At 35.0% G+C, this 124,926-nt stretch overlaps 5 protein-coding genes across 10 annotated transcripts in view; 2 read left to right on the top strand and 3 right to left on the bottom strand.

Annotated features, from left to right (window-relative positions):
* LOC129756375 (uncharacterized) overlaps window positions 1-16,390 on the bottom strand; it is a 32,490-nt gene extending 16,100 nt beyond the window's left edge. Inside the window, exon 1 of the mRNA XM_055753231.1 lies at window positions 15,752-16,390. Coding sequence (XP_055609206.1) covers window positions 15,752-15,763 — 12 coding nt within the window. The 5' untranslated portion in view covers window positions 15,764-16,390. The remainder of the gene's footprint in view (window positions 1-15,751) is intronic.
* Window positions 16,391-25,937: 9,547 nt separating this feature from the next.
* On the top strand, window positions 25,938-36,080 carry LOC129757321 (ras-related protein Rab-3). 2 transcript variants are annotated; one of them, XM_055754506.1, is made up of 6 exons: window positions 25,938-26,139; window positions 26,307-26,557; window positions 31,162-31,383; window positions 31,445-31,563; window positions 31,781-31,952; window positions 34,721-36,080. In XM_055754506.1, exons 3-6 carry the CDS (start codon window positions 31,162-31,164, stop codon window positions 34,865-34,867), a joined length of 660 nt encoding a protein of 219 aa, XP_055610481.1. In that variant the 5' UTR covers window positions 25,938-26,139; window positions 26,307-26,557; the 3' UTR covers window positions 34,868-36,080. The 2 variants fall into 2 exon arrangements, with proteins under 2 accessions (XP_055610481.1, XP_055610482.1); XM_055754507.1 differs by having other exon boundaries at window positions 25,938-26,155.
* A 1,158-nt stretch (window positions 36,081-37,238) lies between these two features.
* On the bottom strand, window positions 37,239-39,228 carry LOC129750953 (uncharacterized). The gene has a single exon (XM_055746173.1). The coding sequence runs from the start codon at window positions 39,226-39,228 to the stop codon at window positions 37,399-37,401; it is 1,830 nt and encodes a 609-aa protein (XP_055602148.1). The 3' UTR covers window positions 37,239-37,398.
* On the bottom strand, window positions 39,223-83,239 carry LOC129750951 (uncharacterized). 4 transcript variants are annotated; one of them, XM_055746169.1, is made up of 13 exons: window positions 83,080-83,239; window positions 78,602-79,407; window positions 78,401-78,502; window positions 75,483-75,591; window positions 74,481-74,586; window positions 73,228-73,347; window positions 55,667-55,806; window positions 50,096-50,199; window positions 46,988-47,140; window positions 46,407-46,517; window positions 39,693-39,851; window positions 39,479-39,627; window positions 39,223-39,357 (listed from the first exon to the last, which is right to left on the bottom strand). In XM_055746169.1, exons 2-13 carry the CDS (start codon window positions 79,338-79,340, stop codon window positions 39,316-39,318), a joined length of 2,034 nt encoding a protein of 677 aa, XP_055602144.1. In that variant the 5' UTR covers window positions 79,341-79,407; window positions 83,080-83,239; the 3' UTR covers window positions 39,223-39,315. The 4 variants fall into 4 exon arrangements, with proteins under 4 accessions (XP_055602144.1, XP_055602145.1, XP_055602146.1 ...); XM_055746170.1 differs by lacking the exon at window positions 83,080-83,239 and adding an exon at window positions 82,744-82,890; XM_055746171.1 differs by lacking the exon at window positions 46,407-46,517.
* A 19,566-nt stretch (window positions 83,240-102,805) lies between these two features.
* On the top strand, window positions 102,806-116,878 carry LOC129756088 (calcium/calmodulin-dependent protein kinase type 1). Of its 2 annotated transcripts, none has more exons than XR_008739390.1 (3): window positions 102,806-103,040; window positions 111,545-112,846; window positions 116,754-116,878. XR_008739390.1 is itself a non-coding variant. In XM_055752840.1 (3 exons), the coding sequence occupies exons 2-3, from the start codon at window positions 111,639-111,641 to the stop codon at window positions 116,774-116,776; spliced, it is 1,140 nt and encodes a 379-aa protein (XP_055608815.1). In that variant the 5' UTR covers window positions 102,806-103,040; window positions 111,545-111,638; the 3' UTR covers window positions 116,777-116,878. The 2 variants fall into 2 exon arrangements, 1 of the variants encoding a protein (XP_055608815.1); XM_055752840.1 differs by having other exon boundaries at window positions 111,545-112,755.
* The last annotated feature ends 8,048 nt before the right edge of the window (window positions 116,879-124,926 follow it).

Raw genomic sequence — 124,926 nt, 5'->3', positions numbered from 1 at the left:
TGTCATTTTTGTCATTTTTGTCATTTTTGTCATTTTTGTCATTTTTGTCATTTTTGTCATTTTTGTCATTTTTGTCATTTTTGTCATTTTTCTTGTCATTTTTGTCATTTTTGTCATTTTGTCATTTTTGTCATTTTTGTCATTTTTGTCATTTTTGTCATTTTTGTCATTTTTGTCATTTTTGTCATTTTTGTCATTTTTGTCATTTTTGTCATTTTTGTCATTTTTGTCATTTTTGTCATTTTTGTCATTTTTGTCATTTTTGTCATTTTTGTCATTTTTGTCATTTTTGTCATTTTTGTCATTTTTGTCATTTTGTCATTTTTGTCATTTTTGTCATTTTTGTCATTTTTGTCATTTTTGTCATTTTTGTCATTTTTGTCATTTTTGTCATTTTTGTCATTTTTGTCATTTTTGTCATTTTTGTCATTTTTGTCATTTTTGTCATTTTTGTCATTTTTGTCATTTTTGTCATTTTTGTCATTTTTGTCATTTTTGTCATTTTTGTCATTTTTGTCATTTTTGTCATTTTTGTCATTTTTGTCATTTTTGTCATTTTTGTCATTTTTGTCATTTTTGTCATTTTTGTCATTTTTGTCATTTTTGTCATTTTTGTCATTTTTGTCATTTTTGTCATTTTTGTCATTTTTGTCATTTTTGTCATTTTTGTCATTTTTGTCATTTTTGTCATTTTTGTCATTTTTGTCATTTTTGTCATTTTTGTCATTTTTGTCATTTTTGTCATTTTTGTCATTTTTGTCATTTTTGTCATTTTTGTCATTTTTGTCATTTTTGTCATTTTTGTCATTTTTGTCATTTTTGTCATTTTTGTCATTTTTGTCATTTTTGTCATTTTTGTCATTTTTGTCATTTTTGTCATTTTTGTCATTTTTGTCATTTTTGTCATTTTTGTCATTTTTGTCATTTTTGTCATTTTTGTCATTTTTGTCATTTTTGTCATTTTTGTCATTTTTGTCATTTTTGTCATTTTTGTCATTTTTGTCATTTTTGTCATTTTTGTCATTTTTGTCATTTTTGTCATTTTTGTCATTTTTGTCATTTTTGTCATTTTTGTCATTTTTGTCATTTTTGTCATTTTTGTCATTTTTGTCATTTTTGTCATTTTTGTCATTTTTGTCATTTTTGTCATTTTTGTCATTTTTGTCATTTTTGTCATTTTTGTCATTTTTGTCATTTTTGTCATTTTTGTCATTTTTGTCATTTTTGTCATTTTTGTCATTTTTGTCATTTTTGTCATTTTTGTCATTTTTGTCATTTTTGTCATTTTTGTCATTTTTGTCATTTTTGTCATTTTTGTCATTTTTGTCATTTTTGTCATTTTTGTCATTTTTGTCATTTTTGTCATTTTTGTCATTTTTGTCATTTTTGTCATTTTTGTCATTTTTGTCATTTTTGTCATTTTTGTCATTTTTGTCATTTTTGTCATTTTTGTCATTTTTGTCATTTTTGTCATTTTTGTCATTTTTGTCATTTTTGTCATTTTTGTCATTTTTGTCATTTTTGTCATTTTTGTCATTTTTGTCATTTTTGTCATTTTTGTCATTTTTGTCATTTTTGTCATTTTTGTCATTTTTGTCATTTTTGTCATTTTTGTCATTTTTGTCATTTTTGTCATTTTTGTCATTTTTGTCATTTTTGTCATTTTTGTCATTTTTGTCATTTTTGTCATTTTTGTCATTTTTGTCATTTTTGTCATTTTTGTCATTTTTGTCATTTTTGTCATTTTTGTCATTTTTGTCATTTTTGTCATTTTTGTCATTTTTGTCATTTTTGTCATTTTTGTCATTTTTGTCATTTTTGTCATTTTTGTCATTTTTGTCATTTTTGTCATTTTTGTCATTTTTGTCATTTTTGTCATTTTTGTCATTTTTGTCATTTTTGTCATTTTTGTCATTTTTGTCATTTTTGTCATTTTTGTCATTTTTGTCATTTTTGTCATTTTTGTCATTTTTGTCATTTTTGTCATTTTTGTCATTTTTGTCATTTTTGTCATTTTTGTCATTTTTGTCATTTTTGTCATTTTTGTCATTTTTGTCATTTTTGTCATTTTTGTCATTTTTGTCATTTTTGTCATTTTTGTCATTTTTGTCATTTTTGTCATTTTTGTCATTTTTGTCATTTTTGTCATTTTTGTCATTTTTGTCATTTTTGTCATTTTTGTCATTTTTGTCATTTTTGTCATTTTTGTCATTTTTGTCATTTTTGTCATTTTTGTCATTTTTGTCATTTTTGTCATTTTTGTCATTTTTGTCATTTTTGTCATTTTTGTCATTTTTGTCATTTTTGTCATTTTTGTCATTTTTGTCATTTTTGTCATTTTTGTCATTTTTGTCATTTTTGTCATTTTTGTCATTTTTGTCATTTTTGTCATTTTTGTCATTTTTGTCATTTTTGTCATTTTTGTCATTTTTGTCATTTTTGTCATTTTTGTCATTTTTGTCATTTTTGTCATTTTTGTCATTTTTGTCATTTTTGTCATTTTTGTCATTTTTGTCATTTTTGTCATTTTTGTCATTTTTGTCATTTTTGTCATTTTTGTCATTTTTGTCATTTTTGTCATTTTTGTCATTTTTGTCATTTTTGTCATTTTTGTCATTTTTGTCATTTTTGTCATTTTTGTCATTTTTGTCATTTTTGTCATTTTTGTCATTTTTGTCATTTTTGTCATTTTTGTCATTTTTGTCATTTTTGTCATTTTTGTCATTTTTGTCATTTTTGTCATTTTTGTCATTTTTGTCATTTTTGTCATTTTTGTCATTTTTGTCATTTTTGTCATTTTTGTCATTTTTGTCATTTTTGTCATTTTTGTCATTTTTGTCATTTTTGTCATTTTTGTCATTTTTGTCATTTTTGTCATTTTTGTCATTTTTGTCATTTTTGTCATTTTTGTCATTTTTGTCATTTTTGTCATTTTTGTCATTTTTGTCATTTTTGTCATTTTTGTCATTTTTGTCATTTTTGTCATTTTTGTCATTTTTGTCATTTTTGTCATTTTTGTCATTTTTGTCATTTTTGTCATTTTTGTCATTTTTGTCATTTTTGTCATTTTTGTCATTTTTGTCATTTTTGTCATTTTTGTCATTTTTGTCATTTTTGTCATTTTTGTCATTTTTGTCATTTTTGTCATTTTTGTCATTTTTGTCATTTTTGTCATTTTTGTCATTTTTGTCATTTTTGTCATTTTTGTCATTTTTGTCATTTTTGTCATTTTTGTCATTTTTGTCATTTTTGTCATTTTTGTCATTTTTGTCATTTTTGTCATTTTTGTCATTTTTGTCATTTTTGTCATTTTTGTCATTTTTGTCATTTTTGTCATTTTTGTCATTTTTGTCATTTTTGTCATTTTTGTCATTTTTGTCATTTTTGTCATTTTTGTCATTTTTGTCATTTTTGTCATTTTTGTCATTTTTGTCATTTTTGTCATTTTTGTCATTTTTGTCATTTTTGTCATTTTTGTCATTTTTGTCATTTTTGTCATTTTTGTCATTTTTGTCATTTTTGTCATTTTTGTCATTTTTGTCATTTTTGTCATTTTTGTCATTTTTGTCATTTTTGTCATTTTTGTCATTTTTGTCATTTTTGTCATTTTTGTCATTTTTGTCATTTTTGTCATTTTTGTCATTTTTGTCATTTTTGTCATTTTTGTCATTTTTGTCATTTTTGTCATTTTTGTCATTTTTGTCATTTTTGTCATTTTTGTCATTTTTGTCATTTTTGTCATTTTTGTCATTTTTGTCATTTTTGTCATTTTTGTCATTTTTGTCATTTTTGTCATTTTTGTCATTTTTGTCATTTTTGTCATTTTTGTCATTTTTGTCATTTTTGTCATTTTTGTCATTTTTGTCATTTTTGTCATTTTTGTCATTTTTGTCATTTTTGTCATTTTTGTCATTTTTGTCATTTTTGTCATTTTTGTCATTTTTGTCATTTTTGTCATTTTTGTCATTTTTGTCATTTTTGTCATTTTTGTCATTTTTGTCATTTTTGTCATTTTTGTCATTTTTGTCATTTTTGTCATTTTTGTCATTTTTGTCATTTTTGTCATTTTTGTCATTTTTGTCATTTTTGTCATTTTTGTCATTTTTGTCATTTTTGTCATTTTTGTCATTTTTGTCATTTTTGTCATTTTTGTCATTTTTGTCATTTTTGTCATTTTTGTCATTTTTGTCATTTTTGTCATTTTTGTCATTTTTGTCATTTTTGTCATTTTTGTCATTTTTGTCATTTTTGTCATTTTTGTCATTTTTGTCATTTTTGTCATTTTTGTCATTTTTGTCATTTTTGTCATTTTTGTCATTTTTGTCATTTTTGTCATTTTTGTCATTTTTGTCATTTTTGTCATTTTTGTCATTTTTGTCATTTTTGTCATTTTTGTCATTTTTGTCATTTTTGTCATTTTTGTCATTTTTGTCATTTTTGTCATTTTTGTCATTTTTGTCATTTTTGTCATTTTTGTCATTTTTGTCATTTTTGTCATTTTTGTCATTTTTGTCATTTTTGTCATTTTTGTCATTTTTGTCATTTTTGTCATTTTTGTCATTTTTGTCATTTTTGTCATTTTTGTCATTTTTGTCATTTTTGTCATTTTTGTCATTTTTGTCATTTTTGTCATTTTTGTCATTTTTGTCATTTTTGTCATTTTTGTCATTTTTGTCATTTTTGTCATTTTTGTCATTTTTGTCATTTTTGTCATTTTTGTCATTTTTGTCATTTTTGTCATTTTTGTCATTTTTGTCATTTTTGTCATTTTTGTCATTTTTGTCATTTTTGTCATTTTTGTCATTTTTGTCATTTTTGTCATTTTTGTCATTTTTGTCATTTTTGTCATTTTTGTCATTTTTGTCATTTTTGTCATTTTTGTCATTTTTGTCATTTTTGTCATTTTTGTCATTTTTGTCATTTTTGTCATTTTTGTCATTTTTGTCATTTTTGTCATTTTTGTCATTTTTGTCATTTTTGTCATTTTTGTCATTTTTGTCATTTTTGTCATTTTTGTCATTTTTGTCATTTTTGTCATTTTTGTCATTTTTGTCATTTTTGTCATTTTTGTCATTTTTGTCATTTTTGTCATTTTTGTCATTTTTGTCATTTTTGTCATTTTTGTCATTTTTGTCATTTTTGTCATTTTTGTCATTTTTGTCATTTTTGTCATTTTTGTCATTTTTGTCATTTTTGTCATTTTTGTCATTTTTGTCATTTTTGTCATTTTTGTCATTTTTGTCATTTTTGTCATTTTTGTCATTTTTGTCATTTTTGTCATTTTTGTCATTTTTGTCATTTTTGTCATTTTTGTCATTTTTGTCATTTTTGTCATTTTTGTCATTTTTGTCATTTTTGTCATTTTTGTCATTTTTGTCATTTTTGTCATTTTTGTCATTTTTGTCATTTTTGTCATTTTTGTCATTTTTGTCATTTTTGTCATTTTTGTCATTTTTGTCATTTTTGTCATTTTTGTCATTTTTGTCATTTTTGTCATTTTTGTCATTTTTGTCATTTTTGTCATTTTTGTCATTTTTGTCATTTTTGTCATTTTTGTCATTTTTGTCATTTTTGTCATTTTTGTCATTTTTGTCATTTTTGTCATTTTTGTCATTTTTGTCATTTTTGTCATTTTTGTCATTTTTGTCATTTTTGTCATTTTTGTCATTTTTGTCATTTTTGTCATTTTTGTCATTTTTGTCATTTTTGTCATTTTTGTCATTTTTGTCATTTTTGTCATTTTTGTCATTTTTGTCATTTTTGTCATTTTTGTCATTTTTGTCATTTTTGTCATTTTTGTCATTTTTGTCATTTTTGTCATTTTTGTCATTTTTGTCATTTTTGTCATTTTTGTCATTTTTGTCATTTTTGTCATTTTTGTCATTTTTGTCATTTTTGTCATTTTTGTCATTTTTGTCATTTTTGTCATTTTTGTCATTTTTGTCATTTTTGTCATTTTTGTCATTTTTGTCATTTTTGTCATTTTTGTCATTTTTGTCATTTTTGTCATTTTTGTCATTTTTGTCATTTTTGTCATTTTTGTCATTTTTGTCATTTTTGTCATTTTTGTCATTTTTGTCATTTTTGTCATTTTTGTCATTTTTGTCATTTTTGTCATTTTTGTCATTTTTGTCATTTTTGTCATTTTTGTCATTTTTGTCATTTTTGTCATTTTTGTCATTTTTGTCATTTTTGTCATTTTTGTCATTTTTGTCATTTTTTTCATTTTTGTCATTTTTGTCATTTTTGTCATTTTTGTCATTTTTGTCATTTTTGTCATTTTTGTCATTTTTGTCATTTTTGTCATTTTTGTCATTTTTGTCATTTTTGTCATTTTTGTCATTTTTGTCATTTTTGTCATTTTTGTCATTTTTTTCGCAAAATTCCCCTCATGTCCGCCGTTAATTTTTCAACTTCATTGATTTCAATATCGGCTTTGTCCAGAGACAATCAAACTGCTTAGCAAGAGTGCCAAAATTGATACAAGAATTGAGCACAATATTGCTGTATACATTCAGGGGTAAGAATAGTATAAATATTTCTACTCATTTTCGTAGCTGAAACTTGAAAAAAAAAACATAAATATCGCCTTACGGAATTATCCTATCAAAAACGTGTGTTACGAAGCGTGTAGAAATTGGCAAGAGAAGAAATTCACAAGGCGTCATATTTAGTTGCATCTTATGCAGATAGATGACTGAATTATAAAAGTTTTCAAATCGCAATTTCTTTCCATTTAGAATATTTGTAGCCTGGACAGCATGTTCTATATGTGAAATACAAATTTTAAAGTTGTTTTGATAACTTTTGCAGCAGTTTTCTGTGAATTCTTAAGATGTTTCATACGATGTAATGAAAGCTCACGCGAGATACATATACATATGTGTAATATTCCAACTTGGGAAACGAGCTGTATGAGGCGGTACTTAGATTAACATGGTGTTACACCTTCCGCCAGGTAGTCAATGAATTATAAATAAAATTAAACGAATTTGATCCTTGTCCGAAGAATATTATTTACATTTTCAAAGGTGATGAGAAAATGAGATTGAAAGAAAGAACATAAGCCGTAAATATCATAAAATTCTCGAAAAAGATTCAAAGGCTCACAGGCAGGATCTTTTTGGAGGAAATAATGATATTTACGGCTTATGTTCTTTCTTTCTTTGATAACTCATGTTTCTCTAATACTCCTCATCACCTTTGAATTTGTGACCATTTTCAGGTACGAAGAAAATCCGTCATACAGAGTAAAGTTTTTTAACCCAAGTAACACTGATTATTTTATAAGACTCCTCAAGCCCGTTATAAAACTAAAACTTTATCTAGTAGCCTGCTATAAAACTTTTAATGTTACTTGGGTAAGGCATCAACAAATTTTTAAATTTAGCACGGTGTCTTTTTTAAGAACAATTTAAAAAAACGGCATGTCTGAAAATTTGCCACATTATAGAGAAAACTCTCCCCTGTCCAAAGCACTATTCAAGAAAAAATCGATCGGAGGGCCTAGAACAACTTTTTTTTTCAATAAAGATTCATTTTTTTGGCTAATGATTTTTCCTAAGAACTTCAAATTTTTCATTTTTGAACTGTTAAGATTCCTTCAAAAATAAATAATAACTTCAAAAATTTTGATATCTATGATTTTTAATCAAAAGTTTTTGCAAAAATGTTAAATTTTGAAGAAATTGGAAAATAACAAAATATTTTCTTCCCCTCACGATAAATTAGTACTTCGGACACATATTGGTGCGGTTTTTTATTAAAACTAAATCTTTTCATAGAAATTGAATAATGGACGCATTCGCACGTTTGCTGATAGAAACCCCTTTTTTATGAAAAAAGTATGTTATAATGATGTGTTCCATGAAAATGGAACATCGAATTTCCAGTTTCAAGAGTGCTTTAAGAATATTATTTGTTTGTATAAATAACCGTAGCTTGTCACAACGTGTATGATAAACTAAAAAGCATTGCAAGGTTTCCTAATATCCTTATTTCAATTTGATTTTCGACTTTAAAACGCACATTACCTTTGTAGCACTAGAACTTTTTCTCACACAGACCGCCGACAAGAAAGTGAGAATTATCAAACACTCAGTATTGTATTTATTAATTCTAAATTAATCCTAAAAATAAATCATTTTTAGAACTAGTCCTAGATGTTTGTTATTGTTCATTTTATTTTTTTTTCCAAATTTAACAGTTTTGACAAAACTTTTGATTAAAAATCATTTTCATCAAAATTTTTGAAGTTATCGTTTAGGGGCCGTCCATAAATGATGTCACGTGTTAGGGGGGGAGGGGGGGTTTCGATTTTTGTGACAATTTGTGACATGGGGGAGGGGGGGGGGGTCTACTTGAGCGTGACATCACTTATCATTACAAAAAATCAGCAAGACAATAACGAATAATTTTATCCTAAATTCAATGAAACTATACTTGCACCATTCATTTAATGAATAATGATACTCACGTAATCACTTTTGGTAAATTTTACGAGAATAAGAAAGTTCACAAGAACACTTTCACTGCAACACTCAGGAAAGTCTGTTACATTAAAATTGTGGCAAAACGTGAACAGGATTACTTGGCTATTCTAACCTGTGAAGAAGATTTGGATTGCGAATGGATTGAAGAAGAGGAACTAGATTTGGATGGTTTCAACATCGTCGCTGATACTGCAGCTACTGCCTCGACTTTCCCGACCATTGATACGGAAAATCATCAACATAATCCTTGGACTCATGATTGAAATGTGTTTTAAGCAATGATTAAAGGCTTGTTAAAAGTGGCTAACTTTTTTTCAATTCTTTGAATAAAACCGATAAATTTAAAAAAAGCAACATTTTTCATCAAATGTCTAAAGGGTTGAAATTTGACTCCCGGTGGGGGGGGGGGGGGGTTAGGAAAACGTAATAAAAAAGAAGGGTTACGGAATTTGTGACCATATGTGACAGAGGGGGGAGGGGGGGGTAATTTTTTTCCAAATTTTGCGTGACATCATTAATGGACAGCTCCTTATTGTTGAAGGAATCCCAACACATTTAAGCTCAAAAATGTAAAATTTAAGCTTTTAAGGAAAAAATATTAACAAAAACTGGAAAATGTTGCTCATGTATTTTAGTAGCAAATCTTCAAAAAAAAAAAAAAAATGATCTAGACCTCCTTACAGATTTTTTTTTTCCTGAATATTACGTTGGATAGGGGAGAGTCCCCACTTTAATGTGGTAAATTTTCAGAGATACCGATTTTTTCTTTTTAAAAATACAAGAAAAAGACACCGCAATGGATATCTATTGTTTTATTTTTCAAAAATTTTATGAAGATACAAAACTTAAAAAAAGTAGCTTAAGATGTGAGAAATTATGTCATAATTATTTTGTAATCATAAGATAATAAACTGATAACGTTCTATCCTTTTATTTATCGCAACCAAAGTAAGCTTAAAAGTTGTCAGCTTCAACATGTAACGTATTCGCCAGTCTTCCAAAGATTCTGGAAAGACTTTCCTATGATCTGTGTTCTACATTTCCGTGAAGTGATCGTAGAAATTCGAATTTTACGAACATCTAAAGTTTTACTTCTTAAACATAATAAAAAGAGACATCAGTTAACAAGCATAGGCAAACAAGGCGAAGAATTAGTGGGATTTTTGAATTATCATTTGATTACAAAAAAGCTTTGTGGACAGATGTGGACTCCGATAGGGAAGATCCGGCAACTTTTCAATGTTTTATTACAGTAATTTGGGGTTTCCCAAAGTTGGCCTTGCTCGAGTGCGGTCGCATATTTATCCGTGGTCGTGTTTTGATCCGTAAGTTTGCCAAATTTATTTTTCCTTCATTTTTGATGATCGAGTTTCAATAATTTTGACAGTGCGGTAAATTCTTTTATATCGGTCGATTCTTCGAGTGGAGTGCAATACACGCAAGTCGTAATCGTGTGTGAAGTTGCAGGAGGTGGACGAATCAAAGGGGCAAGTACTTCGCGTTTCGGAATGGTCCAGAACCGTTTTGCTCCTAGAGTGCTGTTGAGTGGCAGATGAATTCTGGACTAATTCGATAAGTACCTTTTTTTTAATTTCTTTGGTTCTAAGAGCAAGTTCACTTTTGTTGGGAAAAAGTGGTAGAAATTTTTACATTTTGAAAATTTTACCATGCAAAAATGTTTTCAAGATCTTTGGGCGTTATATTTTTTTACAGCACTGTTTCTATTTCAGCCGTATGTGATAGCAATATTTCTATTTTTGCATCACAGCATGCGAAACTACAACACGTGTTGTTAAAAAAGGCCACAGATCTTGAAAATGTTTTTGCATGGCAAAATTTTCAAAATTTGCTAAAAGTAACCAAGTTTCTACCACTTTTTCCCAACACCAGTGAACTTGCTCTAAGTATTTTAATTTCGTTTAATAAAACGAGTTCGTTTTTTGCTAAACATGCTTGATTTTGCAATTTGAAATAAGTTACACCGGGGTAAATATGGACGCGGGGTAAGTGTGGACGATGGCTGTTAAAACAATACTGTGCACTATTTTTTCAAACTTTTAATGCAGAATGTTCAATTTACTTCTAATCTATCCAATAACTGTGAGGCTGGGTCATTCGGCCGAAAGTCATGAGGCCGAAGGCCATTGGGCCGAAGGTCATTCAGCCGATGGACGTTAGGCCGAATTGGCTATCTGGCCGAACGTGCCACTAGGCCGAATGGATTATTCGGCCGACGGTTATCCAGCCGAATGCTGTTAGGCCGAAAGGACGCGAGGCCGAAAGGATGTTCGGCCGAATGGTTACTAGGCCGAAAGGTCATTTGGCCGAATAGTCATGAGGCCGAATGGTCGAAAGGCCGAATGGTCAATAGGCCGAATGGACGATAGGCCGAATGGTCATTAGGCCGAATGGTCGTTAGGCCGAATCGTCGTTAGGCCGAATGATCATTTGGCCGAATGGTCATTCGGCTTAATGGTCATTCAGCCAAATGGTTACTAGGCCGAATGTTCACTAGGTCGAATGGTTACTAGGCCGAATGGTCATTAGGCCGAATGGTCGTAAGGCCGAAAGGTCGTAAGGCCGAAAGGTCGTAAGGCCGAAAGGTCGTAAGGCCGAATGGATGCTGGGCCGAAAGATCGTTGGGCCTAATGGACACTAGGCTGAATGGTCGTAAGGGCGAACGGATGCTAGGCCGAATGGTCGTAAGGAAGAAGGGACGATAGGCCGAATGGTCGTAAAGTCGAATGAATGCTAGAAGATTGTAAGGCCGAATGGTTGTTAGGCTAAATGGTCGTTGGGCCGAATTTATGCTAGGCCTATAAGACATATTATCGCTTTCTTGCATGTTAGGCCGATCAGTAGATAGGCCGAATAGTCATCAGGCCGAATGGTCATCTGGCCGAATGGATGCAAGGCCGGATTCGACCACTCGGCTATGCGACCACGGCCTATCGTCCATTCGGCTTTCCGACCATTCAGTCTAATAACCATTCGGCCTTGTGACCATTCGGCCTTATGAACATTCGGCCTAGCGTCCATTCGGCCTAACAGCCATTTGGCCTAATGGCCATTTGGCCTAGGGACCATTCGGCCTTGCATGCAGAACAAAAGGTTGTTGATAGAAGCTAAAAAGTATCTTACTAACTTTCCTTTATATTTCCTCCATTGACTACTAGGAAGTGGCCGGCGCCGTTATCGATCATTTTCAAAGGGAGAGAACAGACGTACAAGCTAGCCTACGAAACTTGTGTAAAAATTCCAACACCCTTCTTGAACCATTTTACGCTTTTTTGGCTGGGACACCAGATGTCTCCAAACACACCAAAGAGAACTATCAAAACAAAACTGAGAAAAAAAATTACAGAATTTAAATCAGTTTTAATCAGGTCGTATGAGCTACATGGCTTGTTTAAAGAAAATCGCTGTTGGAGTTTCGTAACACATTCGTCACGTTGCATAAAAAAAATTATGATAGAATTTATCCGCTATTTTCTTCAAACTTGCAAAATGTACTAAATTTTGAACAATGGGATGCAAATGAAAAACGTGTATGAAACCCACTTTGAGATGCCTAGAATCAGTACTGCTGGGTGAGAGTGATCGTCAAGAATGTTTTTATCTGACTGGACATAGACGATGCCTACTCTGACTTTGATAGCCGTTCAAGAAGTGCGAAAGCTTGATCCAAAAGTTGATAGTTATTCTCTGCCGCAGTAGTACTAAAATAATAAAGTTAAAAGTTGGCCACGATAAAAGTAACACCAATTGCATTTTTCGAGCAATAAGTTGAAGCCGTTCGTTTCTCTGAGATATTGGTCAACTTATTCATCAGTTCATATACGATTACGCCGTTTCGCAAACTGAGTGCTTTGAAAATTGATTTGTAATTTTTAACGGCGCAACAGATGGCACTGTTTCCAGTAAATTTTTAACGTATTTTTTTGATGATAGCTTTTAAATTTTTACACACTTTTCTGAAGATTTTTTGTTCGAGACGTCTGTTCTCTGTGCTGCTAATCCTAAGCACCATTCTTTTGGCTCTTGCACAACATTGATGACCTCGATCAATCACGGAGTAGCAACCTTTGGCGAAGTAGAACTCGCTCTACTTAGCAACGCCAGCGATCATGGTATTGGAAATGCGAAAGTTGATCACATCTCACATCCTAACAAAATATGTAATGTGAGGTCTTTTTTGATTATTGGTTTATAATTATTTTTACACAGCATTTCGAGTTGAATGATTGAGGGTGGATATGAGTAGTTAATAAAGCTAAGCTACAGTAATTTGTTTGGTATGTTGACGTAATCTATATTAACTTAACTATGAAAAATATGTGGAAATTAAATGTTAACACTTTTTTCGAACTATCGAAAATTAAAGTTTAAAATTCATACATAAATTCAAACATAATTTTGTTCTCAATCAACAACAACAAAAATTAATGGAAAGATTGAGATTTTTTATATTTAACTCAGAATATTTATCGTTGATATTTTCATTCATCAGAATAATCGATTAAATTTAGTTTAATTCCGACTCTATTCTGTAATCCCAACTTGTGTTTTATTCTGAACCGAAAACTCGACTTTGCTTAAATTTTTTTTTTCAATTTTGACTGTGATTTTTCTCTCAATACAAAATTCTGGACTTGAAACAAAATCGTGAAAAAATGAGGTGAACTCTTAAAAAGGTCTTTTTTTAATTGAACTCTGATTATCATCAATTTGTAGATTTGACCCAGTTTCAGTTTATAAATGTAACAAGTATTTCATTTCAGACTTTGTTTGACTGCATTAGAAAAGCGATTTTGAAAAGCTGTAAATTTTGAATTGAAAATCTGAATAGCAAACTAAAGTATGATTCGCAATACGAGTTATTGAAACGTTTTCTGAAACTTGAATTCTTGATATTGATGTAAAATTAATTTTTCCATATTTAACCAGCACTATGAGTTTAAATAGCTTTTTTTGAAATTTGATTTCTAATTTGTTTTTGAAATCTTTTATTCAAATCTAATATTTCAGTCGCAACTGTTCAACAAAAATGAAAATCAGTGTAGTATGGCATTTTTCTAGTTAAATGCAAGAAGAAATTCAGTTCTGATTTTGCAAATTAAATCGGGAAACAAATAAGACGCAACATTGCTTATAATTATTATCAGTTTTTATATTTGGTCTTGAATTGTTTTTTTTTTCTTCTGGAATTGGACTGATTTCCATTCAGTATTTTAAATTTTAAGTACGGTTGAGTACCGCCAAATGGGGCATCACGCAACAGCCGGGTAAGATGCAACATGCAACATTTATATACCAGAACACTTATTTAATTTTTATTTTAATTTAATGTAATGAAGTTATTATTTAATGATAACAAAATCGTGATGACATAGTTTCTCACATTGTGAGATAGTTTTTCTAATACTTTGATTATCATAGATAATTAAAAAAATACGATAGATTTACAAAATTTAACATTTTTCGATGCCAAAAAAAAGCTCACCCAACACGACGGATTGGCCTCATGATATCGCCTACAAATTTTGTATTGCTTTAATTATCCTATACCTACATTGTTGGTGTAGGAATATTTTTCGGATAATCACCAAATCTCTTTATATAAATATTTTTATAATTCAGTTACCAGTCTGGGATTAAATGCATCAAAATGCAAATCAAAGATTCACCTTTTAAATCTCGAATCTCGTTTCCATATTCTGGGATATGATTGTTTTGCATCACGTGTTTGTAAATTTCAAAATCAAAAACATTATTTTTTATGATTTCAGGTAGTAAATTTTTTTGTTGTATTTTTTACCCCTAAATGTATGCAGCACCCTTATGATTTTTCTTTAAAAATAATTTTGACAGAAAAAATGTGAAGTTTAATTCGAACAAAACCAAAAATTACTGCAATTGGTGCTTTAGCCGTTATGACATCACAAATAAATAAACCGAAAACTAAAAGTTTTCAAACCTTTTCATTTGATTTTTCATTGAAAACAAAGTTTATTGCAATTTACCCCTTTTCCTTATTTGGGTGTACCCGTGACCGGGATTCGATCTCCTGCACGCTGGCTTAGGAGACTTGGAGGCTATCCTCTACGCCACGGTCTACGGCTCCTCCAAAACTACCTGACATCTCTGCAATAACATTATTGATCAGATAGTCGATGAATGCAATAACTAAACAGAGCCTATGATATTTAACCGCGAGATTTGTTCTTGAGGACAGGCGATTTCTTAAACTTTTTTCCATATCTATTATCTATATTTTATTTCAATGCCACTAACTGTACCCAGTGCACAGTTGCAAATTACAATGTGAAGCTCTAAGCCCAACTGGCAACACGGCATGATCTTAAATCTAATATAACTAGTTACTTGTTACTATATTTTAGATTGTATTTAATTGGCAGGTATTATGTGGAGTCAATTTATATAGTAAAAAAAACGTTTGAAATAGTTTAGAAATGGTTTAAAAGCTTTTAAATTGGGAGTTCTTGTTTTTAATAAATGTACATTGCCTAAACCAACTGACATTTTTTTGGTTACTACTTAACCTAGCGCCTGCCGTCAATTTCTACCCAATTGTTATTGAGTTTTCAAGAAACCCGAAACCGTTTGATGTTGGAAACTCAAAATTCGAACCGGTGTAGTATATGTATAAAAAATTCCATAATTTTGCATCACAAACGTTAAGAAATAAGAAAGGAAAGAGGTTTCACGTTGATTCTGATTGTTTTCATGAGCTTGTAACCTCAACAATTTTTGATTCAAACATAATCTTTCTTGAATTCAAATGGTTAAATGATAAACTGTGCACCTGAGCGCACATGCGCAGGCTTGCTCAAGTCCTCAAATATATGTGATGACAGCTCTCTTACTTTTGCATACATTCCTACACATGCCTCCACGATTCATGCAGGCATAAACCCACATTAGATAATCACTCGTTCAATGACTTTTATTCTAAAATTTCAATAAACCTTAATTTTTTCCGATCGAAAGTTGTTTTAATCTCTAAGCTTATGCTTCAATTTAGACATGTGCTTTTTTTTTTCTTTTCACTTTATAGCCTTATTTCTTTTTTGAAAACTGAAACTGGAATTTTTAATACATTTATTTGTTTGTTGAAAAGCATGGTTCGATAATAAATTGCACCAAGAGTTATATAATAGTTAGTTATTTACAATGACAGATTTTTGACAAGAAATGGTAAGGGTTTTTGTTCGAGTACGTTCAAGAAGTGTACCTACCTCCCTTGCCATTACGGCATGCCTCAAATAGTCAATTTTGGGGGCACTTGCCTGAGCCCCCTTCTACATTGATTGAGTCCAAATTATACGACATTCACTACACCGTGCAATTATTATTTATGCAGTTTAAAACCTGCCTCCAATCACAAATTTGCACTGCTGAAAACAACCGCCATGCCCTCGTTCAATAAGGTTGATTTTTATGTGCTTCACGAACTCCTACGTATCGTTCCTTTTTTGCAATGCTGCCATCTCCAAAAAAGTTCTCTCCCGTGCTCTTTACGAATGATCGATTGAATCCGTATCAAATTATCCTTTTGCATTAGCTACACACAACTCTCCCCAAGATAATTTTCTCTTCGCTACTGGAAACTTTTCATTTTTTTCTGCGCAGACGCACTACAGTTATTCTGAAACTTATTTTCAACCACTTTTTACTGGAAATCGAAAATATTATTTTAATTGCAATAATGCTTCTTCACAAGCAAAGTAGAACAATCACTTGACTTCAAATGGTAGCTCATTGATTTATATCCTGAATTGAATGCACGTTGAACAATTTCAACGAGATCTACATTGAATACACCACCATCTAACTCAGCAAGACTTTCCGCAGCGATTTATAGTAAACAGGAGCAAAGGCAGGGCCCAAGTGTGACAATTGGACGTTCGAAGGTTCGAAGTTCGAATTCGTCCTCGAATGAAGTTTGTATAACAGATATGAATGATTAGTTGACGTGCATTTTGAATGTAGTTCGAAATTGCATTTCTGCTCTGCAATTATTCAGAAAACAAAATTCTATAAAACTGACCGTTAGAGAATTAACCATAACGATAATAAGTTAGGACGCCGTTATTGATAAATGAACTAACACGTATTGAATTCTTGAAAAAACTTTACAGAGGCGCTTAAAATCAGGTCTTTTTTGACTGTTTACATTTAGGCGTTTCCTACGGTAAAAAGTGGAGTTCAAAGTCTATCATCACTTGATAATCACGACACATTACAGGACACGTTAGTTAACCCCTTAACGTTTTCACAAACGGAAAGGATTTCAAAAGTTCCTTTTTGTCGACCGGTTTTGGGCTCGATTGTTTCGGGAGAATCAAGCAGATCAAGTGTTTTGAATCGTTTGGGCAGTCGAGACGATTTCGAAAAGCAGCGATATCGCGAGTCAAAAACTGGGTATAGGAATCGAAGCTGTAGTCGCTCGTTTTTGCCTCGCAGACCACGTTTTTCACCAAGGCAACAAACTTTGTTTTGCTCGTATTGCAATCGCTCTGGTCATGTTTGCAGTTTTTGTTACGATCTTAAAAACAAACCCAACAAAGGTAAAATTTGCTGAACCTATTCAAAAGCTAACAGAGCATCAGAAAAGCCTACGTCGACGCCTCAATCGGTCTGAAGATGAACAGAAGTCTGATAAAGAGATGGACTGTTTAATGATATCTTCAATCAACAGAGCCATGTTTCCGAAATATTTTGGTTTCAGGAAGGTTTTTAGGAACAGAAATCGATTGTGGTGCGGCAGTTTCGGTCATTAGTTTTTATGACTACAAGGCTAAGTTCGAGTGTATTCCTTTGCTAAGAAATAATACTCGTTTGGCTGTTATTAATGGCAGTCGTTTGAAGGTAGAAGGTCGTATTATGGTTAGCTTAAAATCAAATGACATCAAAGAAAAGGTCAGTTTAATAGTTTTGCGAAGCGACAGTTTGTTTGACCCACTCCTAGATCGAGACTTGCAGGATACCTTTTTCAACGGTTGGCGTAATGCGTTTGGATCAAGGATCAATCAATTAGCAGTTTCTACAGACCAGATCTTGAAGGAAATCCGCGGTAAGGTTGCTAACATATTTGACCATCCTCTTTCTACACCAATCGAGGATTTTGTGGCCGATTTAATGCTTAAACCAAATTGTTCCCCGATTTTCAAGAAACCTTACGACGTTTCTTTCTATTTGAAGGATAAAGTAATTGAACATTTGGAGAGTTTAGAAAGGGATGGAGTAATAACTCCTATAGATGAAAGTGAATGGGCTTCTCCGATCATAGCAGTCGTTAAAAAGGATGAAGGTATCAGAATGGTTTTCGATTGCAAGGTATCCATACCCAAGGAATATTTAAATATTCCTTATTAATATTCTTTAAATATCCCTTGATCCATACCAATGTTCCGAAATCAATCATTTTCACTAGGCCATGCTTGAATACATTCAGAGCCAAAAAATCAAAGCAGTCAAATTTTCCTTCTTCAACCAAATCATACAAACAATCATGCATAACAACGACGCTTCTGTATTTGAAACACTTTTGCGGTACATGATGAGGTAAAGAAGGACGCAGACTATCAGCTATCGAAAGTCTCGATGCTGATTTCCTTCCTTGACAACTTTCAACCTTCAGGATCATAACTGACATGTATCAGTTTTGAGCGATCTTTGTAAGCTATCAGATGATTTTTCAATTTTCGCTTTGCGTAGAAGGACAAAATCTTGACTAGATAACCAATGAACTGTCCAGCATGTTCTACGGCTTTTTTGAACATGTGGTCCTGTTATTTCTTCAGATTTTTTCTTCTGCAACATTCATGATCGTCTATCAATAACGATCATTATCAACAATGATGCAAGGATAGACGTTCGGGAATGATTGAGGGAGCGACCAAGGTGGGTATATACAGGAGGTGTAACGATATGAGAAACTCCCGATTCAGCCATTTTGATTTGGCTACTATGGAGTTATTGGAGTTTGTTTACTAACAAAGCCCTCAGCTCGAACAAAATTTCCAATGTTTACAAACAAACTCACGGAACCTCACCGCGCTCTCCTCGCCTACTTACTGACAAAGTCAGAGAACCTTGGGAGCGACGTTCAAAATGTATCACCAAGTATGTCGATTACCATCGATTAGCCACGTGACGAATAGCAACGGTAGCCTCCGATGGGGCATGGTATATTGTCTTGTATCAAGTTAGTGTTGATTTTCGACATACACTGTATCAAAAAATTGTTCGTACAGCACGTACCTTGAAATCAAAACAATCAAATAGTGCACTTTTTCAGTCAATAAAAATACTACAATTACATCATTCGCTGCAGAAACCAGTCCGTTTTGTAGATCAGTATTAAAAATGTTTATGAAGTAAACCTTAAAAATAATCCAATTCATTTAGTATAGAAAGTCCCAAAAACGACGTCAAAAAATTGTCCGTACACTGAGGCTTTTGTCAAATATTAGTCAAGTAAACAGTTATGTGTCAGCCTGTCAAACGCAGAAACGTGAGTTGGATCTCAGCAAAGACAATTTCCAGTGGTCTGAGCGATAAATATGGTAAAATGAACTTTATTTAGCTTAAATTAGTAAATTTCAACAATTTGTTGATTAGATTAACGGGAAAATGTCTGTTCCTCAGTAAAAAATACTCGTTGACATCCGGAAACTGATTGTTGACCTGAAGAATGGCGGTAAAAGCTTGTCCGAAATTGCAAGTAAATATAGTAAAACGGCCATGATCGTCGGTTCAGTATGTCATTCAGAATTTTAAGGAGACTAACTCCCTGGAGACTACTCGTATAAGCTTATGGTTGATTTGATCGTATTTTCACTAATCACTAATCATACTTCCACAGCCAGAACTTATGTCTGATCCCGGAGAATAATTAAAGCTTGTTATTATTCTTCTTGTCTTTGCTCATGTTTTCCATTATGTTAACATAAACATATTAAAACAATAGAAACCATAAACCGGCCGGGCCCACTGTGGAGCAGAAAACGCAGAGACGTCAGGAACAAAGAGAGAGAAGAAGCGTGGACCACCAGTACCATACGCTCCCAAGGGAATTTTCGTTGGAAGCAAGAGCTAAGATATTTTACTTCTTGATGATACACCTATCGCCATCCTCGAACGGTAGAAAATGACATATATTGTATACAAAGATCTCAAAATCAAAACAGTTAGTAACATTTGAAAAATTAATTAGAACTTTCAACTTAACGGATTCCATTGAATGGTTTAATGGTTGAATATTTATTCTGAGATTCTTGTATACTGCCATTTCAGGTCAACGACCAAGGTTATAGTGCCTTTACTCGCTTTTGAAAAGAAATACAGAAGAAGAAAACAACATTAGTAGCTCACAACCCTTTGAATCCTAAACAGGATTCGGAAGGATTTAAAAAATATGGATATACGGTATAAATCTCAATATCATACTTTTCAATGTTTAATTTAATAAATGAAATATCTATGATGAAAGCTTGGGGTATACTTAGCTTGCCATTATTTGTTGTTCGGATACTCTTCATGGATTTTTCAATTGAAATTTGAACGTGGCGATATTTCTCCATTAACATGTTTTGGAAAATAATAACCTTCCCATTTGCGTAGGTTTTTTTTTTTCTGATGATCGCAGTAGACCACGCATCATCACACTTTTCGCCGAAACAACCCGTAAGTCGCAATCGGAAAAATATGCTCTGGAGGAGGGATCTTGACGAACATCTTACTATCCACTTTTAACGAAGCTTTCATTAACTATCAGTTCACTAAACAATTAACACTAATTTATTTTTTTCTTCCTTCACGTGATATGATTCAATTAACATCACATTTGCTCCTGCATTACTAGCAATTCAGAAACAAAAATTCGTTGTTGGGATATACACAACCGAACTCTTGAAAAGACACTTAAGCACTCGCAGTCGCCCCTGATTGGCAAATTTTTTTTCCCTTAAAGCACAGAATGGTCCCGATTGTCCCCGGTCCTACGGTGGTCACTACATCTATATAGCAGTGATTGAAATCCTAACCAATTTTCTCATCAGAGGCATTCAAAATACACACTTTGAGGCCTCGTATAGTAATACAGGAGACGATACATATACATTCATTCAAACCTCCCCCCATGAGGAGGATCTGCTCCGAGAAACACTATCCGTTCGCTGCTCAGAACGAACTCTCTCAACGTTCGGTCGCTACATGATGCATGAAGAAGACGAGGCACACATACTCATTTACGTTATTGAATTTGATGGACTCAAGCCGATAGCTGACGTTGAGGAGAACATCTTCAACCCCTCCGCAAAGGTTGAGGCAACAACGACACAACCGAACTTATTGCATTGCATAGGCCCGCAACGTATGGAGCAAGGAGAGGGGAAGAAAAGAAACGAAAAAACTAGCTGCCTGCGTGCGGTTGCTGTGCAATAATAGCAATAGCAGAAAAACCTCGGGTATTCGATCCAGGCACAAACGAGGAGACTCGGGTTTGCTCTGCCTTTTGAATTCGGTTCCCTCAAGAATGTAACAGGAGATGAGTGAGAGCCATTCGTTTGGTTTTTTGGATTCGCTGCCTCGAATGTATATTGCTTCTTGAAGGCGGGCCATGTGAGAGCGTATGCAACATCGGTTTTGTCGTTTTCGCTGCCTTCCGAGCAGCCTTGCCAGATCTACGGATTTCTCCGTAGTTCTACGGATTTTCAGCATTTCTACGGAGCTACGGATCGATGCTCGAAATCTACGGATTTTTAGCATTTCTTACGGATTTTCTACGGATTATCGAGAAAATTCAAGGGATTCTGCGGATAACTGAAAATTCTACCTGACGACCAAAAAAAAAAAAAAAAGGTCATCAAGCTTTATTTTGCCGAAATCAGTACATTTTTCGATTTTCCTAAAATCTACGGACTTGAGCGGTTTTCAATCTGGCAACGCTGCTTCCGAGTAAAGCGTTGAGCGAGAGATGGTTGATCAATTCATGCTCAGCAAAATTCAACCACTGCTATATAGTTTGTCTTCCCAATCCGGCGGTTAGACTGTTTAATTATTTCATTCTAACTTAAAATGAAAACTAATTGATTATCGAAAATTTTCGCCGACGAAGAAAAAACGCGTGCGGTGCGTAGAAGGCATCGCCTACTTCTATGGTTGATTTGAATGTATTTTCGGGTCAGAACCAAACAATCATATTTATATGCCTGTAGACGCGTTATAAGACTGATAAATCTATTTATTTTTCTCCGTGACTGAATGAATGCCAAGTTTCCGGTGCCATTTGCTCTAAAAGCACCCCACACCACTACATGGCCACCACCGTGCTTAACTGTCGGTCGCAAATTTTTCGGATCCAATTCAGTATTTGGATTACGCCATACTCTTACATGTCCGTCAGACTCAAAAATATTAAATTTGCTTTCGTCAGTGAATATGACGTTCTGCCAGAACTCTTCCGGTTCCAGGACATACTTTTGAGCGTATTCCAGCCGCTTTTTCTTATTCTTAGCAGATATAAACGGCTTCTTACGAGCAGCACGACCTCTGTATTTTTTTTCTCATGAAGTATGTTCCGTACTGTTTGAGGATTAACCTGTATGTTTTCAAAATTCTTCAGGCTGTCAGCTAGTTTCGGGGCACTGATTTTAGGATTCTGACTGATTTCCCTGAGAATGATGCGATGGTGACGATCTGTAAGCTAAAGTTTGCGGTCTCTTCCTGGAGTAGTCTCCAGGGAGTTAGTCTTCTTAAAGTTCTGAAGGACATACTGAACCGACGATCGTGGCCGTTTTACTATACCTGCAATATCGGACAAGCTTTTACCGTCATTTTTCAGGTTAACAATCAGTTTCCAGGGCTTGTGATATAGCTCAGTTGGCAAGTCTGTTGTCTCCTGAGCCGATGTCCGCGAGTTCGAGCCCAAGAGTAAACATCGAACACAGTTGTACTGGATAAGTTTTTCAATAACGATCCGCCAACTGCAACGTTGATAAAGTCGCGAATGCCATAAAGATGGTAAAACGACTATAATCGAAACAAAAAAAAATCAGTTTCCGGATGTCAACGGTTATTTTTTGTGATGAGTGGACATTTTCCTGTCAATTTTTGTGGATTTAATTAACAGGAAAATGTCTGCTTCTCCCAAAAAAAAAAAAAAAATACCCGTTGACATCTGGAAACACGAAAATCTACTGATTTATGCTAAATAAAGTTCATTTCACCGAAATTATCGCTCAAACCACTGGAAATTGTCTGTGCTGAGATTCAACTCACGTTTCTGCGTTTGACAGACCGACACATAACTGTTTACTTGACTTATATTTGACAAAGGCCTCAGTGTACGGACAATTTTTTGACGTCGTTTTTGGGACTTTCTATACAAAATGAATTGGATTATTTTTTAGGTTTACTTCATAACCATTTTTAATACTGATCAACAAAAAGGACTAGTTTCTGCAGCGAATGATGTAATTGTTGTATTTTTAGGGACTGAAAAAGTGCACTTTTTGATTGTTTGGATTCCAAGGTACGTGCTGTACGGACAATTTTTTGATACAGTGTATATTCAATGGGTACTTTTACCACGTGCGTATCACAGCACTCGGAGATATCAGTATTCTAGCTAGAAACCAATCCTGATTGCTTTTGATCCATACATAAAGTTGTAATTTAAAATTGTTATCCGTTGCCTTTGCCACAAGAAATATTTGTTTCATTAGCTGTCACTAAAATTTTTTATTCTCTTGGCCTAGCAGGAGCTTAACGCAATTGCTTTTGTCAGAAAAATCAATGAAAATAATGTTTATTAACACAATTCGAGGGTTGTTTACCTATAACCTACTTCCTCAAGGTGTTCCATCAGAAAACGTTTATGGAAAGGATTCTAAATGGAATTGACGGATGACGTTTTAATATTCAACAGGCAGTGATAAAGTAGACTGTGAGTGGAGATTTCCAAGGTTTTGGGATGTCTTTCGAAGTCAAACATAAAAGTAAACTTTCAGAAAAGTGATTTTTTTGTTTCTAGTTCACCGTTTTTAGGACATGTTTTAACGAAAGACGGAATATTACCATAACTCGAGAAAGTTGAAACCATACGTAAAGCCAAGTTCCAAGGAAATATTTCCAAGCTTAAGGCGTTTACTAGAATTTTTCAGTCCTGAAAAGCCGGTTGTAGTGGTTTAAGATGCGTGTAGCTATGGATTTTGCTCATAGTATAGATGGAGAAGAGAGGCCTATAAGTTGGTAAAACTCTTTCAGTCTAACAAATGCACAGAAATCATATCCAATTTTACAGCTGAAGCTTTAGCTGTAGTTTGTACATTTCAAAAGTTCCACAAATTTCTGTTTGGACAAAAATTTACGGTGTATACCGATCATAAACCATTGATTGGAACTTTTGGAAAGGAAGGCAAGAACAGTTTATTGCTAACACGATTGCAAAGATACCTTAACCTGAACTATAGTTAGGCTAACTATAGGCTCACGTACTCCTAACAATAAACATTAAACATTAAAGATATGTCCAGGAGTTATCTATTTACGAGTTTGACCTCATCTATAGACCGTGGGAAATGCAGACTTTTCTTCAAGGTTTCATCTGCCAGACGAAGTACATTCTACATTGCAAAAAGAGGTTATAAAAAGTCTAAATATTCCAGGCGAGGTTCCTCTTGATTACGTCTTAATAGATGAAGAAACAAAAAGGGACCGTAAACGTAACGGATCTTGAATTTGTTACATAAAAGTCATTCTAGGATAACATCAATTAAGCACTGGCTCGCAGAACGGTTTATTGGTTTGGTTGAGGACTCTGAGGATGGAGATTTTTATGGTTTCGCATCGGATTGGGGAATCTTTCGTGGAGGGAAATTCATTCCAGAAGAGGCCTCCTCGAATTATCCGTTAGTGATCGTAATGAAGGAAGTAGTTTATCTCAGGAATCTTCAAATCATCGTGTAAAAAAGCAAGGGTTGTTTTATTAAACGTGCAGATTCAGATTTTTTTCTATTTCAAATGATTAGTTTTCTCGAATTTTGAAGAACAGGTTTTTTTCATGAAAGTATGAATTTTCTAGGGAAAAAGGGAGAGGTTTATTTTATAATAGTATAACACTCTTGAATTTATGACAATTAAAAAATAAGTTTACTCGAGGTGACTCTCAACATAAAAATGGAGATTTTATGGCCACCCATTTCTTAGGAGCGCCGCTGCTGGTCGGCGCAGGCCTAATAAAGTTACTTTGTGTTTAACCATCAGCAAGCTATTTACCATCTATTTATTTTCGTATCCGACCGTCTCACCTTGTTAAACTTCTCGGTTATAAAAAGCAGGTTCTAATGAATTTCTAGGTATATAAAAAGGGCCAATTTGAGTAAAATTTTTACAGAAACCACGATGACAAAGTCCCGTAAATCCATCAACACGAGGGTGAATTCGAAAAATGATAAAAAAGTTGTGGTTTCTTTACAACATATGGAAGAACTGAGATTTTTGATACACCGAGTATGTTCTTAAAAATAATAGGTAATGAAATCATCGAAAGAAATTTGGAATTAGAAAATCGGTTTATTGGTAAACTAGATACAGCGATAAAAAGCCAAAATGGGGTGTCTTTTTTTTTAAGAAAGATTTTTTTTTTTCTTCCAGAAGTTTCGGGATAGCGGCTAAAACTTCATTCGGTCCCTCAAATGTTTATTCTTCCATGAATAGATTTATTCCCGATAATTTCGAAAGTATTATAAAATCAGCGCAATATAAGAAACCTATCAGAAGTTATAAGCATTTCAATAAGACCCATTTTCTCGGGGCTATTTTCATTCGGATTCAGGAAAACTCACGCAAACTACAGGTCAAATATCTCGGAAACGGATATTTTGCTTATAGCTTCGAAAGGTTAAACAAACGATAAAATGTCTTAATAGGGGCTTGTGATATAGCTCAGTTGGCAAGTCTGTTGCCTCCTGAGCAGATGTCCGCGAGTTCGAGCCCAAGAGTAAACATCGAACACAGTTGTACCGGATAAGTTTTTCAATAATGATCCGCTAACTGTAACGTTGATAAAGTCGCGAATGCCATAAATATGGTAAAACGACTATAATCGAAACAAAAAAAAAAAAAGATAAAATTTCTTAAACCGTCCTTCAGAAACCAAGATGAAAATAATGAATTCAGTAAAACACATAAAAACTTGAGCATTTTGAAAAATACGTTGTAGTAATGATTAGGCTTCGGAGTTCTATGGTTTATTTATGCTCTTCACATAATCTAGTACTACTACTTAACGATAAGATTCTGTTACGTCAGAATGTATCCTTTATCGTAGCGTTCGAAAAAAAAATCCCGAAAAGAAATGCTCAATTCGCATATAACTGCGCATGTCCGTAATTTTCATTTTTTTGTGAGTAAGAGATCAATAAAAAGATTTCTATTAGGAATTATCATATATTGGATACAGGGAAGTGGTTTTTCGAACACTACGTGCAGATTTACAAATTGAACATTGGAAAGCAGCTTTCAGAGCAGCTCTACTTGAAATCAGTTGAAGTAAAATATTGAAAACATCATTGCTTTACTGCCAACAGCCAGAAGTGTGGTTTGTCCAGTGAAAAAAGTAAATAAACGTCACGGTACTCGTAACCATTTCGAAAAAAAAAAAAAGAAATTTGCTTCATCTCAAAGTACAAATAAAATCTCAAAGCTGATCATACTATTATAAAAGAGTGTAGGAGGATTTCGTTTTTCAAATTGCTCTACTAAAATAAATTTTCCAATTTTTAGAAAACCCAAAATGGTCTTCAAGGTTTAGTCAAATTAATGAACATCTTGCAAACAGCTTGGCAAAGAGATCGACACAAATACAATCTTATCCTGTGCATGATTTTCTAGACTCAAACGTAGCCAATTTATTATCGAACGATTCACTTTACAAAAAGGTGCTGCATAAATAATCAAAAGGTGATTATCAGCTACAGATATTTAAAAAGAATTTAAGTGAACATCCAGCGCACATTTCTAGGAATATAAACAAAGTAAGTACGCAAGAGTTTAAACATAACTATTAAATAGTTTAAGAAAAAAGCATTACACAATAAATAATTCAAAATTCGATTCAACTATGCAAATTATGCAATGAAATAAATTATAAAAGAAAAAATTATCAAAGATTCTTTACTTTTGTAGACAATGATCCTTTCTTAATTTTTTTTGACAGTGTTCTCATCCATTCTTTTCAATATGTGCGTAGAAATCCATTGATATTGTTATTCTTCAATCAACCAAACTAATTTAAATTCAGATTCGGAATTCAGATTCAGAATTGAGGATTCAGAATTCAGATGCAGAGTTCAGATTCAGAATTCGGATTCAGAGTTCAGATTCAGAATTCAGATTCAGAATTCAGAATTCAGAATTCAGATTCAGATTTCAGATTCAGAATTCAGATTCAGAATTGGGATTCAGAATTCAGATTCAGATTCAGATTCAGAATTCAGATCCAGAATTCAGATTCAGAATTCTGATTCAGAATTCAGATTCAGAATTCGGATTCAGAATTCAGATTAAGAATTCAGATTCAGAATTCAGATTCAGAATTCAGATTCAGAATTCAGATTCAGAATTCAGATTCAGAATTCAGATTCAGAATTCAGATTCAGAATTCAGATTCAGAATTCAGATTCAGAATTCAGATTCAGAATTCAGATTCAGAATTCAGATTCAGAATTCAGATTCAGAATTCAGATTCAGAATTCAGATTCAGAATTCAGATTCAGAATTCAGATTCAGAATTCAGATTCAGAATTCAGATTCAGAATTCAGATTCAGAATTCAGATTCAGAATTCAGATTCAGAATTCAGATTCAGAATTCAGATTCAGAATTCAGATTCTGAATTCAGATTCAGAATTCAGATTCTGAATTCAGATTCAGAATTCAGATTCAGAATTCAGATTCAGAATTCAGATTCAGAATTCAGATTCAGAATTCAGATTCAGAATTCAGATTCAGAATTCAGATTCAGAATTCAGATTCAGAATTCAGATTCAGAATTCAGATTCAGAATTCAGATTCAGAATTCAGATTCAGAATTCAGATTCAGAATTCAGATTCAGAATTCAGATTCAGAATTCAGATTCAGAATTCAGATTCAGAATTCAGATTCAGAATTCAGATTCAGAATTCAGATTCAGAATTCAGATTCAGAATTCAGATTCAGAATTCAGATTCAGAATTCAGATTCAGAATTCAGATTCAGAATTCAGATTCAGAATTTAGATTCAGAATTCAGATTCAGAATTCAGATTCAGAATTCAGATTCAGAATTCAGATTCAGAATTCAGATTCAGAATTCAGATTCAGAATTCAGATTCAGAATTTAGATTCAGAATTCAGAATTCAGAATTCAGATTCAGAATTCAGATTCAGAATTCAGATTCAGAATTCAAATTCAGAATTCAGATTCAGAATTCAGATTCAGAATTCAGATTCAGAATTCAGATTCAGAATTCAGATTCAGAATTCAGATTCAGAATTCAGATTCAGATTCAGAATTCAGATTCAGAATTCAGATTCAGAATTCAGATTCAGAATTCAGATTCAGAATTCAGATTCAGAATTCAGATTCAGAATTCAGATTCAGAATTCAGATTCAGAATTCAGATTCAGAATTCAGATTCAGAATTCAGATTCAGAATTCAGATTCAGAATTCAGATTCAGAATTCAGATTCAGAATTCAGATTCAGAATTCAGATTCAGAATTCAGATTCAGAATTCAGATTCAGAATTCAGATTCAGAATTAGGATTCAGAATTCAGATTCAGAATTCAGATTCAGAATTCAGATTCAGAATTCAGATTCAGAATTCAGATTCAGAATTCAGATTCAGAATTCAGATTCAGAATTCAGATTCAGAATTCAGATTCAGAATTCAGATTCAGAATTCAGATTCAGAATTCAGATTCAGAATTCAGATTCAGAATTCAGATTCAGAATTCAGATTCAGAATTCAGATTCAGAATTCAGATTCAGAATTCAGATTCAGAATTCAGATTCAGAATTCAGATTCAGAATTCAGATTCAGAATTCAGATTCAAAATTCAGATTCAGAATTCAGATTCAGAATTCAGATTCAGAATTCAGATTCAGAATTCAGATTCAGAATTCAGATTCAGAATTCAGATTCAGAATTCAGATTCAGAATTCAGATTCAAAATTCAGATTCAGAATTCAGATTCAGAATTCAGATTCAGAATTCAGATTCAAAATTCATTGCCTCAAATTTATCTACATGATCACATAGAGTCTTTATACCTTCCTTATGCCATCAGAAATGACAAAGTGTATATTTTTTTATAAGTTTCCCCATTCTGTCCTTTTGAATGGAGAGTCACATGGCTGAAAATGTTCAAATAAATTATAGGGAGTATCTTTGGGTTGAGAAATTCATAAATAAATTGAAAAAAAAGTCTTAACCAAGGTTCTACTCACGTTCAAAGTGAGAAAAAATCTTTCAGGATCGAATAGTAAGCTAGCATTGTGTTTAATATCGTCAAACGGGCATCATGCAACAGCAGGGTTAGATGCAACATTTGTCTGCCATAACACTTCTTCAATTTTATGTAATGATATAATGTAATAAAGCTATCATATAATGATAACAAAATGATCATGACATACCGCCAACTGGGGCAACATGCAACACTTGTCAACTTCAATGGCTTCTAAAATCTTAATGCTTACAGATAATCATACCTCTTGTACATCAAAAGTTTTAAGGTTGATGGGACACCAAACTGACGTAGTTAGAAAAATTATTGGTTTTACCAGTTATTTTTAAATTTACAAAAACATGCGATTTTCACCCTACTAAGAAAAAGGGGTAAGTTGCAACAAACTCTGTAATTAATGAAAAATCAAGTGAAAACGTTTGAAAATTTAAAGATTTTGATACATTTTTGATGTCATAACGCATAAAGCACCAATTGCAGCAATTTTTGGTTTTGTTCGAATAAAATTTTACATTTTTTCTGTCAAAAATGTTTTTAATAAAAAAGTCTTAATCTGCTGCATACATTAAGGGGTAAAATACTACAAAATATTCTATTACCTTAAATCATGTAATAAATCTTAGGATGGATGAAATTTTAATGTTAACAAATGCATAATGCAAAACAATCATATCCAGGCATATGGAAACGCGATTTAAAAGATTTAGTTCTGATTTGCATTTTATTGCATTTTGCCCCAGTCAGCTAACTGAATTATAAAAATATTTATTTAAAAAAATTTGGTGACTGTCCGAAAAATATTTATACACTAACAGTGTTGGTTTTGGATAATGAAAGCAATATAAAGTTTGTAGGTGATATCATTCAGCCAATCCGTCATACGAGGTAAAAATTTTTACGGCATCGAAAAATGTAAAAATGTGTACATCTATTGCTCGATTTTTTAAATTTTTTTATGACAATCAAAGACTTTAAAAAACTCTTTCACGATGTTAAAGACTATGTCATCATCAATTCGTTATCATTCAATGATAACTTTATTACAGTATATTGAAATAAAAATTGAATGAGTGTTGTGGTATACAAATGTTGCATCCCTGCTTTTGCATGTTGCCCCGTTTAACGGTAGTTTCCAACATCGTGAAATAGTTTTTCAAAGTTTTTGATTCTCATGCAAAAGATGTACATATTTTTACATTTTTGGATGCCGTTAAAAACTTCACCCAATATGATGGATTGGCTCAATGATATCACCTACAAATTAATATTGCTTTTATTTCTTCTTATATTATTCTTATTATTGGTGTAAGAATGTGTTTTGAACAATCACCATTTTTTTTGAATAAATGTTTTTATAATTCAGTTTACCAGCCATCAAAGTGCTTATCTTGACCTTTCAAATCTCGTTTCCATATGCTGGAATATGATTGTCTTGCATCACGCGTTTGTGCATTTCAATATTTCATCCATCCGAACACTAATTTCTATGGTTTAAGCAAGTAGAATTTTTTGTAATATGTTTTACCCCTGAATGTATGCAGCACCCTAATGCTTTTTATGCATTTTCGACAGATGTAAAATTTAATTCAAATTAAATCAAACAAAACCAAAAATTACTGCAATTGGTGCTTTATGCGTCATGACATCACAAATATATCCCAAACTATAAATCTTAAAAAGTTTCCATTTGATTTTTCATTGAAAACAAAGTTTGTTGCAACTTACTTATTTTCTTAGTAAGATGAAAATTGCATGTTTTTGTAAATTTGAAAATAACCGGTGACACCAATAATTGTTTTAACTGCGTCAATTTGATGTCCCATCAACCTTAAAACTTTTGATGTACAAGAGGTATGATTATCTGTGGACATTAAGTTTTTAGAAGCCACTGAAGTTGAATAGTGTTGCATGATGCCCCAGTTGACGGAACCTAGAAATAATCGATATTTAGGCACAACATTTCGTTTCAACTGCTGCAGGCAAAGAATTAAATTTCTTAATTCAACGATTCAACGGATATTCAGCCGGCCGAACATGTATTAAGAGAAAAATTTGAAAAAATTGTCACGTTTTAGTTAGCATGGCATCTCATACTGATTGTTTTAATATTTGTTGTTTGGTGATTCCAGATGGCGGCCGGTGATCCAAAATGGCAAAAGGATGCTTCTGATCAAAATTTCGACTACATGTTCAAGCTCCTGATTATAGGAAACTCAAGTGTTGGGAAGACTAGTTTTCTTTTCCGATACGCGGACGATTCATTTACTTCGGCCTTCGTCTCAACCGTTGGTATCGACTTCAAAGTAAAGACCGTTTTTCGCCATGAAAAGCGAGTCAAACTACAAATATGGGTATGTCGGATTAAAACAGGATCTTTGACAATTTTCAATTATAATTTCAATTCTATTGCAGGACACTGCCGGGCAAGAAAGATATCGTACAATTACAACAGCGTACTACAGGGGAGCAATGGGATTCATTCTGATGTATGATATAACTAACGAAGAAAGTTTCAATTCCGTTCAAGATTGGTAAGTTTAAGTATACAAAACAATTCTTAAGTAATGTTTTAATAATTTCAACGAGAATAGAAATTCCTCACCTATTTATTATTTTTTCGTTGACATTCTTAACGCGTAACTGGGATTTCGTAACCCAAATAAGATAAAAAGTTTGAATTTGATTACCGAACTTTTTTCTTACGTTTTTACATGTATTTTGATTATTTGATTCCTTTTCTCCTTCCAGGGTTACGCAAATAAAAACATATTCATGGGACAACGCACAAGTTATTCTGGTCGGAAACAAGTGTGACATGGAAGATGAGCGCGTTATTTCCTTCGAACGTGGCAAACAATTAGCCGATCAATTGGGAGTTGAATTTTTCGAAACATCTGCGAAGGAGAACGTCAACGTAAAGGTAATTCTGTCCGCTTTTATAGCTTGCCCTTGAGTTCTTTCCTAAAACTACAACTAAAAATAACAGCGTCAAATATGTCACACAACTTTCAAGAACAACGAACTTTGATAATTTCAACAATGTGGTTATTCCCTTGCATCAGCAATATGGATTAAAATGCTGGAAAAATCATCAACATTTTTTTTCTTGATCGCCCGATGATCCAATAAAACGTAAATTGAAATGCTGCCTTTCTGATTTCCATTTTTTTTTAAATTGTAGTAGCTTCTCTGCTGAAACTATCTAAGGCCAGCTCAGATATTTTCAAAAGATGATGAAATTCTTTTTCGGAATCATCGTCACCTGAGATAAATATGTATACAGGTTGACCTTACTCAACATATAAACTTTATTACACGTGGTTCGCTGGTTGTTTGGCTGTTACCCTGGTGATGGAATACCGAGCGTTTCGACGCCGTTTCATCGAAACTGTCACTTGCAGTCGAGCAAGTGACTCAATAGGCGATGGAAGCGCTGCCTAATTTGGGTGAAAATTTTGCATGAGTGCAAGAAGGATGCAGCTAAAATTTCACCCAACTATTGACAGGGTTTTTCTTAAGGAGAGAAAGAATAACTTTCTGAACGTTATTTTTAGTTATACCACTGGTTATACGTTTGCTAGTTATTTCCATAACTATTTTTAGGGTTCTTAAATATCACGGTTAATAAAATTATGAAAATTGGCTCCTTTTAAACTCCCCGCCAAATAAAGACATGATTAATTTGGTTTATAAAAGCCGTATAATCTATGATGATTTCCCAGGTAAGGTACACCGGAGCAAGCCCAGGATGGCCACTTTTTTTTTAGCTTTCCGGATTATACCCGGGTTTATTCATTATTTTTGCTAAATCAAATAACTCTTTGAAATTTTTTAAATTTTCTGTAACAGAACGATTTTTTAGAGTAAATTTATTCGTTAGATACGATTTAAACACTGCTGTTGTAATTCGATGAAAACTTTAAATTTTAAGTAATTTTATTTCTTTTTCCTCTTATATGTTTGAGAAAAATGCCTAGTTTCTGTTCAGATTTTCTCTTTTTTTTACAAGTTTTTCAAAAAAATGTTCAGACCCGGCCGTGTGGATACATGTCGTAGAAAATATTGTATGCGTAAGGTTAAAGTTCATCGTTCTATTTGGCAACTATTTTGATGACATCTAGCGAAATCTAGACATTCATCTAATTCGATATTAAAAAAATGCAATTTAAAATAGCTTAAAACCTGTTTTGACATGTTTTGTCCCGGATTTCACCAGAATCCAATCTCTTTTGTGATAAACGTCCTAGAAGCGACAAATCATCTTATGTCCTTTCAGCTAATGGCGATGTTTTGAAAATCAAAGAGACCTCTACTTAAAAAAGATCTGATTCATCTGGTTGGAAAAATCGACGATAAAACTTAAGGGACAAATGGCAGAAATAGAAGATTTTTTTTTGAAATAGCAGCACAAATAGATGTATTTCTATTGAAAACTCAATAGAATATTCGACCGAACATTCGGCCGAATGTTCGTTTGGCCGAATAGTTGAAAAGGTCAATATTCGGTATTCGGCCGTTCGCCGAATATCACTACATCTCTAGTAAAAAGCAACGGTACTTTTGTGAAAAAAAATTCTAAGTTTGCACTTTCCCCCGATTATGGGGGCAAGTGCAAACGCAATGCTTTTTCCAAACTTATTCACAGATTGGTCACTGTATCGGTCCTAAAACGAATTTAACACACGTTCCGGTATGTTTTATCAACTTTTATTGATATATTTGCTGTTTTTTGCAATATTAATTAATTTTTGGAATTCCATTTTTGCTGACTTTTGTTTTAGCAAAAGACCTCCATTTACCAAGGCATTGCGGAATTTTGAATATCCGCTTCAGATACAATTTTGGATACCCCTTCTGACCATTCTAATAAAATGCTGAACCATTTTGGAGTTGAAGTTTTTGAAATGGCTGATGTCACACGGTGAAGGTGCATTTGCACTTGCCCCGCAGTGTGGGTTGACAAGAGTGAATATTATTTACCAACTTGAAATCGTGTGTAATCAAACATTGCAGTGTTTTTAGCGAATAATTTAAAGAAAGTTTAGATTATCTATGTCAGATTGTTTGTTTGGGCCTAAAAAACAATTTCTGGAAGGAGAAATATTTTTTAATATTTCTGTAACAGAGAAAAATTGATCGTTTGCACATACTCCGGTGTACTTTATAAAGCAAAGCAACAGAATGTTAATAACATTATTACTATTTCCAATCTGCATAGACCAGCGGTCGGGGAACCGGGGTAAATTACCCCAAATGGGGTAAAAGTGAAATTCTTGGGGGTAACAGTGAATATTTTGTAAATGAAAAGTGTATATTTTCATTTTGCAATTTTTTAAATTTATTGGTTTTATTTCGAAAGTAAAGAATTTAGCGGCATTTGCAGAAGTGAATATTTCCTCCTGAGGCATTCAAATAATACGCTTTGAGAGCTCGCTCAGGGTTTACGGATACGTTTTTTTTGCTCTTCGCCATGGGGTAATATCAACTTAAATAAAAATGTTTTGGGGTAATGATTCAAAAAGTTCCCCGACCCCTGGCATAGACAAACAAAGTAGATTCGTGAATACAGGCGATATTTATGCATGTTCAAGTTGACTTGCGTACAAGATGATTGCACCCTTAAATTTACTTATGTTTACAACATGTGAAGCAACAATATTATGATATTTTTTTCTATTTTTATTTCAGAATGTATTCGAAAGACTAGTGGATATAATTTGCGACAAAATGTCAGAGAGCTTAGATGCTGATCCCGCGCTAGTAACTGGAGGACAAAAGGGGCAGCGACTAACTGATCAGCCACAAGGTCCGCCAAATGCAAACTGCAATTGCTAAGCATTTGCCCGGCCAGAGAATTATCAACAATTCGCAACAATATATGCGGTGTACTATTATAAAACAATCTAAAGTTATCGCTAGAACTACAGAAAAAACATTAAAATAGCTCGTACATGATGCACCCAAAATCGAAAGGATAATCATGTTCCAATGCATTTCTCATATTAAGTTTTCGGCAAAAATTACACAAAGCATAACCTTAAACCAAGACAGATTGCTTGATTTGATATAAGTTTGCAGACAGTTAGAAAAATTGACATATTTAGCTGGAAATATGTAGTTGTGAACATGAAAAAATGTAAATTATGTTTGAAACTTATAAATATCTAAACGATTTGTACATTTTTAGTTTAGTTCAGTATACATACGTTTTACCTATGTTTGAATTGTTAAATTTTGTTGACAATAAACACAGATTAAACTAGAAAGACATTTATTTAATAGATGGTATCTATAACATTCGAACGTAGTATTATTTAATAGAAATAATCAATCCCGTATTGTTGTACATCTCAAGTTCGAACAAACTAAGTATCCCTGAAAAGATGTGTGAAAAAGCGAATTGATGATTTATATATTTTTCTTATAATTTATATAATTTACAAATGATTATTTCTATTGTTTGTGTTTCTAGAAAACTAGTCCATCAAGTTATAATAAACCAACATGATTTAAAATTTTGATTTGTTAAAAAAAGACAATTATTTTCATTCGAACAACCATCTTTCATCGAAACCAATCTGATTTTTTAAGTCTACAGTTGTATTGTGAAGGTTTTTAAACCTTTCAAAATGTAAAAAGCTAGTTCAAAGACGTACTTCCAAAATAAAAAAAAATTAAATAGCGATAAATCGATCGAATTTGAACTTTAGGACCTTGTTTCAGTTTAAAAGTATGTCATAGTTTAAAAGAAGCGTTACATTTAGAATTGTTTGGACAGTAAACAAAAGGAATAATCATAATTTAAAATTTGTCAGATTTTCAATCTTTTCCATATAATTCAATTGAACATGGTCAACTCAAAATATCAAAACCTCGTGTTAGTCCAATTGAAGCATATGAGAAAAGGCACATCGAATCGTTAAACTAAAATAAAAAATATTCGTGAAAGGTAAAGAAGAACAATAAATACGAAATAAATGTTTTAACTGTATAATCCATCTGTTGGCATTGTTCATTTAATATTGATTAAAGTCAGAATGTATCAACAGCTTTGACTTTCATTTACCCTTCACCAATACACAGTTCGACAAAATTACGTTTTAATTCATTTTGCTCATATGTTGAAGTCTGCTGCTTGAATGGAACTTTTTTGCTTGGCCAATCCAGACGGATCATTTTAGATGGGGAAAAAGGCTTTTAGGATTTCAAACGTGTTCGCTATTTGGGTTTGAGCCTTAAACCGGTAATCACTATTGATAGTAGACGATGTAAAATAAAGTTTTGATTTAATAATTCAAACAAATATTATTACTCTACATTACACCTTCATAAAACTCGAAACAGATATACGACGATAAAAGTTATAAATTGGCACAAAAACCATAATCAGACTCGGCTCCACAGAAGAAACAAAAATGATGTTGATTTTCTAGTACAAAATATTAAATTTTCCCATACAAAGATAAAAGTTCAAATTTACTCATGAAAACGTTACTTGAAAATTCTGCAAAAAATCATGGATGAATTTTGATTTTTTTTTTGTTTCGATTATAGCCGTTTTACCATCTTTATGGCATTCGCGACTTTATCAACGTTACAGTTGGTGGATCGTTATTGAAAAACTATTCGGTACAACTGTGTTCGATGTTTACTCTTGGGCTCGAACTCGCGGACATCGGCTCAGGAGACAACAGACTTGCCAACTGAGCTATATCACAAGCCCAATGAATTTTGAACCAAAATGAAGCTTTCAAGATCCCAGAGTTTGAGAAATTCGAAAATGACCCCAAATCGACTCAGTCTAATGATATAATTCTTTTTTTTTGCCGTGGATATAACTCTAATTAGGAAATTTATAACTTTATGTCATCTCTGTATTTTTTTAATTTCATCCGATTTTTTTGTAATTTTTTATACCCCTTAATGTATGCAGCAGTTTTATAATTTTTGGTTGTTAGGTTTAGTGATCGGAAAGGATTTAGATACCAAATCACAATTAAGATTGCAAATTTTAAATTCAATTCAAATTCAGAACACAGTGTTTCAAAATGAGTAACTTTCTTATCTATACGACGCAAAAATCGATAAATTTGTTAGAATATTACATGAAAATTCTTTCAAAACGAACCCTGCGTTAGTCAGACTCAGTCGTATTTCTGGATACAGAAGGTGTTTCTTTCCAAATAATAGAAAAAAATTAGTCGGGATCAAACCATGTTGTGCATGGGTTAAAGGTTTATTTTCTTTTTTTTGTTATCTAGCCAAATGTACACTTAGTTCTTAAGATATTTGGTTCTGCGAGTTTTTTTCACTACGGGTAATCCATCTAGCCGACCGTCCGAGTAATACGAACAGTCAAGCAACTATCACCAGAAAGAAAGGGGCCGAGAAGTGCTTTTCAATTTATACTTGGTTTTACGGTAATCGGCACTTGATACGTATAATGGTGATATTTTAAGTCCAGTTTTATTTGGAATGATCTGGAATCGTGCTTGAGGATCTTTTTGATTGCGCGGTTCTTGTGCAGTGTGATGATGATTACTATTTTTTACGGAATTCAACGTCAACGGTAGGATTTCTGAATTTCCGCATTCACTTCGTGGAATTGCTCTGTTGATATTTATGTCATTGATGTTCTTCGTGGTAAATTTCTTCTGGTAGTTCGGTTCCATATGACAATTCAATGATGAATACTTGCTCGGTTTGTAAATGGAAAATATATTGCTTAAAAAATTTATAGTATGGCTACCATTATCTTCGTTTTTATTGCCGTTGAGGTTGCTACTCCTTCCTTCAAAGCTAGGAGTAAGTTTCTTCTGGAATGTATTGGAGGGTCCAGGTAAAGAGACATTTGGGATGTTATAATTTTTATCAAATTCTTGATACTGACGATTATTTTCAAAACAGAATTCGTCGTCATGGTATATATCTATCACAGTTCCATTGTTATATCTATTGATGTTAACATTTTTCATATTTTTCGAAGGTTCAGATTGGAAATATTCAGTTAGTTCACTTGGTGATGTGGGAGATGGTTTATCTAACTCATCCCAATATTTTTTAAAATCAAAGTTGAAATCATCCAACTCCACATCGGTCGAATCGGATGAAGTCTCATCAAATTTGTTCGGTGGTTTTACTTCTAGCATGCTTTTATTTTTTGTGTCGTATAAAACGGGGCTCGAATCGTCATCAATGTTATATTGTTGTTCAATAGAGCAATTATGGTTAAAAATATCCTCAAATGATTGGTGGTTATTTTGGGTAAAACCTTTGTTAACGAGACTATCGATTCGTGCTGTTAAGGTTTTTTGGAAAAGTCCACGCTCGTAAAAATCATCGAAATCAGTTATAGAACGTTTAAGCTCATACGGCTTATGGGCATCAAAGTCCCTGTCTAAACTATACATTTTACGATGGTCAAACAACTCGTTATTTCCTGCTAAGTCAAAATCTTCTTCCATCACAAGCTGTGAGTTATTCGATGTGTAACGCGTTCTACTATATCTTTTTCTACAATTATTTTTACTGCTTTTATTGAAATCGCTAGTATCTTGACACAAGCAAGATTCACACTCGCATAAGTTATTTTCGGGGTTCTGCATATACTCTACTGAACTGCTGTTAAAGATTTTATTTCTCGGTAAATTTCGCGAAGAGCTAAAGGAATGTGATTTAGGAATGCTACTTGCCCTAATATTATTTCTTTCATAACAACTGTTGCCTGTTTTATTGAATGATTTGGCTCGTTCTACCTGTTGAGCTCCTGTGCCATAAAAACTATGATAGACAATCGAATTTCCATTTATATCCTTCCTAAAATGAGGTTCATTGGGCTGGTAACAATGCTCTACGGCTAATGACTGCTCGCTATCCATATCTACTGACTGATTAGAATAAATGTTTTTAGTGTACCAATCTGGTTCTAATGAAATTTTCCGACGTGGTCTTTTTGTAGCGTAGTTGTTAAAGATATGTCTGTAGTAAATTTTCTCCTTGAACTCATTTTGTAAGCGCCTTTCAACATTTAGTTTATGGGCTTTCATCATCTCCATCTTCTGTTCACGGAATTTCTCCCACTTTTCCCAGGTTCTATCATTTGTCGAATGCAGAGTGTTTTTCCCTTCTTTGTGATAATGGTTGATTTGCTGGTTGCATGAAATAGATTTTTTTAAACCTCTGGTTGGTTTTCGCATACACTTTGAACTTTTGGCATCATTCTCTATTGTTAAGTGTTTGCACTTTGTGTCTCTTGTTATTCGAAAATCTTCTTCATCTGGTAGTCAAACTTCTTGAATCACATCTTGTCGATTTTTTTCAGAAATCTGAAACAAACAAAAATTTTCACTAACTTATTCCAAGCAGTTGAAAGTTCCGAAAAGTTTATTCCAATACAGACGAGCTAGGTAAATTTTCGAGAAATTCAGATGAAAACTTTACTGTTACCTGTGACATTTTGACCGGCGATGGACATGTTGAAGTCGTTTCAGATGACAAATTTCGTTCATTGTCATCGGTAACCTCCACTAAAATAGATTTTCTTCCTTTTCCGGATCCAAATTGTTTTCTTTGTAGCCCCGATGCCGACGATGAAACTGTAACAATATCACAAATATATCATGCTAAGTTGAACATTGATACCACGTCAAAGTTGACTCACCTGGCAAACGATTATACGAGGCCCAGTTTTCGGTACAGCTGACAGATGAATCCTGTATCTTAGTAGTGTTACGTTTGCGCATTTCGGAAGGGTGTGGCGATTCTAGACTGAGTGACTTCATTTGTAAATTAAGCTTTTGACGACGGGGAGACCGAGGTGCTAAAAATAAGTAACGTGAAAACACAGAATAGGTTTTATTCATAGAGAAAAAAAATTATATTCCCACTTAAAAGAAACCGCAAAAACTTTAACATTGAATTGTAACCGTATTTTGGAAATTTTAAGAATTTTGTCAGATTTTCTTATAGGTACTAGGTTTGATTGAGACTTCAGATTTCACTTAACTTTACATAAAATTGGTTATTACGAGAACCATCGTCCAGACACTTAGATGGACACACATGCTCCAAAATTTGAATGAACGACAGTATTTAGATGACCTTTTTTAACATTATTCAACAGATGCCTGCTCAACTCCGCGATGGTGAATGGATAATGACGCGGATTGTAGAGGAACATTTTTATAGATTTTCATTAAAAGTACAAGCCGGCTCATGTCACATTATCTGTCAATTTTCTAGCCAAATTTTTAGATCCCAATTTCGAAACACCTGCCTTATCTGCCGGACCTGACATTATCATAAAGTCTGTTTCACATAGAATCGGGTCGCATCTTTCATTAACTGCAGCGCCCCTAGTTGTCACATCGCGAATCTATTGACAGTGTTTGATCCGGATGGTTTGTTTACTTAGTGGTGAAAATTTCACAAGATTGAAGCAGTCAGTCAAAATTTATCGACGATGGAACGCGAAAGGCGATAGAAAATGAAAATTCTGCACACTCACGTAGAAAAACCGACGTGGTCAGGGGTAAAGATCGCGAAATTCCTGAAATATCCAAAATCGACCGTAAATTCGGTGCTGCAACGTTACCGGGAGACCCTTACGGTGGATCGAGCAAAACAAACCAGGCGTAAAAGTGGAACATATGACCGGAAGCTGCGAGCAAAGGTAATTCGATCAGTTCACAATAATCCTGGAATCTCCTTGCGTGTTTGGCGAAAAAGTTCAAGACGAACCACAGTACAGCTCGACGAATTTGTTTGCGAGAAGGCTTGCGGTCGTTTCATGCAAGCAAACACCCCAACAGGACGCTGAAACAAAGCCTGGTTGCCAAAACCAGGGCAAGGAAGTTGTACGAGAAAGTGTTGACCAAGTACAACGGATCAATTTTGATGGACGACGAAACTTACGTCAAAATGGATTTTGGACAAATATCCGGAAACAAATTTTACCTTGCGAAGCGTAAAGGGAATGTTGCGGGTAGATTCAAGTTTGTTTTTTCAGATAAATTTGCTCGTAAGTTGATGATTTGGCAAGGGATCTGTAGTTGTGGGAAGAGGACTAAGATTTTCATCACTGGGGACACAATGAATGGAAATGTTTACAAAGAAGAATGTCTCCAGAAGAGGGTTTCGCTATTCATTCGGTCCCACAAAGGTCCGGTGAAGTTCTGGCCGGACCTGGCAAGCTGCCACTACACTGCCGTGTTACGCCGAAGTGACGTATAAACCATTTTCGTTTTAAGCGAATAAAAGCGATTTTCTCTTTTTCCTCTTTATTCGTTAATTTGAGACTTTTCATAAAATGTGATCTGTAGAATTTATGCATAGATAGATAACAAATGCAGCCTTTTGAAACACAACTCTTTATTTTGCGTAAAATTCGTATAATTACTTCAAATGGATATGCGTCAGTTCGGCGTATAAACGTTTGTTTTGATTAGACGATTCTCCGTCGGAGTGACGTTTATCCTAAGTCTTTTCGTGCAGTTGGAACAAATTTCGTTCTTAGTTAAAATGGCCAGTGCGTTGGATCTTCTTAAATTGTATTCAAGTGAGGAAGAAAATTTTAGTGATGCTGTCGGAGAAACTTCTCAAGGTACCTATGTATTTCTTTGTACATAAAAAACAATTTCCGTTTGTTCGTTTGTTAGTTTTTTTTATTTGGCCTCAATTGCCCTCTCAGCCCTAGTTTTAGCGTTAAGATAAGACCTAGAGAACTGAAATGCGGTATAAGTGGGTGCTAATTATTACCAGGAATGAAGGAAAATGTCAGATTTGTAGATGACTCATAATGTTTTACATTGGATTTAGATGAAAATTGACACACAGTTGCGTTCAAAAAAGAATGAATTTGCGCGAAGCAGCGTACCCACTTCCAACTTTGACAAGCTGCCATTTCTCTCTCGGTTGATATTTTTTCATGAAATTTTAACACAATTTAGTTCAACTATCTAATCAACGCTCTACGAAATTTGAAGTCTTTACAATGACTGGAAACAAAGATACAGCTATTCCTGTAAAAAAGGGAAATTTGGAATTGCTTCATCTAATATGCTGTATCCTTGACAATTTTCATTGGAAAATCTTGAAATTTGGTCCAATGAATCTCATTTTCTACCCGGCACCAACTGGGAAATGAAAATAGAGGAATAGAGGTTGAAAAAAAAAAAACGATTTTAAAGAAACTTTGTCCACTAATGCCAGATAATAAGAAAGATGTTTGGGGAAAGCTCGAAGAAAAAAAGTTTCTGGAAGAATTCTAATTTATAACTATTGTTTTTGATGATTTTCGTACTAAATAAATATTTGAATTTTTTAAACATTATCTCATTTTTGAAACCAGATTTTTTCTCGTTAATAAAATTCGAGTGCACAGCTTTACAAAAAACAATATTGTTGCTTGACAAACAAACTTACCACAAACAAATCACCACACAAACAAATTTCTTTGTAACAAAAACAACGCAAAATCAATGAAGAATTAGTTTTGTTCTACAAATGTTAAATAATTTCTCGAATTTTTTTATATAATGTAGATGTCGACGTTTGCATTCAAATTTTATTTATCAAAAAGGCTAGACAACTTCTTTGTTTGAGAACCCTTTATTCTGAGGAAAGGGGGAGGGGGGGGGGGGGGTGGCTTTTTTATTTTATTCTAAACCGATTGTCACGTTAAAATATGATTTTTTTTTTCAAATCTGAGGAATGTCGCCTGTAAATTATACGGGTTATTGAAATTGTTCTGTATTACTTTCAAAAACGCATGGATATACGTCACTTCGGCGTATAAATCGCACTTTTGGCGATTCGTTTTTATCGATTTTCTCAAAAACTGTTTGATATTTTCTAGATTTGTTGAAAGCACTTGATAGCTCATAGGAAAACGCACACAATAGCGTCAAAAAGTCAAAATCGAAAAAAATGGATATACGTCACTTCGTCATATCACGGCAGTACAGCCGGGATGTCGTTAAGTGGTATGATGAGAACAAGATCGATTTTGTTGAAAAACGTATCAATCCACCAAACTGTCCGGATTTTCGTCCCATCGAGAAATATTGGGCAATAGTTAAGGACAAACTGAAGAAATGTGGCAGAACCATTGAAAAAACCCGCTCAAATGGAAAAGTGGTGGAACAAGATGGCGAATGAGGTTAGCAGCAGTACTGTCCAGAAAACGATGAGTGGTATCACAAAAAAAGTTCGAAAATTCACCCGAAAAGCTGACGAATGATTTTTATGTATTTTTTCCTTATAGTGCAATAAAAACCCTACAAAATGTCATTTTTACTTTTGTTGTACGTTATTTCTTTGCGTAGAAATGACCTATTTTATCCGACTAGATTCTATGTGAAACAGACTTTAATTCAAGATGAGACTTTTTGGTATGCTTCTGAAGATAAGCACGCCCTGAATGTCATTTTAATTTTCAATATTGAACTGTGAAATATTATTCAAATGTTAAATCACTGAAAACAGGGTACTCAATGAGTTCGAATCAAATTAAAAAGGCAGATAAAAAATGATCACTTAATGAAAATGGACTCTTCATCATTAGGAATAATTTGTTTGATAAAAGTAAAAATCACTTTTCAAAATATTTGATGTATGTGCTACGGTTTTACCACAGCAGCGTACTAAAAAATGTATTCGAACTAACATTAAACTTGGTATTTTTGTTTTTTGCATAATTACTAATATCTCAACCAACTAAGAACGGATAGCCTTTTTCTTCAAAATTTATGGTTAATTGATTACTACAAGTCAAGCTGAGATAAGCATTTAGAAGTGAATGGATTCCACAAGTTTTACCCAAAAATTTCGTCAAAAATCGAAGCAATCAATATTAATTCCTACCTAAAACTTTTAATATTTATTAACATTCTTATTGAAATAATTCGCTAAGATTGAATTGGAAATTGATCTATATTTTAGTTATTTACAATTAAAAACTCTTAGATATATCACACATTTTATTTCGAGCAACTGGCCTTCACTGAACTTTATCAAAATTCGTGTTTTTTCCGAAACATTATAATAACCCAAATTTTAGTATTTTGAAATGTTGAAAATTAAAGTATCATGCATTTTAATTGAGTTATCTGGAAGATTATTTTTCACTTTTTGATAAGCTTTTCTTAAGCACGGGATCGTCTTCGGGTGCCTGATTTTCAGCACCGAAACAAAGTGGCTGTCCGAATGGTCGTGTCGAATGAATAATTCCATCTTCTGTTGCTGAAAACAAAAAAGGTGGAAATACACAATGGTGAATAATACACATTGACGATAGTTGCGCAAACTTGAGTTTAGTAAGCTTCGACTATTTTAAGCGAAACCAGTATCCACACATATTTACCAAACCATTTTAGTTCATGTATGATCCAGTGATTAAGTAGGTTCACTAAAAATGATGTTTTGACAGTCTCAAAAAGCCCACACATTATTTCCAGTATCACTGATTGAAATAAAAAGCATGGTAAGTATCATTCGCATTACTATGTTGGCTTCTCGAATATTCTAACCAAATTATTTTTTCAAAGCAAGATCAATTTATTTTTTTTTCGGATTTTTAAGCATTCAATGTATTCTTCTGAAATGAAAATCCCTTTCAGGTGAAAGTTGGTGTGAACGTTCAGATGAAACGCAAGCTAGAGCACTCAAAATTACAAGGAATTTGGTTACAAATGAATTTATGTATTTGTGTAATTTTTATCGATGAACAATAAATAGCGGTGCAATAATTGATGGGTCGTTTAATCTAATTGTGAATAAATCATCAGAATCACACAATTGATGTATTTTTTCATAAAAAAAATCTTAAAACAGGCGTGTTGTTGCTTTCAGTAAAAAGAAATACACATATCTCGCATTGTCGATCGGGTTAGACCAATTGAACTTTACTATTTAAATCCAGTTATGAAGCTGCCTCTCAAAAAGACAAATTTGGTTATATATTTATACGGGAGAGTGGGGGATCTTGAAACCTGGACAACATTAAAAATTTTCAAAATCAATAGTAATCTTCATAAACTTTTGACATTTTCCCTAATGATCTAAATCTATCAAAACAAACGCATTTAGAACTTCATGATTGCGGGCGTGGATCAGTAGAAATATGTCAACATCGTCAATGGTTGCTACTCCGTGATTGAACGAGGCCATAATCTTTTTTTCAAGAGTCAAAAGAATGGTGTCTAGGATTGACAACACATTCACAATGAACAAAATTGATACTCTCTCTTTACACATCAAGAACGGCGCCGGCCGCGTCTTAGTATTCAATAGATAAATTGGAAACGGTGGAAAGGATGAAAGATCAATACTAAGCTTCAAGACCGAGCTGTATTCCAGCCAAATAATTTTGGTTGGAGGTTTGGGATAAAGAATATGATCGGGAGACACTTTTGACTGTGATGAGATCGACAAAAATGTATTCACTTCTCCTGCACTACTATAGTTCCCTATAGAAAACGCTTAATTGTTAAGGAGCAAATTTGCACACGTTGCATTTGTTCATAAAAAATAATGTAATCTATTCTGAAATAGTTATTGTTATCCTATTATTGTGTTGTATCAGCATTTAGCTGAAGATCCGTAAAATTAAAGTTACTCGAAATGTCAGAGTAGTACAAACCAGTTTTCGATGCTCTTGATCATTTCTTATTCATAAGGACCAAAATCATTCAATGATATACACAATGCAAATCGTGTTATCAAAAAATCGATTTCTAGATTTGAAATACCCGATATCCAAGGCTTTTTTTCAAAACCGATTCCTGAAAAGCGATTTAAAGTTTAAAAGAATTTTAAGTGGAACGAGTTCACCAAGAAATAATCGAATTCATACGTTGTTTGCGTGTCACAAATGCCAGGGATCTTATTTGGTTTCTTGAAATCTTCAAGGCCATACCGTGATTTACAGCATTCTCGATACTTCTTAACAAAGAACAAAGTAGAAAGTTTCTTCATAATGTTTCTTGAAATACGGTTTAATTTTCGCAGCTACTGACAAGCAATTATTTTTCTACCGATTACTGTGATCCCTCCTAAACTGACAAAAAAGTTGAAAAGAAAGGCCCAGAGTAATACACTTTTTTAAATAATGGAATATGTGAACTTTAAAAAAACATGAATTTTTAAATTAAGAATAAACATATTCTAAACGTTATTTTCGTTAAGTACATTTTGGTCGTTCCAACCTTCACACTTAGGTATAGATTGTAATGTCCTTTCTTCGAGTTCATTCGTTTAGATGCAAGTTATTAAAAATACAACGGAAACGTTTCCCCACGAATAAGAATTTGAATATTTCTTATAAACCTTATCTAAATATAAACTACTAATGATTTTTTTTTGCAGCTAAAATTACCTTCGCTACTTGCAACCGTTGCTACTTGTGCTTTGGAAGGTAGGTTTTTCTTACTGGATATTTCACCAGCTCTTTTTAAAACTTGATAAATCTGATCGATGTCGGTTGGTTCTGCATGAAAAGAGATTATAAACAAGAGCGCCAGGTTAATATTACAACCATTGTTATTCAAATGGAAAAATTAAATAAAAAGTATACCTCATCAATAGACTAAAAATGGCAGCAATCGAAAGGAAATTTAAATAGTTTTCCTAAACAAAATAAATATCGTAACATTTCAAAAGAGCTGTCGGTTTTTTAACTAAAGTATTCTGAAGAGTAAAAGACAACACTACTCATTTTAAGTGCTATTGTATTCTAGAAAACGGATATTAAAGCTTATTCAGCCTTATTTGACCCAAATTTACAGATGATGAAAACTATGGAACTAACGCGATAAATGTAGATTTCGCAAAACCGGTGTAAGAATGATCTGTTTTAAGCTAAGCTGCTGATATGTACATGCTGCTTGGAAAAAACTGACTCAAAATAATTCAAACAAAGGAACGTTGTTATGAAAACTTTTTAAAACGAAAACTTACTTTCCTCGGGAACCGCGAAACTTCTTATTTCAGATGTACTTTTTTGTCTTCTTAAAAGCTTCTGTTTGGATTGACATTTTGGAAGTTGCGATGCACAATCGGGGTGTGTGTTAATTTTACATATTCTACACCGTAGACCCTGTTTCGTATGTCCTGAAAAGATTAAAAAATGTATATACGGTTTTAAACGGGAGCTTTCAGCTCATCTGTTAACATTTTAGCTCAATGCGACACTGCTGACTACAGCAGTCAATCATGTGGGGATTAAATCCTTAATGAAAACACTCATTAAAGATAGAAGTAGCCTTCATATTATTATTTATTATTATTAAATCAACAGATCATACATTGATCCAAATGATATTTAAAAATTAAGAGACTAACTACAAATACAAATCTACACTGAACTTAGAACACTAAGAATTCTTCTTCGGAATACAACCTTCGAAACGTCAAAATGAAAATGCTCTGAGAAGCGGTTAAAAGTCTTGATGACGCCAATTATTGCAGAGTTGGCTACGTAATTGTTTAGTCTAACAGGAACGAAAAGCTGAAGATCCCGATTCCTCAAACCACGAGGTCGGACGCTAAGTGGAAGAACTTCCAAAAGTGCGGGAGAGTCGATTCTTGATGAAAGCAGATCAGCGACGAAAGAAACAAGACTGGCGGTCCTGCGGGCTTGCAGCGTGTCAATGTCGATCAGGCGGCAGCGGCTATCGTAGCTGGGAAGTCGAAAAGGGTCTTGCCAGTTTAAGTGTCGAAGGGCATACCACAAAAAACGCCGTTGGTTGGCTTCGATTCGATCAGAACCGTTTTGATAATACGGGCACCAAACCGCAGAAGCATATTCGAGGATCGATCGAACCAGACTGCAGTAAAGACTCTTCAGGCAGTAGATGTCCTTAAAGTCCTTCGTCATGCGGAAAAGAAGACCCAGGCTTCTGGAGGCTTTGTCAACGATATAGTTGGTGTGATTCTTAAAATCCAGCCGCGCGTCGAGGATCACACCAAGATCTTTCACGTGTTGAGCTCGAGAGATAGCATCGTTTCCAAGGAAATAAACGGCTTAGAACGGGCGTCGTTTGCGGGCAAATGATTTTACTACACATTTATTACGGTTTAAAGGTAGGCGATTGGCATCACACCAGGAGGCAAAAAGGTTAAACTGGTTCTGCAGGAAGTTCACATCTTCGGAGCCATTGATAGAGTAGTACAGTTTCAAGTCGTCGGCATACGCCAATTTTGGTCCATCGAGGAGTTGCAGCACGTCATTGAAGTAGGTTAGGAATACTAACGGCCCTAAATGACTTCCCTGAGGCACGCCTGATGAAGCTGAGAACTGCCTGGAAAAACAGTTACCCGTACGAACTGTCAATTAACGTCCAGTAAGGAAGCTGCGGAACCAGCCAATAAGAGATCCACAAAATCCTAAACGCGCGAACTTTCCGATGACGATATCATGGTTCACCTTGTCGAATGCGGCAGACAGATCGGTATAGATGGCATCAGTTTGGGATTTCTTTGCAAAACTTTCATGCACATACGAGGTAAAGGTTAGTAAGTTAGTTGTAGTTGAGCGTTGAGGCATAAATCCATGCTGGTCGATGGAGAGGTTGTGCTTGCAGAACATGAAAATGAGATCTTAAACCACCAATTCGAAAAGTTTGGCTATAGCACACAGAGCTGAAATTCCTCGGTAATTATTAACATCTTTCCTATCTCCCTTTTTATGAACCGGGAACATGTAAGCTTCTTTCCACAGTGAGGGGAAGGTGGCTTGGTCAAGCGAAGCTTGGAAGATAAGCCTGATAGGAGTCAGCAAAGAAGGCATAAAACGCTTCAGGAAGGTAGCTGGTATCCCATCCGGGCCTGTAGATAAGGAGTTTTTGAGCTTAGTGGCTGCTTTAGAGATGGTTGTGTCCGCGACTGTAATACCGTTTAAAAAAAAGCCCAGTGGTGAAACACTCCTGATGGCACAATTCGTCGGTTATTGATGATGTATCAGAATGTGCTCGAGAATTTATTGGCAAAGAGATTGCAGATTCCGGAGTCAGAGTTCGCCATGATGCCATCCAGGAACATGCTGGACGGTGTTCCAGGTTCATTCCGCTGATTCTTAACGTGATTCCAGAAGGATTTTGGGCTAGTCTTGAGATTTTGCTGAATTCGACTAAGATGGTTTCGATAGCTACGTTGACAGGCTTTTTTATAGGCGGTGTTGAGTTTGCGATATTCTCCTTGGTATACGGAGATTTGTGCTTATTGAAATTTCGAAGGGCACGCCTTTTTGTCACTTTCAGTTGTCGTAAAGCTGCTGCAGCCCATGGAGTCCGAGGATTAGCATTGGCGGTGCGTTTCGGCACATGACGGTCGATTACGTAGTTGAGGATGTGCGAGAAAGTTTCGGCTGCAGCATTAGGGTTAGCTAGTTCGAGTTCGGATTCCCAGTCTATAGTGGCCAGTACGCGAGAAATGATATCGAAATCGGCGTTCTTATAGTCCAAGTAGAAGGGTGTGAGTTTATCAGCGGGGTTACACAATCTAGAGATATTAAATGTAACCAGTAAAGCCGGGTGATGTGGGTCTACTTTAACTAGCGGTGCAGGTGCTGATTCGATAGTTGGTAAACGGAACCCGTCATTGGCGAAGCAAAGATCAAGCATCCGGCCGTTCTCGTTTACAACACTGTTGATCTGACGTGAGGTTGCTGTACTTAAAGAGTCTAGAATAATGTTCGAGGAAGCCGAAAAAGTAGAGCGTTCAGGATCAGGATACAGGATACAGCTTGGCTGGAACACCACTTTAAACTTGGCATGTTAAAATCGCCTAAGACGATTATGTTTGAAAAAAATAGCAGTCGGTTAATTTGTTAAATTTGCCAGACTGTTACTTATTACTCGTATCGTACAGAATGTATTGATTTTTAACACATTACAAATACGGAAACAAAACATTAATCATAATTCTATTTTTACCGAACCTGTTACTTGAACCATATATTTTAAATTCTTCGTTTTGAAGTTAAAATGAGGTTCAAAGGATCAACGTTGATTTGATTTTTAATATGTAGTTTCTAAATAGTACCACTTGAGTTTGTAAATTACTTACCTCGAAGTACCTGTGAGCACACGTCACAAGGGGTTATCTTTTTATATGTGTATTCTACTAGGTTGTGATTCTCGAGACGAGCCTGACCTCCATGGCTTTTATCTCTGAAATAAATTAGATATAAATTAATATTTACATTTAAACAAATGTATAGGTACAATACATAATAAGTTTGAAATAATCTTTTTTAACTAATCTTTCAGTTTGCTTGAACAATATATCTGAATTTCTTTTTTAAAGAAATCTTAGTCCAGTTGTGCGGTAACAGAGAACAGACATCTGTCATAAATATTTTCCCTGGATGAAAATGTGTAGTTTTGGTTAACGCTTACCAGATAAACTAAAAATCCTGTCAACTGTTTTCTAACGAATCTTTCAATTTCTAAATAAGATCGTCAGTGATAATTCGTGAAACTCTCTAAATTCTTGGTTCTTGTTTCAAACGTTTTTGCATTATACTCATCTGTATACGATTTCTCAAAGGTTCTTCGAAGCTCATAATTTGTTTTTGTGATTAACTGAAGGTTACCAAATTTCACAACCCTAAAAGGGTATATACACTGAGAATGACTAAGATTAACATTTATTTGAAAGAGCAAAACAGACGGTGTAAGGTAGAGGTAGAGTTCCAAAATCAACAAAAAACATTTTGTTAATTGGCCCAAAAAACTAACCTGTGCAAAATTTCAGCACATTCAGACTAGATTTACAGGTGCCTCAAACCGCTCAAAATTTCGATTTTTTAATTGAAAAAAAAATTGGTATGTACGTAAGTTTTTTCGGAAAACCGATGTCGGTCCCGATAGATGATTTTTGGCCCAAATTTTTTTAAATAACACCACATTTTGATGTTTTATGCATTTTTAAGTCATCTGGCACCAAAATTGAAGTTTCGATTTCCAGATTTCCATTTATGATTTTTGAAGGTAAAGACATCGAACCTTTGAGCGTTTTGAGTCACCTGTAAATCAAGTCCGAAAGTGCTGAAATTTTAGCCGATCTGCAAAATGTATAGGGTCGATCTCGGAAATTCGATCATTAAATTTTTCCCATGCACCACCCTAAAGTACAGTCAATCGCAAATTTATCGTACTACATGCTATTTTTTAAGTTTAAGGCCGTTAACATTGATTTATGAAATTAGTCAATATTATAGTAATTTTTTTCATATTTTCAATAATGCAAAAAAAAATTAAAATATAAATCTCAGTTTAAATGGAAGTGTACTTGATCTACAGCCTTAGTCAATTGGCGTCGCGACGTTCCGATGAACTCGAGAATACCAAAGGTGGTTATATTTGGTTATATGTTTCAATAATTTCACTAGTTTTCATTTTTCTTTTTGTTTGTAAATACTGTTTGATCAACTTTGCGTTCATCTTTCTGGTTTTTTGACTATTTATTTAAATTCTAAGTAAATATAATTTCTTAATTTTTTTTAACTTTGTGTCATTAAAAAAATAAGGATTTTTTCTATAGAATTAATAAAATTTGATTTAGTATCATCAATTTGTAAGGCCTTAAATTTCAAAAATTTAAAAACAAATTGTATACGACCAATTTTTTGGTTTACTGTTCGTAGTCGAGTACAACTGTAATCTAATATAAAAATGTAAATAAAAAATGTAAGGGAGAGTGGGGTAACGTGGGCCACCTTTATTATCTCAGATGTGTGTTGAGATAAAAATCTCAATCTAACTGTCATCGCCGTCAGCATATTTTCATATGCTCTTTTTATTGATCAAGCTAAAAAAAATACTTAGATACATATAGATACCCGATCAGGAGAGCATATCAAAATAAAAACTCAAACATATCTCACCAAGATATTTACATCTGATTCAGTTATAATTAAGTATGTACTCTAAATTTTCAATTTTAAGTTTCTCCAATCCGAATTATATCTTATTCTGATTGACAGACTTGATTGGGGTTGAGCTCATTTTCAATTATCAAGATTTTTTTCTGATTGTCTTAAACTAAAATGATTATATCTTATTTTGATATACGTACAACTTTTTCTGAAACACGGACATCGAAGTCAACGGCCCAAACCGTACGTTTATGAGTTTCGCTCAACAGATTCATAAAATTGAATCCAAGTTTTGGGAAACCAAAAATGGGGCATGGTTTTAGCAAATAATGTGGTTTATTAACATCCCACTAGAAAATTTTCTCGTAGTACTCATATCTTGATAAGTTATAATTTTGATAGGTTTTGTTCTGTCCAATATCAAACTATGCTATCTGAACGAGATATAATCTTGAAAGGAGCATATCTAAAATTGATATAATTTAGCTATGATCGCATAGATTTTTTGATATAATTTGAGATATTTTAACATCCTAAGAGTACTGAATAATAACTCATTTAGATAGGAAAAATATTAGTATCAAAATATCTCATCTTGATATAATTCCGTTTTTCCCTCCTGATCGTGCAAGCACTCGCTAATTGCATCGATGGGGAACCTAAAGTTCATAACAAAATTATTCTCATACGCTTATGATCTTAGTTGTGTCATGTTCTTTCAGGTGGAAAAGGAATTTTTGATGAAACATGAAGAAGTCACACAAACGCAACCAAATTGCAAATTGTGGGGAATCGTGGGCCACCTTTATTTTTATACATATTCAGAACATAAAATACGTTCTTCCTATCTGTAAAGTTTTCTTATGCTAAATGAAGAGTTATGAAGAATATAGGGTCCACCCAAATTTTGTCGAAACGTTCACGAGCCAGGTTTTAGGAACTATTCGATCATATGCAACTCTCTTTTCAATTTCATCATCTGAAATTGCTTTAAAATAACGAGATGAATTATAAAATTACAGTTTTGGGTCAACTCATAAACTTTGCATGTTATTCGGTCAATTTGGATTTGGTGGCCAACGATTCCCTTCCATTTTTAAAAATCTAAAAAACATTGCTTTTGTAAGCATTCAGAACTTGGAAAAAAAAACTTATAAAAAATTCAATAAAATTGATCAATGTTAGAAATGTTAAAAACTATATAATTTATTTTTTTTCCATTTTATCTTTTATAATAAAGAAGTTATGGTGCATAGAAAAAAAGTGGCCCATGATTCCCCCTCTCCCGCATATTTTTTTGTGCAGTTTCCATTTACTTTTTTAGTAAAATCTAATAAAAAAGAAAACAAGTAATTTCAAAAGAATAGGAAATCAAACAATGTTAGGACTTGTTTGTTATATTGGGAATACATATTTTCCTAGTAATATATAGGTGAATAAATTTGGAAGAGCTTTTACACAATTTAAATGTCTTTTTCGAACGAATGAAATGCAAAACTTCAATGAAGATAGTTTTAACTAAGGGAAGAAAATAAGACGAGCCATGTTAAAATGCGTGGAACTATTTCACTATGGGAGTTCCTCATACAAGCAAGCGGACAAAAATATTTTCATAGTGTTATTTTTAACAATTTGACTATCACTTATGCTATTTATGATCAAAACTAATTGTCTATTTGGAATGTCTCGATAATTTTTACTTATTACGATAAAATTTTGAAAGTGACATGTTTTGCTTGCTTGCATGGAAATATCCCACAGTAAATGGAACAAAAAAAAATGAAAACGGCACAACTTTCAAAGTGGCTCCTACTAAACTCTTCAGAACTTGTTAGCACATACCTAAAACTTGGATAAATCTATGATTTGAGCAGGAACAAAAAAAAAAAGATCGCGTCTAAAAACGTCAAAATTTCCATTTTTTTTATTTCCTCCTTTTTTATGCGCTATCTTTTTTTTCTAACTCCAGAGTAACACAAAACCGTATATTTTGTAAAGCTTGACTTTTATAACGTTCACAGTATAGCTTTTTTTTGCTTTTAGTGCTCCTAAATATAATATTTTAAAAAAAAATTTTTACCATTCTTAATCCTAATTTGTCAATATTTCGATTATGGTACCTCCTACAGCTCCAAAATTTTTAAACTTCTCCTAATAAAAGTGCCAAGTTTTCATTAAAAATATAGAAACAAAAATGGTGACAATCACTTTTCCGATTTTTGGACGCCTGATCTCCCATAGTGCGTTTCACAAAAAAAAAAATTAAATGCTTTATGCAAAACATCGATTGAAATATTCTCCATAATGATAAGTACGCCTGTTTAACGATTGAAAGGTAGTGACATTGATTCGGCACAACAATGATTTTAAATTCGGTTTGTTTCTCTAATGTGCAAACAAAAATTCCTGTTATTGGAACCAGGTGTATCGTGGAGGCAACTTTTTTTTTTTTTAAATGTAGTTAACACTTGGAATTTTATCACAAAATAAAAAAAAACGGTCAACGGAAAAATCATTTTATGTACTAGCATGTACTGCCCCGGTATCTTTTTCATGATCCATCCGAATGATCATGCCATGACTGAAATATCCAATTACGTGATGGAAACCCGATTGGAAGAGAAAAACAAAACTATATCAAGAAGAGATATTTTGATATTCATTTTTTTTCTATCAAAATGATATAAAATTTAGTATTCGTAGGATTTAAAAGTACAAAGTCCATGCAAGCATAACTGAATTATATCATCCCTTGATAGCATGGGATGAAGACTCAATCAGATAGGACTAAGAACACCAAAAATGCAAAAATATAATTCTTGCATACAAGCTTGTATATAATGTATATATTATACTCATTATTCACTTTTATGCAATGTTGAACTGTCCCATGCATTGTATTTAAACTTTCATGCATTGTTTCCAACTTGAACAATTCTTGAAAAGTTTGAAGCACAGCCAGGAGATTTGAAACTCGTCCTTCAGGTTGAAAGGCGCGCACGCTGCCACAGAACCATGCCTGATGCATTGGATGAGAGCTTCAAAATTCAAAGAAATGTTTTCGAAGCAGACAAATTGAGGCAGAAAAGCAACTATTTGAATCAAAGGAGATATGCCCTTCTGATCGAGAAACTCATCCTTCACCAAAATAATTCGTTCACATTACCTGTAATTTAAGGAAATTCAGAAAAATATTCGTTCGTAATACTGGAGTTCGTTCACTTTGGGCTTCCAGAACGTGAGCTCGTCGTTGCCTTCCATACTGCAGCAACGGTAAAGACGAAGGACACTTCCCAGAAATGACATCGATCAGTGATCACGGTGATCAGTAGTTAAAAAATGACAGAAAAAGTTGATATATGTACTTTTGTGTCTAACACAACGAAAGAAAACAGAGGATATGAAGTTACAAATTATCTATCAATTTATCCTTCACCTAGACGAAAATATGTTTTAATATTAAACTAAAATTCATTTTTATCTTCAAAACAGACAGAAACGAAGATATTCAGCACTTTAAGAAACGGTTTCCAGTACAGTTTCTTGAAAAACTACAAACAAAATGAATAGTGTTTTCTTATCTCAAACAAGAACAATCAAATTAGCTATTTACTATATAATTCTAATTGACTATTTTTTTCTTCAATTTTCTAATAGACCTTATGTTTCTAAGCTATTTTCATCAGAAGAAGGTTTGACTTATCAATTGTTTCCGACTACTTTTTACATTTTTTTTTCTAAATAATTTGTTTGCTTACCTTTCGTTTGTCGAAACAACTGGTTTTAGACTTCGAAACGCTTTGAGCCACTTGGTTTTCATTGAAGAAGAACTAGAAGATGACATTTTCCTACTACCAATTGGTGAATTTGGTTCTATTCTACCCAACAACAACGCCCTCTGCAACGAGAAATCCATTTCATAAACAAATATAACAAACTTATCTAATGAAATAATCTATAAATGAAAATACTAGTACAAGTATGAGCGCTTAATAAGTCAATCACTACCAGTCAGAATCCAATGGAACCTTATCACCCTTCCACAAATTAATTGGTTCTTTTATCTTGATTGTTGTTAAAAATATTAATTATGCATTTCAAACAAGTTTCTGAAAATAGTTTTGCCAAATTTAAACTTGCATACTCACTTCAATTGCCTAAATTTTGAATAAATTCACATAAAAACGTAAATTCTTAGGTACATACATATATTTCAGTGCCTATTAAGCACATCCGAACGACGTACGCATTCTGAAATTCCTTCTAAGAGCAAGTTCACTGGTGTTGGGAAAAATGGTAGAAATTTTGACACTTTTAGCCCTTTTTGAAAATTTTATCATGCAAAAACAACAACTGTTCTATTTTCGCATGCTGTGATGCAAAAATAGCAATATTTCTATCACATACGGCAGAAATAGAAACAGTACTGTAAAAAAAATACAACGCGCAAAGATCTTGAAAACATTTTTAGAGCAAATTCACTCGTGTTGGGAAAAAGTGGTAGAACTTTTGACACTTGTCGCACATTTTGAAAATTTTACCATGCAAAATGTTTTCAAGATCTTTTTTTACATCACTGTTTCTATTTCAGCCGTATGTTATAGAAATGTTACTATTTTTGCATCACAGCATACGAAAATACAACACTTGTTGTAAAAAAACTTGAAGGCCACAGATCTTGAAAATGTTTTTTGCATGGCCAAATTTTCGAATTGTTCTAAAAGTGTCATAATTTCTACCACTTTTCCACAACACCAGTGAACTTGCCCTTACATGATGAAATTTTCAAAATGTGTTACAAGTGACAAAATATCTACCAGTTTTTCCCCACACGAGTGAGTGTACTTGTTCTAATATTACATAGTGTGTTTAATATTACATCAAAGCAGTTCTTGGTTGTAAAAAAATCGTTAGATTATTTCTCCCCGATCCTCAACCATCGAGACAGATTTTGAAGCTCATAGGATTTTTTTCAGCAAGTAAGCCATGTCATTATTATCAGAATCTCTAAGCAAAATTATTCCTTCCTCTCTTGTTTAATTCTTTGATATTTGAGGCAAATTACTAGCGGTGTATTTCAAACTGCACAGCTGTCCGGAAATCAAGTTGAGCTTTTCGAATCTATTTACAATAACCTAACTATCTTCTGAATTTTCTTTCCTAACATTCTCTGATGTGAACGCCACAATTACAAGTTTGGGAAATGCGCTTTGTGCTTATAAGAGTATCAGCAGCGGTCAGGTGTCAAAGCTATAATAACACTCCATTTTGATACTTCGACGGCGCACCGCAAGGTTTCAAACCAGGTGTTATCTTGCTCCTGGGTGTTAAAAAAGCGAGCCAGGAGTCAAATATGAATACCGACCAGCTCCTGATTTGACAGGTGCTAAAGTGTCTTGGGAAAATTTACGAAAGAAAATAGCAACAAACAACAACAACACCTATCGGAGCGTCACCAGTGGCAAAAATGGAAACAAGTTTAGCACTTACCGGTGTGCTAATGAGCTGCTAAAGCTAAAATAAGACCTAGAATGTGTCCCGGGTTAACACCTAGGATAGCACTTACCGGTACTAGTGCTCTAAGAATTAACAAATATGTATAGTAGACCGCTGCAAAAAATGACTTTTTGCTCCCATATGTTCTTTCGATGCCATTTGGGTCACCAAGCATTAGTGTAAAATTTGAGATGATTTGATTGATTCCTGAGTTAGCGCAACACGTTTCAATTTTGTATGGAAGTTTGTATGGAAGTAGAAATACAGGCAGGACCTTGCTACCTATGGGGGAACCATACATACATAAATTTGTATGGAAGAAGAAATTTTTGCACATTAAATCATCAAGAAAATTCATATAAGCTTGAAATGAAGTCGGTCTTTAATTTTTGGTTTTGACTATTCTTAAGCTTCATTTTTTGCTTACATGACCAGCAGCTAAGAATTTCATGAAGAAAGTTATAACCATTTCAAAATAAAAAATCTGAATCCATTGAAAAGTATTCAAAAATGGCAGACTTTGCTTGCTAGAGCTGTTAAAAGTGTCATGAAATGTTATGGCAAAGGTTAATCAATAAATTCTCTGGCAATGCAAAGCAGTTTTTTGAGATTTTTTATTTCCATCCTACTGTTACACAGCTTTCAAACAAGTAGTCAAACAAGATTTAACAAAAAAAATAATTTTGAAAACAAAAATTGTATATAACATTGAATATCTTTTCTGGGTTTTTAGGTTTGTGCTTTGTTCACTAGAAATGTAGTGCAAGAATCAAGGAATATTTTTAATCCAAAGTTATATTTTTTGGAACTTTCAGAAAATCTCTGGCGATTTTTGAATGAAAAATTTTGTTTTCCCGTACAAATTTCCATACAAAATTAAAATTCGTTGCGCTAATTCAGGACTGGATGGATCGCTTAAAAAAAATTTATTGCTATTTCTGGCAGCAAAAACAACCAAAAAAAGTTATGGGATGTGTAAAAATTTAAGAATTTGAAGTTTTCATACAAAGCTTGCAGCGGTCTTATGTTTAGGTTTAACATGTGTGTAAATAAATCCTTATAACACACGTGAAGTTCCAATTTTTTATTCGATATTCGGAGAGACCACCTATCTTCTCATCAAGCAAACGAATATGATCGAGAATGATCGGTTTTCATTCATTGGATCTAGATTCTTTTTCATGAGTTTAATCTGTAATGATTTGTTGATAACAGCGCACGCTCCTTGTTTTAAACTCAAAATTAAGTAGTTTTGGTTCAAAACAGCACTTCAGTTGCAGCCCTCAACTTTGAGTAAGACTGAGCAAACGCAAAAACTAAGTTCTGACTGGCATACTCAAACCTAAATTCGAAAGCAAGTTCCATTTTTTGAACTTTCTTTATGCACGCTTCTTTTTTTAAACTCAAAATTAAGTACGATCGAGGTTCAAAACATATTTCGATTCTATGAACTTAAAGTTAAGTACCCTTTTTCCTCCTCGCGATTGTTCAAAATGGAGTTCGAACTGCGAACTCAAAACTAATCCCATTCGTGCCATTTTTGCCGAACCGCATTTCAGGTAGCTACGAACAAGGGCATAAAAAACGGTTCAAAAAATGGTACTCGCTTTTGAACTTAGTTTTGAGTATGCTTGTCAGAACTTAGTTTCGCTATTGCCCAATCAAACTCAAAGCTGAGGGCTGCCACTGAAGTGCTGTTTGACCGTGGTCAAATCATAGTTCGATTGTATGAACTAAAATTGAGTTCCTTTTTTCCTCCTTGCGATGGTTTAAAAGGAAGTTCGAACTGCGAACTCAATCTAATCCCATTTTTCCTTCGGCGAAGGAGCAAAACTGAGATCGATCTAATGAACTAAAAATTGAACCCTCCTCGCGTGTGTTGAACTGAAAGCACTTAGCGAGTTCGGCTGCGAGAACTGCATTTTGGGTAGCTACGAATAAAGGCATAAAGAAAGTTCAAAAAATGGAACTCGCTTTCGAACTTAGGTTTGAGTATGCCAGTCAGAACTTAGTTTTTGCGTTTGCTCAGTCTTACTCAAAGTTGAGGGCTACAACTGAAGTGCTGTTTTGAACCAAAACTACTTAATTTTGAGTTTAAAACAAGGAGCGTGTGCCTTTATTCGTAGCTACCCAAAATGCAGTTCTCGCAGCCGAACTCGCTAAGTGCTTTCAGTTCAACACACGCGAGGAGGGTTCAATTTTTAGTTCATTAGATCGATCTCAGTTTTGCTCCTTCGCCGAAGGAAAAATGGGATTAGTTTGAGTTCGCAGTTCGAACTTCCTTTTGAACCAGGAAAAAAGGAACTCAACTTTAGTTCATACAATCGAACTATGATTTGACCACGGTCAAACAGCACTTCAGTGGCAGCCCTCAGCTTTGAGTTTGATTGGGCAATAGCGAAACTAAGTTCTGACAAGCATACTCAAAACTAAGTTCAAAAGCGAGTACCATTTTTTGAACCGTTTTTTATGCCCTTGTTCGTAGCTACCTGAAATGCGGCTCGGCAAAAATGCCACGAATGGGATTAGTTTTGAGTTCGCAGTTCGAACTGCATTTTGAACAATCGCGAGGAGGAAAAAGGGTACTTAACTTTAAGCACAGAGAACAGACGTACAAGCTCGAACAAAAAATCTTTAAAAAAGTGTGTAAAATTTCAAATGCTGACACCCAAAAAATACGTTGAAACTTGACTTAAAACAGTGCCATCTATTGCGCCGTTCAAAAGTTACAAATCAAATTTTCACAGTTCTCTTTGGTGTATTTGGAGGCATGTGGTGGTTAAGTCAAAAAGGAAAAATTGGTTAAAATGTTCGTTGGAAATTTTACACAAGTTTCGTGAGATAGCTTGTACGTCTGTTTTCTGTGCTTTAAGTTCATAGAATCGAACTATGTTTTGAACCTCGGTCGTACTTAATTTTGAGTTTAAAAAAAGGAGCGTGCGGTTATTTTGCGTGAACAGCTTTATGGAAACATTTACCACAGACAAACAGACAGGACACTCTTAAGAAAATCTGGTCATTTCTTCGCAAAGCGATTACATTGCCATCTGTTGGTGATATTGCCTACCATTATTGATATGGCAGAATAAACCATTGAAGGTAGCCATGAAATCTTGACATTCATTACTGATACCGTAAACAAGCAGTTTGGATTTTTTCTCCAAGAAGGTTTTTATAGAATGTTTTATCAGCTATTTACTTTTAGTTGGGATTAGGTTTCCAAAATTGATAAAAACTACCTTATCCTTCCAGCAGGTGGGGAGCATTCAGAGGGAAGGAAACTATTTATGTATGTTGATTTATGATTGAGTTGTGTATAAAAATAGATTGCTGACCAGTGACAGTAACAACTAATCCAGGAAATTAAACAGCTTACCAGTTCCGGGCTTTAAATATTATCACCTCAAGTGTTCCGGTTTTATTGAAAATTAATAAAGCGTTCAAAATACAACACTCATATGAAAAAAGTTAGTATTTAAAAAAAAAAGTTTATTTCACAGTTATTTTCGCAACTTTCCGTTAGTTTCAAAACAATAAAATCCAGTGGTAATTTCTAATAAACAAAAAATCCAAAAAAATATTTTTGACAAATAATATTTCCATGCTAAGCACCGTAATGCGAGAGTATTTGTGTTATTTGAAGTGAGGTTTTGTTTTAAGATTATTTACAAGACAAGTATGTATGTATTCTTCTGCGGGCTTCTTCCTTGAAAACAAATCTCTTTATACATATTTTTTCAGAAAGGTTGGACACGTTTTCCGTTACTTTGGCTTTCGGCATCGTTTCAATTAAGCGCAATTTAAGAATTGTATGTTCCGAACCAATTCAAACGAAATGACTGGTAAGATCCTTTTCCCATAAAGGTGGTCTTCAACACACAGTTTTCATTTTGCTCCAGTTGCGCTATCCATAAGCAGGGTATTTTCCAAATCTCCATCCCTTCAAAACCAGATGTGATCAACTTATCCGCATCATTACCATCGCGTGTAGTAATTCCTGAAATGAAAATAGGACCGGTCTTGCTTGCTACATCTGAACTTTAGTAACTTATCCGGAAATAACGGAAAAATTCAAAGGAATGCCTTCAAACAGCTTCTGTTGCTCGGTACGGTTGGTTTGTCTTCCAATAGGACCAGATCGTTGGAACTAATTACAAAAATTTTAAACGCAAAGCTTCCCGAATTAGAACTGAATGAAAACAAACGATAACCATAACATAAGCACCATGGAGATGCAAAAATACACAGCTACCATGATGAAAAATTGGGATTTTTCATTTTAAAGATACAAGCGCCTCTGGTGTCGACATTGCCTAGCTTCATCAAATTTGAAGCAGTTTTGCGAAGAATGAAAACGGAGTGTCCTGTCTGTTTGTCTGTGCATTTACTGTCAATCATTTTTAGTCCATCAAGAACAGCAGAATTCAATTTCTGTTAACTAGGATTTATTTCTATTTTAGAGTTTTTCGAATTATCCCTCCACCACTAAATACAATAGATGCTTCCGGACGTTGATGAAATGTTCAACAAATCATTTTTTCGTTTTTATTTGAAAATTCAAATTCTAGAGCACAACACAAGATCTACACATTTATTCGATTGAAAAACCAATGACTATTTGAAATTAACCGATTCTCTCACAAATGTCAGAATCGAGTATTCAATTGTGAATTCAATTTTTAATCGTACAAAAATTTGCCCTATGAAGTCGCGTTCAGAAACCTAAATAAAGAAGAAATCCCTGTACTTCAATTCTAAAATGTGTTGTTTTGCTTTTTAATTTTTCGTTGCTTTTATCAAAACTAAAAATCGATCCAATGTTCAACTGTAATGAAGATTTTTCTTTGGAAAGCGTGCACACTAGACTGCCTCAAATGACCCGACTTTTGAAAAAGTTATACGCTGCAGGCTAAAATTGATCCTAGGCCTAGTACAAGATTTCATGCCAAATTTGGGCTAGATCGGATCACGGGAAGGGGTCGCTCAATGAGCCTGAAGTTTGTATGGGATTTTGAGACATTTTGTTCGAGAGGAACATTAAAAACCAGTCAATAACTTTTGTCTCCTTCGACCGATTTCTTTCAAAAACGGGTTTTCTTAAAGCCTAAATTATGACAAACATTTCATCCGAAGATTTTATTTCAATTAGAGTTAAGATAAAAAAGTTATTAAGCTGCAAAAATTGGCTAACTTTTTTAAGGGTGATATTCATCAGTGTTCTAATGAGGCGACTAAATGTCCGACCAGAACACTCAATGTGAAATGCCTGCCGTTTCGTCAAATAATGACCGATTTTAATCATTGTTGTTGAGCTCGATTGCAATTTTTGATGTTTTTCAAATATTTGAGTTTGGATGATATTCACTTGATAGTTCGGAAAGAAGTGAGGGCTGAAAAATGCTTGACAATTAAAAAAATTGGATAACCACATTGGCTTAGGAACATGACTGGACGATTTGTGGCCAATGAAAAAACCAGTTTTTCATCAATAACTTTGATTCCCGTCGCCCGATTTCTTTCAAAACAATATTTCTAAAAGCCTAAATTATGATAAATATTCCATCCGAGGACTGCATTTCGATAAGAGATAAGATAAAAAAGTTATTAGGCTTCAAAAATGGGCTTACTTTTTTACGATGGTATTCATTACTGTTAATGAGGCGTCAATATGTTCGACCGCCCCGAGTCATTGACAGTGATAAATATCATCCTATAAGAAAAAATCGTTTTTGAAAGAATCGGCCAACGGGAACCAAAGTTATTTATGAACAACTGTTTTTTCATGTTTCTTCCGAGCAAAATGTCTCAAAATCCCATACAAACTTCAAACTCGTTGAGCGACCCCTTCCCGTGGTCAGATCTGGCCCAAATTCAGCATGAGATCTTGTTCTAGGACTAGAATCAGTTTTAGCCTGCAGCGCATAACATTTCACAGTTTTTGAATTTCCCATACAACTCTCAATATTGGCATCACAAATCGTCCAGTCATGTTCCTAAGCCCCTGTGGTTATGCAGTTTTTTTTTAATTGTCAAGCATTTTTTCAGCCCTTACTTCTTTCCGAACTATCAAGTGAATATCATCCAAACTCAAATATTAAAAAACATCAAAAATTGCAATCGAGCACAACAACAATGGTTAAAATCGGTCATTATTTGACGAAACGGCATGCATTTCACATTGAGTGTTCTGGTCGGACATTTAGTCGCCTCATTAGAACACTGATGAATATCACCCTTAAAAAAGTTAGCCAATTTTTGAAGCTTAATAACTTTTTTATCTCAACTCTAATTGAAATAAAGTCTTCGGATGAAATGTTTGTCATAATTTAGGCTTTAAGAAAACCCGTTTTTGAAAGAAATCGGTCGAAGGATGTTGCCGACAACGAGATTTGATCGTAGCAGGCATTGACAGATTTGAATAAAATTTTCACTTGTACGTCAGATAGAAGAAAATTCACACGTGTTTTTTGCTCGCTCAAATAAATCAAGAAGTTCTTTTGTAAAATACTGATTTTCCAATCACGGTCCGAAATTTAAACTTACCCCAGCGGAAACCTCCGGAAGCGACAGATTGCTCGGCCAGTAGAGTCCGAGGTTTAATATTTGGTCCTTCCCACCGGCAGGTAAAACCCGTTAGATTGCTCGGCCAGTAGAGTCCGAGGTTTAATATTTGGTCCTTCCCACCGGCAGGTAAAACCCGTTAGATTGCTCGGCCAGTAGAGTCCGAGGTTTAATATTTGGTCCTTCCCACCGGCAGGTAAAACCCGTTAGATTGCTCGGCCAGTAGAGTCCGAGGTTTAATATTTGGTCCTTCCCACCGGCAGGTAAAACCCGTTAGATTGCTCGGCCAGTAGAGTCCGAGGTTTAATATTTGGTCCTTCCCACCGGCAGGTAAAACCCGTTAGATTGCTCGGCCAGTAGAGTCCGAGGTTTAATATTTGGTCCTTCCCACCGGCAGGTAAAACCCGTTAGATTGCTCGGCCAGTAGAGTCCGAGGTTTAATATTTGGTCCTTCCCACCGGCAGGTAAAACCCGTTAGATTGCTCGGCCAGTAGAGTCCGAGGTTTAATATTTGGTCCTTCCCACCGGCAGGTAAAACCCGTTAGATTGCTCGGCCAGTAGAGTCCGAGGTTTAATATTTGGTCCTTCCCACCGGCAGGTAAAACCCGTTAGATTGCTCGGCCAGTAGAGTCCGAGGTTTAATATTTGGTCCTTCCCACCGGCAGGTAAAACCCGTTAGATTGCTCGGCCAGTAGAGTCCGAGGTTTAATATTTGGTCCTTCGAAACTTAACACCAGTTTATATGGAACCTAACCTGCGCCGAACAGAAAGATCAACGGCAGGTAAAGTCCCGAAGAAGTTCGACGATTTCGTTTACAAACTTCCACAAGCAAGTACAATGTATCGTACTCCGGTGAAAGAAGTTCCTGCGTTATCACATGATGCTGCCATTCCTGGGCCGTCTGAAGTGGGCGCAGCACATGCAAGAGTGCACTCCGAGTCGGGTGATAATGCTAGAAGCAAAACCGGAAATATGAGCTGTAGGAGTAGACGATCGATAAGTAGCAGAAAGTCAGTCGTTAGTGAAACTGTTAGTCAGATTAGAGCACTAGAATTGGAAAACCAATTAGAAAAGGAAGAGTTAGAAGCATCTCTAAGAGTAGATCAGATTAGAGCTCAACAAAAACTAGAGGAGCTAAAGATACAGAAAGATTTAGAGATGCAACTAGAAAAGAAAAAGTCTGAGTTTCAACGTAGGCGCATTGAAAGGGAGATTCAGATTAACGAACTGAAATCTGTTTCGAGAAGTTCCATTCATAGTAGCCCTGATCGTCGTGTCCGGAGTTGGGTTGAAGACATTCCTGACGGTCATGAACAACCTAACCCACCCCCTCGTTTTGATCCCCCCGTTGACCGCGGCTCTGGACAAACCGAAGTTGTTACGCAAGCACTGAAAGCGTTGCAGTATCGTGCTGTGAGAGATTTGCCTCAGTTCAACGGAAACTTGATGGAATGGCCCATTTTCGAGAACGAATTCAACATATCCACCGTTGAATTTGCTTTATCTAGTCAAGACAACCTGAGAAGGCTGAATAAAGCGCTTCACGGCAAGGCCAGACAGTGCGTTGAGGCTCTCCTTACCTCCGCTGAAAATGTGAATCAGATTATGAAACTGTTAAAAACGAATTTTGGACGTACAGAATGGATTGTGTCGAATAGGCTGGACATGCTTAGAAACCTGGAAACAGTTAGAGAGGGAAATATTGAATCATTTAGGACATTTTTCAACGCTGTTACTGGTACTGCTGTGGCTCTGAAAAATGTTAACGCTGAAATGTATTTGATGAATCCCGAATTAATTGCTCATCTAGCAGACAAGCTGCCAACATTTAGCAAGCAGATGTGGATTCGTCACAAAGCCAGTTTGACGAGAGAAAATAGGATGATAACTTTCGACATTTTTTCTGGTTGGTTGGAGGATGAGTTGGACAACCAACTAGCCAGTGTCAATCCTACCTTCCTTAGTCGTCGTCAGGCACCCGTCCAAAGAGTAAGACCGCCTGTGTTCCAGGTCAGTAACACTGCAGCCGATAGCCGATCTCAATGTCCTCTATGCTCATCTGAAGAACATCCTGGTTTGAAGCAATGTGAGAAGTTTTTGAAAATGTCTATTGAGCAGCGTAGATCGACGGTAAGAGGATGTAAAGCGTGCTATCTATGCCTTGAAGTGGATCATTCGCGACGGAATTGTAAATCGAACAAGACCTGCTCGATATGCAAGAAAAACCATCATCAGCTCGTTCATCCTGGTAATGATTCGAAGCAACCTGTCCTAACTGTAGGTGGAACATGCAATACGATTGTGGGTTGTAACACAATACTTCGAGTAGGAAAGGTGCGCATCCGTAGTAAAACTAAAACTGAAGAAGTTTTTGCACTTTTCGACGAAGGATCATCGCTGACCATGTTAGATTCTTCGATCGCTAAGGAAATGGATTTGCAGGGTACAGTTTCTCCAATTTCGTACCGTTGGACCAACGGAATCACGCATACAGACGACACATCGATGATCATTTCTCTGCAAATATCTGGACCTTCTGATCAGGCAGTCTGGCACAAGATGAATAACGTTAGGACGATCAAGAACATGAAGCTTTCGCAAATGAATTTCGACTTAGCTCAGATTCGTCAGTTGTATCCTCTGTTAGACGAAGAAAAGCTGAAAGTTATCGAAAATGCAACTCCTCGTATGCTGATCGGTTCAAATAATGCTGGTTTAATTGTTCCTCTGAAAACCATCCAGTATTCGATTCGAGGATTACAGCTCACTCGATGTCATTTGGGTTGGACAGTCCATGGAGAAATTCAACCTGTTGCAGAATGCATTGAGATTCCTCATGTTTTACTATGTTCGATTGAAGACATGGAGTTGACTGATTTAATAAAAACTATGTACGCTGTTGATAATTTTGGGATGACAACTCAGTCACCTAAAATGGCTGAAGAGGATACGAGAGCAGTAGATATTATGAACCGTACCATCAAGTGCATCGGCGATCGTTATGAGGTAGGTCAGCTGTACAAGTTCAATCACTTCACGTTTCCTGACAGCAAACCACAGGCGTTGCGTCGTTTGAAAGTGATGGAAAAAAAGATGGATGCAGATCCCGAATTTGCAGATCAATATTGCAACAAAATCGAAGACTATCTACAAAAAGGCTACGCGCGTAAACTGACCGGTCCTGAATTGCTCGAAACACCTAACACCTGGTATTTGCCACACTTTAGCGTTTGCAGTGCTAAAAAGTTCCGATTGGTCATGGATGCAAAAGCAAAGTCAAACGGTTTCTCTTTAAATGACTTGCTTCTTAAAGGTCCTGATTTGGTTCCTCCACTTATTGCGGTCCTGATGCGTGGCAGAAGAAACAAGATTGCGTTTATGGCTGATATTCAGGAAATGTTTCATCAGGTGCGCATTCGACCTGAGGATCAGAACTCGCAAAGGTTCTTTTGGCGAGGAATGGAACGCAAGAAGGCCCCTGATGTGTACGTCATGCAAGCGATGATTTTTGGTGCTGTATCTTCGCCTTGTATAGCGCAGTACATTAAAAATTTTAATGCAAATAGACTTGATGAAGCACTACCAGGAGTGCGAGAGGCGGCTTTGTGTCAGCATTATGTGGACGACTATTTTGATTGTCGCGATACCGAAGGTGAGGCCATCCAATTGATAAACAACGTCATCGAGGCACATCGACAAGGTGGTTTTAAACTTGTGAAATTCGTTTCCAACTCCGTAGCTGTGATGAAGTCCATCGATTCCTCTTTGAAAGCTGCTGATGAGAAAGAGTGCCGAGTGCTCGGTCTGAAGTGGGACCTCCGAAGTGATGAATTTGTGTTCCCGTTAAAGTTCTCGAACTTGCCAACCTCAAAAGTCATCACTAAACGACAGCTGCTCAAGTTCATGATGAGTATTTTCGATCCTCTAGGTGTCCTTGGTCCGATAACCATTCATCTGAAGATCCTTTTCCAAGATTTATGGCGCCTGCAAATCGATTGGGACGATGATATTCCAGATGGTCTTATGACAAATTGGAATGGATGGCTAGAGCAAATAGGTCAGATAGGCGAGGTGAGAATTCCAAGATATTATTTTCCACGACTGTCATCTGTTGGTGCAGTTGAGCTGCATGCATTTTGTGATGCAAGTGACAAAGCTTTTGCTTGTGTTGTATATATGGTACATAGAATCCGGAACGTTTCTCACGTAGCTTTAATCATCGCCAAATCAAAAGTAGCTCCTCTGAAGGCACAAACTGTTCCCCGTCTTGAACTACAAAGCTGTGTAACCGGTAGTCAGATGGTGAAGACTATTCAGGATGAGCTAAAAATAGAAATAACATCAGTTCATTTTTGGACAGATTCTAGAATTTGTTTAGGATGGTTAAACTCGACACAGAAGTTAACTGCATACGTAGGATCCCGAGTCACTAAGATAAAAGAGAACGGGCACAATTCCGATTTATGGAAATGGATTCCATCAAACTTGAACGTTGCTGATTTTGGCACCAAGAATTCGATGTTCTGCAATATGAATATTTGGCTGAACGGTCCGGAATTCTTGCGTTTTGATCAGGAACACTGGCCAAAACAAGAAACCTTAACACTGACTAACGAAGAAGCAATTAATTTCAATGCTGATATAGAAGTAGAGGATAATTTGCTAATTTGTTTACAAATATCCACCCAAAAATGTTTTGATCTTCCTGATATAACACGCTTCTCAGATTTTAATCGCCTAACGAGAAGTACAGCATATTACTTGAAAATGCTTAAAATTTTAGCGCTACCCAAGTCAGAAAAACCTGAAAGATTTTCAATCGACGTGAATGATATCAACCAAGCAAGAATGATGTTGTATCAGAAAGTTCAAGCTGAAGCGTTCGGTGAAGAGCTGGTTCTTCTCAAAAAGCAGGATTTCGTCAAACGAACTAGCCGTTTATTCGCATACTCACCTTTTCTTCATGAGGGCATTATCAGAATGCGAGGACGAGTTCAAGATAGCAGCCAGCCTTTCGAAGTGAATAATCCTGTTATTCTTCCGGACAATCATCATTTCACGAACCTGTTAATAAAGATGTATCATATTGCGAATGGGCACCAAGGCACTGAGACGATTATTAACAACTTGAATCAGCGGCACAGAATTCTCAAAATTAGGTCTCAAGTTAAAAAATTTGCCCGTACATGTTTGAGATGTTGCGAGCTTCGGGCGAACCCAAAAATACCACAAATGGGTAACCTTCCTCCAGAGCGGACGACACCTTTCGTTTTCCCGTTTACGTATACAGGCATCGACTATTTTGGGCCACTGACTGTGAAAGTTGGGCGACGTACAGAAAAGCGTTGGGTCGCACTTTTCACCTGCCTTTCGAGTCGAGCTTTACATCTGGAAGTGGTACCTTCGTTGGATACAAGTAGTTGTTTGATGGCTATAAGATGTTTCATGTCGATTCGGGGAATTCCTCAAAAAATTCTAACCGATAATGGAACGAACTTTGTAGGAGCGGACCGTGAGACGAAAAAGCTGCTGCAGGAGTTGGATCTGCAACAGATTGCGGATACGCTGAGTGTGAGAGGAGTACAATGGGCGTTCATCCCACCCGGAGCGCCGCATTTTGGTGGATGTTGGGAGCGACTTGTCCGCTCTGTAAAAACAGCGCTTCGATCCATGTTGAAGGATAGGCATCCCTCGGACCTGGTGTTGCGTACAGCTCTTTGTGAAGTTATGAACGTTGTTAACAATAGGCCGTTGACACATGTTCCTGAAGATCCGCAAGATCCTGAACCGATCACACCTAATATGATATTACTTGGTAGAAACAATCATATGCAATACGATCATGATTTCGACGAACGGGACCTAAATTGTCGAGCTGCGTACAAACATGCTCAAATATACGCTGACAGGTTCTGGCGCAAGTGGGTGTCTTCGTACCGACCTGAGCTGCTGAAACGCCACAAGTGGCAAGACAACCGTAACCGGCACGAATACGCTGTAGGTGATCTTGTAATGATTGTCGACGAGAACATGCATCGCGGGTGCTGGCCTAGAGGTATCATCGATAAGGTAATGCGAGGAACCGACGGTAATGTCCGAACAGTATCAGTACGAACTGCGTTTTCATCATACGTAAGACCAGTTACAAAAATAATCGTATTACAACCCAGAGCGTCTGGTGCCCCGGAGGATGTTGCCGACAACGAGATTTGATCGTAGCAGGCATTGACAGATTTGAATAAAATTTTCACTTGTACGTCAGATAGAAGAAAATTCACACGTGTTTTTTGCTCGCTCAAATAAATCAAGAAGTTCTTTTGTAAAATACTGATTTTCCAATCACGGTCCGAAATTTAAACTTACCCCAGCGGAAACCTCCGGAAGCGACAGATTGCTCGGCCAGTAGAGTCCGAGGTTTAATATTTGGTCCTTCCCACCGGCAGGTAAAACCCGTTAGATTGCTCGGCCAGTAGAGTCCGAGGTTTAATATTTGGTCCTTCCCACCGGCAGGTAAAACCCGTTAGATTGCTCGGCCAGTAGAGTCCGAGGTTTAATATTTGGTCCTTCCCACCGGCAGGTAAAACCCGTTAGATTGCTCGGCCAGTAGAGTCCGAGGTTTAATATTTGGTCCTTCCCACCGGCAGGTAAAACCCGTTAGATTGCTCGGCCAGTAGAGTCCGAGGTTTAATATTTGGTCCTTCCCACCGGCAGGTAAAACCCGTTAGATTGCTCGGCCAGTAGAGTCCGAGGTTTAATATTTGGTCCTTCCCACCGGCAGGTAAAACCCGTTAGATTGCTCGGCCAGTAGAGTCCGAGGTTTAATATTTGGTCCTTCCCACCGGCAGGTAAAACCCGTTAGATTGCTCGGCCAGTAGAGTCCGAGGTTTAATAAAGGAGACAAAAGTTATTGACGAAAAACTGGTTTTTAATGTTCCTCTCGAACAAAATGTCCCAAAATCCCATACAAACTTCAGGCTCGTTGAGCGACCCCTTCCCGTGGTCCGATCTGGCCCAAATTTGGCATCAGATCTTGTACTAGGCCCAGGATCAATTTTAGCCTGCAGCGTATAACATTTCACAGGATTTAAATTTCCCATACAAATTTTGGGCAGTCTAGTGCACACTATGTCCAGATGCAATAGTTAGTAGGTATTTACTAAAAAATATTGTAGTTGTAAATTAAAAAGCATTACAGACATTTCCAACCACTCTTATGCATTTGAGGCGTATGATGTACACTAGAAAATTTTGATGTATATTGATTCTGTACTGATCTTTGTCATTACCTCCTGGCAACTTTGAACGTGACACTCGTTCCTTATCATTCTAATTCCATGACTGGCTTATACACAGGCCTCCAATTTTATCTATTCTCAAAATTGAAGATTGACTTATTGAAATGATAGGACGAGCTGTAACATGATTTCTAATGACCTTAGAATGAAATCTAATCACTATGACTATCTGTCAAATAAGTTTGTCTATCTATGTCTCCTAAGTAAGAGTATATAAAACTCGCAACGTTACAAAGAAGTTTTCACAGCTTGACTAAGAAATTATAGAATAAAACGTATCTGAGCATCTACAAGCTACATTGAAATAAATAAAATGAGAAAATGATTTATGCATGCAAATAAATTCCAATAAATTCAATAAATAAATTTCTTTGTGTTTTAGGCTTTTTTCTAGCTATTATTTTGGAAATAATTTTACCGTACCGTATTATCAAAATTGAAATTATGAGAAAAACTACCGAAATTCATGAATGGGATGAACTATACTAGCTATCCAAAAAAAAATCATTTCACACAAAATGGCAACAAAAAATTATACAGATTCGAAACCAAAACCAATGTCGAGGGATATTAGATTTTATAAATTAAAAAAAAAATAATGAGACATAAAAAAGTCTCACTTTTCGAACCAAATCGACATTTTCTTACTTTTTGAACATTCTTATTTCGACACTTACCAGCGTTTTGGGTATTATCGATATATCCAAATGAATAGCAATGCTATATCAAAGACTTCAATTTAAAAATCAGCAGTTGTGGGCTCTGGGCGAAAAAAAGTTGCAACTTGTGCACACTTGATGTTACGGATGAATTGAATTGCAAAAATCTTCAACTCTGATGGGTGCTCTGATAAAGGCATTTATTTTCAACTTCTCCAGTAAAAAATCATACCACTATCACATTTTAAATAATCATACATTTGAAGTTTGTCTTTTTTGGTAAAAATTTTCAGTCCACCGTATCAGTTGGCCACAATATTCACAAACAAACACGAACTCCGGAAATAAATATCACAGGTTTCTGAAATGTTGTGGTATGGGAAAAGCTATTGTTGATTAAAGTTCTCAATTTTTGTTTCGTCAATTTCTTTCTCTTCCCAATTGAGTGATATTGGTTTTATTGACGATTCAACATTAAATTGTGCAATATTTTGAGAAGGATATAGACATAGAAACGGGTCCGACTACGCTTTCGACAGATAGGTGAAGATTACAGAATAAATCACTGAAAGGATACAAGTTTATGGAACAGGTATATTTCACTGGCTATTATCATTCGAACGTCTGAGAGACAAAATTTTCATGACCTGCGCAATAAACACAGGGAAAGACTGTCAAACGCAGAAGAGCTTTCGTTATAAAAGCACAACTTCCCATTCGTCCATGTGCCAAAAAAGCTTAGTGTCGGGAAATGAAAAATTTGGAACTCTTATGATTATTGATCAAATTCTAAAACAATTTACAAGACATTTGTTCCACAGTGCACATAACCTTATTTCTATTTTTCTGTATTTCTATATTCGATCCTTGTTATTTATATAGGTGCCAATCCTTTGTGAACCGTATAATATAGTTTCCGATGTTTTGGAAATGTAATAATCATTAAGAGAAATGCGGTTTTAAACCAAGTTGAGAAATTGCAAAGATCTTGCTAGAATTCGATTTTAAATGAAATCTATCAAATCAAACCAAATTATTCAATATTTAAAACCCACACAAAAAATGGCCATGTTGCTTGAGAATATAGACCAAGAAGCGTAATTGAAAAAATAACATCTTCATCGATTATCCTAATCAAATTTAAGTATCTTGAGAATAAATTTTCAAAATCAGAATGAGTGGCAGATTCGAGTTTCTAGTTCCGAATCATCTATTCAAAAAACTGGTATTGGGCATTTATTTTCCTCCTGTTATGTAGTAAATGACTTTACGCAAAAAAATTATGCAAAAGGTTAAGATATACTTACTTGCGTTTGTTCGGATGCCTTCAAAATTTTCCTAGCCCGCAAATCGAATTGGTTCCATGTGCCATGTTCTTGAGTTTCCGAGAGAAAATCCGGCGTGGGACTTCCCTCCTTGAAGGAAACCTGCAAATATGAGAAATGACTTAGAATGTGTCTTTGAATACTTTTATTAAAACAGTTTACTAGATTTTTTCCAGAGGAATAGTTGTAAAGTTATGGTAGAACGACTGATGATAAATATTAAAATTAATAATTTAGAGTTACGTCCTTATTTAGCAACAGGTATTACACGATAAGGGAAAAAACCTACGTGAATGCATCTATCATAGAAAAAATCGGTGAAAAAACAGCAAAATAGTTGTTCAAAATCCAACAACAACGTACGTATTACACTGAGTCGATTTGGGGTCATTTTTGAATTTCTCTAACCTTGGGGTTTAAAAAGCTTCGTTTTGGTTCAAAACTCATACACGATTTTTGCAGAATTTTTAAATAACGTTTACTTGAGTAAATTTCGACTTTTAGGTTTGGATGGGAAAATTGAATATTTTGTACTGATAAATCAACATCATTTTTGTTTCTTATGTGCCTGTTTCTTCTGCTAATTTATAAATTCTCAAAAAGAAATTTTCCGCTGCACAACTTTGTTGAAGACCATAACTTAGTATCTTATTTGACAAAAAAGTTATTAATTGTTTAACAGGGGTATGTCTTTTAGAATTGATAAACAATAAATTCAATTGACACCACAACTTGTGCCCCGTGAAGTATTGCATGAAAAGTAGTCATGCAATACCTCGCTATGCACCAAGCAAAAGTCAAAATATACTCATGTAAACGTAAACTAAAAAAAAATGTGCAAAATATCATGGATGAGTTTTGAACCAAAACAAAGCTTTTTAGACACCAGGGTTTGAGAAATTCAAAAATGACTCAAAATTGACTCAGTCTAATGAACATATAACAGCTTGAATTTTCGCCAATTTTTAGTCATGTGCCATAAAGTAGAAGGTTGGAATGCGAAAAATTTGTAAGCTGAACAATTGCCGTAGAAGCAATAGGCATGCGAAGAATCACCCGAAGTCTTCATAGTGTAACAAATGTCAAGAAAAGGACACTCTCATAAAAAAAACTCTAAAGATCAGAACGCAAATAATCAGACAATTCCTGTGCATCGTAACAATCCTAGATTGCTTTGATTCAGAAGAATTATTCAACCAAGTAGGCTTACAACACTTACAAGAAACAATTCTTACCATATTGGAAAGAGCTTTTGCTAGGTTCACTGCAGATCGCGAATCTTCTTCTATTTCGGCCAAGTAACCGTTCCATATTTCTGAATAATTGCGTCGCCACTCCGATCTGGAAATGATTTTTTCAAGAGAAAAAATGTAGGCTTACGTACATTTTAAGATATCCAGTTAAACAGAGCATTCAAGACGAAACATACTAGCGTACAGGATGACAATTAAATTTCCCTTGTTTTTTAAAAAGAAACTTAGAACTTTTTTTTTATATACAAGCAATCAAAATTAACAAGTAACATTCTTTGGAATCTTGGCTATCAAGTTGAACCGATAAAATTATTATTATAGAATAGCTGAAAACCCCTTTCTTAGAGCTCCGCAAATTTTTCAGTCAGAGGAAAGTTTATTCGATGATGTTCGTTTCTCAATCTCGTTACAGGGGTTTATTTACAGGGTGGAAACGTAAAAGCGCGTAAATGTGATTCCGAAAATGAAATAAAAAAACTCATTAAAACAGTTTTTGAGGTATGCTCCAAATTTAAAATTTAGAAAGAAAACAACAAAATTTTTCTCTACAAAAATGCGTTTTTATCATAAATTCACTTATATCAACAATACTGTTGATCATGCGCAAAAATGAAATTCAAATGCTTGATAGCCAATTTAGTCAACTTCAGTATGCATAAAAGAGATTTCAAATTAATGTTATGCAGACCGAAATATAAGAATCTAGGAAACAAGTTTTTTTTCCAATATTTCATATTTTTATACTGAACTGTTAATTTAATTTCATTTCATATTAAACAGTTCTACTGAAATTTTTGAGTATCATTTTCGGATTTCATATTAAAAATTATCTTCAGTATACTTAGTTCAAAAATGCTAGTGTTAATAGGGTCATAGTTTTGAAACGTTTTTAAAAGGTACTGGAACTTTATTATCACCCTGTGTAGTATGTACGAGCATTGGCAATACCTAATTATTTCTGTATAACTTTATATAATTATTTACCTTTCCTGTCCGATAGCGTTATACATCTGTTTGTAGTTGGACACAAGCAACCTTAAAGTTTCAGCATGTTGATTATACGCTAAGGCCAACTCTGCGGTGAATTCCACAACTAAAGGATGATAAAGAAACTTATTAGTAACGAGAAGTATTTTGATGTTATTCACTTTTGATATTGGGTAAATGTCCATTCATACTTGTACCAACCAAAGCTATGATCATTTAGTATCCGGGCACTTCATTTCGATGATAGCTACATTACTAGAGATGGGATATGCAAAACTTTAGCAGCGTTGGACTATCTTGTCTATTTTTGCCAGATTTTTAAGTTAAGGTGTGTTTGAGATATTTACGATGGAAAAAAGACATGGTAAAAATAATGTTGCTCAAAATTGCGTTTTTTGCGCATTTTGCGCCTCGAAAATTCTTCATTGTCGACTTGAAAACTCATGAACTGTTAATTTTTTCTGTTTTTTTGTTTGTGGACCAAAGGGTTAAGAAGTATGAGGAGCCACTTAAGGATCAACGCGAAGTTCAAACCAAGCATCAGAGCGGAACCCTTGATCTTGAATATGGTAAAAAAGAATATGGTTATTCGGGATAACTGAATGGTAATGGGGGTAACTGGCGTGGCATAACTTTGATCTGTACAACCCTCAAAGTACTCTGCAAAGTGATCCTGAACAGGATCCAGGAGAAAATCGACGCTACACCCCGACGGCAACAAGCTGGATTCCGATCCGGACGATCATGTGTGGACCACATCACAACGCTACGAATAATACTGGAACAAATCAACGAATTCCAGGACTCTCTTCTGCTGGTGTTCGTTGATTTCGAAAAAGCATTTGACCAACTGAACCACGAAAACATCTGGGCTGCTCTTAGACGACGAGGGGTCCCAGAGAAACTAGTCCATCTCATCGAAGCACAGTACGAGGCATTTTCGTGCAAGGTCTTGCACGACGGTGTCTTGTCCGAACCAATCCCGGTAACTGCTGGAGTGAGACAAGGATGTATTTTGTCACCGCTGCTTTTTCTCATCGTAATGGATGAGATCTTGACTGGATCGATTGACTGTAGACCAAACCGAGGATTGCCGTGGAATCCTTCAACCATGGAGCAACTGAACGACCTTGACCTGGCAGACGATATTGTTTTGCTCGCCCAAACACAACAAGACATGCAGAGCAAACTCGACGACCTCACCGAAAGCTCCAAGGCAGCAGGTCTCAAAATCAATGTCGGAAAGACCAAGTCGATGGAAATCAATACAGCAAATCGTTCCAATTTCGTGGTAGCTGGACAACAGGTTGAGACAGTGGAGTGCTTCCAGTATCTTGGTAGCCAGATTACGCCTGGTGGTGGGACCAAGAAGGACATCGAGACCCGGATCAGAAAAGCCCGATTTGCGTTTGCGAGTCTCCGAAACATCTGGCGGTCACGCCAGATCTCTCTACGAACTAAGATCCGAATCTTCAACTCAAACGTCAAATCCGTATTGCTGTACGGGTGTGAAACTTGGTGCACATATGCGGTGACGACGCGAAAACTGCAAGTTTTTGTGAATCGCTGCCTGCGGAACATCATCCGCGCTTGGTGGCCTGGCAACTGGATCTCAAACGTTGAACTTCATCGCCGGTGTCATCAAAAGGCGCTAGAAATCGCGATTCGGGAACGTAAGTGGAGATGGATTGGGCACACGCTGCGAAGAGATGAAAACGAGATTTGCAGAGAGGCGCTTGACTGGAATCCAGAAGGGCATCGAAGAAGAGGCAGGTCCAAAAGCTCGTGGCGGCGAAGTCTAGCCGCTGAAATCCGCACAGTTGACGAGAACCTCGGCTGGCAGCAAGTGAAGACGCTGGCTCCGGATCGCCAGCAGTGGAGATCTTTTATCTCAGCCCTATGCGCCGGTCAATCGGCGCTGGACCTTTAGGTTAGGTAGGTAGGGATAACTGAATGCAGACCCTTTAAATAATGCAATAAATCAATTTCCTGCAGGCAAAAAGTTATGCCCGACTAGTAGACACCATGTAAATAACTAATAGTGAGCAGCTCAATAGATCGCAATCTGTGCAACCGATTTTTACTCAATGTGACAGATGTGTTCTGATGGACAAAGAAATATATGTTAAAACCGGATTTAAGAGATCAAACTCTTCGAGATGCCGACTCATGAAAAGGTTCCAACCAGATTCCAATTGCTTTTTCCAGGTGAGTTTGTGTAAAATATGATGATTTTGCAAAGATTTTGCTTCTGTGGTAATATAATAAATCAATAAAAAAGTGTGCAAAGATAAAAAAGAGTTTTAATGAAAAAGTAAGAGTATTTCTTGAAATTAATAATAAAAATATTTTTTTTATATTTTTACATTAAATGTCATTTCCTCCATAGAAAGTTTTTTGAACAAATAAATAGTTTTTAAAATACACATGTTTGAAACTGCCCGGATTCTAAATGATCATAGCCTTAGTACCTACAATAGAAAAAATCTAATTTTTCAAATTCCGTAAGCCTCAATGGGTCTTTACCGTTTCTGATACATTATTTCTATTTGCAAATTTCATTTTGAATAAAAGGAACTACTTTGCTCGAAGGATCGATAAGAAGCGATTAAAATGTAAGGAGGTATTTATGTTAATAGTTGTTCTATTTTTTTGAATAAATAGCGTTTGAGCAAAGCTGCAGCTTAATAGCCGAAAAGCTGCGTGTAGCTAGTTACCATGCGAGTTGATAAGTTGTCTAGCCTGACAGCTGATCTTGAATACCTTGATCTGCAGTTCTAAGGATGCATATCATACACAAGTTTTACATCGGCATTCCTTTAACTGATGTTATTGTTTACAACTTTTTCGAACACTCGTATTCCAGTATTGTACCCCAAGCATATATTTGATAGTGACACACTGATGGAACCTACCTGTTTGCATTATTTTGCAATCAACTGAGTCATTTAACTTGGCATTCATGCTATTTTCGTATGTCTCACCCTCGATTACTTCCTTGCGATGTTGCGGTGTTTCTGAAATTAAATTTCATATGTTTTTGAAAAAAGGCGAGCAAGCTTAGCCAAACTCTGTTAAATTTTATACTATAAACTTCAACAACATTTTAACAATACCTCTACCAAATCCGCTGCTGGTAATCTTTTTACTAGGATTAATTTTCGATAGACTAGTTGTATTGCATTCCCACGATGGTGCATCAACCGGAATGTTTTCCAATGGTAAGGGTGTATCTTTTTTCTTTAGCAAGTAGATCGTTTCGCCTGATTCGAAGAAGGCATCGTAGTTTCTTTGGCGAAGGTTTTCTTTAGTAAATATAGGATTCGACACATGTATCTGTAGGTCTTCGCGTATTCGCGATGTTTCGCTTTGTTCAACGGAGGAATGTGGGCGCAAGCGTCCTAAATTTAAATGAAGCCTGGATTTAAGGTTTTCTTTAGCTTTCGTTGGTACTTTCGGTGACGTTGAAGAGAGAGGTGGTATCGTCGATCGTGGAACAGGAATGCAGGAATCGACAGGTTTGTTGCTGTCTTCGGTTTCGATCACATTTTTCATCAAGACTGCTTGTTCGTTGCCGACTACTCGTGTATAACTATCGAAATCGTTCACGGAGGTCTTGCCTTCCAATGGTTTTGAGTGAGAGGCAGATTTTGTTGAAGAAATCCTTGGAACTTCAATTTTGGCGGGTTCTTTAGTATTTCCAGATGATGAGATATTACTGGCAGTAGGTGGCCGATTGCCTACGAATACCGAAGGCTCTTTAAGGTTGTCCAGAGTTGGTCGAGGAGGGACTCTTGGTAGTGCGATACCGTATGAGAAAAGTATTAACTCATCAGCCGGAAATATAACATACATTCCTAGCTCCCTCGGAGCATTTCGAACGAATTGTTGACTTCAGTATGAACATGAAACGTTAATCAGCCTGAAATAGAGCCAGAATATAGAACGAATATGTAGGTAATGATAAATTGGGGTACTGTTCTAAACACTTTTGAATACTTTTTTACAGCAATCCTACAGACAAAAAAGATTTCTCATTTAATGACTAACATTCTATAGAAACATCACATAAGTGAAACCAACAGCAATGATGATCAAGTGGCAGGAATAATACGATGCCTACAAAAACGTAAAAAAGAACGAACGTATAAACTGATAGCATTTACTTCTTTTCTGGACTATGAAGGAATATTCTTCAACGCTTCTCATACTTTTCTCGAAACAGGCAATCAGCTTCAATTAAGTTATTCATTGACTGACACCAGTTAAACATTGACTGACCTGACCTAGTTTTAGTTTTTTTTTAATGTTTGTAAATATGTGTAAATATGTGCGAGGATAGTGTAATGAATTAATATGTGTAATGCTTTAATACTCTTGTACGCCGAACAAGCTCATATTTGAAAGGAAGCTCATTCTGCCCCAGAGGATTTTCAGCTTGCCCCACAAAGTGACTGGTTTTCAGCTTTTGGTGCACGTTTTCAAAATGCGTTTTTCAACGTTACTAACAACTTTTAAAATTCTAAACTGGATACTATAAGGACTTCTTTAGTCTCTGAACACGATCCAGTGATGCAACTCACATATTTAAAGGGTATCATATGGTTAAATAAGCGTTTTCCTTAAAGTTCTCATTATGTCTTTATCTCCCCTAGGTATTTGAAAGCGTTTAATTGGAAATGGGATAGCTATGATTGCGTGTATCTTGAAAACCATTCATTTAATCGAAATACTTTCTAAGATGAGAATACTATAATCTTATGACAATTCATTGAAAAAATAAATAACTCAACGTTTTTTATAGGTAACCAGTATTTCCACTTCTCTCTGGGTATCTCATTTTATAAAATTGTAAAATGGTATTAATCGGGACAGTTTTGACTATTTCCGTAATATTTCTGTCAAACGCAGTTCATTCAGCTTTCGATTTGCTTTAGATGGTGCAATGTTTTTCCACCCCCAAGTAGGAGTTGGGTAATAGGGACCGTAGCTTATTCATTGAGAAACTCATTAGCTTACATACTGTAGAACAACAAAAATGGGTTCATTGAGACTTTAATCATTTTAAACGCAAGGGCAGGGCAAAGTTTTGCGTTTTGCGCATGTTTTTTTTTATGTTTTTCAATCCCTAGTAATCGCCTTTCCCATCATTTAAAATTCATTTAAACAGTTGGGAATTAAGTCTACATCATTGATGTAACATTAATAAAAGAACCAATGTTTCAGCTTTTATAATTAAAAAAAGTGTTTACAATTTTTACTTTGTGAAACGAAGGGTTATGTATTTGAAGATATGATGATGATGCCAACTCCAGGGGCAAAATATAGTCAAAGAAATTTAATATTTATATTTCCAGCTCTAGTCCTAAATGTTCGTCTAGGATCAATGTTTTTTAGCGTAGCATGCCATAGCATAGGGTGACTACACGAATCTTTTTTTTTCGTTTATTTAAAGATCCTTTGTTTTACATTCGGGTCTGAACACACATCTTGAATTGGCTGATACACGAGGTACAACTGATTATCAAGAACAATACAAGATGCCAAAATGAGTACCTGAATTCAATACTCATTTCAAGCGTTGTCAAGATCAGTAAGGTACTACAACGTATACCGCGGTAAGTCAATGTAATATTTGTAGAAACGATCTGAAACAGCACAGCAAAATAAAATTTTTTATGTGCTGATAACTCTTAAGACCCAGGATGCTGTGTTCAGAAAAGTGGGGAAGGATTATTCATTTGGAATCCTACTTGGCAAATAGGACTGATGAAGAATAAAATGATTAAATACTAAATTAAATGTTTGGAACGAGCTCACCAATCTTCAGACATCTGTGATCCTGGTGGAAATCGTGGTTTGTATGAGAGGTGCTGCGATGCTGGAACCATCTCCAGTGGTACCATGGTCTTGTTCCCAAAAATTGCCGCTTTCGATTTTCACTGATTCATCCCGGTATGAATTCTTTTTTCATCCTCAAATATGCAATGTTTCGGAAAATTTTCCACCAGCTTCTTGAATAGCCCATTCAACTCGCATAACACGAGCTCGAGGGAACTAAGGTGGTTTTATTTTTTCTTTGTAGTCACAGCAATTAGTGATTTGTTACTTTCATCGTTCGCTGTTTCCGGCAGTAAATTTTCAGCCACTGATACCGATTTTTTTTTTGTTTTCCCTTAACTTTCCCTCTCTCTTAACACAATTTTTTATTTCAACATAATCGTAGAATATCATCACTGGTACTTCACTACCGAATTCTAATAGAGTTAAGACAAATGTCCCCTTTTCAAAACTTTTGGAACACAACATTTTCTCGGAGACGAAATAAACACGACCTACTGCGATAACTTTTCATGACCAACCTCTTCTATGATCAACGTTTTTTTTGCGTATAAAATTAATATTTTCTGTACTTTTTTTTCTTTTGAACTATGAATCAATTAAGGATCGAACTACTCTATATTCGAATCACAAAAATCCTTTCATTTTTGTACCTATTCACCTCTATGTACCCATTCACCTTATTTTACGGTACATAATTTTGAAACAAGTTTCCAATATTTGATTTTATGAACTTTTAAATGTTTTACTCTTAAATTTGTAATTTTGACTGTAAAAATTTATTTCGTAAATTGAAAAAAAAAAGTTACAAATTTCCTAGTTACATATTTCCTAACTTAAATGTTTTTAATTGATTGAAAGTTTAAAAATTTGTTGAATTTTTCAATCTTTAATTTTTTTTGTGATTCCAAATTTCCCAGAAATATTCATCCATAATTCATAATTAAGTCATAATTAGGCTCATAAGCAATAAATAAACCACTTCATCGTCAGAATGAATTTACAACTGCAACTCATCTACTCTTTATCTAAATATAATGTAAGAATTAAAAATTTGCACTTTGAGATTTTTAAACCTGATTTTTTACTCTTTAAGGCATACGTATATTTTTGCGAGTTTTTAGCATGCCTCAAATACTTTTTAATTGATAAAACAAATCTAAAGCTAGCTTTCCTTGCGTTTTCAATGTCAGTAAGCAACTTGAATAGGATGGTGCATATAGATTCGTTTTTCGTTCTCCCAGATTGCACATGTAGGATTATGTGCAGTTGTAGATAGACCAAAGATGTCACATCACTTCTAGTCGGCGTCATCCTCGCAAAAATGATCAAAAAATAAAAGCATTGCTAGTATTTTCACACACACGCTTCACCAAAATTGAAATGTGGCAATAGAAAAATATATAATTAGATTTACCTTCTTACAAACGATAACAACTGACTTTTGAATGTTCGCTCATAACGCGATGTATCTTTTCATGATGGCGCTGGATTAGATGATTTGGAAAAAAAGCTGGGTTTGTTAAGACTTTATTGGTTATTATCAATTGATTTCATTTACTCTTGAAAATTGATTCAGCAGAATCTTAAGCATTTTAAATATTTGAAATCTTAACTGTACTCCACTCTCTTTGAAACCGAACTAAACCTGAATATTGGGTGAAAAAATGGTCATATTTTGCATTATCTCAATATATCGATTCTTTTTTAATGCCACTAGCCTGATAAACAATTTTCTCACGCTTTTTCTTACCGTGATATCTTTGAGTATGAGCAAACAATTGAAACCAATGGATCTAAAGCACAATAATTAATCAAAAAACTTATTATCTCATTTTCGGAAGCACTAAGTCATAACGAGCAAATACGCATGAACGACGTCGCGGATAAATCTCAACTGGCGATGTGTTTGGCTTAAGCTCGGTGCAATATTGAAAAACAAACGACGTTTCGTTACACCACGCTTCTCTCTAGAAAAAGAGCCGTGAAAAACATATGATCAAAAGAGGATCGAAAATATGACAAGTTCATTCTGCAGAATTATTTACCAATAAGGTGCAATACAAAATGTAGGATACAACTAAATAATATCCTACAGTTTCCGGAAAGTTTAAAAAAAAACTTGTGATTTTTTCTATGAAACTGACCTGCGACAATTCAAAGTGTTAACAATCAGTTACACAGTTACACATAATAATTTCCTCCACTTATGAATCACGAAAGTATGTAATTGATTTTTTGATTTGAAAAAAAAAACTTGAATTCTCTTCTTGAAGTACCTATATAATAATTATTGCTTTGAAAATATGTACGAGGTTTTGGGCCAAACAGCTCCCTCAATAAATTAAGTTTTTTTTTTATCTAATTGAAAACAGTGCAGCTGTTCGATGGTTTTCAATAGATTTAAAATTCCCAAACGAATAGATAGATAATATCGAAAATTCGCTTTGAATTTATCTAACAAAAGTAAACATCTGACAAACGTGTGTCATTTCTCTCTTCCTCTGTTTCTTGTTAGTCACCCAAAACAAGAGGCGTGAAGCAGTACGCCCCCACGTGCATCGACACCATGCTAGGTGCCATTCTAGCATCTAAGGTTATACCTAAAGCTATATATAGCTGATTGTATTTTGCATTCTCCTTGCGTTCTTCATTGTAGGTGTTATTCTAGTTGTTTTGTCAAACGTTCGAAGTGCCGAGTTCCAAACTGACACAAGCTGTCGAATGTTTTGCAGTTTAACAGCACCCTGACTCAAAGTAGATACTTGATAATGCGTAGTGGTTATTTGACGTCTAACACTCAATGAATGCGCAGCGCATGCTCTAAAGCAGCAACTTAGGGAAAACAGCAGAAAAATTGGGTTCTTGAACATTGAATCAACATGAGCTAAGATGGAAATGGAACCCATTCTGCCGTGGAAAGTTACCAAAGCAGCGCTAGTACACACTATACACTCAAGCTTTTAACCTGTGATAAGGACGATTTCGTCCAGTATGTATTTTCAATAGCTGAAATTACAGGACGATCTCGGGACAGAAAAACAACTCGAGAAAACAACTGTCAAATTCACCTGTAGATTCAGAAAGGGTTTCTCCTGTGATTCGCATATATTTTTTGCGCAGAAAATTGCTGGGAAATTTCATTGCCGGAGCTTGTTAGGTTCGTCCTCTCATTCCTTGGTTCGGAGGTGTGTAAACCGTAGTCACATTTTTTTCAATCTTCCCAATTTAGATGATTTTATGTCCCTGCAGTCATTAGCCAAAAGCAGCCGCCCGCTTGCGATATGCGGAGCTGGAAAAGGCTGTTAAACGAGCTTGTAGACGAGACAAGAGAGCCTGGACAAACAAGAATGCCGCTAAAAGACCGAGCAGGTCAGTTATTGACCGATCGAACAGATCAGCTCAAACGATGGACTGAGCACTTCGAACAACTCTTCCGAGTCACGAATAGCGATGGCCAACAGAACCCGCAGTTCGAAGCGCCAACAGTAAGCCGCATAAATGGCGTCAACTCGGAAGCGCCCTCGCTGGCTGAAATAGAAGCGGCAATCAAAAACATGAAATCCAACAAAGCACCTGGAATCGATTGACTGTCAGCACGAATGTTGTACCGTCTTTTCGCTGACATCTGGGATACTGCAACATTCCCGGCCGACTGGATGCAGGGTATCCTCGTAAAGGTCCCGAAGAAAGGAGACCTGACAGAGTGCGGTAACTGGCGAGGCATAACGTTGATCTGTACAACCCTCAAAGAACTCTGCATAGTGATCCTGAACAGGATCCAGGAGAAAATCGACGCTACACTCCGACGGCAACAAGCTGGATTCCGATCCGGACGATCATGTGTGGACCACATCACAACGCTAAGAATCATACTGGAACAAATCAACGAATTCCAGGACTCTCTTCTGCTGGTGTTCGTTGATTTCGAAAAAGCATTCGACCGACTTAACCATGAAAACATCTGAGCGGCTCTAAGGCGACGAGGGGTCCCAGAGAAACTAGTCCATCTCATCGATGCACAATACGAGGCATTTTCGTGCAAGGTCATGCACGACGGTGTCTTTTCCGAACCAATCCCGGTAACTGCTGGAGTGAAACAAGGATGTATTTTATCACCGCTACTATTTCTAATCGTAATGTATGAGATTCTGACTGGATCGATTGACTGTGCACCGAACCGAGGATTGCCGTGGAATCCTTCAACAATGGAGCAACTGAACGACCTTGACCTGGCTGACGATATTGTTTTGCTCGCCCAAACACAACCGGACATGCAGAGCAAACTCGACGACCTCACCGAAAGTTCCAAGGTAGCAGGTCTCAAAGTTAATGTCGTAAAGACCAAGTCGATGGAGATCAACACAGGAAATCCCTCCAGTTTCATGGTAGCTGGGCAACAAGTTGAGAAAGTGGAGTGCTTCCAGTATCTTGGTAGCCAGATAACGCTTGATGGTGGTACCAGGAAAGACATCGAAACCCGGATCAGAAAGGCCCGTTTCGCATTTGCGAGTCTCTGAAACATCTGGCGGTCACGCCAGATCTCTCTACGAACGAAAATCCGAATCTTCAACTCAAACGTCAAATCCGTATTGCTGTACGGGTGCGAAACTTGGTGAACATATGCGGTAACGACGCGAAAACTGCAAGTATTTGTAAACCGCTGCCTGCGGAATATCATCCGCGCTTGGTGGCCTGGCAACTGGATCTCGAATGAGAAACTTCATCGCCGGTGTCATCAAAGGCCGCTAGAAATCGAGATTCGGGAAAGTAAGTGGAGATGGATTGGGCACACGCTGCGAAAAGATGAAAACGAGATTTGCAGAGAGGCTCTAGATTGGAATCCAGAAGGTCATCGAAGAAGAGGCAGACCCTGAAACTCGTGGCGGCGAAGCCTAGCCGCTGAAATCCGAACTGTCGACGAGAATCTTGAATGGGACCAGGTAAAGACGCTGGCCCCGGATCGTCAACAGTGGAGGTCTTTTACCACGGCCCTATGCACCGGAGGATTGGCGCGGGATTATTAAGTAAGTAAGTAAGCAGTCATTATCCAATTTGTAAAAACAATGTCATACAGGTGATAATCTTCCTGAATTAGTTTGTGTTCCTGAACGACCGGAAAAGATTTTTTTCGAGTTTCAGGAATAAGGAAATCTGTAGGCGAATGCGCCAAATGTAAACAAATGGAGTTATCGGCTGGGTGATAAAGTACGTTCGTACGTACGTTAACGTTAACGTGATGCTTTGGTTTCGAGAAATAAAGAGCACAAAAAATTTGTTTTTGCTGAGAGCATATGGAGCTGTAAAACTTTGAACGCGTTTCTATCGAAACAGTCCTAATGTTGGCGCCTTCGCCGTATTCAAAATTCGATACCGAAATGATACGAATCTAGGGAGGGATATTTTACTGTACTTAAATTTCATGACTGTAAAATGGTCCCGTAGATTCGGAGCGGTTTTCTCAAGTGATTTTCTGGGATAACTGACATTGTCCAGTAAGCTCGAACTCTATAGATTTGGAGTTCTGAAATTGTTTGCCAATTCAAATATTATGTTTAAAAATTTGAAATAAACGTAGAAATTTGGTAAGAATAGACAACATTTGTCTATTTCAGAATTTGAAGTATGATTCAGACAGAACCACATTGGTTAAACTGGAATTTCCTAAACTGGTAAAACCAGTAGAATTGATCATTTTAATAATACCGAAATACCGGCTTTCGAAAAGGCAAGAAACCGATATATCCGATATTTTATTTTTCATTCAGCAAAAAAATGAAATTTGACGAAAATCTACAATTGGCTCTATGAGAAGCAAAGCAAGAAGCAACGTTCCTAGCTGCATGTTGTGATTTTTATATTTTGCAATGAAAAAAGATCATATTATTGAACTTTTTTATACTGTAATTTTATTGTATGTATGCATTAGAATGACTCAAATGAAGCAACTTTTGTAAAAGTTAGGTATGCGTGGCAGGCTTAAATTAATCCTATTACAAGGTCCCATGCCAAATTTGGGCCAGATCGGATCACGAGAAGGGGTCGCTATTCAGGTCTGATACATTTTGTTTTTGTTTTGATTTTTGATACATTTTGTTCGGGAACAACATGAATACCCAGTTTTTCGTTAATAACTTTGACTCACTTCGGACGATTTCTTTTTCGAATAAAGGGTGATACGGTCAAAATTTGGTCAATACCAACTTGACGTATTTCTTTCAATTTTGCATTTAAAAAACCTGAACACCCCTCATTTTGGAGGTGTGTGTGTGTGTGTAGAATGTTGCTTCTATTTTGATTTTGGAATTCACTCTTCAGTTGTCAAAATGCCGTCCAAGGAAGAAGAGCAACGTATCAAAATTTTGCTCGCGCATCGCGAAAATCCGAGCTACTCGCAAGCTACTCGCAAAGCTGGCAAAATCACTAAAAGTTGCTAAATCAACCGTTACAAATGTAATTAAAGTGTTTGGGGAACGTTTGTCGACAGCCAGGAAGTCTGGATCGGGGGGAAATAGAAAGCCGGAAGCCGCTGAGACGACAAAGAGAGTTGCCGGTAGTTTCAAGCGAAACCCTAACCGCAAATAAGCTGGGTGTATCGTCTACAACCGTACATCGAGCCAAAAAACGAGCCGGACTATCGACTTACAAGAAGGTAGTGACTCCAAATCGCGATGATAAACAAAATACGACGGCCAAAGCGCGATCCCGAAGGCTGTACCCGACGATGCTGACGAAGTTTGACTGCGTGGTAATGGACGACGAAACCTACGTCAAAGCCGACTACAAGCAGCTTCCGGGACAGAAGTTTTATACGGCAAAAGGAAGGGGAAAGGTAGCAGATCTTTTCAAGCACATAAAACTGTCAAATTTCGCGAAGAAATATCTGGTTTGGCAAGCCATCTGTACCTGTAGTATGAAAAGCAGCATTTTCATAGCTTCCGGGACTGTCAACTAATGCCGTTTTCGTTTTTCTCCACTAGCGCGGGGCAAAACTTTTTCTGAATAAACGATCAGAATCGTTACCCGGGACGATGCAAATACTATATGGTTGCTATACTCACCCTTATGTTTACCCCCAACACTGACAACTTTTACGGGGTGCAACCGCCTGCTTGAGGTTCAAATCTCAGGCAAAACTAGTGGACTTCTGAATGAATAACCGAACATAATAACAGCAGTTAGGGCAAAACTCGTGGGTAACTAGGTTGCCACTGCCAATAAACGAAAACACTATAAGAAATTTACGTGAAAAAGTGTTTGAATAAACATCTGCTGCCTTTCCTGAAGAAAAACGGTTGTTCCGTACTGTTTTGGCCGGATTTGGCATCTTGCCATTACTGTAAAAAGGCCATGGAGTGGTACGCCGCCAACAACGTGCAGGTGGTTCCCAAGGACAAGAACCCTCCCAACACGCTAGAGCTCCGCCCAATTGAGAAATACTGGGCTATTGTCAAGCGGAACCTAAAGAAGACCAAAAAACTGCTAAAGTCGAGCAGCAGTTCAAGGCAATCTGGATTTCTGCGGCGAAGAAGGTGGACAAGGTGGCTGTACAAAATCTGGATTCGGATTTGGAAAAGCGGAAGCCTAACTGAATATTTTTCCTGGATTTTATACTAATTAAACTTGAAAAAGAAATTTAATTTGATTTAAAAAAAAACGATCTCACCGATTTACACGCGTTTTCCCTTGATCAAATTTTAACCGTATCACCCGTTATGGTTTGTTGGAGTGAAAATACGATCACCCACCCTGACTGGTTATTCCTCAAATAGTTTTGGAAAATGTTTTGCGGGGTGCCAACCTGTTCGTGGTTGGCGAGCGATTGCAGTTTCAAACAATCGATTCAGTGGGAGCAATATTTCTTCCTCCCAAATAGTGGATATAATTTCGAGAGCCATTGGAGCCATCAATCATGCCGCGGGCTCTCAAGGTTTTGCTACGGGAGAATTTCTTGGAAATGTTACATCGGAGGGAGCTGTAGGTGGCCGAATTGGGATATTAGGTAGATAAGTTCAAGACTCAGTACTCGTTTGATCATCAATTAGTAAGATCGTTTATATCATTTCTAGTTTTAAGTTAACACCATGTAATATAAGTTTAAAGTCAATATACTTGTTTCAATTAAAATTGTGTTTTTAGAGCCAAGTCATATGCGTTTATCTGTTCTATGCTTGCGAAAGAAGAAGGACCATTGGAGCCCACCAATTACTAACCCATAGTTGGGATTGTGGAAACCGAACTAGTCTATCGAAGGAATTTAAAATCTTAGGCCACCTCCCAACATGGTGGATCAACGAAAACCTCTACCGTTGATGATTTTTTTCGTATTTTTTTAAGGAACATGACTTTCAGTAGGGGAGAATGAGGATACTTGATCCCTGGGGATACTTGATTCCTTAGCTATATCTCGAAACTGGAATGTCTTACAAAGATCAAATGTTCTAGCAAAATGTGCCAAACAGAGCAAAACAACAATGCTTGCAGTTTAAAAAAATTTTAACAAAATAATTGTTTGAGTAATTGAACTTTGCTTGAAAATTTTTACAAAATGTAACTTTAAGATGTTTCTTAAATGGTAAAATTATAACCAAAATATTTGTTCCAATATATTAAAATGTATCTAGTTGGAAATTTTAATCATAAAAAAATTATGCATCTGACAACTAGTAAAATTTAAAAAAATTATGTCATCGAGCGAACGTGTATAGGGGAGATGAGGGCATAACGAGCACCCGAGGCATAACGAGAACTACGCTTTTCTACGAAAGTGCGTATTTTCTTAAATAAATTTTCATGAGGATTTGTTTAGTACTTCCTATAGTATTAATTTTTCACAAAAAAAAGGAATCTCCTTATCATCTTTACAGAGATATTTAAAAAAAACTTGCTTGGTTCTCAAGTTACGAAAATATTATAATTTTTGAGCACCACGAAATAAGCTCTTATGATCTTAAAATAACCTTGATCTATAATGTACGCACTGCAACATGATGTGCACATTGTTTCTCAATTTTTACCATCATAAAATTTTTGATTTTTCACTTTTATCAATTTTAAAACACGTTTTTACTTAAATTTGTTGACTAGGGGCATATAGAGCACCATATTATCGAGGCATAATGAGCATTTTCTGCCGTAGAATCTAGCAGCGAATTAAAATTGATTTATAGCGCCACACCTTGACTAGTTTTCATCCGACAATTTAGCCAATTGGTAAGGTGTCGGAGAGGTAATCAAAAGACTAGAGTTAGATTTCTGATCGAGGTGATTTTTTTCCATTCACAATTCATGATCGATTTTTTATTGTTACATTATTCGGCTAGTAGCATCATCCTCCGAACAAAGCACTTAATGTATGAGCGTGCGTGAATTGTTTGTATTCTACAAACAGACTTAGATTATTTTGTTATTGCTTTGTTTGATGAATCTACGACTCACCTGCCTTCATCGAATTGAATTCGCTGCTAGATTCCCCGGCAAAAACGCACATCTTGCTCTGATTAATGGTGCTCATACTGTCTCAGGGGGGGTTCTCATTATGCCTCCACAGTGGCTGGTTTTCAGCTTTTGGCAAATTTTTTTAAAATGCATTTTTTAACGTTTTCATCTAGTTTTTCACGTTTCAGCCCGTTAGGGAATAGGCTTTTCAAGTGTCTGAACACGAAACAATAATGTAACCTCCATATTATAGCTATTTTCTATGGTTAAATAACCGTTTTCCTTAAGGTGGCCATTATGCCCCCATCTCCCCTACATCTGAAAAATTCAAAAATCTCATTTTATGTCACATGTGATTTTTCTATATTGTGCGTCCAATTGAATGAAAAATGCAATTCTTTACATTGTATATTATTCATAAATGCTTGCTAAAGCTTAGATTGTTGGAAAAAAAGTGGTTTGACCGGTATAAATCTATAGGGGAGAGTGGGGATACTTGTCCCCCTTTTGTTATTTTCACCATATCTTTTTGGAAAAATTTAGCAACTCGCCGTCTTTGACATTTTCTGACAGCTTGTAACTTCAAGTTTCTATGCTCCAAAAATTAAAACGATACTTGAACCCGTTGATGAACTAGAAGCATTTTTGTGGGAGTAAAAAATTGCGATTTTTCTGAAGTTAGGGGAAACTTGATCCCCTATTGAAGGAGACTTGATCTTTTATTCAGGAAGCCCTAATACTTGTATAAAAATCTAACAAAACCCCAAGATAGAATGTTAATTGACTATTTTGGTCATGTTTGTTCTCATTTCACAATTGATAGCAGACATAAGAAGAAAATTCTGTAACTTTGTCTCAACGCTAATAACATTACGTACTTAAAGGCGATATTTTTTATAATTAAGAGAAAATTAATTAGTTTTGCTCTTTTCTTCAGACAATTGTTTGATAAATATTAGTTTTTGGATAAATATTAGTAATTTCGTAATCAGCAATCATAACGATCAATTCAGAAGAAGAATATGCCGTTTGGAAGGGGGATCAATTGTACCCAACTCTAGGGGATCAATTGTACCCATAATCAACATTTAAAAAAACTTTTTCTGAAGAAAGTTGAGAGTTTTCCATTGCTTTGAAAATATGGCATTATGAAATTCATTTTACGCTCGAACGATTGATACATTGGAACAAATATTTTTTTCATAATTTTCCCATGTAAGGAACATTTTAAAGTGATGAAAAAAGATCTTCAAGTTACATTTTGTGAAATTTTTCAAACAAAGTTCAATTACTCAAACAATTATTTTGTTAAAAATTTTTAAACTACAAGCATTGTTATTTTGCTCATTTTGGCACATTTTTCTAGAACATTTAATCTTTGTAAAACATTCCAGTTTCGAGATATAGCTAAGGAATCAAGTATCCCCAGGGATCAAGTATCCTCATTCTCCCCTAATAATGGAATTTTAAGCCTTCATAGAAAAATCGTGACAAATAAAGAAAACCAGATAAATGAGTTCAAGGATATTTTAAAATTTTCAAAACAAAAATTAATAAATACCGTCAACTGGGGCAACATGCAACACTTTTCAACTTCAATGGCTTCTAAAATCTTAATGCTTACAGATAATTATACATCTTGTACATCAAAAGTTTTAAGGTTGATGGGACACCAAACTGACGTAGTCAGAAAAAATATTGGTTTTACCAGTTATTTTTGAATTTTCAAAAACATGCGAGTTTCACCCTACTAAGAAATATGGGTAAGTTTCGACAAACTATGTAATTAATGAAAAATGAAATGAAAACGTTTGAAAATTTAAAGTTTTTGATACATTTGTGATGTCATAACGCATAAAGCACCAATTACAGTAATTTTTGGTTTTGTTCGAATTAAATTTTACATCTGTCAAAAATGTTTTTAAGAAAAAAGTGTTAATCTGCTGCATACATTTAGGGGTAAAAAATACTACAAAATATTCTATCAATCAAATCAAAAACTTTAAAAACCTCTTACACGATGTTGAAAACTATGTCATCATCAATTTGTTATCATTCAATGATAATTTTATTACAGTATATTGAAATTAAAATTGAAGGAGTGTTATGGTATAAAAATGTTGCATCTAACCCTGCTTTTGCATGTTGCCCGTTCAACGGTATCGGTATCAATGGTGATTAACTCTTAATCGAAAATGAAAAAAAAATATGTCCATTACTGAAACTTCGTTCAAAATTTGTGTGCTTTTGGTAAATATTGGCTGCATGTATCACACTTGAAAGACTTCATAGACTCAAAGGTTAACATTTTATTTCAATACATTTACAGTCCCCCCACAATCATGGGTCACACACAATTATTAGTCACCAACCAATTGAACTGCTGATATCTGTGGAACTGAATGAAATGTAATCATATTATTATTTTTAGATTATCGATAGCAGCATCCAAATGCATTGATAATATTATGTGTGCGCTTGGTAATAGTAAAACTGCTATTTGAATAGTTTTTATCATACGTTAACTATTATGTGTTGAACTATCGCATAAAACTTCAATTTTATAAGGTTGACTTCTTAACCCGTTAAGCCCCTTATGCGAGTATTTCAAAGATTCCAACAAAATAAATTGGTCTTATAGAGGCACAAAGGACGAGTTTACATTTTTAAAATCAAACTGAGCAAATCAAATGCAAAATTTCAATCATATTTAGCAAAACAAAAGTGACCCATAATTGTTACAGCACCCACCAAATTCCACACAATTATGGGTCACTTTTTTGCAAACAAAACAAAACATTTCTTGGTTGCTATAGCTCAACACAAATGCGCCTTGAATGTATACTAGGAATGAATGCCCCTGAATGTTTGCCAGAATATTGATGATTTCCATGTTGATATTCGGGTGTTGCCATGGACTTCTATGTGACTAATAATTGTGAGCAATTTGACTAATAATTGTTACGGGTTGCAATTTTGACCCATGATTGTGGTTTTGAAAAACGTTGATTGTTTCGGTAAATAATGCTGTTTTTCAACAAAATTGAAAACGAAATCTTATTTGAAATCAAAGAGGGAATATTTAATGACTGAAATCCATGCAAAGCTTGATGTTTGGTCCACTAACACCCGAATAAACGAATATTTTGTGGTGAAATGATACGTTAAGTGACTAATGATTGTGGGGGGACTGTAATTTAATTATAAAAAAACGGGGTGAAAATGTCAATTGTGTTATTGATAACAAATATTTAGCCTGTGATTAAATTTTCAAATAGATTTTCAGAATTGAAATTTTCATTCATTCTCAATGCTGATTCGAGTTTGAAAAGATGTCAAACTTTTATTTGTAATTCTCAATTCTTAGTTTTGGAGTTTTTTTTTTAATTGTATGTACTTATTTAAGCGAAATTTTTTGCTTTACACTCAATTTTTAATTCTCAAAAATTGTTATTTTGCAATTTGGTTCTTTTTCGCTTGTTCCTACAGCGGATGCAATTTTAAAATTCTCTTTTGGACCTATGAAAATTTGTGTGCCAGGTCATAAGACTCAATTATCGCTTTAGCGCGGTTTTATGAATATGTTATTCAAAAATGTATAATATTAGCGCAGTTAAATAAAGAGCCGCAGCTTTAAAACATTTGCCCTAACTAGGTCATTAATCTTCCCACGCGCCGTTCGGGTCAATGTAACCCAAAGCAAACTTTCAAATCGACATAACTCTTTTGAAAAAAAAAAGATCGGAAAATATGAAAGTTGAAACATATTACTAAAACCACGAGATACATAATCTGTACATCGGCTCACTGGTGACCGCAGACAATGACACCAGCCGTGAGATCCGGAGGCGAATTATCAGCTGAAGTCGTGCCTACTATCAGGGATTGAAATGCTCTTGCTCAAGCGGCTGAGCATCAATGCTCTTGAAGCTCGAGAGCGAAGAAAGCTGGAGCCAATTCTAGCCCAACAATAAATGCTCAAATTAAGCTCATACCTCTTCGGGCTCTAGGAGACAAGGTTTTGCATTTTGCTTTGAGTTTGTTAGCTCAAGGAGCCGAAATTTCTTGAGCTTGCTGGCTCAGCAAAATTGTAACACTTGAGCTTAGTGATGTGTATTGACTTTGCCATTGTGGTGCTGTGTGAGCCAACGGCGTTTTTTTGTGCACCAGAAACTGTGAAAGTGGTTGTTGGGATTATTAACATGAATGTAAAAGATTTCTTGTAACTGGTAAAAGTTACCAGCACTAGTAACTATGAAATAGTAAAATTTACAATTTTTCGGGAAAAACGCCAAATGAAAGGGCTTTTTGTGAGGATTATAAAATCAATATTAGAGAGTTCTAGTAACTAGTAAAAGTTACCAGCACTAGTAACTATGAAATAGTAAAAAATACAATTTTTCGGAAAAAACTCCAAATGAAAGGGCTTGTTGCGAGGATTAGAAAAATCAATGTTAGAGAGTTCTAGTAACTAGTAAAAGTTACCAGCACTAGTAACTATGAAATAGTAAAATTTACAATTTTTCGGGAAAAACGCCAAATGATAGAGCTTTTTGCGAGGATTATCAAAATCAATGTTAGAGAGTTCTAGTAACTAGTTAAAGTTACCAGCACTAGTAACTATGAAATAGTAAAATTTACAATATTTCGGGAAAAACGCCAAATGAAAGGGCTTTTTGCGAGGATAATTAAAATCAATGTTAGAGAGTTCTAGTAACTAGTTAAAGTTACCAGCACTAGTAACTATGAAATAGTAAAATTTACAATTTTTCGGGGAAAACGCCAAATGAAAGGGCTTTTTGCGAGGATAATTAAAATCAATGTTAGAGAGTTCTAGTAACTAGTAAAAGTTACCAGCACTAGTAACTATGAAATAGTAAAATTTACAATTTTTCGAGAAAAACGCCAAATGATAGGGCTTTTTGCGAGGATTATCAAAATCAATGTTAGAGAGTTCTAGTTACTAGTAAAAGTTACCAGCACTAGTAACTATGAAATAGTAAAATTTACAATTTTTCGGGAAAAAACGCCAAATGAAAGGGCTTTTTGCGAGGATTATTAAAATCAATGTTAGAGAGTTCTAGTAACTAGTTAAAGTTACCAGCACTAGTAACTATGAAATAGTAAAATTTACAATTTTTCGGGAAAAACGCCAAATGAAAGGGCTTTTTGCGAGGATAATTAAAATCAATGTTAGAGAGTTCTAGTTACTAGTTAAAGTTACCAGCACTAGTAACTATGAAATAGTAAAATTTACAATTTTTCGGGAAAAACGCCAAATGAAAGGGCTTTTTGCGAGGATTATTAAAATCAATGTTAGAGAGTTCTAGTAACTAGTTAAAGTTACCAGCACTAGTAACTATGAAATAGTAAAATTTACAATTTTCCGGAAAAAACTCCAAATGAAAGGGCTTGTTGCGAGGATTAGAAAAATCAATGTTAGAGAGTTCTAGTAACTAGTAAAAGTTACCAGCACTAGTAACTATGAAATAGTAAAATTTACAATTTTTCGAGAAAAACGCCAAATGATAGGGCTTTTTGCGAGGATTATCAAAATCAATGTTAGAGAGTTCTAGTAACTAGTTAAAGTTACCAGCACTAGTAACTATGAAATAGTAAAATTTACAATATTTCGGGAAAAACGCCAAATGAAAGGGCTTTTTGGGAGGATAGTTAAAATCAATGTTAGAGTGTTCTAGTTACTAGTTAAAGTTACCAGCACTAGTAACTATGAAATAGTAAAATTTACAATTTTTCGGGAAAAACGCCAAATGAAAGGGCTTTTTGCGAGGATTATTAAAATCAATGTTAGAGAGTTCTAGTAACTAGTTAAAGTTACCAGCACTAGTAACTATGAAATAGTAAAATTTACAATTTTTCGGGAAAAACGCCAAATGAAAGGGCTTTTTGCGAGGATTATTAAAATCAATGTTAGAGAGTTCTAGTTACTAGTAACAGTTACCAGCACTAGTAACTATGAGATAGTAAAATTTACATTTTTTCGGGAAAAACGCGAAATGAAAGGGCTTTTTGCGAAGATTATACAAATCAATGCTAATGTGTTAAAATTTTTTAAGTACAGACCCCGACATGCCCGAACATTTTGTGTTGCCAAAATCGAACGGTTTTTTTTCTGAAACTTTTTTCTCTTATTTTTTTAAAATAACTATTTTGATTATCATTAACGTTATTTTAAGTCAATTTCCGACCGTTTTTAGATTTTTTAAAAGTTTGTTTCTAAGGTTTTTGATGCATTTTACACTACTTTTTTTTGTTTATAATCTTTTTTTTTTTTTTGTCATTTTTGCTGTTTTCGTCATTCTTTATCATTTTTAAGATGATTTTGTCATTTAAAGTCTTTTGTTTGTATTTGTTTTTGATTTTTTTAAAATTTTCATGTTTTTGTAATTTTTGAGTACTTTACAAGTTTTTTAAAAAACTTTTGTTTTTGTTGTTGTATTCTATCACCATTTCTGAATGTAAAAACGTTTTTTTTATGTTTGTCTAAATTATATGGGTCCTGTTATAGAGAAAACTAAAAGGTAATGTCGCTTCTAAAAACCGTTCGATTTTGGCACATATGCCAAAATCGGATGTTGCCAAAATCGAATGTTGCCAAAATCGAATGTTGCCAAAAACGAACGGGGTCTGCATTACTATTCCATAGTTACTAGTGCTGGTAACTAGTTACTAGAACTCTCTAACATTGATTTTAATAATCCTCCCAAAAAGCCCTTTCATTTGGCGTTTTTCCCGAAAAATTGTAAATTTTACTATTTTATAGTTACTAGTGCTGGTAACTTTAACTAGTTACTAGAACTCTCTAACATTGATTTTAATAATCCTCCCAAAAAGCCCTTTCATTTCGCGTTTTTCCCGAAAAATTGTAAATTTTACTATTTCATAGTTACTAGTGCTGGTAACTTTAACTAGTTACTAGAACTCTCTAAAATTGATTATAATTATCCTCCCAAAAACCCCTTTCATTTCGCGTTTTACCCGAAAAATTGTAAATTTTACTATTTCATAGTTACTAGTGCTGGTAACTTTTACTAGTTACTAGAACTCTTTAACATTGATTTTAATAATCCTCTCAAAAAGCCCTTTCATTTGGCGTTTTTCCCGAAAAATTGTAAATTTTACTATTTCATAGTTACTAGTGCTGGTAACTTTAACTAGTTACTAGAACTCTCTAACATTGATTTTAATAATCCTCGCAAAAAGCCCTTTCATTTCGCGTTTTTCCCGAAAAATTGTAAATTTTACTATTTCATAGTTACTAGTGCTGGTAACTTTAACTAGTTACTAGAACTCTCTAAAATTGATTTTAATAATCCTCGCAAAAAGCCCTTTCATTTGGCGTTTTTCCCGAAATATTGTAAATTTTACTATTTCATAGTTACTAGTGCTGGTAATTTTACTAGTAACTAGAACTCTCTAACATTGATTTTAATAATCCTCCCAAAAAGCCCTTTCATTTGGCGTTTTTCCCGAAAAATTGTAAATTTTACTATTTCATAGTTACTAGTGCTGGTAACTTTAACTAGTTACTAGAACTCTCTAACATTGATTTTAATAATCCTCCCAAAAAGCCCTTTCATTTCGCGTTTTTCCCGAAAAATTGTAAATTTTACTATTTCATAGTTACTAGTGCTGGTAACTTTAACTAGTTACTAGAACTCTCTAAAATTGATTATAATTATCCTCCCAAAAAGCCCTTTCATTTCGCGTTTTACCCGAAAAATTGTAAATTTTACTATTTCATAGTTACTAGTGCTGGTAACTTTTACTAGTAACTAGAACTCCCTAACATTGATTTTAATAATCCTCGCAAAAAGCCCTTTCATTTGGCGTTTTTCCCGAAAAATTGTAAATTTTACTATTTCATAGTTACTAGTGCTGGTAACTTTAACTAGTAACTAGAACTCTCTAACATTGATTTTAATAATCCTCCCAAAAAGCCCTTTCATTTGGCGTTTTTCCCGAAAAATTGTAAATTTTACTATTTCATAGTTACTAGTGCTGGTAACTTTAACTAGAAACTAGAACTCTCTAACATTGATTTTAATAATCCTCCCAAAAAGCCCTTTCATTTGGCGTTTTTCCCGAAATATTGTAAATTTTACTATTTCATAGTTACTAGTGCTGGTAACTTTAACTAGTTACTAGAACTCTCTAAAATTGATTTTAATAATCCTCCCAAAAAGCCCTTTCATTTGGCGTTTTTCCCGAAAAATTGTAAATTTTACTATTTCATATGTACTAGTGCTGGTAACTTTAACTAGTTACTAAAACTCTCTAACATTGATTTTAATAATCCTCGCAAAAAGCCCTTTCATTTGGCGTTTTTCCCGAAAAATTGTAAATTTTACTATTTCATAGTTACTAGTGCTGGTAACTTTTACTAGTAACTAGAACTCCCTAACATTGATTTTAATAATCCTCGCAAAAAGCCCTTTCATTTGGCGTTTTTCTCGAAAAATTGTAAATTTTACTATTTCATAGTTACTAGTGCTGGTAACTTTTACTAGTAACTAGAACTCCCTAACATTGATTTTAATAATCCTCGCAAAAAGCCCTTTCATTTGGCGTTTTTCCCGAAAAATTGTAAATTTTACTATTTCATAGTTACTAGTGCTGGTAACTTTTACTAATTATTAAAACCGTCCAACATTTATTTTAAAAATCCATGCGACAAGCCCTTTTATTAGTTACTTCACTTGTGCACAAAAAAGCAGGCGTTGGCTCGAACAGCAGCAGTGAAAACAAGCTCAACGATTTTGAATCGGTTGAGCCAACAAGCTCAAGCTCCTCTGGAGGCATGAGCTAACGGGCTCACGAGGGAAAAAAAGAGCTAAGGTTTCTTCCAAATAAGAGCTTAGCAATACGAAGCTCCGGAGACAAAAACGATAGGAGCTTCGTCGATTGCTTTGTAAGCGGAGCTATGGAAATAAAGAGCTATGAAGCTCGCTCAAATGAGCTTAATTTTCAATCCCTGCCTACTATGGACTCCACAAGCAACTGCGGTCGAGAAGACTTAGCCCTCGCACGAAGTGTAACCTGTATATGACGCTCATTAGACCGGTTGTTCTCTACGGGCACGAGACGTGGATATTGCTCGAGGAGGACCTGCGTACACTCGGAGTATTCGAGCGACGAGTGTTAAGAACCATCTTTGGCGGCGTACAGGAGGACGGAGTGTGGAGGCGAAGGATGAACCACGAGCTCGCGCGACTCTTCGGCGAACCCAGTATCCAGAAGGTGGTGAAGGCTGGCCGGATCAGACTTGTAAACCATCGACATTTTTTCTGACAGTCGCACAGCCTGCTTTTATCAGTATCATTGTTCGCCACTCTGCAGCGCCGGGTGATGTTTGGATGTGTTGGTCGAACAATGTGGAATGATTATCTCGATTATCTACGCAAGAGGGATGAAAGTCAAACGACTAACCACAACAAAGATCCAAATTTCATTTGACATTTTTTTGCTCTCCGATCAAACGATTGCGCTCTCCACGATTGTCACGAACGATGTGTGGTGGTAGTCTCCGGAAAAATTCAAACGATGGTGACCACTTACAAGCCTGGGCCGGATACGCTGGGCGGGACATGTTGCGAGAATGCCGGACGACTGTCCTGCAAAACAGGTGTTCGCTACGAATCCGGTTGGAACAAGACGAGCGGGGGCGCAACGAGCGTGGTGGTTAGACCAAGTGGAGCGTGATCTGGCGAACGTGGGGTGCCCGAGAAATTGGAGAACGGTTGCCATGGACCGAGTGAATTATTGGAATTATGTTCGTCAAGTTATGTCGTGAGACGGTATAGTATGTAAATAAAATAAAAATAAATAATCTGTAGAAAGAGCAACTTCCGGTGATCACTGGAAGTGCTTGAACTGATATGTCAAGAAAAAAACTTACGCATTTGCTGTTCGGGTTTATGTGATCCGAGAGTTTGTGTACGTTTCCCTGCTCCCAACGGAAAAACCACGACAAAGATGTCATTTGTAAATCCCTACATCCTCTAACTGATTTAGTGTATTGAAATTGTTTTATAGCTTTCGAAATTGTGGAAAATAAACCTTTTCAAACATATATGGAGATAAGGGCATAATGGCTACCTTAAAGAAAACGCTTATTTAGGTTTAGGTTGCATTATTGTTTCGTGTTCAGACGCTTGAAAAGTCTATTTCCTAACGGGCTGAAACTTGAAAAACTAGATGAAAACGTTAAAAAATGCATTATAAAAAATTTTGCCAAAAGCTGAAATCCAGCCACTGTAGGGGCATAATGAGAAACCACCACCCCCCTCCCCCCTGAGGCAGTATAGGCACCATTAATCAGGGCACGATGAGCATTTTCTACCAGGGAATTTAGCAGCGAATTCAACTTAATGAAGTCAGGTAAGTCGTAGATTCATCAAACAAAGCAATAAGAAAATAATCTAGGTCACTTTGTAGAATACAAACAATGCTACTAGCCGTATAATGTAACAATCAAAAAAATCGATCATGAATTGTAAATGGAAAAAAACACCTCGAACAGAAATCGAACTCTAGTCTTTTGATTACCTCTCCGGCACCTTACCAATAGGCTAAATCGTCGGTCAACTAGTCAAGTTGTGGCTCTATAAATCAAATTTAATTCAATGCTAGATTCTACAGCAGAAAATGTTCATCGTGCCTCGATCAGTGTTGCTCTATATGCCTCGAGTCAACAAATTTAAGTAAAAACGTGTTTTAAAACTGATAAAAGTGAAAAATCTAAAATTTTATGATGGTAAAAATTTAGAAACAATGTGTACATCATGATGCAGTGCGCACATTATAGATCAAGGTTATTTTAAGATCATAAGAGCTTATTTCGTGATGCTCAAAAATTATAATATTTTCGTTACTTGAGAATCTAGCTCTTATTTTTTAAATATCTCTGTAAAGATGATAAGGAGATTCCTGTTTTTCTGAAAAATTCATGCTATAGGAAGTACGAAATAAATCCTCATGAAAATTTATTTAAGAAAATACGTACTTTTGTAGAAAAGAGTAGTGCTTATTATGCCCTGGGTGCTCGTTGTGCCCTTATCTCCCCTAACTATAAAAATTTGAGGGTCACATTGGAGTTTTTGCTGCTATCATGGAATTATCGGATTTTTTTACTATATAAAAGAGGTTAAATATTTGCTTTGTAGCGCTGTATCTCACTCTAAATTAACCCGATTTTCAAAAAAAGAATTTTAGTTTTATTTTGATAACATGATCATCATTTTCACTGAAAACACCTATGTTGTTAGCATAGCATAGCAGTAGGTGACTACACACATCTTGAATTGTCTCATACACGGTACAACCAATTAAGCCCAACACCAATTTTCACTGATTACACCTAGTTTCTTAAAATATTACTGTTATTCGTAATATAAGTACGAAAACAACAAAAAAAAATCGTATAAAATAAAATGTAGCTATGAGTCAGTCTCAGAACTTTTCCAAATATTGGAAAAAAATAGTTGAAGCGTGTAAAAACTACAACCGAAAGAGTACTGAAAAGTGAAAGTTATGTTCCTTAGCCCCTGTAGTTATGTAATTTTTGAAAAAAATGTAAAAAATAATTCATTAACGGAAAAATGGCGTTACTGAAAGTGATTTTTTCTTAAAGATATGACTAAAACAGGAAAAAGATATAAAATATAATCCAACTCTCTCCTACAGTTTATTCGTTCTATTTATTGGTTCATTTTTGTCATGGTCTAGTGGGAACATAAAAGTTAAGATACATTGATTACTCCACTCAGTTATCGATAAAACCATCAGGGCTTTTTTCGACCTGGTGTATTGCATGTCTAAACCTGTCTAAACAACACGAAAATGAGTTGACTTGAACGTGTTTCAGTTTGCTTTTTCTTTTGCATGACTACCGAGAACAACTTTGAGCTGGAATTCTCCATGCTTTCTCGTTTGTCCCGCCTTCAGTGCAGCGATGCTAATGCCCAATCAAACTTTTGAGCTTCACTGTACGGTAAGGACATTGTTACTTTATTATTCATCTTGAGCAATTCAAATCACTTGAAAGATTTTGCAAACTGCATTTATTATAAATCGCCGATTGGAACTATTGAAATAATCACATTGAGTAATCTATAGTTATATTTATATAGATGTGCAAATTACGCTTAGAGCTGTTACACTATTTGATTCGCGGCCAATCGATGCTGGATTAGAACCAACAGTAGCAAAAGAAAAAAATCGCCAAGCATTTACGGAAACCTGTTAGATTTTTTGGTGAGTACTAGAATCAAATAAGAATGATTTATATGTCTGTACCTGTCCAATGTAATCTGAGTATGCAGAAAAAAAAATTCGATGTCCTTAAAATATTGAAAATGAGGATGATTATCGCAGTGAGTGCTATGGAAACAAAAAAAAAACGTACTAAATCGATGTATTGATATGAAATACTGATAATGTAGAATGCTTGATAATTTCTATGCTCTGTCGGATGGAAAACGAATAACAATTATTCATTTAATGAGGAGTTGCACCGTGTTGATTTGATTTGATTGATTAATTTTATTCGAAAGGTTTGCTGTGTACATTCTCCTCTACACCCGTTTGAAGGTCTATTATGTGTCTCATGAAAAGTTACTATGAAGAATATTGGCAGATTTGATAGAACAATTTTTGCCCTTCTATTCATGTCCAACAAATTATGAAAAATCAGTGCTCCATTTATAAAAATAAATTTTTGCCGAATATGAACCCATAGGACTAGCAGAAGACAGACAAATAAATTTAAAAAAGAATTCCAACATAAGGTATCAAAGAATGATCTTTATAGTCAGAAGTCAGATAAGTATAATAACATTATAAAGCATGTGCAATTGAGAGATAACACATAGTAAATCAAGTATTTCGGAGGAAAAAGCTGATGACTATTTTTCTCACATAAAATCTTTTGGTCTAAACAGTAAAGTGTTGCATACATTTTGTATCCAACCTGACGTACCGTCATTTTTACAAGAGACTTCAATATAAAACAATATAAAGAAATACGGAAAAAAATCAACTCGGGGTATTCCACTATAAAATATATCCATATGTGAAATATTACGAATTTATTCAAACAGACATATACATACAAATTCATATAAATTGAAAAGATTCGGTTCCAATTTTTTTAAAATAAGCAACCCGCTTCATTGAAGTATATCGTTTTATTTCATTTAAAGTAAGATATAATCAAGAAAAGGCCATTTTCACATAAAATAATAAAAGACTGTTAATGAAAGGTTATTTAAAAGAACAAACTTTTAATCTGAAAACAATGAAGAAATTTCAACGAGTTGATCGCTGTCGTCATCAGTTTTCGCAGATAAGGAAGGGCCTGGCTTGAATAAATTGTCTAGCGTTGTTTGTCTATGTTTTTTTTTTCAATTCTTTGTAACAGAAAATGTCAGAGTTAATTTCTCAAGAGACTTTTGCAATACGTTCGGCGTTTGAATTGTTTACAAGAAGCACGATCATTCGTTGTTCGATGCATTAGCAAGCTTCCGACAAATGTTCGGATGCAGTGTGCTAGCAGAAAATCAGCGGACTAAATAGCGATTAGCGTTTTGTGCCAAACACTGAACTTTTGGATGTCAGCTGTTTAGATGCAACGGAATCTGTTTCTCCTTCAAATTCTGGTTCTGTTTCCAACTGTTTATATGTAGTTCTTTGCCAGTTTCAAGAGAATCAACGACATCACGTTCAACTAATTCTTGAAAATCGAGTCCATTTCCTCAGTTTAAAATGTATGTTTTATATTAGGAAGAACATCAATTTCAGCATCAGTTCTCTTGACACATTCTGGCCATGGTTTGGAGAAATGCTGAAATTTGTGATCATTATACCAAAAATATAATCTAAGACTGCAAATGCTCATTTTCTCGCTTGCTCGGTTTTTTCATATGCGATTGTTATGCAATAACATTAACTTATTAAATCATTAAAAAACATGTTAGGTTAAAATTTCAATAAATAATTTCACAAAATGTTTTTTTAAGTTATGATAGTTCACAACATCCATTGAACAGAAAGCAACATCTTTGAATATACCGTCAAATGGGGCATCATGCAACAGCAGGATTAGATGCAACATTTGTATACCACAACACTCATCCAATTTTAATTTCAATATTCTGAAATAAGGTTATCATTGAATGATTACAAATTGATGATGACATAGCTTTTAACACTGTGAAAGAATTTTTAAAATTTTTTGATTCTCATAAAAAAAAATCGAGCAATACATGTACAAATTTTTACATGTTTCGATGCCGTAAAACACTTTACTCAGTATGACTAAGGTTGCCAGATTTCCGGTTTTGCCCGGATAATTAAAACAAAATTTATAACCAGTCCGGCCCGGCCCGGTTGCCCGGATTTCAGTGAAAAATGTCCGTATTTTTTCATTTTTTTTGGTATATTAAACAAAAAAAAAACAAATTGTATTGTAATTTTTTTTTGTATTTATACCCAGTGATGGTAAATTTCGCCCGTCACGCTTGACCCGACTAGTTTTGTTTCATCAAACGACTGGCACTGTTCTCAATTGACGGAGCCTCACTACTCGCATGACGGATAAAGCACGACAACAATCAACATTTCTCCATCATCGACTGGTGAAGCTCCTACACAAGGTCAAAATTTCTCCTGAGAGTGACTGGCAAATCTCTTCACACTTTGGTCGGCTGTTGACGGCAGGTACAACCAACGATGCCACATTTTGATCGGTATTATCAGTGTATCTCTTTCTGTTATATTGAGACTTTTATGGGTGAGAATAAGATACAGTGATAATACCGATCAAAATGTGGCATCGTTGGGTACAACGTACAACTAATTGAACGACTTGCTGGCAGAGAGCAACAATAGCAATAAAAAACCGAAAACGGGCTTGCTGGCAGAAGCAACAATAATAATAAATTCTTTTCTTTTTCGTCTTCTGTCGTATTCGGCTTGCTGGCAGGAGCAACAATAATAATAAATGCGTTTCTTTTTCGTCATCGGTCGTTTGAATGCGATTGCTTGACTAGGTCATTCTTTTAGCTTCAAATGACTGGGGAATGAATGACTGGCAAACGAAGTGACTGGTCGTTAAGGAACAGTCAATAGGCGATGGAAGCGCTGACGAATTTGGGTGATGGTTTTGCGTTAGTGCAAGTGGGATGCAGCTATAATTTCACCCAACTTTTGACAGTTCTAAAGGCGTTTTTCTTAAGGAGGAAAAGAATAACTTTTCGCTTCCATCGCCCATTGAGTTTGACGGACCAAGAGGCTTCACAGTCACAGCTTCACGCCTCATGACGATGACTTTTGCCAAGCCTGTTTATACCTCCAAAACGAAATTTGTTTTGACTAGTTTTATGAAAATTATCATGTAGGTACGTTTTTTAAGGGGGGAGTAGGGTCTAACGGATAAAAAAAAACACCATTTTCACGAATTTTTTTTAGAGGATGCCTTTCGCACTTTCGAGGATGCCTTTTAGAAAACAGGATTTGCGGTGGACCCTGTATCTCAGTATCATCTGAAGTAAAAAAATCAGAGCAAAATATTTTTAATAGATGTTTTTCTGGACCCCAACGATTTTATTTAATTAAAAAAAAATTTATGAATTTTTTGTGGCTGTTTGAAGTAAAAACTACGATTTTCACAAAAAAATCCGCCAATTTTTATCTGTAAAATCTTCCCAAAGTAAAAAAAAAGAAAATCGTTGGGGTTTGGTATTTTATATGTAGGAAATATATTCCAAATTTGAAAAGAATCGGTGAAGTAGTTTTAAAATGACGATGTCCACTGACTTTAAAAATGTGCTTTCGAGAAAAACGCGTTTGAAGTTTCTGCCGCCGAATTCTTGCAGTATTAGATAAGAGGGGATAAAGGCCTATAATTTCTACAGTTTTGCTTCGATTGACTTGAAAATTTGACACAATATTCTTGAAATGTTTTACAATAAGAAAATAAAAAAGTGTTAGACCCTACTCCCCTCTTAAAGCCTAAAATACAATCTAAAATCTTTCGATGAGTTTCGATGAAGATTTTTTTTTCATTTTTTTCTTGATTTTTGTTGAGTAAATTCTGGGTTTTGACAAAATTTGCCCGAAAACATGGCTTTCTTCTGAATCAAACCTCTCCTTCCACGATTTTAACATTATCCGTCTGGATCGCAACGATTCTTATGGAGGGGTGCTTTTGGGGATCAATAAGCGCCACTCCTTTTATAGAATCCACCTCCCTTTATCAGGAGGAATTGAAGCTGTTGCATGTCATACAACTATAAGAGGTAAGGACTTATGCGTTGTCAGTTTGTACTGGCCTCATAGAGTTGCAGTGGATCGAAATCACCTAGAGGACCTGTGCTCAGTGCTTCCTGAGCCAAGGTTGATCCTGGGTGACTTCAATTCACATGGAACTGTCTGGGGAGAACAAATTGACGATAGTCGTTCTACTCTTATATATGACATTTGTGACAGTTTCAATATAAAAATTTTGAACACGGGTGAAAAAACACGAGTACCTAAACCTCCTGCAAGACCAAGTGCAATTGACCTCTCACTCTGCTCAAATTCACTATCATTGGATTGCCAGTGGAAGGTAATCCCTGATCCCAATGGTAGTGATCACTTGCCAATCAAAATTACAATCACCAATGGGGCCAGCACTTCAAATTCAACAAATATGGCATATGACCTTACAAGACACATCGACTGGAAAAAGTACTCGGACGAAATAACAGATGCCATTGATTCTATGAATGTTTTACCTCCTTTGGAAGAGTATCACTTCCTTTCACGTTTGATCCATGAAAGTGCACTTTGCGCCCAAACAAAACCCATCCCAGATTCACCTGTTCTTCGAAGGCCCCCAAATCCCTGGTGGGACCAGCAGTGTTCCAAGCTTTATAAGGACAAATCAAAAGCATTCAAAGATTTTCGAAAACATGGAACCCTCGTCCTTTTTGAATCATACGTTTCCCTTGAAAATCAGTTCAAAAAATTGATCAAAGGGAAGAAAAAGGCGTATTGGAGAAATTTTGTGGGTGGTTTAACAAGGGAAACATCCTTGAGTACCTTATGGAAAGTTGCACGAAGCATGCGTAATCGATCATCTACAAATGAAAGTGAAGAATATACACATAGATGGATATCCAACTTCGCACGGAAAGTCTGTCCAGATTCTACACCTGTGCAAAAAATAATCCGGAACGTGCCTTCTGATAGGTGTGGTCTGGATTCAAGCTTTTCGATGGTCGAATTTTCACTTGCGCTCCTCTCTTGTAACAATTCAGCTCCGGGAATTGATCAAATCAAATTTAACTTGTTGAAAACCCTTCCGGACGCCGCAAAATTTCGCTTGTTAAATTTATTTAATCAATTCTTGGAGAACAACATTGTTCCCCAAGAGTGGAGACAAGTGAAAGTTATCACTATCCAAAAGCCCGGAAAACCAGCGTCCGATGCGAATTCGTACCGTCCTATAGCGATGTTGTCTTGTATACGCAAATTGATGGAGAAAATGATTTTGTTTCGTTTGGATAAATGGGTAGAAGCAAATGGTCTCCTTTCAGATACTCAATTTGGGTTTCGAAGGGCGTACGCAAAACGTGAGCAAATGGCTTCAGTGTTTCTGGACATAAATGGAGCTTTTGATGCAGTGTCGATAGAGGTTTTGTCAGACAAGTTGCACTCCCGGGGTCTGCCTCCTCTATTGAACAACATCTTATACAGCTTGCTTTGTGAGAAACATCTGAACTTTGCTCACGGAGATATTGCAATTAGAAGAACCTCCTACATGGGTCTCCCGCAGGGTTCATGTTTAAGCCCACTTTTGTACAACTTTTACGTAAGTGACATCGACAGTTGTCTCTCTGAAGGCTGCACTTTAAGACAACTTGCAGATGATGGCGTAGTATCTGTAACAGGTAATACTGAGTCACATCTGCACAGACCTTTACAAGATACTTTAAACAGATTGTCATCCTGGGCTTTGGGGCTTGGAATCGAGTTCTCTCCAGAGAAAACGGAGTTGGTGGTTTTCTCTAAAAGCATAGACCAGCTCAACCACAGCTCCAACTTCTTGGCAGGACGATCACTCAATCGAGGTGTTTTAAGTATCTTGGGGTTTGGTTTGATTCCAAATGTACCTGGAGAGCACACATTGAGTATCTGAAGGGAAAATGCCAACAGAGAATCAATTTTCTCCGATCAATCACTGGCACCTGGTGGGGAGCCCATCCAGAAGATCTTTTAAAATTGTATCGAACAACTATCCTCTCAGTTATGGAATATGGTAGCTTCTGTTTCCAGTCGGCTGCCAAAACTCACCTCATAAAACTCGAGCGTATCCAATACCGTTGTCTTCGCATCGCTTTGGGCTCTATGCCCTCAACGCACAACATGAGTCTTGAAGTTTTGGCAGGAATACTCCCTTTGAAAGATCGATTTAATCTACTATCACTTCGGTTCCTCATCAGGTGTGAGGTCATGAACCCATTGGTGATCGTTAATTTTGAAAGGTTACTTGAGCAAAATTTTGATACAAGATTTATGTCTATATACCATGTCCTCATGTCAATGCAGGTAAACCCTTCTTCGTATTCTCCCGCTCGTGTTTGTAGCCCAGACTACGATAATTCTTCTGTCCAGTTTGATTTGTCTATGCAGCAGGAAATTCGTGGAATCCCGGATCCGCATCGTCCACTTCTGATTCAAAGAATTTTCGAAGCTAAATATAGACACGTCGATGCTGATAAAATGTACTTTACTGATGGATCACTTATAGAGGAATCAACAGGATTTGGAGTGTTCAACGAAATATCTAGCGCCTCTTTCTGCCTCGAGTCACCATGCTCTGTGTATATAGCAGAGTTAGCAGCAATTCATTGGGCTTTGGACAGTATCGCTTCAAGGCCAGTTGGGCACTACTTTATTGTAACGGATAGTCTGAGTTCTGTTCAAGCAATTCACTCAATAAAACCGGGAAAGCACTCGCCATACTTCTTCGAGAAGATACGGGATAGTTTGAGTGCTTTATCAAAACGTCGCTTTTACATCACCTTTGTCTGGGTTCCCTCGCATTGCTCGATAGAGGGTAATGAGAAGGCTGACTCTCTGGCAAAGGTGGGGGCAATGGAAGGTGACACGTATCAGCGTGAAATCGCCTTCAACGAATTTTACTTTTTAGTTCGAAAAAACTCTCTTGTCAACTGGCAGCGCAAATGGGACGAGGATGACAAGGGTCGGTGGTTCCATTCGATTATCCCAAAGGTAAGCCTTAAACCATGGTTTAATAGATTGAACTTGAGTCGGGATTTTATTCGTATATTTTCCCGTCTCATGTCTAATCATTGTTCCTTAGACGCGGTACTCTATCGTTTTGATATTGCTGGCAGCAATTTGTGTAGTTGCGGCCAAGGTTACCACGACATCGAGCATATTGTTTGGTCGTGCGAGGTCCATCTATTTTCTTTTCTTAAAAAAAAAGTGAACTAGAAGTAAGCAAACTATTGTAAAAAAACAAAAAGAGTTTGGCTCCTTAAAGACTAAAGGTATGAGCCGTTTCAAATAAAGAATTTACAAAAAAAAAAAAAAAATTTGCCCGGATATTGCCCGGATTTTTTATCGTCAATTTTGAAATCAAATGCCCGAATTTTACCAAGTTTCTATATAAAATTGCCCGGATACGTGCCGAAAATATATTGACAGTATATTGCTTTCATTATCCTCTACCAACACTTTTGGTGTATCAATATTTTTCGGACAATCACCAAATTTTTATAAATGAATATTTTTATAATTCACTTACCTGTCTGGAACAAGATTCAACAAAATGTAATTCAGAACTAAACCTCATAAATCTCGTTTCCATATGCTGGAATATGATTGTTTTGTATTACGCGATTGTTTACATTGAAATTTCATCCATCCTAAGATTCATTTGCATGATTTCGGCGTGTAGAATATTTTGTAGTATGTTTACCCCTAAATGTATGCAGCGATTTACGCTTTTTCCTTATAAAAATTTATGATAGAAAAAATGTAAAATCAAACTCGCCATTGAAGTTGAAAAGTGTTGCATGTGGCCCCAGTTGACGGTATTCAGTAATATCGTTCAAGTGGAATAATTTTACTGCGTCTTAATTTGGTTCGATATTCTAATGAAAAACGTCCGTTTTAGGATTGATATGATAAACCTTAAAACTAGATGTAGCACATAAAGTTAGAAAAAAAACTTATCAATGTTCGATATATGAGTTTGACAGAAAAATGCGTTCCCTGATTCATTATGTTGAACAACTCCAACAATTTAAATTTCATAGACAAAAAACTTCAAGCCCGCTATATATCTTGTTTTATAGCAACGTCATGTTTCGTAAACATATATAAAACACTGATGAGGGAAAAGTGGTCCTCTTCAAGAGATTTTTGAGTTTTAATATTATAAAAACACGTTGAACCCCCTTTTACTAACAGACTAAACCTAATGTTTCTTTACGATCGAAAGACTTGCGAATGAATCCAGCTTCTGTGAAAAAAATGTCGTTGTCCTGAAATACTACCAAGCTTAAAAAACACATTTAAGTTTTAATTGTTGCTTGAGTAACCTGCCTAGTGGTAGCGTGATTCATATTTTATTTCATCTTTTTTTCGGAGCATCACAAAAAAGCAAAATCTATGTCTTTCGGTACTTTTTGCAATAAATATTTGGTTTTTCAATGACAATTTTTTTTTTCGTTTTCTTGTAGATTGAAAACTCTATATTCTGATAAAAACAAAACAACTTTACGTAAAAATCGTTAGAAGTCCCTGAAAAAGTGTCATTGTATCAATAATTTTACCATGCCTCTTTTTGGTAAAAAAGATTCAGGAAAAAAGGCCAGAAAAGATCCTAAAGAATATGATAAACAACCATGCATCGAGGATAAATATACCATAAAGGAACTTTTAGGTACCGGCGCATTTTCTGAGGTTCGATTTTGCGAACTTCGCGAAACAGGCCAAGCTTTTGCTGTGAAAATAATCGACAAAAAAGCTCTCAAAGGAAAAGAGGATTCCCTCGAAAATGAAATTCGAGTTTTAAAGAGATTTAGTGCTAACAAATCAGATCCCAATGCAGATAAAAATATATTTACTCATCCTAATATCGTTCAGCTTTATGAAACCTATGAAGATAAAGCTAAAGTATATTTGATTATGGAACTTGTTACTGGTGGCGAATTGTTTGACAGAATTGTAGAAAAAGGTTCTTACACGGAAAAAGATGCATCTTGTCTTATCCGACAAGTTTTGGAAGCCGTTGATTATATGCACGAACAAGGGGTTGTCCATCGTGATTTGAAACCTGAAAATCTACTCTATTATAGTACAGCAGAAGACAGCAAAATAATGATAAGCGATTTCGGTTTATCGAAAATGGAGGATTCAGGTTTTATGGCAACAGCTTGTGGAACTCCAGGCTATGTAGCTCCGGAAGTTTTGGCTCAAAAGCCGTATGGAAAAGCAGTAGATATATGGAGCATAGGAGTTATTTCCTACATTTTACTCTGTGGGTATCCCCCATTTTACGACGAAAACGATGCTAATCTCTTCGCTCAAATACTCAAAGGTGAATTTGAATTCGACTCTCCTTATTGGGACGAAATCAGCGATTCTGCGAAGGATTTCATCAAGAATCTTATGTGCGTCAATGTAGAGAAACGGTTTACATGCAAACAAGCCTTGGCACACGCTTGGATATCTGGTAACGCAGCAAGTAGTAAAAATATTCACGGAACCGTTTCCGAGCAACTTAAGAAAAATTTTGCAAAATCTCGGTGGAAGCAAGCCTATCATGCAGCAACCGTCATACGCCAAATGCAACGAATGGCTCTAAGCAGCGGATCTTATGGACGAAGCTCTTCTCAGATAAGCAACACATCTGCCGAAACTTTAATTAAAACAGATGCAGCTTCTACAAGTAAATAAACTCTTCTAAATTCATATGTGCCGTTAAGCACTGTAGTCTAGATAGATTTCAACAAAGTTGTAGTTCTAATATGTACAAGTATGTAAGTATAATACATTTTGTGGTACCCTTTATTATATTCTCTCAACATCCTGTAAAATTCAAAAATGCATACATCACGTTTAACACACACAAACACACATTCATCTCTCATTCGTTTCATTTTTAAATCAAAATCGTTACACAAACCAAAGAGATATTTATTTCAGTTATAAATCATTATGTGAAAATTGAAGGACAAGGTATAGCTTGAGAAAAGAGTCGAGCTCAGCTAAATAAATAATTTGCAGGAAACATGCAACTGTACAAATACATATTCTCCCTGGCCTTGATATATTTAATGAGGGAGCAATGGGCTGTAGCTTCTTGTTTAAATTCAATGTGTTTGATAATACATTATAGCTGATAATTGCTATTTCAGGGCTGGTAGCGGTTTGACAATGAAAAAGTAGTGACTTTAGTGACCAAAATTTGAAAAAAAGTGACCAAATAGTGACTTTGAGGACCGAAAAAAGTGACCAAATTGTGAATATGTAGAACGAAAAAAGTACATTTAAGTAAATGAATGTTTCAAATTTTCGATAAGTCAAGAAAGTAAGAAATAAATTAGTTTCAAAAGAATTTCTAAGCAAATTTAAAATTAAAAAAATCTGAATTCTAAAATAAATGTCCAATCTTGTACAAAACTTACCATGAATAGATGTTAGGAAAATGATAATAATTGTTAATTTTTATTCATCTAAATTTGGAATTCTTTTCCTCATTTTCAACTAGAAGTTTGGTGAGAAATTCCGCTGTAATTTTTTAATTTGAACAAAAAATATTTAATCACGATTTAAAATATGAATTACCGATAACGATACTGAATAAAAAAATGAATTTTGAACAGAATTTATTCAATGTTCGATAGTTTAATTTAATTTGATAAAAAGAAGAATATATTTATAATTATTTGAAAAGTGCCAGTTATATAAGCCAGACATAAAACCTTTAATAAAGTAAAACCCTCCAGTTATCAAAATTTCATTTTCGAAACTTAAATAATAACTTCATCTTCAGCTACACTGACAAAGAAATGATAGAAAATGAGTAATTACTTGAATGATAGAAAAATTAAAAATAATGAGTTCAAAACTTTTGTTATTAATATTGAAAGCACAAATCAAATACAAAGTTAGTTAACACTGCGTATTAAAATTTATTTTTAAAGTTGCTACTTAGAACAATTTTTCAAACTTTTTAGATTAATTTAAAAATCTTGATCGATCCAAAAAACATGATTTCATATAAAAAATATTAATAAAAAGTTTTTAAATTTTCAATCGCAGGTTTTTAAGCTTTAAATTACAAGCTCTGAGTATTTTGTCTCTTTTGATAAAAATATTGGGTCCTGAAAGAACAGAAGGTTAAAATTATGTTTTATTATTAAAAATTTGGAGTTAAAGGCTTATGGTTGAAGAACACGAAAATTCAGAATTTAAAAACAAGGAAACAATTGTTAAAAATATGTCTTAAAAATTTAAAAAGTTCGATTAAAAAAATTCCGGCAAGTTTATTAGAAAATTGACAAAAACAGTACAGTAAAATTCGGTAAATTTATTTGAAAATTAAAAAAACAATATGGAAATAAAAAAGATTAGTTTTTAAAAACATTTCAGGAAGAGTTTTTTCAATAAACATGTTTCACTATAACCATTTTGATGCTTATTTTTTTTAAATTATTGATTTGGTAAATAGTGTATTAAACTAGAAATTTTGTCAAATTCGGCCGAACACATTTAGTTTTGGTGATAAAGAGTTTATTACTAGTTACATTACAAACATTGATAGATAACTGATTATGGAAAAATGTCATTACAAGTATTTTTAACATCACAGCAGAAAGTGCAAAAAAACTTGATTCTATTTAAAGCTCATCAATTCATATAAAACTTTTATTTTAAAATAATATGTTTTTGATTTGAGTTTTTGTAAAAAAAAAGTGCAGAAACTTCTCTAAAGATTTTTAATTATTTTCAAAAGTCATTTCAATAACAAAAGCTGATAGATATATTGCATACATATTTAGATTTGGGGAACCCAAATTAGTTGAAATTACCGTTTAAATTCATTGCACTTAAGAAAAATGTAAATTTTGTGGCCTTGTGTAAATTTTTAAAACCCTTTTTTAAGTATTTAGAAGAACAAAAAACACGAAATAAAATTGAGTATGAAATTGTTTTTTTTTAAGAATATTTCATATCCACATAACATTTGTTATGACAGAAAAGATTTTTTTAATAAAAAAAATGGTTCGTTTCAATCTCAATCTTAGTTACACTTCTTAATAAAAACCCATTCTAAAGACGAGATAGGGTTTTTGTATACCAAGTTTTGAGTTGCAATACAAAAGGTTGATTGAACTAAAAATTAAAATCTACAATCAAAGTTAGTGTCAATTCATGAACGTCAAATAATGTCGTAGATCGAAATGTCTCAAGCCAAGGGTGATTCATGCCGAAATTCCGCCGGAGGCGAAAAAAAATTCTGACTGACTGATCAAGTAATTTACCGTTACTACCGTCAATATTGACACGCACAATTCAAATTACTCTTTCATTGGTTTATTTTCGGTGAAAAAAGTGACTTTTGGTGATAAAAGTGACCATTTTTCGGAAAATAGTGACTTTAGTGACCAAATGATGAAAAAAGTGACTTTTTAGTGACTGACCCAAAAAAAGTGACTCTCTACCAGCCCTGCTACTTTCAAATAGTTTCGAAGGTCAAAAACTCCGATTGGCATGAATTTATATTGGAACAGATGCAGAGTGAATATTTCTTTGTGATGTTTCTTACCAAATAAGGCCGGAACAAATATCAATTTCTTCCTTTGTCACCTGAAAAAATCAAATTCTTCTTTTGTCATTCGCTAACCATCACCATTCGATTTTTTCGAAAATTCCAAACATTTGAATGAACGAAAATCGAACTTTAGAAGATGAGTATTATATCATATTTTGTATTTAATATGTATTTTTCCAATTTTCGATCAAAAATAATTCAACTTTTAGGTTTTTTAAAATGTAGATTGTATACAAGTTTGTTGCTTGCAAGCTTTTGTCCAATTTGTCCAAAACATTTGAATTATTTTTTATATCACCAAATTTAAAATCCTTTTTCAAAAAAGGATTTCAAATTTGTTCCGGCATCAACTGAAAGCTTTCAAACTATGCCACTACTTAGTTCGAGCTAAGTAAAAGCTTGCGAAGCAATTGCTAGTTTCGAATTCATATCACCTTATGATGAAACGGCAAGTTTCTAAACCATCCAACCAGTTCTGGTGGTCTTTTAGCTCTAAAACACACGCTTTTAAATCTAAAATATTTTCCAAGTTTGATTATAATAATGTACTTGACGCTGAACTCATTTTTTTTTAAATTATTGTAATTAACTAATACAACCGAAGATTTTCAATGAAATCCTAAAAGTAGAAAATGTCACACGGAAAATGTGGCACGGAATCCAAAAAAAAAATCTTACAAATATTCAAAACATGGGAAATTTAATTTAATTTAAATCATTAAACCCCTTAAAGCCAGATGAGTACATACATAAAAGTACTTTCGAGAAAACACTCCATATATTTTTCGCAGTTGTAGCTTCCATTCAAATATAAGATTAAAATATGAACCATCAATTTACTGTTTATTTGGTAACAAATCAACGGATCACATGTTGATCCCAATGATTAAATGGATACAAAACAATATAATAAAAATTTGTATTATTAATTCAAAAAGATAAAATACTTTACTTATCTGGCTTTTAGGTCGTCATTCTTTTTTTCTTCTTTTTTCCTTCACTGCTTTTATTTTAGACACAATGTTAATCAATTCATATTATCATAACCAAATTGTTATGCATATCAATTTGAACTGTAAGTACATTAACAGATTTTTATTTCATTGCAGGCGTGATCAGAATTCTGGTATGAGATAGCGAAGAAATAATATATTAACTGCAGAATATGATTCCGTTTATTGTGTAAAATTTTCCTAGAACGATAAATATAACAATAATGTTTCCTGTGTTTTCACATCGCATCTTATTTAAAATGAAAGAAAGTTCCACCGTTTTTTAATTTTTATTTTCAAATGTCACAATATTATAAATTCCACATGAATAAAGCAATAGAAATTGCTTTTACTATTTTCGAGCAGTTTCAAATACTTCGATAAGAATGTATAAAAAATATCATTGCAAATGTGCAAAGTAAATGTTTCTTCTAACGAGTTAATAGTAAACAAAGAGACGAAATGTCATGAATGGAATTTTTGATTTTCTGTCAGTGTCATTCAAATCTAGCAAAACCAAGCAGTCTTAAAGGCAGCCCAACAGCAGGGTTGCAAGCTCATTACTTTGAAAGGATCAGATGGCTCCCTTTTGTTTACTATAGTCTCTTTAGTTTCTTCGTTCTTATTTATATCTATTAAATGATATACGAAAAAAGTCGAATTTTTTTTTATTGGTATCGGATCAGCTTATCAGTGGTTGTGTCACAAATTCATTAAATCTTATTACTTACACGGATTCATCTCTCGCCCAACATCTGAGAGAATGCGGAGCAAGAAGAAATGCGCAACATGGTAAGTACTTAGGGGTCGTTCACTAATGACGTTAGCACATAAAAGGAGTGGGAGGGGGGGGGGGGGGGGGGATGGCTTTGGTGGATACCACCCAAGCAACCAAAAGTCGCGTTTTTACTTAACTCCGAACTCCGAAGTTCACATTTGGCTGAAAAAATGTTTTACGGGAACTTCAGGTGACTCTTGTCGCGTAAAAGTTACTCAGGAACTTCTATCGCCCTTTGAAAGGATAAACTATCCATAACGGAACTTCTAAGCGCATTTAATGGAACTTCTTTCAAGAAGCTTGATAACGTTCGCGTAACATTCTAAAACGCACCATTAAGATACTTGAAAGTGTTTTGAAGAACCTATATGGGAATTCTAAGCGACATGTCAAAAATGTCTTTCAAGAAGGTCGATAACGTTCGAGTAACATCCTAAAACGCACCATTAAGATACTTGAAGGTGTTTTAAAGAACCTATATGGGAATTCTGAGCGACATGTCAAAAATGTCTGTCAATTTCTTGTCATGGTATTTGATTTGTTTATATCTGTACTGATATTTACAAATGGAATTCAAGATTTTTTCGAATTTTTCTAATAAATGTTAAGATGTTCGAATAAATTTTTGATGATGCGAATTATTGTTATTATTCATATTGTGTACTGAAAGTCCTTCAAACGACATAAGGAACAAACTATTCAATCATCTCAACCTCAACCTCAGCCTATTTAATCACCTCAAATGATATTGAGTTTAAATACTAAATTACAATGGCAATGAACTATTGCTGGATCGGTCGAGAGGCTGGTGAGTTTCATTGCAATCTAGAGAGCAGCGGTTCAATTCCCTAAGCGTGTAAGCAGCTTTTGTAGACAAAACAATATAATTAAAACCAATGAGATGAACCATGATAGACCGGCAACCTAGCAATCTGACATCTGGTTGTCAGAGCATCTGTCAATCGGTTTTTTTTTCGGCGCGTAGAAGTTTCTTGACATTCTCTTAGAAGCTGAATAGCGTTCTCTACAGCCACCTAAACGAACTTGAAAGTAGCATTAAGAACTTAAATTTTGAGCTGATTAGTATTCCCTTCAGACACAAACGAGAGCTGGTTACCCGAATAGAAAAATACTGTTACCAAACAGTTACTACAATAGTTATACAATCATTTGGAACAGCGTAAAAAAACTTTTAAAAAACATTAACTGACATCGTAAAAAACATTCCACTTAATGTGAAGTCCAAAACGACGGTCTGTTGAATATGGCGTTAAGTTATGTTACTGTTTAAAACTGTTAAAACGATTGTATGGAGGAACTGTTCTGCAAACAATTGAGATAACGTCCAAAAACCGCTCGTGGAAAACGTATTCTGGTCATCAAACTGTTTTCACTACAGTTATTCTTAAAGTTCTCTTGTAACTGAACACTGGCTGTAAAAGTTCTGAAACGATTTGACAAAACGTACCTTCCGAAGGTATGCCTACGCTTATTGGAATCATACGTGAATGTGGCACGCACACATGTGCAAATTTTAATACAGGGTTTTCGGATCTTTTGATGAAAATATTTTGGTTTGAATTTAATTATTTATTAAATATTTATACATTTAGTTCACTTACAAAATCATCCATCAAGAATTGGATATCAGAGTTGTTGTCAGGGATCGACAACAACGATCCCATCCGGCCACATGCACAGCGAATGGGTGCTTTCATTATTTCGGCGCTACCGGAATCCTTCCTTCCTTTCCTCTACCAGGAAGAGGTATTTCCGAAACACGGGCGGGACGTTGACGTAGCTGCTGGTCAATAAATCCATCCATCGTTCGATGTTCCTTCCAGCGTAGTTATGTTCCTCCCAGCATAACATTGCTCCTCCAGCTCCAGTTGCTAAAATAAAGGAAACCTTCTTCGTACATTCGAATAAATTCTAATGTTAATGAAATTTACCTTTTGCGCTGATGTCCCCCAGTGGGTCCTAAAAGTCTGTCCGTCCGCCGGACCACAATCGTAGAGGAATTGTTGCTGCTGGAACTTAAGAAGGTTGAACGAGTTGAAGTTGAACGCGAAAAACGAAACATCTTGTTTTTTTTCGTATTCTTCTTCTATTTCAGTTGACAGCACTCGGCAGTGATGCCAACTAGACTAAATTTTCAAAATTGTACCATTATAAGATTAAAATGTGAAAATTAAAAAAGATTTATTGGCTTAGATCGAATGCTTTTAGACCTACTTACTGACTTAATGACTTTAAGAAATTTTTAATGATTGACATGGTTAAATGAAAGGTTGGTTTAGACAACTATAAGAAAAATAAAAAAAAATATATCTAAAGATTCTGCAATTTTTCTAATGAAAGACCTCAAATTCAGATGAATTGGAGCAGTTCGTCATGAACTTGAAATCTGTCGGATACCGAATTCAGTTATAAGAGAAAACACATCTTACCTGTCGGCCACTTATGGGATTCGAACCCAAAACTTTTCTTGCCGATACCGGGAATCGAGCCCAGTACGCCTGGCATACCAAAACCAGACTCGCGCCAGCCTATCCGCTAGACCACATCGGCGCTACACGCATCACGTGCACTATATGTCATCGGCCTAAATCAAGAGCTGAAATTTGTTAAGTATAATGATAGTAGAAAAAATTAAATTATTTCCATAATTGTGTACTGAGTTTGTACAAAACCAATTGGCATCTCTGACCGGGCATTTCGTTGATTTTGACCAACCCCCTGGCAACTTGACGTTTCCCATACAAATCGCGTGCGTGCCAGTTTTTTCTGGTTCTCTGGTTCTGTCAAATCGAAAATCAATCGACTTAACATGTCGGAAGGACGCATATGGAAATATGTTATCTTTTAATCGATTCAACAAATGAAAAAACGATTCAAATTGAAAATTAGCTCAGTCATACGTGAAGTGAATCTGTTTTCAAAAGTTCAGTCGAAGCAAACGGCACACAGACGTAAATCTGTGTGTCCTTTATTAGGTTTAAAACTTCTAGACTGATCAATATAATTCACTGATACACGGCAGATTTTTTAGAAAAGAACCCCTTCTACCAAAACTATTGATGACGATCGTACACAATAAATGTAAATCAAAACGTTACCACAACAATCATCGAGTGATTTTCATAAACTGCGATACATAGGAAAATTTTAGTATAACAAAATTTTCAAATTATAGCAGAACATTTCTCGGTTTATGGAAAACTGTTCCTAAACAATAAATAAATAGATAGAATATTGAATGAGAATAATAATTTCGGTTGGAACATTTTTTCATTCAATCGAATTTTATGATTCACACCACATTTGTTGATGTGCCCGTTTCATACGTATGGCTCGAAAAGTATGTAAACAAGCGGTACACATGCGACATCTGCGAATTTTAATTAGGCACACGAAACTCGCCAAAACTGTCAAGTTGCCAGGGGGTTGATTTTGACGAGCGGGTATGACAAGTATGACACAAGGGATGGACGGTTTGTTTTACGGTTAGAGTTCAGTTTTACGTTTAAAGAAAAATTAAAGGAAATCGTTCAAATCATTCTATCACCTTTTCAGATACCATCGCACGTGTTCACATGAACGTTCATATTTCGTTGTTATCGTTGGCGAAGTAAAGTTTAGAAGAACAGCTACGTTTACAGATACTATCACTATTTCTGAAACCGTAGATGTATCGTAGAGACTGTTTGAGATATGGTTTTTTAGTATGCGGGTAAGCTTCTATGGAACCTTTTTAAGGGAATTCTGGTTGCTTGGGCAGGAACCAAATTTCAGCTCTCTAGGTCTCATGACGCCTAAGCTTATTGGAGACAAACAGACACACAAACGAAAAAACAAACGGAAATTGCTTTTGATATATGCACCCAAAATTCAGCTTCTATGCCACCAGGCAGCCATCGAACCGAGCACTGTGCGTATGTATGTAGCAAAAGCAAAAAAAAAACATTCCCTTATTTCAATCCACTGGCAAACAAGAACCGGCCAAGCTGCCTGCTTTCAATGGAAATCCAATTCCCTTCCCGTTTCCTTCAGGCCGGCAGTAAGCAAAACACAATTCCCATTTTATGCGAATCCATTCCCTTTCCTGTTTCTTTCAGACGACAAAGGACTACCTTGAAACAAGGCCAAACGCCAGAAAGTCACCGTTGCACAATGGGAAAAAGTGTACAAACCGCGAAGAAATTCAATATCTTTCGTCCTACATGACACAAATCTATGAAATTATATTTTCCTTTTGTGAAAATTTCCCGAGAATCGATTGGACATAGTTTCAAACGCCGCACAAGCTTGCAAACGGATATATAGTGCCTTTTTAACCCCTAATTCCCCTATATTTTGTAAACATTCCAGAAAAACACTGATTTGAACCAGAGAATTTTGAACGAAAACAGACCTATCGTGTGTGATTTTTTCTGAGGAATCGAATGAAGGCTGTTTTGGCCACCGCACGCTTCATAAAATAGAGTTATGGCTGTTTTTACCCTCAATTCCCCTATATTTTTATTATTATTTCATAAAAAAAGCTTGTTCGGACTTAAACATTTTGAACCAAATGGGTTGTATCTTGTGGAGTTTTTTCCGGTGAATCAAATGAAGGCTGTTTGAGCCCTCGCACGCTTCGGAAAATGAAGTTATGGCTGTTTCACCTTCAATTCCCCTCAATTTTTCAAATTGTTAAGAAAAAGCATGTTCGGACTAGAAAATTTTGAATCATTTGGGACGTATCTTGTGTGATTTTTTCCAAGGAATTCAATAATGGTTGTTTGAGCCACCGCACGTTTCGAAAAATGGAGTTATGGCTGTTTTTACCCTCAATTCCCCTACATTTTTCGATGATTTCAGAAAAAAGCAGGTTCGGACTTGAAAATTTTGAAGGAATCCAACGAAGGTTGTTTGAGCCACCGCACGGATTGGGAACAGGAGTTATGGCTGTTTTACCCTCAATTGCCTAACGTTTTTCAAATAGCTCAGAAAAAGCATGTTGGGTCTTGATTATATTTTTGAACCGAACGGGTTATATTTTGTGGAGTTTTTTTCGAGGAATCGAATGAACGCTGTTTGAGCCGCCGCACGCTTAAGAGAATGGAGTTATGGCTGTTTTACGTTCAATTTTCCTATATTTTCAAATTGTTCAGAAAACGCATGTTCGGACTTGAAATTGTGAATCTATTGGGACGTATCTTGTGTGATTTTTTCCGAGAAATCAATCCAATGAAGGCTTTTTGAGCAAACGCAAGCTTTGAAAAATGGAGTTATGGATGTTTTTACCCTCAATTCCCCTGCATTTTTCAATGATTTCAGAAAACGCATGTTCGAACTTGAAAATTTTGAACCAAATGGAACGTATCATGTGTGATTTTTTTCGAGGAATGCAACGAAGCCTATTTGATACACCGCACGCATCGAAAATAGGAGTTATGCCCACAGAGAACCAGAGTTCGGGCTGGAGCCCCAACCGTGTGTAAAAATACCAACCGTGATTTCAAAATAATCGACGCCATTTTTGCAACTTAGCTAAGAGCCACCAGATGTCGTTACCGGTACTTTTATTTTTTCCATTTTTTCTACACGCTCAGACGATAGTACCTTCAACGAAAGAAAAATGCACTCAAAGCCAAATTTATTTTCAGTCACTCAATCAGGAATTAAAATAATTGTATGGTTTTTCAGTTTTGGCCTGTGTTTGTTTTTGTGGATATGAAATTCACTACATCAAGACTTAATTGATTTTTTTATAATTTAGAATCAATTTCGATGATGAACACAAATTTAAAAATTCATTCAGTATTCTTTTTTCTTTCACAAAATTGTTATCTCGGTAGGACTAGTGAAAACTCGGCGCATGGTGTTATCGGATATCTGTAATTGGTATAATAGAAGGGGGGAATATTTGAAGAATTTATAAAATTTTGATATCAAGTTGCTTTTAAATGCCTATTGCTATTCCCTTAAATTCTTAGGATTCTTAGGTGTCCGGGTAACCTCCATACAATTACTTTGCTCTGTCTAAGAGGCTAAATTCGATATTAGGAAGCTATTCCAATTTTCGAATATTTTCGGAAGTAGGTACTGAAGTCCTATCCTGGCAGAAATGACGCGATGTTTACATGCTAGAATTTCGCAATGTTCGAACAAAGATGGGTGGTGATTCTTTCGATTAATTAGATTTGAAATGCTTCGTTATGGGTGAAATTTGATTAAAATTTGATCCTTAACAAAAAGTGGAGTTTATCCATTAGAGGGGTATCATAAATTAACACATCATACAGAAATCAAATGTTGCGGCAAATGTTTACTGAACTATTTTTGAAATTATAATTTATATTAAAACAGACACATAATTTAAATCTTATATGAACTTTCTCTTCAAACAACTAAATAATGTTTGCTTTTTTTCTCAAACAAAATCAGTGGCTCAATACAAAACGAGTACCAAATGAGGCATCATTGCCAAAAGAAAAAGATTTCGTTAAAAGCGCATATAGTTCCTGCTGCAAATTTCATTATGTTGCTTTTTCTACACCCCAAAAAAAAGAAAACTAACTGAACTCTGTGTTGGTGCGACCTGGAAGCAAGTTTTTGGTTGTTTATGTTCTGAGTGTTCTCAACTGTTGACAAAAAAAAATCGACAACAACAGCTGAGTCACTTAGCTAAGAGCCACTAGATGGTGCTGTTTTTAGGCAAATTTTAACGGTTTTAAAATGGCCGACGATTCAAATTCTTACACACGGATTCGACACATATTTGTTCGGGGCCCGTTCTCTGGTTCTCTGTGTTATGCCTGTTTTACCCTCAATTCCCTTTAATTTTTCAAAAAGTTAAAAAAAACCATGATCGGACTTGAAAATTTTGAAGCAAACGAGACTTATCTTATGCATTTTTTCTGAGAAATTCAATGAAGGCTGTTTGAGCCACCAGACGCTTTGGAAAATGGAGTTATGGTTGTTTTTACCGTAAATTCCCCTACATTTTTTTTCTGAAATCATAATAACAGGATTCATATTAAAACCTTTAAATCATCTTGATCTGAAATGTACGCGCTACAACATGACACACACATTGTTTCTCAATTTTCACCATCATAATTTTTTTTTTCATTTTTCACTTTAATTAATTTTCAAACGCAATTTTACTTAAATTTGTTGACCTGGGGCGAATAGAGCACTATTAATCGGGGCAGGATGAGCGTTTTCTGTCGTTTAATCTAGGAGCGAAATTCAACTCGATGAAGTCAACTGAACAATAGAGCTAAAGCTTGACTCCCAATAACCATTTTGGCTGCTTAAGAACGGCAATTCGCTGAACAAAAGCTGAGCTAAAGCGTAATTGCTGCTTCAGCTTAATGGTTGAATAAAGACAAACTATAACCACAGAGAACCAGAGTTCGGACTGGAGCCCCAACCGTGTGTAAAAATACCAACCGTGATTTCAAAATAAACGACGCCATTTTTGCAACTTAGCTAAGAGCCACCAGATGTCATTACCGGTAC

This window comes from Uranotaenia lowii, chromosome 3 (genome assembly GCF_029784155.1).
Source record: "Uranotaenia lowii strain MFRU-FL chromosome 3, ASM2978415v1, whole genome shotgun sequence".
Lineage (NCBI taxonomy): Eukaryota > Metazoa > Arthropoda > Insecta > Diptera > Culicidae > Uranotaenia > Uranotaenia lowii.
Note: the sequence above shows the minus strand (reverse complement) of the source record. Positions and strands in the feature narration are given on the sequence as shown.

Coding starts and splice junctions, on each gene's coding strand:
- LOC129757321 (XM_055754506.1), top strand. CDS start 31,162: ATGGCGGCCGGTGATCCAAAATGGCAAAAGGATGCTTCTGATCAAAAT. Junction 31,564..31,780: donor TTCAATTCCGTTCAAGATTG/GTAAGTTTAAGT, acceptor TTCTCCTTCCAG/GGTTACGCAAATAAAAACAT. Junction 31,953..34,720: donor AGGAGAACGTCAACGTAAAG/GTAATTCTGTCC, acceptor TTTTTATTTCAG/AATGTATTCGAAAGACTAGT.
- LOC129750951 (XM_055746169.1), bottom strand. CDS start 79,340: ATGTATGTTATATTTCCGGCTGATGAGTTAATACTTTTCTCATACGGT. Junction 55,807..73,227: donor AGGCATCCGAACAAACGCAA/GTAAGTATATCT, acceptor TTCTCGTTGCAG/AGGGCGTTGTTGTTGGGTAG. Junction 39,628..39,692: donor CTCGTATAATCGTTTGCCAG/GTGAGTCAACTT, acceptor ATATTGTTACAG/TTTCATCGTCGGCATCGGGG.
- LOC129756088 (XM_055752840.1), top strand. CDS start 111,639: ATGCCTCTTTTTGGTAAAAAAGATTCAGGAAAAAAGGCCAGAAAAGAT. Junction 112,756..116,753: donor AACAGATGCAGCTTCTACAA/GTAAATAAACTC, acceptor ATTTCATTGCAG/GCGTGATCAGAATTCTGGTA.
- LOC129750953 (XM_055746173.1), bottom strand. CDS start 39,228: ATGCGAAAACCAACCAGAGGTTTAAAAAAATCTATTTCATGCAACCAG.